The sequence below is a fragment of the Lissotriton helveticus genome, chromosome 9 (assembly GCF_964261635.1).
Source record: "Lissotriton helveticus chromosome 9, aLisHel1.1, whole genome shotgun sequence".
NCBI lineage: Eukaryota > Metazoa > Chordata > Amphibia > Caudata > Salamandridae > Lissotriton > Lissotriton helveticus.
The window spans coordinates 475,702,266-475,846,444 of record NC_136070.1 but is presented as its reverse complement, the minus strand read 5'-3'; positions in this window follow the sequence as shown (position 1 = coordinate 475,846,444).

Here is a 144,179-nt window from a genome sequence, read left to right as displayed (position 1 = left end):
GGATTTTCTCCCTGGATTTTATCCAACATTTCAATTTTGTCAAAGCCCACAAGACCGCCAGTTTAACATCCAGGAAATTCTTAACTGCCATATAATGGAAGATCTGATTTCCCTCAAGCGAGAATTGATTTCTAAGATCCGAAAAAGGCCGTATCCCATTTGGAGTTACCAGATCCCCCAGTTTCACCACACCTGCATTATACCATTTCTGAAAGTATGAGTTATCAAATAGTGAAGGGAGCATTGGGCTATTCTTAGTCGGGGTGCAGTAATTTAATCTACCAAGGCCAAGGAGCTTCCGCAAGTTCGAGAAAACTCGATACGCATTCATTAGGGACTTGAACCGAACGCGCTGGTAATAGCTATACTCAAGTTGTCTCCAGAGGCAGCCCTTGTTGTTTTCTCCCAGCAAGGCTTTATAGGGGGGCGATAAGCCTGCCTGGTCCTGGTCCCTTTCCTCAAAGAGTAAAAAAGAGCTATACTGCAACAGTGCAGCCCAACAGTATAATGTAAGATTTGGCAGCGCCCATCCTCCTCTCTCCTTAGGTAGCGAGAGCAGTTTATATGATCTTCTTGTGTTTGAATAGGCCCATATAAATTGGCAAAAGAGTTGTTCACATAAGTGGTGTATTTTACTATTGAATTCCAATGGGATCGTTCTAAAGAAGTATAGGAGCTTCAGGAAGTACGTCATTTTTACTACATTGCACCGTACAATAATGGTCAAATGTAGATTATTAATCTTTTAAGTGCTTTCTTAGTATCTACAGATAATGGGATAAAATTATCTTCCACTATTGCGTCAATGTTGGCCCCGATGGTCACACCCAGATATTTGGCTTTAGGGGTAACTCGACTATCTGTCCAGGTTATTCTATCACTCAAAATAATCTGTGTCTTATTTTTATGTAGAGCATACCCTGAGAGTTTTCCATACTCCTGGGCCTCCCACTCCAGAGCTTTTATGGCCTTTTTGGGGTCAGGAGTGATGACAGCCAAGTCGTCTGCATATGCCATGATTTTTATACTTATGCCATATCTAACGTCTGCTGGGATTTCAGGGTTCAATTCTATTCTTGTGATGAGTGGGTTTATAAAAAGGGCAAACAGCAGTGGGGAGCATGGGCATCCCTGCCTGGTTCCACGGGAAATTTCTATAGGCCCGGTTAACTTCCCCTTCACCATAATTTTGGCTCTTGGAGTTTTGTACAGTGCCTGGATTGCCTGCAACATAGTGGGCCCAAATCCAGCCCGACTTAGCACTTCCCAAAGAATGTACCAGGAGACCCGATCAAAAGCCTTTTCGGCATCCAACAATATTAAGGCGATCAGATCTCCTGTTACTTTTGCTGCATCAAGAAGTATAATCATTCTTCGTACATGCTCCGTCGTTCCTTTTTTTGGGATAAACCCATGTTGCCATTCTGAGACTAAGCTCTGTATACCTTGGGACATTCTACTGGCCAGAATTTTGGAGAAAATCTTGGAGTCCGTATTTATGAGATTAATTGGCCTGTAGGATGACATTTCGAGTGGGGATTTATCTTTTTGGGGAACAATTACAATCTTTGCCAGTGACCATGATGGAGGAGGATCAGTGCCGCAAAAAATTGAAGTGATGACTAAATTAAAAACTTATTTGATTTGTGGTTCAAATACCTTATAAAATTCTGCTGGTATGCCATCCAGACCCGTAGCTTTACCATCGGGCAGGGCCTGAATTGCGCCCGAAATTTCCTCCCAATTTGGGAAGTGCTCCAGCTGTTCTTGTTCTTGTGGAGAAAGTTTGGCCATGGTTATAGGGTCAAGATAGCTCGCTAAGTCTATTTTTTTATCCTCAACTGGTCTCACATCCTCCTCAGTATATAGATCCCTATTAAACCCTTCAAAAGTTTCATGTATCTTTCCCTGATTTTTAGTGGGTTTTTCCAAATTAGTATTAATTGCAGTAATTGTGTTCATTGTAGACTGTTGTCTGATTGAAAGTGCCAGCTGATGCCCTATCTGCTCCCCACACTCATAAATTCTTCCTCGTGTTGCGGCCCATTTGGAAGCTATCCTTTCTGAAAACATTGAGCCTATCTCTGCCTTAACTGCTGCTAGTTTGTGCTTGATCGCCTCTATATCTCCCCCTGTTTTAATTGCTTGAGTAAGAATTGTTTCTTTTATTGTCAGTTTGTTTTGCAGTTTCTGCACCTGTTTCTTTTCCATTTTGCTTCTACTGATGGAGTAGCCGAAAGTCTCACCCCGAACACCGGCTTTGAACGTGTCCCATACTATCATAAGCGGGGCAGAGTCTAGGTTTATTCTAAGGAATTCCACTATCCACTTCTGCATATACTTTATATATTCAGAATCATATAGCAGCGCCTTTTCAAATGTCCAATTTGTGCTTGTGTCTCTTTTTCCTATACCTTTGATGGTCAGTGATAGTGGGTTGTGGTCTGACAAGAACCTAGGTGAGATCTCAATAGGGGAGAGATTAATCAGTGAGGAAGAGATAAGAAAATAATCAATTCTTGTCAGTGATGTATGTGGTGCTGAGAAGAACGTAAAACCGTCTTGTTTAGGCCACAATTCGGCCAAGACGTCTACTAACCCATGAGTTTCAATCAAGTTTAGCATAGCATGAAACACTTTTGGCTTTCTTCCTGTATATTTTCAATTTTTATCTATTCGCCAATTGCTAGGAAGATTCAGATTCAGATCCCCGCATAGTATGATGGGCGTTTTCCAATGCGCTAGCTCCCCTGTAACCCAGTCTATTACTCCTGGGTCATCCTGATTGCTCCCGTATATGGAGCATAGTGTAAATGTGCTATTTGCTGTCAATGAGCACCCCACTATCACCCATCTACAGAGGCTGTCAGATTGGACCCTATCTATTTGTAAGGCCAGCCGGCGATTGGCTAACACCCCTACCCCTTTCACTTTTGCCCCCTGTGTTGTAGCTCCTATAACCTTGTACCCAAGGGAATTCAAAATTTGCTTCTGAGACCCTTCAACGTGTGTCTCTTGCAGACAAATCAAATCTGGGCCCAGTGCTCGCAGAGCTTGTGTTTCTTCTGCCTTTTTGCCACATCGTTGAGCCCACAGATGTTTACAGACAATATTTTAATTTTAGTTGTGTCAGTCATCCCTTACTAATGCATTTTCCTCACCAGGTTGCCAGTTTCTCCCTCTCCTTTTTTTTTTCTTTTTTACCCTCCTTTCACTTTTTTTCCCTTCTTTCCTTTGGCTAAATTCAAACTGCCCCTTTGTGCCCATGTCAGTGCCTCCCTTTGGTGCCCCCCCTCCCCCCTTCCCGCCCCCCACCCTTATTGAGCAGTCAAGATGACCTTGGATGATGGCAGTCAAGTGTGAATTCCAGCCATCGAGCCACCCTTATAATAACTGAGAAAAAGTACCAGAACCTCGGGATTCTCAATGGAAGCATTTAGTCCATAATAATTCATAATCATCGCCTTTGTTCCGTGATTTCTTTTAGGTATTCACCGGCCTTAACCTCAGATACCAAGACTTGAGTTTTCCCTTCATGCAGCACCTTCAGTCTAGCCGTGTTCATCAAAAAGACCTGTGCCCCTCTCTGCTGGAATGGTGGAATTAATTGGCGCAACCGCCATCTGCGTTCTACGGTTGCATGGCAGAAGTCAGGTTTTCAAAAGAATTTGACTCCATTCGCCTCCCTCTGTGCATTAGGTCTTGCTTTGTCATAAATCATTTGTCTCAGTAGGAAATTACCAAAGAAGACCAAAAAAAAACCTGGGTTTACCATTAGAATCAGCTTCCCCCCGTCTAGGCTTGATGTTGAAGGGGAATCGATGGGTCCTTTGAATTTCCATGTCCCATTTCCAGTTTGTCTCGGCGGGGAAAGCTGCTCTTAATAGTTTGACAATATACCCTCTGGGGTCCTCCCCTTCAACTCCCTCTGGGATCCCCAATAAACGGAGGTTGTTACGGCGTTGACTGTTTTCCTGCTCCTCCATCTAGGTCATTAAGTCCACTAGATATGCCTCATGTGAGCTCACTTGTTCTTTCACCTTTGCAGCCTCCGTTTCCAGTGTTTCGGTTCTGGCCTCTACCATGACTACACAATCCCCAATGTCTGTACAGACTTTGCTAAGCTTCCTCATACTATTTTTCCGTTTTTCAGCCGCTGTTTTTGCAGAGAGGCTGTCTGAGCGTACCTCTTCATGAAATTGTTTAATGGAATTAAAGCTTGAAGCTAGAGAGGGAGTTTCTGGTGCAGACCTGTTCCTTTCAGAGGCTGGCGAGCCAATTTTATGCTGAAGTGCACCGGGTGTATTACAGAGCATCCCCCCGGGCGGGAGTAAGCCAGGGGAGTCTGAATAGTCCCATTTCAGATGGCCCCTTTTTCGCCTGGATTGTCTCTTCCTCAGTACTGTTTCGGCGATTTTCTTTGGAGGAAGCTCGTCCTCTCTATGCTCCTCTCCTGAACCTGAGTCTTCTGAAGTAGTAGGGTCTTCTCTGGTGCTTGAGCCTGTCAGCGAGCCATCCGAAACTGAGTAGAATTTCTCAGTATTGGGGTCAGGTGACGGTAGTAGCGGGGGTCTATGATTGTTGCCCCCTTGTAGGCTTATGCCTTGTTCCTCTGATTCCCCCATCATAGTGGCTAAGACAGTGGACTGTGGAGCTCTGCTGCCTTCCATTGTGCCTTCCGCTACGTCTTGCCCGCCCTGGCCCTGGCCCGTCTGTTCAGATTGACCGCTCAATTCGTTTGACCCTATCTCTGGGTCTATGTCTTGCAGGATATGCTCAGCGGACTCTGCTGACTCCGACTCTACTGCGACCGCTGTTGTTACAATAGTTAGGGACCCTTGGGGGCTAGTATTGGGATGTGGACAAGGGCTTGAATTACCACCACTTGTGGCTGCTGTGCCCGTTTTTCCCACTGATTTTAGAACTGGGAAATGCTTACTGATAGAGGGGGAGCCACCAGTATTCCCTGAGGCTGCCTCCCGGATGGTGTTTGTTTTACCATTATTCTTTTTTACAGCCCCCAAGTCCCTTTTACCTTTCGCTGGCGGTTCTGGCCTTTCTCCTCCTTTATCGCGGTCTGTCTGAGCCGGGGGTGCCTTTGTCTTTATCTTCTGGCCCCTCGTAGTCATTTTCTTAATGCACAGGCGGCTCTCCAGGCGCTGCGAGGTCGGTGATGACAGCGAAGCCTGACGTTTTCCAGCTCCTGAAAGTGAGTCAGGTTTGTTTGACAGCGCACCTAGAGCTCATTCAATGAGCCCCAAGTGCACCACCAGACGAAGCACAGCAAAAATCGCCATCTGATGTTGGCTCCCCATGTGTTTCAGGAAGCAGGCTCCTCTGGCCCCCGCTCCCACTATTGCTCTCACCCCTAGAGACAGAGTGATTTTAACGAGCACTGCTTCATTCGTGTTTCCTGCACCAGCTCGTGCCTCCGCGGCCGGCTCTCCCTCTGTCAGGCTGACAAAGCGATGATCGCCGATCATCGAGATTCTCCCGTTATGCAGCAGTGGCGCGGTGACTGTATCGCGAGTTTCCTCACACAAGCCCCATCACTGCTCCTCCCCCTTCTTCCTCAATACTAAGGAGATATTTACATCTATGACAGCCTTGATACCCAGAACCCTCCCTCCCCACCCGCAACAACTGCACCAAATGACACCGGACCCCAGCAGACCCTCCTCAGCTGGACTACCATAACCCTCAAGATCATGAAAAGAATCCACTCCGGAGCCTCATTGGACCGCTGCCTGCACCACATCTTTAACAGAGCCGGCACCACCATTGCCCCCGAACTCTTAACTGCTCCATCACCTCCGCCACCTTCCCGGAAGATTGGAAAGATGTAGAGATTAACCCCTTGTTGAAGAAATCCTCTACAGACCAGACAGATCTGAAAAACGTCAGACCCATAACTCGTCTGCCCTTTCCAACCAAGGTCATTGAGAAGGTCATCACACTCAACTCTCCAAGTTCATCTAAGCGAATAACATCCTGGACCTCTCCCAATGCGGCTTCCGCAGCAACCACAGTATCGAGATCACCTTCCTCACCACCACAGATGCCGTCCACACCCTCCTCAACCGAGGCGAAACTGCAGCCCTTATCCTCCTGGACCTCTCAGCCTCCTTCGATACCATCTTTCACTGCACCAGATGTGCAAGACTCCACAAGCCGGCATCTGCAATAAAACCCTGGAAAGGATCCACTCCTTCTTCACCGGCCGAACACAGAGAGTCAGACTACCACTGTTCCTCTCCGAACCCACAGAGATCAGCTGCAGTATGCCTCAGGGCTCCTCCCTGAGCCCCACTCTCTTCCACATGGCCTCACTCACAGCCATCATCAGGAACCACAGACTCAATATCGTCTCCTATGCCGATGACAGCAAGCTGATCCTCTCCCTAACCAACAAACCCACAGTCACCAAGACAAACTACCATAATTTGATGAAGGCTATCTCCACTTGGAAAAAGGACAGCTGACTTAAGCTCAACTCAGAGAAGACCGAAGCCCACCTCATGGGCTCCATCCCCTCCACCTAGGATATCTCCTGGTGGCTCGCAGCACTTGGAACCCCCCACACGCACAGAAGATGCATGAAAACTATGCATCATCCTGGATTTCTCGCTCACCATGAACCACCAGATCAAAGCCGTCTCATCATCCTACTTACACACACTCTACGGCTGCTCTGAAAGATCTTCAAGTGGATCCCGTCTGAGTCAAGAAAGACGGTCACCCACGCACTCATCAGCAGTAGAATCAACTATGGCATTGCACTCTAAGCCGGCATCACCCAGAAACTCCTCAAGAAACTGCAGAACATTCAGAACGCCTGCGCCAGACTCATACTCAACATCCCCAACCGCAGCCACATAACAGGCCACCTGAGGGATCTCCACTGGCTCCCAGTCAACAAAAGAATCACCTTGAAGCACCTCACGCACACCTACAAAACAATACACAAGAAAGAACCTGCATACCTTAACCACTGCCTCGCATTCCACACACCCACCAGAGACCTCCGCTCCTCCCAACTGACCCTGGCTACCATCCCACGTATCAGCAAGACCATTGCCTGAGGAAAATTCTTCTCCTACCTCACAGCAAAGACCTGGAACACCCTGCCTTTCCACCTCAGACACTCACTGTCACTTCCTCAATTCAGGAAGGACCTTAAGACCTGTCTCTTCAACTGAACCATGGTGCATTCGTCAGACAAGCTGTTCCCCCCCAAGCCTTGAGCCCCTAACGAGTGAGTAGTGGAGCTTTACAAGTAGTTTGGTTGATTGAGTGATTGATCGATCCCTTTAATGGCAGTAAATGGAGTAAGTAGCAAAATGCAACCAACCTCTTAATATTCATGAGGCAGGTTAGATTGAGACCCCACTAATAATATTTGTATGAACTGACCTATTAGTATATTTATTGGTTTGCAAAATGTAACACTGGTTGCAAAAATACCAGTCCCAATGTGCGACCGCTATTTTGAGATCAGTGTTTTGTACATCAGGCCCCAAGTCTCAAAGCACAAAACAATGGAATCATCAAGGAGAAAAACTGTGCTGCATATTACTCAGTCATAACAATACAGAACTGTGACTTACCTCTACCCGAACCTGGGGACTGCTGGGCCAAGAGTGGAGCAACAACTAGTTTAATGTGGCAGGAAGGAAGAAGATGAACTGACTAAGGGAGGAAGATACCAACAGATATCAGAACCTAACTGACCGAAAATTTTGAAAATAACAAAAGTGCTGACACAGAGAGGTGCGAACCACGCATAGTTGAAGAAACCCAACAAAGTGCAGGTTTGCCAGGCAACCTTCAAAGCAGGGGAGCACCTTTTGCAATATTGTTATTTTGTGAAGATAAGATGAATTTAAAGTATGGATACAGAATCATGGGTCCGTGCGTCTTCCCCTGAGGACGTTTTTACAATGTACCCCTTTTTTCTGGCATTGTGAACAGGATCCTATTACTATGCCAGCACATTCGGCAATCAAATGCTGAGCCAAAAGAGTAATGCCCTTTTCAGGCCTCTCTTGCTGCATTTATTACTGAGGCAATCTGTTGGAGCCTCATTGCCTACAGCTAATTTGTTCTGCACCCAAATAGACAATGTGGTGCCTTGCAGGGGACTGACTCTAACAGTTATTGACAAATATGGCCTCCAGTTCCACACTTGCCACACATATCCTCCCTCTTCCCTGGCTCCTGATCACCATCACATTCCGAGCCACCCCCACTGCATAGTGTCAGATTTATTTATTTTATTTTATTTATTTATTTTGAAGGTTTTATATAGCACGAACAAGACCCTTGCGGGTACCAGGAGTGCTTTACAGGGCAGATGTAAGAAACAGAAACAAGCATAGAAAAATATAGGTGTGTCTAATACAAACTAGCATCTAGCATCAGATGGTCTCTTATGTCCTTGGGGCAGCACAGGCCTAGTCGGCTGTGCTACGGATTGGTCCATGTAGCTTGTTAAGGGACTTGCTTGTCCTTACCTCTCACTGTTGCACCACTCACCTTTTGCAGCGCAACGCCATTTCCCAGCCAATGGTGTACCCTTCAGGATTATTAACCACAACATGGCCACTTGTGACATTAACGTGACAATAAAATGATGAGCCCTGAATAATTCCCATGTGCTTGCTCAACAGAGCCGTGCCACAGAACTACAAGGAGTTTGAAAATCTAATAGCAGGATCCAGAGCAAGATAAGATAACTTACCTGCAACTCATGCCACAAACACTTGAAGCTAAGAGTACAAGAAGGCACCTGTAAATTGGAAACACCTAGTTAAACAGAGCAAAGACTGCAGAAACAACTCATTAATTCACTTAATTGCAACAATATTTTTTCTCATTGGCACGAACAGCTTTCTCCTGTGCCAGACCATCTGGGAAGAGCAGCGTTTCCTGTGACATGTAAAAATGGGACAGGGTATGAGTTTCGAAACTGGGCTGTTGTCCAATACAGCCTGCAGCATTGGCGGTGCCACGTTAGTAGTTTATGTTTTTATTCACAGGTGTAGAGCGCCTAGCACCGTTGTTAAGGCATTACAGCGCTTAATTTATCTAGGAACCGTTTTGGGCAGATCTGGAAAGGCCATCGATCAGACTAGAGGAACCAATGTTATCAGTTTATGATTGTTTATGTTTAGTAGAAAACTTGTACATTGTTAGCTTTTATAAGTATAAAACTTGCACATTGCTAGCTTTAGCATAGAATGAGCAGAGAAGCAGAAACTAGTCTGAAATGGCCTTTATTTTTCGTTTATCATGCATAACAACTTTGATTTCTTGTTGTGACAATTTGCAGATGGCAGTACTAAGTGGTACGGTGGGTGGATGGCATTTCGATTTGTAAAACACAGTCTTGTATCAATCAATAATTGCTGTGCGGCACACTTTTACCATCTACTTGCGGGTCTGTTGTTTCAAATTGAATTTCAACATCAAGGATGGCTTAAATCTGCAAAAAATGAAAGCACATATTTACACTTTTTAAGAATAATTTTGATATGCACTTCAGATATTTTTAGAATATAAAAAGATCTAAAAGCAGGCCTTTCTTTAACCACAGAAAGGAGAAACAACTTCCAGAATGTGGAACCAGGGCCTGCATTATACATAGGATGCAATGCCTGGTCTGCACTGCAACACACCTTTAACTGGGTGTGCTGAGCACAGACTTTGACAGGGTACCCTATTACAAAAAAATTGACAATTGCTGTTTTGTTCTTACACAAAAGGCAGAGATCCATCCTCCGTTTCAGAGGGGCAGACATCCCTGCAGGTGGGTCCAATGAGTGACTGGGGATCCCGGAGGAGTTACTGTGACCAATTTTCAAACTCGGGGGGCATGCTGTCTGCATACCACTTCTATCTGGCACACAGTCAGTATGCCTTATGATGGCCTATATGCCTCGGAGAATGCATCTGTAATACGGTCTGGGCGCAAAGGCAAATGATTCCCTCATTTACATGATGTCACCCCCATGCAAATGAGGGCACGCCCCCTGGGGATTGTGCCATTGCTCATCTAGCATTGGCACACAATTCCATATCGCAGAAGGAACAGCACAGACATATGTGTCCCCTCTGTAATATCTTAGTGCCCCAGGGGTGCAAAAAAATGCACTACTTATCAAATAGCTCCTGAACTACCATGAATTGTTGTGTTTAAAATCTGACTTCCAGCTCTGCAGGCCAAGATAAAGTGTTCTGTTTAAAATGTTAATTGAGATAACGCTAGTTTAATAAATCAACTCTAGCACACACAACAAGTGAGGGAACACGTTAAAACTGTAACTAGGTCTTACGAAGTTTCATCCCAATTCTATTAGTACTAAAGCATCTCCCAATAAGATAGTCCATGGGCACTACAAAGAAGCATATTGAGATATATTGTGGCCATCATATATATCATTCCACACATTAATTCAATGTAATTAACAGTAGAATCACTCTGGTATATTCTGTAAAATGCATTGATGTTTTCCAATATTATGAGAACAGGAAGGAAGAGACACAGTGTGAAATCTTTACTCCAGGTCTTGGGGCAGCCAGACGTTACCAGGTGGCCACCAGTGGTGAGTACTGCTAATTACTATTGTTGCCCAGAGGGCCTTGTTTGCTAGTTGTAACAAAATAGAATATCCATGTGTGGTTTTGAACTCCAACTTTGGCCTAATGCCGGGTCATCTGAATTCACCCTGGACACCAAACTTCATCCTTAAGGAACACATAGGCAAAACAAAACTGACTTTTACCAGAGCTCTCTTCTAAAAAAATGAAACTATTTCTTCCAGAAAGCAAATTCAGAACTGCTGTTCAAGTCTTGAAACTCTCTCACCTGTATGGTGGTAACACTAACCTCCCAGGCATCCCACACTCCACACTGGTACCCTTGATTGGTACCCTACACCACTCAGCACATCTCATCCAAGACCAGAAGAACTATGATAACTTCACCCCCAGCCTGATGGAACTACTTTGACTCTTCTTGCTGGCCAGCATCTTCAAAACCAGCTGCATTATTTACAAAGCCATCACATCCAGCACCCCCACTTATCTTGCAGACAAACTCACCATTTCCGGTGGTTTTTATCACACCTGCAGCTGGGATAAAAGCAGACTGAGAAGTGTAAAAAAGAACAAAAAGAACAAACAAGGCTGCAGGCCTTTCACCATCTATGCACCCAACATCTGAAATAAGATTCCTGTATCTATCAAGACTACCCCAATTTAGGAAAGAGTTTAAGAAGCACCTCGTTAAAAAAAACAACATCACAATGCATTAACAGTCCACAAATCAGCTACTGTTCCTATCACCCATTGGCTTGCTGCTGGACTTTGATCATGTACAGCTCTCCATAGCCAATTGGGTAGATACAAACTATAGAAATACAGCATATGTGCATTTACCTATGTATACCTTACTCTCCAACAATAGTTTGGATACAGGTAGTAGGTTTAGAACTCAATGTTCAATTTAATATTTTTTATCAAAAATAATGGACCTATAAATACATGTAGATAGTGGACAATGTTAGCTTATGTGAAAGGATGCTCGGATCAACTCAGGTCTTGCTGCATTTACCATACTGTCGATTGACACATACTTTGGCAATATGGTATAATTACCATATTGAATAAATTAATTCACTTTCAGGGCCATAAACCTTCTTACATACATCCTAATCTGTCCACATCCCATCTTAAAGGAGATACCTCAAAGAGCCTGGGCCAACATAGTAGTGCCTGCTCTGACAACCAACTAACCTGTTTACCAAAAGTGAACTGAAATCCCAACCAAGCTGGCAAGGGGATTACGGTAGGGCAAGGGTACACTGAAAGACATCACAAGTCACCAGAGTGACCAATAATCCTGGCTCTGAAGCTCTGATGATGTAATGAGTGTTTACTAGACACATTTCAGTAGACAAGTAATGACTTTAACATGTTCCAAAGCACTTCCGGGGACTAAAGGTTTCCTGTAGAAAGAGATTGGGTCCTCCTGGTCAGCATCCAAAGGTAGATAGTTAAAACATTTTATTGCATATAATTAAAAAACAATGCAATCATTTTACTACATATATAAAATATGAACACGGTATCAAATGCAGAAACACCAGTTTAAAACCACGTTAAGCAGTCTATAATTAAAACATCCCAGAGGTCCAGGCATAAGGATTTGACAATAATTGGATTCCAGCTACAGTTAGCGTGGCCACAGAGATTCCTTGTCACTACACTCCAGAGTCTCATTACACAATTAATAATGTGGTCGTCTTTAAAATGCTGTTAGCATGGGCTACTGAGCTTTGTTGCCACTTTCCTCCAGTTCCTCATTACATAGCTAATGATGCGATACCTTTTGTGAGAAAAGCAGAGTGCTACAGCCGAATCAATTGCCCTCCATGATTACTCAAAGAAGATAAGCTCCATATTTCCTACTGTTGGACCTGGCCCTTTCTACAGGGTCATGCCAACACCTTTTCCCTTCCTCCTCCTCTTTTTGCTGAATTCATTTTTGTTGGCTTTAGGACTCTGGGCCATTTACCACAGCTAACCAGTGCTAAAGTGCACGTGCTTTCTCCCTAAAATGTGGTAAACATTGGCTTAACCACAATTGGCTTATTTAATTTACTTGTAAGTCCCCAGTAACGAACAGAGTATGTGCCCAGGGCATGTAAATTAAATGCTACTTGTGGGCCTGCAGCACTGATTGTGCCACCCACTTGAGTAGCCCTTTAAACATAGCTTAGGCCTGCCACTACAGAGTCCATGTGTGCAATTTAAACTGCCAAGTCGACCTGGCAAATGAACCTACTTGCCAGGCCAAATCCTTCCCTTTGTTACATATCAGTGACCCCTGAGGTAGGGCCTAGGCAGCCCTACGGTCACGGTGCAGTGTATTTAAAAGATAAGGCATGTTCCTTTGAGTTTTACATGTCCTGGTAGGGAAAAACAGCTACATTCGTTTTTCACTACTGCAAGGCCTTTCTCTCCAATAGTTTAACATTGGTATTGTCTTAAAACACCCTTTGAATGTAATTCTCGATTGTGAATGGATAGAAATTTGGCGTTTGGTGTTTCTGAACTCACAATTTAAAATCACAACTTACGGTGAAGTCGGATTTTAAATTGTAAGTCTGAAAATGCCACTTTTTAGAAAGTTACAAAAACAACAGTTGATGGACAGAAAGCAGACCAATGTCATATATTCACCCCAGTACAGGGATCTGGGCCTAAATCCATAGTTTTTTTGCTCACCATGCGATTCCAGTTTGAACCCAGCCGTATGCATATCAGTCTTGACCCTGGGCCCAATGGGAACAGTCCAGCCGGAACTGCCAGGCCAGCAGTTTATTGTTCTGCATTCTGTCCAGCAATTGTTCTTTTTGCATTTGTCACCCCGAGTGGGACGGGTATGCCCAGACGTGGGTCCCATGCTCTCCATGCAACTGGAGTCAAGCTATCCTGGCTGATGTGGGCTGAAAGCCCGAAACTGGTCCTAGGATGCTTGTTACCAGTCCAGGGAAGACCTGGCTTGGCAGTTTCGGGCTGGACTGTTCCCATAGGGCGCAGGGTCAAGACTGATTTGCATATGGCTAAGTCCAAACTGGAATGGCATGGTGAGCAAAAAAACTATTTATTTAGGTCCAGATATCTGTACTGGGGTGAATGTATGACATTGTTCTGCAATCTGTCCATCAATTGTTCTTTTTGCACTTTTTAGAAAGTTGGCATTTTCTAACTTCTACCGTTCTGTTTCTCTGCCTGTCTCTGAATACACGTCTGGGTTGGGTGACAGCTGGGTTTTGTGCTTTCCCTCTAGAGAGTCACACACAAAGGGAGCTGAGGTGTGACATCTGCATCCTGATGGCCTATCACCAAGCTGATGGGCCTTCCCGAGGTAGATTGGGAGGGGGGAACTGACACTTGCACCTGAATAGGGCTGTGCCTGTCCCTACACAAAGAGCTGCATAGCCCCCTGTAGTGAGTCTGGAGCTAGGGTAGGATAGGCAGGACCTTATGATCTTCAAAGGTCTCTTTGATGTCATCCCCATTTCAAAGCTACAACTTGATATAATTACTAATCCCCTAACACCACCAAATCAGAACTTTGCTTTGCAGAGCTGATGTCCTGTAGGAGGGACTGCCACTTTGCTAACTGCTTTGCTGTGCTGGCCTGCCGCCTGAGAATTGGTGTGAAGTAGTACGGACAGCCACTTTGCTACTTGCTTTGTTGTGTTGGCCCGCTGCCTGCTGCTTCTTGCCTGGGAGTGAGAAGTACTGGACCTTCTCTCTACATCCCTAAACCCAAGTTTCTGCAAGGGCTTTTTGCCTGCCCCCTGTTCTTGAAGTCTTGGGGCCATCAAAGACTTCCTTCAACTTTGTTACAGCTGCTGGACTCTCCCATCTGTGTGTCCTCTGTTGCTTGAGGTGTCCCTCCGGACCGGGCCTCAAAAGTGGGTTTTGCAGCTATTTTGCTCCAAAATCAATGCATTGTCACCTCTGGACCGATTGGAACCGATGCAGTGCCGATACGAGCACCCAACTTTAAGATTCAGAGGCACATTGATCCACGGGCCCCGACTGGCAAGGCTTGACGACGACGCAGTGCATGCTTCATAAGGGATTCTGCGACAACACGGGAACCGACTGCGAGGTTCGACTTCGACGCACTGACCCATCGACCCGACTGCATGAACTGGAACGAATGCATCGAGTCTTCGATGCTGACGCTTGCTTCATCAAGGTACTTTTTCAGCGGGTCCTGTGTGGGTCCTGTGGCGGCCTGCTCTGCATCACAGTTGGCCTGAACTTTGGATTTACCTCGGTCTAGCACGGCCTTAAGTAACCTTTTAGCGCTATTGACTTCTAAGCACTGTTTTTTAATGTAATCTTTAAAAATTCATACCTTGACTTTTACTTATTGGCATTTGTCATTTTGGTCATGTTTTACTCATCTAAGTATTCTCTATTTTTCTAAACTGAAGCGGGATCTTTTTGTGGCGTTTTCACTGTATTGCTGTAATCATGTACTTTCCATTGTTGTAGTTATCTAAATTAGATAAGATCACTTGGAACTGAGGGTAGCTGAAATAGCTTTTCTTTGTTTGTGCTTGAGTTCATTTGCAAGCCTAATTCTGGTGCAAAAGTATTCTTCCTGTGGAAAGTCCTTAGTAGATCTGACAAATATAGACTGAAAAGCAGAGGTGCACAACTGTACCCCTGCTTTAATCTATTAGATATCGGAACTGTGGTTGACAGAGAGGCATTTTTTGACAATGTCCCTTGTACCCACGTTTCAGCGTGGAATTGTATAACTGAATTTACAAAAGCACCTTTCATACCCTAATTCTGAAGTTTGGCCGACGCTTAACAGATCTGATCCAATGCTGTGCTGTCCACAAAGCCAACAAAGGATTTATCTTTGGAGTTATGTAAGGCTTTGATGGGTAACTATGAATATATTTTGAAGTGTGGAACAGCTGGGTTGAGTAAAACTCAGAATTTTAATATCTTTGCACTGTGCTACTTATTTGGCTAACAAACCTCTGGCTATTGGGCAAAAATCTTTGACTACATTGGGCACACGTTCAACATACATCCTGCAAGGGAATTCATCTACATTCTCCTAGGAGCCTTAGACCCATTATTAAAGGGGGACCATGACCGCCAGCTCCTGGACCTTTTACTAACATTAGCATGTAAGGTGATCCTATGCAATTGGAAATCAACGGGTGAGGTCTCCTTCAATGCATGGAGGGAATGGCTGTCCTGCATTAGGGGCACTGACAATCCCGCTCTACACTCATCACCATGGCAGGTTACCAACAAAAAATTGTGGTCTTCCTTGGACCAGGCCTTCTTCATCTTTGACCCACCCTGAAGTACTAATTCATGAGGTCTATACTCAGTAAACTGTGGGGTGCATGCTGCATGAACTGTAATGGCTATACCCTGTACTCACGGGCTTGACAATCTTAGAAACACAAAGCAGGAACGATGAAGTATAAATGGTACTATATGGCTTGATTTAGACGGAGGGCTCTACGGAACTATATACAAATGTGAGAATGCAATGTTGGTACTTTATTTTCCTTTACTGTATATATGCATTGTTTTATGTAATAATCCATGTTTGATTGCGGTATCCTTGTAACAAGACTGTAATTCTACTGATGCCTTCTTGCCGCTATCATTTTTGTTATTGTTTAATAAAAAATGATTTGAACTTAAAACAAACCTCTGGCTAAATTGTTGTCTTCCAAATCGTGTAAGCGAATGAGCTTCTAGTCAATTGGATCCTGCTTGTTTCCTTTTTTGGTGATCGGGTGAATGATTGAACCGTCCCATGACAAAATGTAGGCTACCAGAAGTAAAGATAATGATTTATAAAGGTCATAACACTTTGTCCCACTCCACTGAATTTATTTTTAAGAAGTCTACTGGTAGCTAGTTTGGACTCAGGGCCGGTTAGAGTTTATTTGTCTATATTAATGTGAAATACCCTTAATTGCTGGAATGTCCTTCGTAGGTTCCCTGTCATCACATATCTCATAGCCAAAGGATATGCAAGCTCCCCATTGAGCTTCTCGTAGATAGAAGTCTGGTGTTTCTTTTTCTTCCTCTACATCCTCTTCCTCTCTGTTGCTTCTCAGATTTGAAATGCAGTGTGTGGCTCCAGACTCAGGCTTCCCCAATATATAGTGCCAATTTATAATGTTTGTTTTATTCTTCTGATATCCCGATTCCTGGAGGCCTAGCGTGTATACTAACTTAAAACTCAGTTTCTTTTCAAATGTGTCTAGCTTATATTTTCCAGGTTTGAGTGCAGATTGATTCAAAATATGGTGTGTGTCTAATACCGAAGTCAACATTTCGTGAATTAAAACTCATTATGGACAAGAATATCAAAGGTAAGTTTTTGGGAGCTGATTAGCATAGCGGGCGGACTTTGTCCGCCTGCCATAGCCCCGGGAAATGGGACCGCCCGGAATGCATGCGGCAGTCCCGCATTTGCAATTTGGATGCGCCCGGCACACTGGAGGGCGCATCCCGCATTTTTGACATTGCGGCGGGCGGTGCTGCCAGCAGCTCCCACCGCAAGGTTAAAACTGCAAGTTGTGCATTTGAATGCATAACGTGACAGGCACCGTGCTGTGCCTGCCATGTTGTACATGCAAATGCAGGGGGGTACCATAGGTACCCCACATGTGCACCCCCCACCCCCCAAAATACCTGATGGCCTGCTACGGCCCCCAATGGCAAGGACCGCATTCCTTTCAGTGGCGGCAATGCCGCCACGGAAAGGCAAATCCCTGCATGTGTCCTAATATGGATGGCAGTGTCTACCAGACACCGCCACCACATTAAAACCTTTTCAGCCCGGTCGACTCATTGACCTAGCGGAAAACCAGCGGACGGTCTTTCCATCCGCCGGGATCCCCGCCACCATAGTAATATGGCGGGGGAATTGGGTGGCGGACAGTGGGTTATGGCAGGTGGATCGCCAACTCCATGCGGGCAGTCCGCTCGCAATTGTAATCACCCCCATTGTGTTTTTTAACTTTTTACCATGACTTCGATGTTAAAAAGGCAATTTTCTATAAAATCTCTTACCTTAATGTTGTTTTACTTTAATATAAGTATGTTAGTATTATTTTTTATATTATTTGATGTTGAGACAGGAATGTTCCCTTCATGAAGTACAGTCGTGTTTCCCCCGCCTTAAATGACCAACTACGTGTATCGCGTATCCTAGTTTTGTGTTTTGTCACTAGCTGTTAGAAATGGTATTTCTGGTTGGCTAGGGCAAGCACCTAAGCCAAGCAGAAACCACCACACTAGTCAGGGCACACTGAGGATAACCCCTGTGCACCCCCTTGGTAGCTTGGCATGAGGCCTATCCCAGAGGCAATGTGCAAAGCGTTTGCACAACACTCTCATACAGCAGCGACACACTAGGCACACCACAAAAGAAACTCCACACAAGGTTACATAAAAATAGCCTTTGTATTACTCATAAAACACATTAGAACATAATCATATATATACACTGTGCCACCTGGCACTAGGTATCGCCTTACAGGGGATTATATACATGACAGAGCCAATTGGGCCACTGTCAGAAACATCACAACTCACAATTGTACAGTTAGAGAAACCAACCAGTAACTACTGGTAAAGGTGATCTTAGCACCACCATTAGGCATAAACTTCTTAGGCATACATCCTAAATCATCAGTTCACCACAGTAACACTAATAAGGTTCACACCTTACAACCCCCTCAGGCATTAGGCATTGCGTCATAAACATCATCACTGCACCATAGGGAATATTCATCAGAATGCACATATCATAAGTACATCATACCCATAACTACAGTTTAACACAGGTACCCTAAGTGGGGCTCAATATGAGGCATAACCCACAATAATGGTACTTAGCTGTGCACATTATTCATAGACACTTCATCAGCAGTGCAGTACAATACCTACTGGTAAGTTGTACACATGGTGGAGCAACTACTCCTTGCTTGCACGGGTTACCAGACCCCGCCACCCTCCTTTGGTAGACACACTCATCCTGGGCAATCGTTACCCTGTCCCTACCATGCCAGGACATCCTATCATCCTGGACACGGGGACACAGGACTTCCACTAGTCCCCTAGCTGCAGATGCAGGCGAAACAACGCCCACATAAATATCTACAAAGCGATCAAGGGGGATGGGGAGCAACTCACCATAGATTCCAAGCTGGCGTGCCCCCACGTTGCAGCTGCCCATGATCTGGCGATGCAGCTGTGTAAACAGTATGTAACGTTTACAACAAATTCTTTACAACGCACTACCATTACAACGCAGGTATTACCACGCATACCATTACAACGCATTGCGCTGGGGGGCGCTCTAGGATAGGTAATAAGTTTAATTTTCTATCCAACACCTTCCCTAGTGTCCACGGGGACTGGAATTGGAATAGAAAATTATACTTACCACTATCCAGCACCTCTAAGTGCTATGCGTTGTAATGGTATGCGTGGTAAAAACCGCGTTGTAAAGGTATGCGTGGTAAAAGTATGCGTTGTAACGTCATACATCCGTGTAAACAAAATAGGCACAAACAGGATGTCTTCCAAGCCCCACTTACCGTGGCTCCTCTCCTTTTGCAGGGCCAACCGGAAACCAGGAAGGATGCGGTCACAGGGAGCCCGTAAAGCTCCGGTCCTCTCTCACGGGGTCCGGTGTGCCTGCAAAGCTCCGTCTCTGTCTGCCCACACACTCGGGGCTTTCCTCTGCCTCTCCTGACTTCGGCCAACATGAGGGGCTCTCCTCTTCCGCACGGGGAGCCCCACCCACCATCAGGCACTGTTTCACCTGACTTCTTTTCTGAGGCGGCCCAGAGCCTGCAAGGCTCTGTCTCTCCTACCGGCCACACCCCAGGTCAGGCTCATCTCACCTGACTTCCTGCACAACCACAGCACTCGCTAGGAGCGGATTTGGATCCCTTCCTCAGGCTCTTGGAAACAGGATTCCTTTAGAAACGTGCTGATCATGCGCTCTCGATGTGTAGGACAGCGCTGAAGGGCACAAAAGCTCACAAAACAATCCTCACGGACTCCTTAGTCGAGCACCTCTCCCGGCTCAGCTCCCTTGTCCTGTCCCTCGACAGACACCGGCAGCAGGACAATAAAACAAGAGCGCTTCTGGCCCAGGACCAGGGCAATGAGCAAAACATGCAGCGCTCGGCCTGGCTCAAACTTGCAGACACCAGCAGGGAGCAGGCAGCGCTTCTTCTCCAAGAAGTGCACAGGCAGGCTAGAACACCGGGTCTCCTGGGCACATCAGCAGACCCTTCATCTACAAGGCAGGGCAGCAGGTAAGTCCCCCAGCGGCAGTTCCTCTTGGCAGTCCGGCATCCTGCTGGCTGCAAGTCCCAAGTAAGTACCCAACAGCACACCTTCATGGGGTCACAGCCCCAGTACTTCTACTCATGCCAGTCTTTATTCTCCCCTGAGTTGAAACCAGTTCTGGGGGAGGGGCCTAGCACATTTCTTTACAGTGCACTACAGCCACCTTTGTCAGCATAGGCTCTGGTCCCAAACACACCACAGGGGGGCGGAGCCAGCTTTGTGAAAGGCAGGCACAGTCCTTTTCAGGGTCAGGTGCTACTCTTCCCACTACTCCAAATGCAGATTGGCCTATTCAGCCTAGCGCTGACTCACCCAGCCCCTCTGGAGGCACTGCACCTCCCCAGCCCCTGTCACTCCAGAGCCAGACATGCAATACACAACAGGCAGGCACTTAGGGGTCTATTATGATGCCGGGCGGATCACCACCGCCCGCATGGCAGTGGCGATCCGCCCAACATCATCCCCAGCACGCCACCCTTTTCCCCCTCGCCATATTATGATGGCGGTGGGACTGCGGTGGACGGGGAGACCGTAAGCCACTTTCCCACCCGGTCGACAAATCGACCAGGCGGAAAAGGGTTCAATATGGTGGCGGTGTCTGCTAGACACCGCCATCCATATAACAATGGCTGCGGGAAGCAGCCTTTAAAGGCATGTGATTTTCTCAGTTGTTGGCCAGTGCAGGCCCCCAAGATGTTGGCGGGGTGGGGGGCACATCGGGATACCTACGGTACCCCCCTGCATTTGCATGGACGACATGGCATGCAAATGCACAAGGGCCTGTTTTGCATTGCGGCGGGTGCTGCTGGCAGCACCCCCCGCCGCAATGCAAAAATGTGGAATGCGTCCGTCAGTGGAGCGGGCGCATCCTAATTGTGCATTTGGGACCGCCGCAACCATTGCGAGCGGTCCCATTTCCCGGGGCAATGGTGGGCGGACAAATTCAGCCCGCCATCGTAATTGACCCCAAAGACACGTAGCACACAGACATGCCCACTTCTAAAAGTCTGAGAAACAGAGAAGGTTTTAGATCCTACATCTGCCCAGCCCGGATCTTGGCAACATGAAAAACAGAAACAGTTGGCTGGACAGGACTATTAACACAAAAATTATTAATTTGCAGGCACGTAATCAATTTGTACCACGTGGCCACTGGATTTATATAAGCTTATGCACTAATTATGCACTGTACATAATTGCAATTGAATTGTTGTACTGTATATTGTTCAGTATTTCTTTGGTGTGTCATGATTAGCTTTGTTTGATTCGTCGCTGGATATGCTGCACTGTTGTATATTTGTATATTTGTAGATACTGTGTACATGAACCAACTGTTCTGACGATTTCTTGTTTGTGCCCTTGTTTTTGAAACTTTTGGGAATTCTAGTTTAAAAAGATAAATAAATGTGTTTGGAATATAAATCCAGTGGCCACGTGGTACAAATTGATTACGTGCCTGCAAATTAATAATTTTTGTGTTAATAGTCCTGTCCACTTCTAAAAGTGGCATTGCTAAAATAGTGACAAGAAATCTGTGCACACCACCACGCAGCATTTATCACCACAATTCCAAACATACCAAACTTGTTCCTGATACCCGTCTCAGAGCCTGAATTATCACTGAAACACATCTCAGGGAATCCCCAATGTATTCCTATGAGAGGGCAGCCTCACAGCAGTTGGAAACCAAAATGGCTGTTTGTCAATACCAGGACATGCCACACAGTTAAGGCACATGTCCTACCTTTTACCTACAGGACACCCTGCCCGTAGGGCTAGCTAGGGCCTACCTTAGGGGTGACTGATATGTAGTAAAAGGGAAGTCACAGATGTGGCAACCACTTTATGTGCCACGTCACAGAGGCAGTAAACTGCGTGTTCAGGCCCTGCAATGGCAGACGCCTGAGACAGGTTTGAAAGGCTACTTTGATGGATGGCTCAACCAGCGCTGCAAGACCACCAGTAGCATCTTATTTACTGGCCCTGGGTATATGAGATACCACTTTACAAGGGACTGATAGGTAAATTAAACACGCCAAACAGATGTAGACCAATCTTACCACGTTTATCATAGAGAGCACATGCACTTTAACACTGGACAGCAGTGATAAAGTGCCCAGAGACCTAAAACCACCAACAACAGGTCAGAAAAAATATTAGGAGGAAGTCAAAAAGTTCAGGGATGACCCTGCAAAAAGGGGCAAGTCTAACACTAGCCTCACACTAACTTAGTGTGTGTGCAGGGGCTTAGTCCTGTTCCTTAACATGAGCTATGTTTTGAACCTGTCCTGGACCTGAAACTGTGCACCAGATGTGCCCTCATTGCACTGACAGTGAACTATTATCCCAAACCTGGGTTTAGTACATACAATGGTGGAGGCAAAGTATTGTGTTTTGTGAATCTACAGTTATGACCTGACCATTTTATCTGTGTCACTGGAATGGCGGCCTACTAGCACAATTGTGTAAAGTTCCTTGTATCCTACTACTAACCTCCAAATTATATGTTGTGTATATGTGTGACCTGTGTGGTACATGTATTGCATGTATGAGTGAATCAAAGTAATAAAGGTCTGGGGGTCTATCTTGGGATGCCCTTGGCCTGGCCTTTTGCACAGGAAGGAGGAGAGATTGTTTTTCAAGACAGTGTAAATCTATTGCAGATGTTCCTCAAGCTGAAGGCTAGAGATCTAGACAGGAAAGTGGGAAAGAGGGGAGGCAAGACTATTGTAGTCTTCCCTTTAAGAAGACACTAAACCTGTACAATTCTACTCAAAGTCTCATGGGGGGGTTACTGCTGCAACATTGGAAGGTGTGGCTGTTGGGACTCTACCGGAGGATTTAGCAGGGAGGTGACTGATGGGCTGTGCTATGTTGGCAGAATAAGAAAGTAAGAGAGCAAACCAGCCTCTTTAATCTACGCTTCCTTAAAATTTCGATTAGGATTTTTAATGAGAATGGTTGCTGATTAGTCTTCTTGTTGTACTGCCATTTAGTAGATGGTGAAAGAAAAGGGTGGAACTGCTGTCCCTGTTGTACATAGTGAAAGAGATGACTTAGATGAACCCAGACCGTTGTCTTTCCCCTGTTCACACTTTAGTGTTGCTAATAACAATGAGGTGCAGAAATTTCACACCTCTTTGTGCCTCTATTGTGGGCTTTACAGGTTGGAGATTACACTACTGTGAGCAGCATGGTAAACAGTATAAATATCGAGTTTTTTATTTCGACCTGCAAGAATATCGTAGGGACACAATATCGAAATCAAGAATATCGACGCCCAGAATATCCACCAGAAGGTAAGAAATATTGTTTTGTTAGTATCGAAGTTAGTAATATCGATAGCAAAAATATCTATGTTACTAATATCGATATTAATATTAGTGTTATCTATTTTATTATGTAATTTATATGTTTGTGTTTGTATTTTTTGTTAATTATTGTACTAGTTTTAGAATATTCGTATTACATTTTTAGATGTTAGTAATATTTTTTTCAAGTAAATTATGCGTTTTAGTACCGTATCGGGTTGTGGGTTTATAGGGGAATAGGTTGGGAAGTAATTTAATTATAGTAAATTAATAAAAAAATGTTAGGAATTAGTAATTATTTTTAACTAACTTTTGCGTTTTAGTTCTGTAGCGGGTTGTGGGTATATAGGGGAATAGGGTGGGAAGTAATTTAATTGTAATTAAGTAAATATTTATTGGTATTGATACTTAATTTTATGTTAAATAATTATGAATTGGTAATTAATTTTTATTAATTGGTCATTATTTTTCATTAATTGATTCATTGGTAATTATATTAAGTGTATTAATTTAGTATTGAAGTGTATTGTGAAGTTATAGGGCAATGGGGTGGGAAGTAATTTGATTGTAATTAAGGAATTATTTATTTTAGTGTTGAGTATTGTTAATTAATGTTTTGTTAATTAATTATTAATTGGAAATAACGTTTTAATAATTAATATTTTGTTGTGGAAATTAATTTATTGTTAAATAATTAATAGTTGGTAATTAAATTTGATTAATTATAATTTTTGGGATTCATCCATAATATATTGTTAATTCCTTATTACTTGCTAAATATTTTTTAAGAATTATTGTTTTTTAGCTCTGAAAATAAATCTTTTTTATTTGGTAATTAATTTTTACTAATTATTATTTAATTATTAAATAATTATTAATTGGTAATTACTCATAAATAATTATTTATTTCTATTGTTAAATAATTTATTGTTATATAATATTTACATTTTCATTTATTTAAAGTAAGTTATTTTAACCCCTACGCTATCCAACACTTACCCTGCTGTTGGACCCTCTGGAGTTGGAATAGGAAATGTAACCCCTACGCTATCCAACACTTTCCCTACTGTTGCACACTCTGGAATTGGAATGGCAATTTTGAACCCTACACTATCCAACACTTTCCCTACTGTTGCATCCTCTGGAGTTGGAATAGTAATTTTAACCCCTACACTATCCAATACTTTTCCTACTGTTGCACTCTGGAGTTGGAATAGTAATTTTTACCCCTACGCTATCCAACATTTTCCCTACTGTTGCACTCTTTGGAGTGGGAATAGGTCCTTTTTATCCCTACGCTATCCAATATTTACTGTTTTATTTAATGTAGCGTACAATTTAAAAATATATATATATTTTATTTCTTATATATTGTTTTGATATTCTTATTTATATCTTTGTTGAATGTGTATGTATGTATTTATAATTAATAAAATGTTTTTAACAATGTATAACTTATTATAATAATTAATTGTAAATATTATTAAGTAAGTATATATATTATATTTTATAAAAGTAAGTCGTCACTCAAAGAAAGGCTCCAGCCTCAAAATGACGAACAGACCCAGGAATCAGTGCCATCAAAAGTGTTTTATTTTCACCAGCCAGTCCGCCTATATTATATTATTTTTGTATATATTGATATTATTTTTACATTATATGTACTACTTATAATTTCAAACATATTTTTAACTATATTTATTTTAATTATATGTATTATTTATTTTATTTTTCATTATTTTTAAACATTTATAAAAAACAATAATTTTAATTATGATATTTTGGCCAATAAATGTTTTTCGATATTTTTGCACTTACCATAATGTAGATAGGACTTCGATATTCTTGACATCGATATTCTGCCTCCAATATTTTTTACATCAATATTTTGATGTCGATATTCTGTTAGTGATTCGAGCAGCATGACTCTACACAACGGCTGTGTCTGGGGAGCAGCCTCTCAAGGACACTTGAAAGGTGAATCAACCTAAATTGTTACTGAAAGTACAGACAGTGAGACCGTATCTGTTTTGATTCTTTAAAAGTGGGATCTTCTTACTGACTTGTTCAAATTCTATGTTCTGTATGGCCAAGGAAGGGAGTGCTACGAGGAGAAATCAGAGGACTGCTGTGTGACCAGAGCTGGTGTGTACCTGATATTCAGCTTGCCAGTGGTGAGGGGACATGACCTCAGTCAATCCATTGCTGAAAGAAGCTGTTCACCTCACACAAGAACACTTAGAAGTCAGCCTGCCAGCTGTGACATGGAAGGTTCCTGCCAACCATGAAGGAGGAGTGATTGGTCAAGAGGAGCCAGGTGCAGCATGAGCTTCCAGTGCTGGTGAGGTTTATCAGAAAGAGGGAACAGAGGAGAGTGTCCCAGGTGTCGGCAAGTATCGGACTCTCTGATTGGAGGCTTGAGGCAGGAACCATGGAGGCTCAGCTTGATCTGTGCCCCTGTGACCATAATGGAAATACAGCTTAACTTACACCATTGTGACCGGAATGAAAACATGGCTTCACCAGCAACACTGTGATCTAAAAGAAAATCATGATTTGAGCTGTGTAGCTCTGTGCAGAGAAAAGCATGGCCTGGCTTAAGCTACCTTTCCAGGAGACGTTGTGCCTGTGGTAGCCCTTGCCACCCCTGAAGTTGGCTGATGTGTGGTTACATTAGCATCGACCCATGTAGGGGAACATGAACATAGAACATTTGCCCACCTGTTCTGGCTGTAATCCGATTTCTGTCAGGGACTGCCACTTCTACTGGCGATGCGCCTCCTGTCAGCAGCAACCTTGCTGAACACATGATTACAGCACAGGCACTCAGAGCAAGGGGAGCTTAGCTAGAGCCATGGTTTACACTCCAACCCAGATGCATAAGATGGGCCACACAGGGAAAGGTTGGGCAGCTGTGACCACAGACCTGACCTCTTTGAGAAGCCTATGAATGGTTGCCATCACTACAAGTGAGAGTCAGACAGTGAATGGCTTATATTTGGCCTAGTTTGCAGAGGCATTGTAGGACAGACCCCGGGACATCAGAGGCAAATATGCTTGACCCCAGAGTTGAGGCGCAGTAGCCCCTGTTTGCGCTGCTCTCCCACCCTTCCTGTTTGAATTCTAAAATAGTTTTAATTATATTCAATAGTATCACTTGAAGGTATACGTTGATGGGTCTTACAGTTCCAATTTCAGGGTAGGTGCAATCTATTTTTTTACAGTGACATTGCCAACACAGAGTTCTTCTCAGGTCAAAAAGTGCAATACTGATTTCCAATTTGCAGGCTCCAGGGACGTGGGATCACTGCTGGCCAATAGGCCAGGCATCCAGCATCAATGGACGTTCAACTCTCTGACAGATGCAGCCCTTCATGATCTCTGACATATCTTTAAACTCTCATAATACAGATCTTGCAGACATACTTCTGCTTCAGTCCAGGTCATATGGGCAGTATGTCCTCATGGTATTTAAGCAGGTTGACTCCCAGAGTCTTTGATTGAAGACGGTGGCTTCTTTTTCCCACGCTGGGTGGTACATCTACTTCTCTACGAAGCGTGATACAATAAGACTCCCATATCCTTTACATTTAGGCTTTTGAGGAATTAGCAACACAAAGTCCTGGTTGATCCTACTCTTATGAGCCAGTGTTGCACTGCAGATATAGAGCTGCAAATGTAATCAATGTGAATAGAGCGTTTAAGCTCCACAGGCCAATATTGATCCAGACCTGGGCTGGGGAAGTATGTCAGGATTGATTTAAAAGATCTTCTGCCTTTCCAATCCTTTACCCAGCGCATGGAGAAGCTTTGCTTGCATTCTCCTCCGCTTCTTATGTGAAGGAAAGTGATTTACATGTCACAGTCTGTCAGCCCTACTTGAGATAAGCTGTGGGTATGTCAGAGTTAAGGTTTCCAAGCAATCAAATTGGCTGAAGACAGTGCAATGTTACATCACAGGCCTCTGGGTTGAATGTGTACTGCAGCCCAGAACCAAATGTGCGTACTCCAAGGAGGTCTTAGAGGTACATGCCCAAAGGCTGCTTAAAGGACAGAATAGTATTGCACGCATTCATTCTGAGATAGAGGTCCAAAATCTTGCGCATTGTGCAACATGTCCTCACGGGGGATACCTTTCACCCAGCCAATGGACTCCACGTATATCACACGTAAGTACAACCACACAACTGCAATATCAAAGTATGTGTTTTCTATGAAATTCATACTTCCATAACCAGAAGCTGCACTAGCTCTCATTTCACAATGACCATTTCAAAAGATTCTTTGCATGTCTTACTGGCTGTATACATAAATGTTAAAATATAAGATTTTGCTGCAAGAATTTTTGTGGCAAATACATAAACTGTACTTTTAAGAGGATTATTTAAATGTTGACAGATTGGTCATTTTGACGGCATTGTATAAACCAATACAAAGATTTTGAACACACTCAGCTCATTTAAAAAATATTTCAAACTAAGGGGGTCCGCCCGCCATCCTATCGTGACATGGGACCGCCCGCCATAAGGGCGGGAGTCCCGTGGGGGCCATTAGGATGCGCCCACCACAGTGGTGGGCGCATCCTGCTTTCCTGACATTGTGGCGGGCGGTTCACTCAGCACCGCCTGCCACAATGCCAGGAAGTAATGTTGTGCATTTCCATGCACAACATGGCAGGAACCACGCGGTGCCTGCCATGTTGGGCATGGAACAGCAGGGGGGTACCATAGGTACCCCCCATGTGCACCCCCACCCCACAGGATCCTTGGGGGCCTGCTACGGGCCCCCAATGTAAAAAACGCATGCCTTTCCGCCACAACGGAAAGGCAGGTCCCCGCCTGCATACAAAAATGTCTACCAGACCCTGGCCATGGTAATGTGACGGGGAAATTAGAAGCGGGCGGAGGTTTTTGTCGCCCGTTATCCTAATGGGCTCCTAAATTTGAGTTAGAATTCATGATAATTGACTGACACTTATTGATATTTTGGTATCATTTCTCCTGAGTTAAACAGCACTTTGTGCTGCTGTGGTGGTTGTGCTCATGTGGATACATTTCATTATTTACATAGATATAATTGTTCTAATTCTCAGGTAAGTTTTTTATGTTCTCTTTCTCAAATGTTAAGTTCTTCTATGCAGTTCCTAAAGTGTTACACAAAGAAAAGCAGGGGACTCAAGATTTGTCCTATGAGACAGCCTCCAGTGCGCTTGAACACCGAGGTTGCTGAATGGCAAGTCTGCTTTTTTTTCATTCCTGTTCATCTCTTTTGCTTTTACCCCCTATACTTCATGTCTTTTTGTCTCACTTTTTCAGGTTCCTTATAATCCCCTTATCATTATCTTTCTATATTCACCTTCTTCCTCCATCTTCCTTTTACTTGACTTTTCTCTTTTTTGCCCTGAGTGAAATTATGATGATACAAAATAAGTCCCAGTTCCCAACAAATGCTGGCTAAGTCAATCGGTCTTGCATTGGGTGCTATTCGTTTGGCTTTGTCAATGCTTATTTTGTTCTGCCATGGTTTTAATCTGAGGATGTTTTTGGGAGGTGCTGGGCCCTCGCCGATATTAGACAAAAACATTGGGGAAAAGTGAAAATATTTGTGAAAAAAGATCACATTGCTATAATAGTTCCTGGCATTGATAGGAACTACTTTATGTGCTGGTGTGCTCTTGGTGAAAGGGAAGAATGCCATCATAGACAGCATCCCTGGTATAACAGGAAAGTCTATGACTCACCACCCCTGTGGCTCTATGATTTTTAAACATTCAGTCAATCAATCATGGTTTTGTAGAGCGCACGACTCACCCATGAGGGTCTCAAAGCACTGAAGGAGGGGGGTGAGCAGCTCCGTTGGGGTCATTCGAAGAGCCAGGTCTTGAGGTCCTTTCTGAATTGGTGCAGTGTCGGGCTTCGTCAGAGGTGAAGGGGGAGTTTGTACCAAGTCTTAGCTGCGAGGTAGGAGAAGGATCTTCCCCCTGCTCTGGTCCTGTAGAAACAAAGGACGGTGGCTAAGGCGAGGGTGTTTGAGCAGAGGTTTCTCTTGAGGGAGTGGAGGGAGATTCGTTCATTGAGGTATTGGGTCCTATGTTGTGGACGGCTTTATAGGCATGTGTGAGCAGTTTAAAGGTTATACTTCCTTCAAAGGGGAGCCAGTGGAGGTTGTGGAGGTATTAGGTGATGTGGTCATTTCGTGGGATGTCAAGGATAAGTCTGGCTGCGGCGTTATGGATGGTCTGGACTTTGCGGAGGAGTTTTTTGTTGATTCCGACCTAGAGAGCGTTTCCGTAGTCCAGTCTGCTGGTGATGAGTGAGTGCATGGGTGACTGTGTTCCTGGAGTCGGGGGGATCCACTTGAACATCTTGCGAAGTATGCGGAGGGTGTTGAAGCATGCAGAGGATACAGCGTTGATCTGGAAATTCATGGTGAGTGAAGAGTTGAGTATGATGCAGCGGTTGTGTGTGTGGTCCTTTGTGATGGGTGGATTTCTGAGGGTTGGGGGCCATCAGGTGTTGTCACATGCGCAGGGGGTGGAGCCAAGAATGAGGACTTCTGTTTTCTCCGTGTTGAGCTTCAGGCAGCTGTTGCTCATCCAGGTCACAATGTCTTTCTTCTCTTCTTGGAAATTGCATCTGGTAATGTCGAGTTCCTTGGAGAGGGAGAGGATGAGTTGGCTGTCATTGGCATAGGAAACGATTATGAGTCTGTGATTTCTGAAGATGGTTGCGAGGGTGCCATGTAGACGTTGAAGAGTGTGAGGATCCTTGGGGTACTCCGCATCTGATCTCTGTCGGTTCGGAGAGGAAGGGCGGGAGTCTTATTCTCTGTGGTCTGCCGGAGAGGAAAGATTGTTTGTGTGCGGTGGTATCCAGAGGTGGGTGAAAGTGTTGGAGCAGTGTCAGTAGGAGATTGAGCCTTGGGTGTTGCTTGGCATTGAGAGCTGGCAGCTGGTATTGCATACGGGGTTGAGTGCATGGAGAGAGCTGGGGTTGTACCAGCAGGGGTCAGGGGGACCTGTGTCCATGGCGCTGGTCGCGGTTGTGTGCAGACAGGCATGTCATTGGTGTGCCTTTGGTGGACCAGTTGCGTAGCTGTACAGCGGCTGCAATTAGGTTAGGGTCGGGGAGGGTGAACAGTTGGGAGGTGGGAGCGGGAGTGACACGCTGGGGGGGAGGGACCATGGGGGAAGCAGTAGCTGGGAACGCGAGGAAAAAGGAGGCAAAGGAAAGAGACAATGAAATGAAAAAGCAGAGGAAAGAAAGCAAAAAGAACAAGGCAACAGACTAAAAAATCAAACAGAAAAAAGGCTGCAGAGAAAAGGCAAACAGAAAGAAAGATGACACACACAGAGCCGTCTAGTAGAAGAGCAAGCACTTCCACTAGACCACCTGGGATGAGGTGCAGGAAGGAGCATGCGGGTGGAGGAGGGCCTCGAACACCTACCTGGCAAGGAGCTTTCATGGCGTTAAGAGCAGTCCCACAATGGTGAGCTGCGAGGGTGAAGAATGGTGACATTTTTGCATATAAAATTAACAGAAAAGCATAATCACTTGGAGTGAGCAACTGTATTATTTCATCAGTAAATTAGAGCACAGTAAAATTAAATGCAATATTGCCTTAACACCTAAGCTACACCACATGAATAATTATTCTGTTCCCTCGATTCTAATGTCATCCAGTGATACTAGAACAAACTGGATACATAAACAACAGTGTGTTATATGAATGAATAGGGCACAGTGATCTAGCAGAAGTACCTTGAAGAAACAGTTTCTGTTTTGTGACTAAGCCAAGGAAATGTTATGGATGGCAGCATGAACAATGGCAATGGTAATAAACAAACAATAATAATTTACCTTACTTCGTGCTGCAGAAACGATAGGCAGTTAGATGTGCAAGGGCCAAAGACATGAGTGATAAGGGTGACTTCCATTTTGGACAAGATGATGTTTAGGACTAAATTGAGGCCGAGTTTGCAAGGGTCAGAAAAATGTACTTCTACTCATCATAAAGAATTCATTTCAATGGCAGCAGTACTATATCAACGCATACATGTGTAATCAAATCCAAAAATATATTCAGCACGTTAATGATGTACAAAAATATAAATGCATAAACAAATTCACACCTGCATCTGCCAGCAACTGCCCGATTTAGGGATTGCTTGTATGTAACTTGTGTAGTTTCTCTGGAGTGGATCACTGACATAATATCAAGACAAGAAATATCAATTTACAGAATTGTCGAAAATGTATCATCATTTCCAAAAATATTGAGTCCTTATATATAATTTAAAAAGTCACTAATATCGTACATATAAAAATCAACGTAAAAAATATCTATTCTGACATTTATCGAAAATAAAAATATCAGAAACAAAAATATCATAATTTATAATTAACCATAGGCTATGGGCCTTAAGAGTTTGGTGGTCTGACCACCCGAAAACTGCATCTGTGCCTGCCAGTAGCCCATAGTTCGTGCGGTTGTGAGACCCCCGTAGTATGAGTTGACCATGGTGCCAGCAGTGTGGCTGAGGAGATATTTCGCCGGTGGGGAGTATTTATCCAAGTTTATTGATGCCTCGTGTTCATTTTGACAGCATATGTGTCGGATGCACAATTATGCATGATACATGAGGAAAAATCCCATCTACCAATTGCCTGAGTCCAGTTCATATGTGGGCAGTCCAGACAATGGTTATTTGGTACAAAAAAGACTTACCTGTAGATCACCGCAAACTGAACGCATTCCTCGGAGTGAAGATCCTGCTGTGAACGGAGGACCTGAAGAAAGGGATCCGCGTCTAACTCTGCCTCGAAGAACAAGGTCGAGATGAGTACGGACCCTAAATCCTTCTTTACTGACAACTTGAAGCTTGTGGTCAGACTGCAATGGTCTGCTCGTGGAAAAGGTAATTCGTAATATGGACAGCCGTGAAACTCCCCTGTACTGCCCTATGACAGTTGCCTTTCCCCGACCGCAAGCCCATTAGTTGGTGTTCTCTGCGATTCAGCAGCGGTCTTCGCAAAGCAAATCTGCACAAATGCTCATACCGGGGTCGGACCGCCAAGCTCTCCCCGGTTGGACCGCTACCGCTGGTATGGCTATCCAAGGACTGCTAAAGTCGTAAGAAGGCCCTTTGTCAAAAATATTGAAATCAACAACATCTACTACATAAATATCATTAAAACAAGTAATAAATAGCAGTAGAAAATTAAGAAAAACATAATGTTTAAACACAGACAGCAGAAACTATATCCTACAATAATAACTATAATATATAAATAAATAATATTTTACTTAACCAAAATATTACAATTATATTATATCATCAAAAAACTCCTCTAAATTATATGACACATATTTACATCCCATTTACATACAACATATATTTAGACTCGTCAACAATATTATTTATTTTCTTAAAATGAAGAAATAGAATATTAAATAAATTAAGTTATCTAAAAAATTTGCATAAAAACATTCATTGCATTTTCCAAATGAGGACATACTTTTTAACTTTTATCCTTTTCATCAGATTATCCAATCTACAACTAAACTCCATCGACAACTACACATTAAAGACCACAAAAAAAAAGTAAGAATCTGGTATCTGGGTTTGGGGGCTTAGTTGACTAATGCATCCACGCTAGGGACTTGTGTTTTGGACTTCATGGTCACAGGTTCAAATCCTGGTGGGCCAACTCAGCCTTTCATCCTTCTGAGGTTGATAAAAATGAGTACTGTTTAGTAACAATAAACATATGTTATTTAGTGCCAAGATACCCTTTGCGATGAACACCCATGTTAGGAGTATGTTGTTGTATCTAAAAAAACTGCTTTAAACATACTACAACAGCAATGGTTAAAAGTCTGAATAACCTAAATGTTGTTAAACATGAAAAACATGCAATAAATAAATCTACTTTTTCTCTTCCAACAAAAACAAACACCTATTTCACAAAGAAACTTGCCGGAGGAAAAGTTTCCAACAACACAAGACTTCTCCGAACAACATTTAAGTAAATTAGGAGGAAAAAGAAAATGTATATTTAAAAGTATATTATATTATGTTATTACAGTCAATAATAACACTATGGGGCTGATTCTGATTCGGGTCAGAAGGGCTGCGAACCATGTTCGGAGCCCTTCCGACCGAATCGGTACGTGTCGGACGGATTCCTTTCCGACCAAGCCATTCCGATGGGCTCAGTCGGAAAGGAATCTGACTCGGATTTCCAGATGGCCTAGGACAGGCTCAGAGAGCCCGTCTGCCATCCGGAAAGCCTCCAGTACTCCCCCGGTCACCTCTTTACGACCAAGGGAGTACGATGGCAGTTTTTGACTGCCTTTTCGTGCTGGTGTGTCTGGCACGAAAAGGCAGTCAGAAACTGTCTCTGAGGGCCCCCAGCAGGGCCCCCATGGGTGTGAGGCTGCCGAATGGCGGCCTGGGGGCACCTATGGTGCCCCTCCGTTGATTCCTGCACCCGGTGGCAGGCACCTCGGGGCGCCGGCCACAGGGTGCAGGGATGAACTGCACCCCTGCATTTCACTTTGCAAGCATGCTTTCCGGTCGGAATGCATGCTTGCATTGTGAACCACACGAATGCGACCGAACAGGGTTCGGACGCATCATACTACTTCTTTCAAACTAAAGGAGTTGCTATGGGGTGTCCTTTTGCCCCAGAGCTAGCTGTCTTGTTCATGTCTCTGTATGAAGATACTTACGTCCATAACAACAATCCATTTTCAGAATACATTGGAACGTGGCTACGTTTCCTTGATGACGTTTTCTTGGTTTGGACGGGTGGTGAAGAAAAACTCATGCTGTTTCATAACTGGTTGAATACCAGAACAATTGACATCCAGTTCAGTATTTCTCACTCTGACAAAAAATGATCTTTTCTAGATGTTGAGGTGTACCCGGCTGAAGGCAAATTAGCAACTTCACTTTTCACTAAACCGACAGACCGCAGTAAGGCCTTACTATTCACGAGCAATCACCCGAGGAGCCTGAAAGAAAATTTGCCTTATGGCCATTTTTTAAGGATTTGTCGGAATTGCTCCTACAATGAGGATTACAATCTGCATGCTGGAAATTTGGTAACCAAACTATGCGAACGTGGGTATCCAAGGAAATTAGTCCGTAATTCCATGAAAAGAGCTAGATGGACTCCAAGGGAACATCTGCTTGAACGGAGAAGTAGACCACAACTAAAACGTCAAGTTTGTGTTACAACCTTCTGTCCCCATGCCAATAAACTTAAAAAAATCATTGGAGAAAATTGGCACTTGATAAAAAACTTAGATGAGAGCCTTCGGGCACCCCCATTGTTCGCTTTCAAAAAAGAGAGCAGTATTGCTAATCATGTGGTAAGAGCGGCGGTTCCTAGAGAAACCCAGCCAACTTTGAGACAATGCATGGGTCTCACTCCTGTCATAGGCCACCATAAATGTGGGACATGCCTTTGCTGCGATCTGACCATAGAAGGTTCTCTTTTTCAACACAATGGTATTTCATGGAAACATGATTTATCCAGTAACTGCAAGTCCAAATACGTCATATATGGAATTCCATGTCCATGTGGACTCCTGTATATTGGTTAAACCAACAAGTAAATTCGTCTACGAATTTCACAGCACAAATCGCGAATCAAGAACAAAGTGGAAACGGCGCCACTAGTCAACCATTGGACGAGATTGAAACATCAAATTAGCGATCTCAAATGGACCGTCATTTCCAAAGTCGAAAGGGACTTACGCGGGGGCGACTTGGACCTTATATTAACCAAAAGGGAGGCACTCTGGATCGTAAAGTTTAACACGGCTGTGACAGGCCTTAATGAACTTTCTGAGATTTATAAACTGTAGATCTCCATAAAATGTCGCCTCCATTGTTCAGCCCCACGCAGCCAGACCGTTCTTTTTAGTTGGTGCGGTACACTCAGTGATTTGCATTCCTGATTTTTATCTTGCTCTCCTATTTTGAACTTTTGGCACTTTCCGGTATTTATTTTCTCCTGCCAAAAAACTACAAGTCCCAGCTCCCCTCCCCGGGATTCTAGGACCACATCTTTAATCAATAACCCCGCCTCCAAACGGCATCATCCACCGCCTCACTCGCCTTGGACTACATCATCCTTCATCGGTAGAGCCCGCGCATGCGCTAAATGATGAGTGCTCCCGATGCGGTTTTGAATCGAAGACGCGGCTACCTTTTGGCAGTGCAGGTACGTGTTCTCTTAAAAGACGTAGCCTTGATTCTTTCTTCTAAACAAAGTTGCACATTAGTAACCCGGTTAATACCCCGTTACATTTTTCCTCCGCAGCCCGGATCCTTGGACTAATTTACCCGTCCACGCCCAACCGACCCGTATCAACTAACCAACCGTGCTGTGGTACTAGGACTTGCACGGTAAGAATCCTGTGGGTTCCCTGACTTTTAATATCGCCTTCATTCCGGCGGTTCACTACAAGTCGTTTTTCATTTTGTTTTTTCATTAGAGCCTTTTCACCCCTGCACAGCAAGCTGAAACCATGGCACCAGTGAACTGAGGGCACGTTAATTTGTTGCTCAGGTAACCGGACTTGTAGCTAGTCCCTTCAACTTCTAGTTCACACCAATTACATAGGACACATTGCTTACAAACAATTTCTTTTTTCTTCTTCTTTTTTCCTCACTTGTTTAGGAGGTCACTCTTTGGAACTTTGTTCACTGAGAAAAAAAGACTGGTAAGCTGGAGTTTCACTTAGGTGTAGTAGCGCTCTCTAGTATTCTTGGTTTTTTAGATTTTAGATATATTGTCTTTTCTCTTTTACAGAGAAGCCTGGCCCTGATGAGAATCCTGGTATTCAAAAGGATTCGAAACGCGTAGGCCTTTTGATCTGCTCATTACATTTTGGTGCTTATTTGTTTTGCACCTCGACTTTTGTTTATAAACTTATTGTTGTAAAATCATATGAAAATTATTGCGACTTTATTGAATTATCAATGGTGCATTGTTTGAGACCACTATTGAATTCTTTAGACTTTCGAGCAGACCTTATACTTCACCACCTGGTTTACTTTAGTTCCTGGTTGTGTGAAGTATCCAGTTTGAATGTTTGAATGATAGTGGTTTGAATGGGATATGTCTGAGGATTAATGAGTGTTAGTTTGGATGAGTTTTTATTGTACCATTTGGTGTCCTGATGTCCTTTGTTGTTTTTTGTTTTGCTTTTGAACTTGAACACTAAATCAAAATTGTGCATTTTCAAATAAACTTTTTTGAATAAACAGCTATTTAATAGCAGTCCTGAATATTGAACTGTCGTCTGTATTTGGGTTCGATATATTTGCTTTGAATTACGTATCAGTATTGGCTTTTCTTTTTGTTATTTAGTTTATAACAGCTTCTTGGCACAGAAAGAGAAAGCAAACAATGCAGTGTAAGGATGGCAAAATGCCTTCCAATCCACACTATGCAGAACTAAGGCTACACTATACAAATTACTAGATGCCTTACAAAAAGAGCAAAGCTACCAAGAACTTAAAATTGACCAATCAGTTTCATAAATCTGTCCTAAACTAATCAAACAAACAAGAAACATTTATGAGATTCAACAATTCAAATTAGGACGGTTTACAAATAACAAAGGCCTAGACTATTTAGAAGTAATAGGCAAATCTATCCTATAAAACACATATTAAATCTCCCAGGCACCTTAGAAACTACTACATAGTACACCAACAAATTTAGATATATATTTTCAAATACTAATAAAATATTATTATTATATCAGTGAATGTATAAACCTATATTTTGCATTACTCACTGAGATAATACAAATATTAAATCTGGCATTTAGAAAGTATTTTAAATTAATGAAAGCCTAAAACTAACTAACGAAGTAACTGCACATAATGAAATGAATACATCACATACTTCCAACAAAACAACATAATAAGTGTATCAACATAACATTATGTTAAATATATCACATTTCCCACCCAGAGTAAATTAATAAAATACACTTATGATTTTGCAGATCTTTCTCCAAATCCACATAGTGTAAAAAAGGAATCCACCAAAAAGTAGTTAAAACAATAGTAAAAAAAAGCCCCCCAACCAGTCCAGGAAACCTGAAAAACAAGGAAATCTATATATACAAAATCATTTATAAAAAACGAGTCAAGATTTCCTTAAAAAAACGGGAAGTCCAACTTCCTTAGAAATGTCCAGGAAACGGAAACCTGCAACAAATAGATAAAAAACCCTCCTGCACAGAACACTACATTCCCAAATGTAAACATACATAATATTAAACTACACAAAAATAGTTTGCAATACATATACTGCACATAACTTGCATAATTAGGGGAGAGGATGTAGCCTTATGGCTAAAGCGGTCGACGTTAAAGCTCGGGAACCAGGTTCGAACCTCGGCAACTCGCTCAACATCATGTGATTCTGGGCAAATCACTTAATTCTCCCCGTGCCTAAAAAAATGAATGTGTCCTTGTGTAACAAAACTGGTGCTATGTAAAGTGCTCTGATATCCGATATCTTCAGGTCTAATTTGCGCTACATAAATCTCTAAAAAAAAATAACTTTCCTTGCTAAAACACATAATAAAACAATGCAACACCAAATAGCATTAATAAAACACACAATAAACTTAACAATGATACCACACACATCACATACAAAACCTTCCTACATCCCCCAACCTTACAAACACCTTAAACATTGGGAAATATTAACCTACCTTTACCAATAATCAGCAGCACTCAACCACAACTTCTTCTTTCCAGAAACAACCTAAAGGTAACACCAATCACTACTAAATTTAGTTAGCAGTAAAAAAAATGTCCGCCTAATAAAAGTAAAAGGATTGAATGGGAAAAATAGCAAAAATGTTTACTAACATGTTTAAAAATGTTTACAAATATTACACATATACAATGATGTTCCAAAAATGTATTTAAAAATTGTAAAGTATATATGAAATCATATTCTAACATATATATAAATATTTAATGTATATTAATAATATTTAAGTTAAGGCAGGTCGCTCCCCACGCTGCTGCACGGCTCTGCCTGCATTGTTTCTGCCTAATCTTGTATTTTTCTCCCCTGTGCCTGTACTTGCTTTCTTGCCGAGACTTGTTTCTTTTCCCTGTGCCGAACTTGCTTTCTTGCCCAGAATTGTTTTTATTTCCCTGTGCCTGTACTTGCTTTCTTGCCCAGACTTGTTTTTATTCCTCTGTGCCTATACTTGCTTTCTTGCCCAGACTTGTTTTTTTCCTCTGTGCCTGTACTTGTTTTGTTGCCTAAACTTGTTTTTCCTTCCTGTGCCCAGTTCTCCCGCTGCTGCGCCCCTGCGGTCCCGCCCACCAGCAATCCCATTCGTCGCCCCGCTCCCGCCTCCCGGCTGCTCCTCCCTCCCACATCCCCTCATATGGAGGCCACGCAGCGGACGTGCCGCTGGCATGCCGAAGTACAGCCTAAGGCAAGTCCGTCTGCGCCCATCCATGCCTGGACCGAGCCCAGCACCAGGTGCCCTGGACCCCGCAAGTGCCACGACGCCCGACACTGCTAAGATGCCAGAACCCTCCACGCACTCAACACCGGACGATCACACACCTGCTTCCTGGCCGCCCCGTAGCGCAACTACGGAGCTTTCACCTGCCAGAACTGCAGTTTCACAAGAATCTGCCCCACCATGCTGCCAACCAGGAAAGAACCCACCCACCTCAGATGCATGCTTCTCAACACCCGCTCCGCCCGCTAACACATTGTTGAACTCTGGACCTACTCGACTCAACCTCCCCAAACGTCGCCTTTCTGACGGAGACCTGGCTGAACCCCACCTTGGCACCCGACATAGCCATCCTGGAAGGCTACAAGATCACCAGCAGGAACCGCACCTACGGAGTAGGAGGAGGAATTGCTATCGTCTACAGGAACACCCTCAGAGTCTCGACCAACACCGACGACACACTCGGCACCGCCGAACACCTTCACTTCCAGATCCACACCGACCCCAACACCACCCTCAGAGGAACCTTCATCTACAGACCCCCGGGACCCCGACCACAGTTCAGCGACTCCATTGCCGACTTTGTTAGCTCACATGCCCTCGCCTCCATGGACTACATCCTCTTCTGGGACCTGAACTTCCTCCTCCAGAACAACAACAACACCAACTCCACCACCCTGATCGACAACCTAGCCAACCGTGGATTCAGACAACTCGTCACAATACAAACCCACTCCGCCGGGCACACCCTTGACCCCATCTTCTCCGCAAGCCCTCACGTCTCCTTCAACCACACCACCGAACTCCACTGGACCGACCATCGATGCATCCACTTCACCTTCAAGAAACCCACCACGCACCACCGCACACAACAGATTCCTCGCCGCTGCTGGAGCAAAGGCACTAAAGACCAGCTAACCACCACCCTTGCCCAGAGCCCACCCACCGACCCCACCAACCCTTACACCGCCGCTCGCAACCTCAGACAGTGGATCAACGACTGCCCCCACACCCTCGCCCCGATCAAGAAACCCTCCAACAGTCACACCTACAAGAAAGCCAGCTGGTTCACTGAAGACCTCCGGGCCTCCAAGCAAACCTGCCGAAAGCTGGATAAGATCTGGCTCAGTGAATGAACACCAGACAGCCACACAGCCGACAAGAATGCCACCGGCAGACACCATCACCTCATCAGATCCACCAAAAGGGCCTCCTTCAAAAACCGCCTAGACAACAACGCGCACAACAGCAAAGAGCTCTTCAACATCGTGAAGGAACTCTCCAACCCCAGCTCCAACACCAACGACGTCCCACCCTCGCAAGGCCTGTGCGACTCGCTGGCCACCTTCTTCCACCGCAAAATCGCAGTCATCCACAACAGCTTCAACGCCACGACTGCCCCGACAACCACTGAGACCTCCGTCCCCATGACCACCATCCGCAGCAACCGCCTGCTCTCCTTGACCAACATCAACGATGACTACACCATCAAGATCATGAACACCATCCACTCCGGATCTCCGTCAGACCCATGCCCACACCACATCTTCAACAAAGCCGGCAAATCCATCGCCCCCTATCTCCGGAAAGTCATCATCACCTCCTTCAAGACAGAAACCTTCCCGGAGAGCTGGAAGCACACCGAGATCAACGCCTTACTCAAGAAATCCAAGGTGGACCCCAAGGACCTCAAGAACTTCCGGCCAATCTCCCTGCTCCCGTTCGCGCAAAGGTCATCGAGAAGACCATCAACGAACAACTGACCAGCTACCTCGAGGAGAACAACATCCTGGACCCTTCCCAGTCCGGGTTCCGCAGCAATAACAGCACAGAGGCTGCCCACATCACTGCCACCAATGACATCAAGTCCCTGCTGGACAACGGAGAAACGGCGGCCCTCATCCTCCTGGACCTTTCAGCTGCCTTCGACACGGTCTGCCACCACATACTAAGAACACGCCTCCACAACACTGGGATCCAAGAGAAGGCCCTGGACTGGACCACCACCTTCCTCTCCGGCAGAACACGGAGCGTCCGCCTTTCCCCCTTCCGCTCCAAAGCCACGGAGACCATCTGTGGCGTACCCCAGGGCTCATCCCTCAGCCCAACTCTGTTTAACATCTACATGGCACCCCTCGCCCACGTCTCCTGTAGGCACGACCTCAACATCATCTTTTACGCAGATGACACCCAGCTGATCCTCTCCCTCACCAAGGACCCCCACACCGCCAAAACCAACCTTCATGAAGGAATGAAGGCCATCGCTGAATGGATGAGGAACAGCCGACTGAAGCTGAACTCGGACAAGATGGAGGTCCTCATCCTTCGATCCACCCCTTCGACTTGGGATGACTCCTGGTGGCCGACCACACTGGGAACCGCTCCAACACCCACCGAGCATGCACGCAACCTAGGGGTCATCCTCGACTCCACCCTCTCCATGATTAATCAGGTCATCGCCATCTCCTCCTCTTGCTTCAACACCCTCCGCATGCTCTGCAGGATCTACAAGTGGATCCCCACTGAAACGAGAAGAACGGTCACCCAGGCCCTCGTCAGCAACAGGTTGGACTACGGAAACACCCTCTACGCAGGAGCCTTGGCCAAACTCCTGAGACGGCTCCAACACATACAGAACACCTCTGCACGCCTGATCCTCGACATCCCTCACCGCAGCCACACCACACCCCACCTAAGAGACCTGCACTGGCTCCAGGTCAACAAGAGGATAACCTTCAAGCTCCTCACCCACGCAAACAAGGCACCCCACAACACCGGACTAACGTACCTCAACAGACGACTCAACTTCTACACCCCCACGCGCCAGCTCCGCTCTGCCGAACTTGCCCTCGCCACAGTCCCCCGCTTCCGAAGAGTGACCTCAGGCGGCAGATTGTTCTCCCACCTCGCCGCCAAAACCTGGAACAACCTCCCCATCCACCTACGGCAGACCCAAGACCTGCTGACCTTCAGAAAACTCCTCAAAGACTTGGCTTTTCGAGCAGTAGCAGCATTCCCCACCCCAGCGCCTTGAGACCCTCATGGGTGAGTAGTGCGCTTTACAAATGATATGATTGATTGATTGATTGATTGATTGATTGATTGATTGATTGATTGATTGATTGATTGATTGAAATAAGACAGTGAAAATGTATCTTAAATATGTTTGTACGATTATAAAAAAAGTACAATGTTTATAAGAATAAAAAATGTAGATTAATGAAAATGTATTCAAAAAGATTGGACCTGGTTACGTTGCCTATCGTACCACTTTCCAGGGTCCCGACGGAGGCGGTCAGCCGACGAAGCACTCTTCGGAAGCGATTGGTCTGTCCTTCGGACTACAATGCATGCATTGTTTTCTCCAACCAATCGATGGAAGACTGCCGACTCCAACAGCTGTTCTCTGACCACCGAGTTGGCGGTCGGAGACAAACTGCATCCATAGAGCTGTACAGGAATTTCTGACCGCCGACCGGATTACTTGGGTTTCTGATGAACTGACTTTGGTGGTACAACCGGTTGCCAAGTCATCTGAAACAAGGGGAAAGGGGTGAATACTCAGCCAATTCCCCTTTACCTGGCAGACTCCAGCATTAATCCCTTACTTCAGGTCCCCTCTACACCCCAGCAGCTGCACCCCCAAGTAGATGGTCCTGTAGGCGGCGGAATCCAAGTAAGCCCTGATGTGGCATGTTTCCCCATTGACTGGACTGTGCACATGACATATCGCCACACTCCAGCAATGGGGTACATGGTGCACAAAGCATGTCCCCATGTGTCATGCATGTGTGTACAACTGTGTATGCTCCTGTGCATTTGTACCCACTTGCAGTGACATGTCTGGAGAGTGGGGCAAAATATGGTATACGTTTAACACAAAATTAACAATGTTTTTCTAATGAATACTTATCAAAAGTGGGTTTTTTTCAAAATAAAAATATTTAAAAATGATGTATGTATTTTGCTTTAATACTTATTATTGTAAAAATAAAGATGACTTTACAAACTATTAGACTTGGCATCCTTGGCATGGTTTCCCCAGACTTTTCGCCTAAACCTCATACATTTTTGACTGAGTACTGGATTTCATTTTGGCTGGCTTATATGCCACCACTGATCAGTGTCAAATGGCAAGAGCTCCCTGAGTAAATTGGGATTATGATAGGTTATCCATGATTGGCATATTAGGTTTGCTGATAAGTCCATAGTAAAGTGCACTGTGTGCGCCCAGGGCCTGTAAATCAAACACTACTAGTGGGCCTGTTAAAATGATTGTGCCACCCACAGCAGCAGCCTTTCAAATATGTCTCAGTCCAATCACTAGCCAAGCCCTAACCTTCCCTTTTCTTACATGTAAGGCACCCTTCAGGTAGGTCCAAGGTACCCCATGGGCAGTGTGCAGTGTCTGTGAAAGGTAGGACATGTACTGCTGTGTGCTTTACATGTCCTGATAGTGAAATGCTGTGTGTTTCCTTTTTCACAGTTGAAAGGCTGGCTGTCCCATAGGCTATCATTGGAGCTGCACTGTAATATTTTACATGTGTAACTTTCTGTTGGGAACAGTTAGAGATTTGGAGTTTAGGCTCTCTGAGCTCAGCATTTAATTACAAGTCTTTTTAGTAAAGGTGGTTTTATAAATTGTATGCTTAAAAATGCCAACAAAGACTACAAAGAAAAGACAAAATGAGGAATAAATACTTGACTTAAACCCCAGAACTTTAAATTACTTCTGGACTCAGGGGACCCTGCCAAGATGAAGAGCTGAAGAGCTGTCAGGAGGAATATTGCCTCTTTGCTCTGTGTTGCTTTGCTGGGTTGGCCTGCAGTTGTTCCTTCTGTCTGTGGGTAGTGAAAAGGACTGGACTTTTGCCTTGTTGTGATATCCTGCTTTAGAAGATTCTCCAAGGGCATGGGGAAGAGCTTGCTTCCTGCTCTAGAGTCTCAGGGACACAAAGACTTCATCTGTATCTTGCTAAGCAGGACCTGGACACCTCGGCTAGGCACCTGATTGCCAAAGGGGGCCGCTTCCAGTTCCTGGGCCCTTGGAATTGTGTGGCTGGTGCTGCAACCCAACAAAAACAACCCCAACACTATCAGCGATGGGGGGTGTGGCCAAGATGGGGCCAAGTGCGGATGCTCAGCTTAGCAACAGGATGCCTCATCAATCCTGCTATACACTGACCTATGCCTGTTGGTTGACGGCGAAAATGTGACTAGGCACTGCCGGACACAGTGGTGCTTGTCTGCAGCCACCCAACTGACCTGTTATCATTTGTCTGTGGTAATGAAGAGCCGCAACAGTGCGGCCAGATTGAAACCATCACAACCCCACGAGCCTGGCCGGAACCTGCACACTGGGCTGGCTGTCCCTGGCTACCTGTGTGTTTCGACAAGCAGAGACTGAGCGGCGGTCGGCACCACCCGGCACATCACAGACATCTGGAAGCATGGCCTGGAGGCCGGCTGCTGACTGGGCACCACACAAGGTTGACGCACATGGGTGCAGAAGACCCTGTGCACATTGGATCCAGTTGAGACCCCGAAGAGGACTCCCTTGCCTGTTGGTGATGTAGTGAGTGGCCCCTGCTCACCTGCATTGACTGATAGCTACAATCACACAAGCAGACCTACCGGACTGTGGATGCCATGGGCCGCCAGCTAAAACCCCCATAGGAGCCCCTATATAGCGAGGGGCACGACTGGCCCTGATTCCCTGGAACCGATGATCATGCCTTTGTAGGCTTGTGTGGCTGTGCACTATCAAACCCTGGGGCGACTGCACTTGGCAGCAGCATGCATGGACAAGGCTTTCTTGCCCCCTTGACCCAAGGGCTAGGGACCCTTGGAAGGCATCAGCGGTGCTGGTTCACCCCTGGCATAACCCAACAGAGGAGGGTGGCCCGGGATTGCTGGGCCCCGAGCGCGAGTGGGACACGCAGATGGAGAGTGCATGGAGCTAAATCCTGAGGCTGCTGAAGAGGATACTGCATTTGATACAGTAGATACATGTGTTACTACACTACTCCTTAGGATATGATCTGCACTGCTGTCAGGTGATAATGGCTCAGCAGACACTCACCTGTTTCATGCTGCCTGAAAATACGCTGTAGTTCTTCGTTCCAGGCCTCAAGACACACTGATCATCGCTCAGACCAAACACCCCCCACCAAACACCCCCCCACAATGCTCATCAATAGGCGCTCCACCTGAGCTTTCTCCCCTCAGAGTAATAGCGCCTGGATGTTCCCGCTCGGCAACTTGGATATCCTAGCACTGTGGCCGGCGTGTGGCCTGATACACGTTCCCAAAATGGCGTGCGCATAGCCAGTTGGGTGCTGCACCCTTCATGGACACAGACGATATACGCAATCCACTGGACAGGCACCCACCATGGGAGTCACAGGCCCAACACAATCTACCCGAATTCTGGTCCCGCAGTGTGCTGCGATGGGTAAGCCCAGGGTGGAGAAATCACATGCCCCTTCAGGCGATATGTTGAGCCAGTCCCCTGACTGACTGTGACAGTGGGGGATGCACAGTTAATGGCCCAGAAGTCCACGGAACATACGGAACTAGCACATTGGTTTGACAAATTAATGGCAGCAGTACTGGATTTCAAATCCACCTTGGGTCCTAAAATTGACATGCTGTGTGTAGATATAGGCTACTTGCGGGAAGACCATAAAAAACTAAAAGGCCGGGTGGACGAGACTGAATTGTCAGTGGCTTCTATGCACCCTACGGTGGCTTTGACAGCGGACCAAGTCAAATTGCTGCAAAAAGAAGTGGAATACTTAGAGGGATGGCTCGAAGATCAGGAGGGTAGATCCCACAGAAACAATGTATGCATAGTGGGACTCCCAGAATGCGCTGAGGGCCGCAGTGTGGAACTTTTTTTATGGAATGGTTCTCCAAGGACATACTTAATGGTAACTATTTTTTCTCCATTGAACGCTCCCATAGCGTGCTGGACAGATCCCCCCTGGCAATCCGTAGCACCCTGAGGTTCCACGCCTGTTTAACTACTGGGTCAGAGACCACATCTTGGAAGTAACCAGAGCTCAGGGCCCATGGCAAGTAGAAAATGCTACAGTCCATATATATATCCGGATTTCACGTTGTCAGTACAATGCCCCAGATCCTCTCATATGGACGTCAAACGTTGCCTGCGCAGTCACGAAATCCAATACGTACTGCAATAGCCTGTCACGCTAGGCATACGCCATAAGGATAGAACTACTCTATGCCATTCCCCTGACTTGGTTCTGGGCAGAACAGATTGGGTTAGCCAGCATCCCGAGGTCGCCACCAGCGGCTCCCCGACGGCAACAAAATGCCACAACTACACATAGAAACCGACCTAGACCTGATTTGTGGCACCCCCATAAGTCACAGGTGGCAGAGGAGAGGGGACAGGACATTTGTCAGGCAGAACAACACAGCAAACAGAGCTCACCCACTGGTTCACGATCAGACATCGACACTACCCCAGATCATGTTTATCAACTTACAGAGTCTCATCATACAGTACCACTGGGTGATGGCCCTGCGGTGACTCTGCAAACAGTAGATGAACTTGTCTGACTCCCTCATACCTGCCTTTAGGGATGTCATGTAGTTATCAATGTGCCTCTCACTACTGCGGCTCGACCCCAAGCAGGTTACTCTGAAGTGACGAACACTCAGTGGTACCATTCATACAAAAAGTGTTCACGACTAAGGCGCCCATCTGGTGACTACTTGAACATTACTGCTACGCCCCCACGTAGACAATAAGTGGCCGATATAGCATTGTTATGGCTTCCTTTTTCTCTCTGCTATTCTATTGTTCTTTCCTATGAAACTTCTTTTTCGGCGTGTTTTATTTTGTCAAATGCTTGGTTATTTGATATGTTGGCATTTTACATTTCAGTGCAGATGGCCTTTTGCCAGTTGGCAGACTGTCCTGGGGTGGGTGTTGGATCCGGTAATTGTTTTATACTGTTTGCCCACTCCGCCAAGACATACAGCATGCTAAATATGTGCAACACTACCATGATAACACACAAACTGTGCACCTTGTGGGGGGGGACACTGATGCCAAATGATTGCATTCTCTTGGCGGTGGTACACCTCTGCTAATACAGGCCCCTCCATTTTAATTAAAGTAGCAGATGTCTGATAGCAACTATTTACTGCCCACTTGGAATGTTCAGGGATTAGCTGGCTGTGTTAAGAGGCATAAGGTGTATCAAGAATTACGCAGACACAAGATCTCAGTGGCTGTGCTTTCAGAGACACATCTCACCCAGCAAACACTAGCATCCTGATGTAAACGTTGGAGGGGCACGGCGGTGGGAACCACATATTCGGGGTACGCTGGGGCTTCCTGAAATGGGTGGCACCTGGTACCCCATTACAATTAATATGCACAAGGGGAGACCCACAGGGGCGATTTGTGACCCTAGAGGGCTTTTTAGATGGTGCTCCAATTGCATTTATCTCATTATATGCACCAAACTCTGGACAAGCTGACTTTCTGCAGACTCTGACCCCGTCCTTATTAAGTGATCCATCGACTCCCACGTACTAGGGGCCGACTATAATTGTGTCCTAGACTTGCATTTGGATAGGTCACGTCCACAGCTCCCAGCTGCACAATCTATAGGCCTAACATTACAAATGGAGAACTGGGCCAAGCAAATGCAGCTTCAGAACCTTTGGCGCAGCAAACACCCCACAGCACACGTCTATTCCCATTATTCATTGTTGCAGGACTTGCATACTAGAATTGATGCTGTGTTCTGCTCAAAATCTGCCCTATCCAGAGAAGCGCAAGCAGAATACCTGGTCCATACACTGTCGGATCATCGTCCCTTACAAATACACCTGGCTTGGGGTGCATGCAGGGCAATATGCCAACGTGGTGGCTGCCCTTGGAGACACTTCAGGATACATCACTACGCACTACTATGATGCACTCCATCCCTACATACTTTCAAACCAATGCTTTTTCAGCCACATACGAGGGTATAGAATGGGACGCATTCAAGGTCGTATTGCGCGGTTTGATGATCAAAGCAGTATATGGCTATTGCATGACGCTCTTGAATTTACTTTGGGACCAAGACTCTGAAATACAACATTGCGAATGCCTCACCCCCACTGACCCACAGGTTGCTCCTACAATGACTAGGCTCGCCTGGCCTACAAACAGATGCAAGACAAGCTGTGTGCCCTTGACTACAAGCACCATCTAGCATGACAACACGCTAATGGAGATAAGGCAGGCAGGACACTGGCATGGTTGTTTAAAACCGAATTCACACAACCTCCAATCACAGCCATACGCACACTAGAGGGACCTCTGGTAAATACACAGGAACAGATTAATGCGTTGTTCTACAAATACTATGCCTCCCTCCATAAAGCCCCAGTCACTAAAACACCATGCAATATTTTGCAATTGCTTGCACATATTACCCTGCCACGTATCACCCAGCCTCAATATGAGTCCCTCGAGGCCCCTATAACAGTGTGGGAGATCGCTGACACACTAAAATTGTTAGCAAGAAATAAAATGGCAGGAGCGGATGGCTTGTCGGTGGAGTTCTCTGCAACATATGCGGATCTACTTGCACCATGCCTATGTAGTGTATATCGAGAGGCGTTTGACCGTGGGGCACTCCCAGCAACCCTTAAGGAAGCACACTGGTGGTGCTGCCTAAACCGGGGAGAGACCCACTATTAATGGGTTCATACCAACCATTGTCGTTATTGATTGCCGATTATAAGATTCTGGGCAAGATAGTAGCAGACAGACTATCGGAAACTATGCAGCTACTAGTTCACAGCAATCAGCATGAGGAGATTTATTTGCTTAAAGTTACGTCAGCTTTTTAATTTCACGGAGTGGGCACTATCAGAGATGGTAACACCTATGGATAGTCTCATTACATATAGAGAAGGCATTTGATACTCTGAGCTGGGAGTACTTATTGGCAGTTTTAAGGAACTTTGGCTTAGGTCCTAACTTTCTTCGTTGGATAAAGGTACTATATGCGAGTACGCTGGCCAGGGTTAAGGCAGGGCGCAGCATTTCCCCCTCTTTTACTATTGAACAAGGCACAAGACAGGGGTGTCCGCTGTCACTGGTTATTTTCGCTCTCGCCATGGAGCCTCTGGCGTGTGTAAATCATAGCCACGTTCTGGACTGGGGCATTAGAGCATACGCACAATGGCATATTGTCTCTCTTTATGCGGACGATGCATTGGTATACTTACAGGGTAGGGGGAGGTCTTGCAGGGTCTAGTGCAGGTTATAGATGAACATACCCTTGTATCCGGCCTGAGAGTAAACTGGTCCAAGTCAGTGGTGTTCCCAATTAAACCCCTCTCAGTGACACCGAGAGATACTCTTCCCACCACACCCCTCACGTTGGTCTTCTACTCTTTCAAATACCTAGGGGTCCAAATTTATCATTCCCAGGCAGATGTGTTGGGTGGCAATGTAGGCAAAGTTATCACCAGTGCTCGTGCCGCGCTCCCTTTCTGGACGGGATTCCCATTATCCCCTTTGGGACTTGTGGCCAATGCAAATATGTTACTCCTCCCCAGACTCCTCTATCATTTTACTGCCATACCATATAAGCTCCCACGTAGAGTCTTTAAAGAGCTTGAATCCCTCCTGGTATCACTGATCTGGGCGGTGCCAGGGCTAGGGTAGCCCTCCAGAAGGAGGATTGGTAGCGCCTAACTACGAATGCTACTATGCTACGGCGCAACTCCAGTGGCCAATGAGGTGGCTTGCAGGTGGCAATCTGATGGAACTAGACCCCTGGGTGATACACCTTCGTAGACCTGCTCTACTAGAATGGCTATCCGGCTCTGCAACAATGTTACAGCTGACGCGGGGTAATCTCCTAATGATGGCAGCAAGGCAAAACTGGCTGAGGTATGTTCTGTCTACACAACAGCCCGCGCAATATGCTCTGGACCTACCCCTCAAGCTGTTGCCCGACACTTGCACCTGCCTCAGTGGAGCTGAGCTGGAGATATGGTATACTGCTGGCTTAAAAACATGGGTGGACCTGTTCCTGGATATAAACTTATGCGAGTTTGAACACCTGGTACGAGATTGTGGAGTGCGACCTGGCACCTTCCTGCTCTACGCAACATTAATACAACGGTTTCACCCAACATGGGGGAACACACGTACTGAGCCTACTACATCCCAGGTATTACAAACACTACTGACCTACGGTCGAAGCAGAAAAGCAGTCACTGCATTGTACACCTCTCTCAAACCCGACCCTACACCCCTGTTGACGCCTCTATGGGAATATTGGGACTCCGCTTTAGCAGTTCATGTGGCTGATAAACAATGGGCACAGTGCGTAAGTCATCCTTAGAGTATATCAAGTAACACTAGGCTGAAATACACTCAATTTAACTACCTCCATTTCACTTACCTATCCACACATAGGCTAGCCCGTATGTATCCTACCTCTTTGGACATATACCCTATATGTAGGTCACTGAATGCCACATTTCCCCAAATAGTATGGCATGCCCCAAATTAGGAGAATACTGGAGAGGTATAGCTGAGACTCTGTCAGTGGCATTGGCGGCTGTGGTGACACCCCAGGCTCTGCATTTTGTGCTCAGTTTTACCAGATGCAATACCAGTCGGAAGGGTCTTAACAAATGTTTGTACCTGGCATTAGGACTGCCCAAGGGACACCTGGCCATGTCTTGGAAGTCACCCACGAGCTCTAGCAAATATGTAAGGCTATTAGATCACTGTAAGGCATTGGTATCCGAGCAGGTGAACCAGACATTTAATGCAATGAGGCATTCATCTCGTACTAACTCTACACAATGGCAAGACTACTTAACCGCCATAGAGGCCAAATTACACTCTACCCAGCAGGATACAGTTGCATTAGCAACACACTAGATGGCGCTCCCATAATGACATCCGGAACATATGGCAAGGCAGAAGTCAAGCACACTTCGCTAATACTGGCATGACCGTGTCTGGCATTAGTGATAAAATGTACAATATTATGTGACACCAACACGCCATTCATGTTCATGCAGTGCCATCATATGTGCACCTGCTCGCAGATTTACATATTTGTGGATAGTTTAGTAAAGTATGTACAGTAATTCTGGAATAAATGTACGGAATATGTGGGACAGACTATTTATGATATAGTTAATAAGTTGGAGGCAAAATCTTAGAGATAAAGTATGCTAATATTGTATAAATAATATCGCTATTATGGTTACTTGGCATCCCATTCATATTCTATCTGCTTCTTCTCATGCTTTCTACATGTGATTCTTCATCCATTACGTTGCCAATGTGTAATGACATTATACTTTTTCTTTTCTTGAAAAAAATCAATTAAAATAATCCAACAAAAAAAACGCCGTCAGCGATGCCGCCCATGACACCGCAACCTGCATTAAGGCCTTGGGCACCGCTTGTAAAGTGCACTACGCACTGCCCAGCCTGCACCGCAGCTCTGATGCCCGCTGACAGCTGAAAGTTATTGATTTCTCCAACACAAGTGCTCGCACTGATGCCTGTCACCGCCAGTGCCTGTAACTCATCATCTCGGAGACAATAACCAACGTGGATGCCCTCCCGAATACATCGACTCCATATTGCTGAATGAAACCGATGCCTCACCACTGATGCTGCCTCACCTCCCCTGCCAGCCCAGACTCAACACCTCGCCTCCTCACGGACTCAATACCTCACTTCCACTGTAGTAATAAGGAGCCAGCCTTACCTTGGCCATTGACGCCTCACCTCCATGATTATGTGCACCATCAGTTGACTTCGTTTTCCAAGGTACTGTTACTTGGGGGTCCGTGTGACCCTAATGGCTGGCCCGCACACCTCTTGGTTGGCGCCGTAGTTTGGATTTGTGTCTGTCATGATGTCTTGATCTCCCCAGAGGGAGGGATACATTTCTATGGAGCTTTATTTTAACAGTAAGCACTCTAAAACTGATATTTTGATATATGTATGTTAGATATTTGTTGTTTTGTTCTTGTTTGGTTCAGATAAAGATACTGTATTGTTCTATACTTTGTGGTGTCCATTTGAAGTGTTTTCACTGTGTTACTGTGTGTCGGGTGCAAATACTTTACACATTGCCTTTGGGATAAGCCTGTCTGGCTGTGTCAAGCTACCGAGGGGGTGAGCAGAGGCTATCTAAAGTGTGAAACTACCTTATTCCTAGTAGCAAGGGACCCTACTTGGACAAGGTGCATACCTCTGCCAACCAGAGACTTTCATTTTTAATATAAACATTATGCTATGATTACAAAGTATTTAATGCTACAAACAAAACACATACTAGTCCCAATTAACTACAAACAAAGTAAACATCTATCTATAAGACTAAGGGGCCAATTACAAGGTCAGGTGGACCATCACCGACAGGCCCTCGGTGGTCGCCCACCAGACCTCTAGGGCAGTGATCCAACTGCTGGATTATGATACCAGCTGTCGGGGTGCAGCGGGAAGAGGGTAAGCCTGTCAGGGCGGCAGTCGGAGCCTAATTCCTAGAATAGAGGCGGTGCCTACGGAAGCACCCCCATAGGGATAAGGATGTCTGTTTCCAACAGTGTTTTCATGGCGGTCCGACCACCATGAAAAGGATATAGGAAAGGGACTTTGGGGGCCCCTAGAAGGGCTCCTGTTCCCTGTAGGCATCTGCTATTTGGACATGGTGGCACATGTGGTGACCCCCAGACATCCATGCACCATGTGCCAGGCACCACATGGTGCCTGGCACGCGATGCATGGATGTGTTCAAAATGTATTTTACTATTAAGGCTTGTGAAGCGGCCCTTTTCCTGGGCAGCTGCACAAGTCTCAATAGTAAAAAGCCTTTTACAATCACTTGCACGGTGGTCGTATCATAATTGGGCTGTCGGGACCGCTGACTCCTTGTCAGGCGGTCTTGTGCCCGAAACGATGGCTGTCGGATGCTGGTCCTACAGCCATAGTAATTAGGCCTTAAATAGTTAAAATACACTATTCCCACTGCAATCGAACTTACCTAAAGGAAGGTTTTGGACACTAAAAGGGTGAAATGTGATGTTCCCACTCCAATATAAAGTAACTCAAGGAAGGTGTTGGACCCTTAAGGGCCAACATTTACTATTCCCACTCCAATCTAACTTAACTAAGGGAATGCACTGGACACTAAAGGAGCAACATTGACCATACCCATGGCCATAAAATGTATCTCATGGAAGGTTTTGGACACTAAAAGGGTTACATTTGTCATTCACATTCCAATACAAAGTATGTCAGAAAAGGTGTTGGACACTAAAGGGGCAATTCTTACTATTCCCACTACAATCTAACTTAAGTCATGGAAGAGGCTGAACACTAAAGAGGCAACATTGACCATTCCTACTGCAATAGAACTTATCTCGGAAGGCTTTGGACACTAAAAGATTTACATTTACTATTACCTCTCCAATATAAAGTAGCTTAGGAAAGTATTGGACACTAATCATGCAACATTTACTACTTCCACTACAATCAAACTTAACTCAGGGAAGAAGGTGAACACTAAAGAAGCAACATTGAAAATTCCCACTTCAATAAAACTTAAGTCAGGGAAGGGTTTGGACAATAAAAGGATTAAACTTACTATTACCCCTCTAATATAAAGCAACTCAGAGAAGGTATTGGACACTACATGGGCAACATTTCCTATTTCCACTCCAATTTAACTTAACTCAATCAATCAATCAATCAATCAATCAATCAATCAATCAGAGTACTTGTAAAGCGCGCTACTTACCCGTGTGGGTCCCAAGGCGCTGAGGGGAGAGGGGGTGCTGCTACTGCTCGAAGAGCCAGGTCTTGAGGAGTCTTCTGAAGGCGAGTAGGTCTTGGGTCTGTCGTATGTGGGTAGGGAGGGTGTTCCAGGTCTTGGCGGCGAGGTAGGAGAAGGATTTGCCGCCAGAGGTTGTTCGTTGGATGCTGTGGACAGGGGCGAGCGTGAGGCTGGTGGAGCGGAGCTGGCGGGTGGGGGTGTGGAATCTGAGTCTGCTGTTCAGGTAGGCTGGTCCAGCGTTGTGGAGTGCTTTGTGTGCGTGGGTGAGGAGCTTGAAGGTGATCCTCTTGTCGATGGGGAGCCAGTGTAGGTCTCTCAGGTGGGGGGTGATGTGGCTGCGGCGGGGGACGTTGACGATCAGTCGGACGGAGGCATTTTGGATGCGTTGTAGTCTTCGCAGGTGTTTGGCTGGGATTCCTGCTTAGAGTGCGTTGCCATAGTCCAGTCTGCTGCTGACGAGGGCCTGTGTCACCGTTCTCTTGTTTCGGTAGGGATCCACTTGTAGATCCTGCAGAGCATGCGGAGGGTGTTGTAGCAGGAGGAGGAGACGGCGTTGACCTGCTTAGACATGGAGAGGGAGGAGTCGAGGATGAATCCTAGATTGCGTGCATGGTCGGCGGGTGTTGGTGCTGTTCCCAGTGTGTTCGGACACCAGGAGTCGTCCCAGTCTGAGAGGGTGGGTCCGAGGATGAGGACCTCCGTCTTGTCCGAGTTCAGCTTCAGATGGCTGCTCCTCATCCAGTCCGCGACGGCCTTCATTCCCTCGTGGAGGTTGGTTTTGGCAGTGTGTGGATCCTTGGTGAGGGAGAGGATGAGCTGGGTGTCGTCAGCGTAGGAGATGATGTTGAGGTCGTGATGGCGGGCCACTTGTGTGAGGGGGCCCATGTAGACATTGAACAGCGTTGAGCAAAGGGATGAGCCTTGGGGTCGCCGCAGATGATGTCTTTGGCTTCGGATCGGAAGGGTGTGAGGCGGACGCTTTGGGTTCTGCCGGAGAGGAAGGACGTGATCCAGTCAAGAGCCTTCTCTTGGATTCCAGCTTCTAAGAGGCGTGTCTTTAGAGTGCGATGGCAGACCGTGTCGAAGGCGGCTGACAGTTCCAGGAGGATGAGGGCTGATGTTTCGCCATTGTCTAGTTGGCACCTGATGTCATCTGTGGCGGTGATGAGGGCTGTCTCGGTGCTGTGGTTTCGTCTGAATCCGGACTGGGATGGGTCCAATATGTTGTTGTCTTCCAGGTGGCGGTCCAATTGCATGTTGACGATTTTCTCGATGACCTTTGCCGGGAGTGGGAGCAGGGAGATGGGCCTGAAGTTCTTGAGGTCCTTGGGGTCCGCTTTGGGCTTCTTGAGGAGGGCGTTGATTTCGGCGTGCTTCCAGTTTTCCGGGAATGTCGCTGTTTCGAAGGAGATGTTGATGACCTTCCGTGGTTGGGGTGCGATGGCTGCGTCTGCTTTCTTGAATACGTGGTGTGGGCACGGGTCAGATGGAGATCCTGAGTGGATGGAGTTCATGACCTTGCGTGTCTCGTCGTCGTTGATGTTGGACCAGGAGGTCAGGCGGTTGGCGCTGGTGGTGTTCATAGGGGAGGTGGAGTCTTACATAGTCGGGGGGTCGTGGTGTTGAAGCTGTCGTGGATGTCAGCGATCTTGCCGTGGAAGAAGATGGCTAGTGAGTCGCACAGTTCTTGTGAGGGCGGGATGTCGTTGGCGCTGGGGTTGGAGAGTTCCTTTGCAATGCTGAAGAGCTCTTTGCTGTCGTGTACATTGTTATCCAAGCGGTCTTTGAAGGAGGATCTCCTGGCTAATCTGATGAGGTGGTGGCATCCTTATGGGCTGCGTGGTTGTCCAGTGTACGTTAGTGGAGTCATGACTTCTCCAGTTTCCGACATGCACGTTTAGAGGTCTGGAGCTCGTTGGTGAACTAGGTGGCGCAGCTTTTGGAGGGTTTCTTGAGCGGGCGAGGATGTTGGCGCAGTCGTCGATCCACTGTCTGAGGTTTCAGGCTGCGGCTTCTGGGTTGGTGAAGTCGGTGGGTGGGTTCTTGGCAAGGGAGGTGATCAGCTGGTCTTCGGTGACTTTGCTCCAGCAGCGGCGAGGCAGCTGTTGGGTGCGGTGCTGCGTGCTTGGTTTCTTGAAGGTGAAATGGATGCAGCGGTGGTCTGTCCAGTGGAGTTCAGTGGTGTGGTCGAAGGTGATGTGGGAGCCTGTGTAGAAGACGGGATCCAGCGTGTGGCCGGCGGCGTGAGTGAGTGTGGTGATGAGTTGTCTGAGGCCGAGGTTGGCTAGGTTTTCGATCAGGGTGGCGGAGTTGGCGTCGTTGTTGTTCTCGAGGTGGAAGTTCAGGTCCTTGAGGAGGATGTAGTCTGTGGAGGCGAGTGCGTGGCTGCTGGTGAGGTTGGCGATGGAGTCGCTGAACTGAGCCCAGGGTCCGGGGGGGTCTGTAGATGAGTGTTCCTCTGAGGGTGGTGTTGTGGTCGGTGTGGATCCGGAAGTGCAGGTATTCGGCTGTGTTGAGGGTGTCGTCTGCGTGGGTTGCGACCTTGAGGGTGGACTTGTGGACGATGGCTATTCCTCCTCCAATTCCATTGGCCGATCCCTGTGGGTGATCTTGTAGCCGTCCAGGATGGCTATGGCGATGTCGGGGGCCAAGGAGTCGTTCCACCAAGTCTCGGTCAGGAAGGCCACGTCTGGGGCGGAGGTGTCGAGCAGATCCCAGAGCTCGATGGCGTGTGTGCGTGCGGAGCGGGTGTTGAGGAGTATGCAGCGGAGGTGGTTGGGTCCAGTCCTTGGAGGCTTGGTGTTTTGTCGCATTGGCGATGCAGTGTGTGCAACGAAATTCGCTTTATTTATATTTATGTTTACTTACCTTTTAAAGTCCGTAATCCATACATTACTACCCCCCTCCCCACGTCACCGCCCGGCCGGTACTCCCACTACCGGCCGCAGCTGTTCCAACTCCAGTCTGCGCAAGGGAAGGTGTTGGACTTTAACTCCAACACCACTCCACTAATGCGCCCCCTTGTTGTAAGGACTTGCGTGCTAAACGAATGCGTGGTAACAACACGTTTGTTCTATTGCTGGTGCTGAAAAGGCACAGCGTAATTCCGGCTTTGTACTAACTGGTGTTTCCCATTCAAGACAACGTTATTTATGTGTCACGATACTCGTGACACGATATTTGTTACACAACATTTTTAATTCAATATTTGTCAGATTACCCTCTGGAGTATTTCCTGAAAAGGTATAAATGTGCAAACGATTATGCTCATGTCATAACAACATCTTCTGCACCTTTCTGTATCCTGCAAAAGTTTTTTTTTTATGTGGTGGTTTTCTGCACTGTTAAATTTATTAGTGCATGCAATAATATCGTTTTCGATTTATACCAATCCACATTAGTCTAAATAAAGCTGTGAGTGTACACATTGTCAGCGCCAAAAACGTCTTGCCTTCTATGATGTCAAGAGAAATTTCGGAATATTGTCATATTGCAATCCAGTATATTCTATACATTGTAAAGAAAAGGCATTCTAGATTGTAACCTTCTTACAGACTGACTGCATGTAATGGTCTGCCGTTCGTGATGTCCAAATGTCTTCCAATCGCCATGCCCGCTCTCACAGGTCGCTGCATTTTCAAATGAGTCATACTCACGAAAGGCCACAGAAAAGCATATGTGTGCACTGTAGTGACTTCGGGGCGCCGTAAAGATTGGATGGGCGCCCTTCTCAGAGCTGCGCGCGCTGCAAACACCTTTCAGTCAGAACCGCGGAGACAGCTAGACTTACTCATCCTCGGATGCTTTCATTGAAGTGAGAGCGGATCGATGAGACCAAATGATGCAACGTGATCTCCCTTCGGGTAACATGAGAAATGAGTCACACAGGAAGCTGTGACATATTCACTGCTCCCCGGGGGCCGCATTCATGCACGAGGTTCCGTCACTGAGGTATTAATTGTTCATAAGAGGAAAAAAAATACCACAATAACAAGACAAAATCTGCTAGAAACTATTTACTGTGCGTCATATTAAAACGTCATTTAAGAAGTGAGGCAATGTATATAATTTTCTAACGGAAGTTTGAAAGTGTGTGTGTCTCCAAAGATATTGTGACAGCGAGGGAATCAGAGAAAACACAGCTGGAGTGTAATTTATCAAACAACGTCTGCCTAACAAAGGCACCAACTCTTTGTTTGCCTAATCTACAGTAAAAATGCATCCGAAGCAGATGGATGCAAACAATATTTATTTCGAGAACAATAGTGACTTAGACGGCAATGCAAAAACAAGCTTCTAAAGATAGGCATTCGCAAATGTTGTTTACATACGTTGAATGTATAAATGTTAATCAGCACATTAAAGCGAGACATATTAGCGTTGCCAATGCTTGAGGAAATAACTACCAAAAAAGTATTATTTTCTGTATAAACTTCATTTACTTGAGAAAGACCTGAAGGTGACAAATAGTGTTACGTTGAGTTTACTTTTCAGGTGTAAAATACTTTCTCATGCATTTCAGGGTAAAGTACTGTGTGAGGTAGGATACACCACGCAGCAATAGGGTGAGCCGTGAAAAATAGTATTCATCTGTGCAGAGTCAAAGCCAAATCTGTCGATATTTCTAAGAATTTGAAACAATAGGACGCAAAGAGCTGTGCTTTCAAGGCAGACCTCAAAACACCCTTTAAAATGTAAACGGAATAGCAATTTGGCTATTCACATTAGTCTATTTACTTCAAACATGTTCAAAGGAGCAAGTTTAAAGAAATGCATTCGTATTTACATTACCTTCATGTTATTCTAGGTAAAATCATACCTGCGGTCGCATGCACACAAATACCACAGCTGAGCAGATGGCCTTGACTTTGTGGTCTAAATACAATAGAAGGTAAAATATTTCATTTCTTCAGCATTCATTTGTGTGAACTTAACAAAATATTTCTAATGTACCTGAAGCAGGAGAAGGTTAATGCTAACTTCACAGCTTGAATTATTATGATTGACTCTTACTTTCCACTGTTTTATACTCAATTAACTCTTTGGGAGGTAGTTCTGTCTTTTACGCCATGACCTAGGACCAACCTGTGATATTTGTACTTGTTCACTAAGATAATATATCTTGCGGGCCTTAAGATTATCTAGTAGGCAGAGATGTTAGCCTGTGTTAAAAAATACCATTGCAAATTTCCTAAAAAATATATCTTCACGGTTGTTGAGGCACCAGGATAAAGTCTTAAGAAATCCCCCATTTACCAATTAAGATCAGTTAGGCACCCGAACTTGTCCTTGAGTTTGCTGTTGATGACAACACAAATCACATCACTAACTAAGATCCTGACTACGAGTTTGGCAATCTTACCAGCGTACTGCCGCAGTGGCGTTCCCAAGAAGATCGCTGCGGTGGCGATCTCCCGCCCGCCATATTACAATGTTTCCTATGGGCCGGGTGGTCTTTCTGATGGTGGTGAGTGTTTTTTCAAATTTTTGATGCATGTGTGTATATTTTGACAGCACAAGTGTCGATTGTACACGTATGGATGACACATGTGAAAAAATACCTACTACCCATTGTGGTGGTCTGGACCATATTTGCCCAGTCCAGTCAGTGGGTAAATAGTACAAAACTGACTTACCTGGATTTCGGCACCAACAAGGTCTGTTTTTTCGGGGTCAAGATGCTGCTGTGAAGGCAGAACCTGGAAAGAGGGATCCATGGCGGAGACTGAAGGGAAGAAAAAAAATGGGTGAGTATGCACCCCAATTCCTTTGATTGCGCTGGCTCGAAGCAAGCGGTCTTCCAGCCATGGTTGGCTCGTCAGAACGTCAAGTCGTAATTGTCCTGGCAGTGAAAGTTCTCTGTACCGCCCTATGGCAGCTGCTTTCCCCTGACTGATGCCGCGGCGGTCTGCGAATGGCTGTCGGTGTCATCGGTGGTCCGGCAGTCTTTCGATTTGAAAACCGACAACATCGTAATATGGCGGCGGACCTCCAGCGGTGCGGTTGTGACTCCTATGCTGAAGCTACAGCGGAAGTGTGACCTCCAAACTCGTAATCAGGCCCTAAATCTTTGATGCCATCACATCAGACAATACTAATGCCTTTTATCAATGATACTATATAAAATACTATCTATAACTAAACTTAACCTTTCTCTATAGCATCACTCTTGTACTTGGGGATAGTGGAAGCACAAGTTTATTCCTCTTTATGAGTTCTTCAACATTTTCATCCTTCACTTGTCACATTTGAATATGTTCCCTCTCTTGGTGTCTCTGCTGTAGATTTCCAGTCAGCTGTCAAATGCCTGTTTCCCTTGTGTCATCCTTGCCAGGGGTTAATATTGGTTGAGTGTGAGAAATTGTGTTGGAAGCTTCTTGGTAAGATCCATAAAAAATTACAACAATGTTATAGAAAAGGTGTGAAGGTGTGAAGTTTAAGTGCACAGGAAGCTTCGCATTCAGCAGCACAGCCCTAGCCATTCAGTGAGCAGGAGTGTCACGCACAAACATGCAGACACACACTGACTGGGAGAGACACACACACACAAACACACACAGACAGATACACACACAAAGAATGCACAGAGGCACATACAAAGTCGCACACACACAGTAGGGGACACACAGACACACACAAACAAAGACAGCGAGAGAGAGACAGAGACACACTCACACCAATGACCCAGATACACACACTTACGATTTCACAGAATTTCTCCAATCAATACATGTATGACATCACTTTTCTGGCACACACATGTTTCCTTGACAGCAAATCGACATAGGCAAACTGCAGTACACCATGTGGTTTTCAGCACTCCTTGGAGGAATGGGTGAATTTACAGGCCAAATTCTAAAACAATTTGACTACACCTCTCCCTATAGTGGACCAAAGTAAAAATCGCTTTCCTGCAAACTCCCTACCATCCAAACTCCTCAAAAGTTAAAAATAATACCGGCATACAATTTGATCGCTCAAGTAGTCATGACAACTAAGTATGTTCTGCTTTTAGAATAGTAAATAGTTGTCTCCAAGTTAGGAAAAATGCTTCTGTATTTTTTTTTAAAGCCTATATTTCGATAATAGCAAGTAGGGTTGTCTACAAATTATTGTTCATACTTACAATGATCCCTCCAACTGCCTGCTATTTCTCAGTCATTGATCTGAAGAATGCCTTCTTCAGTATCCCTATTCATCCTGATAGCAGACAGATTTTCGGATTCTCGTTACCTGGACGAAGCTTTAGATTCTGTCGTGCACCCCAAGGCTATACCGAAAGTCAGAGCATCTATAGTCAGGCCCTTAAGGCCCTACTGGATGACCTGGTCTTACCTGATGGTAACGTGCTTTTACAGTACGTAGATGACTTGTTAATAGCTTCCGACACTGAGGATGGTTGTAAAGAAGCCACTGTAAAATTGTTACAACATTTGGCTGCAAAGGGCAATAAGGTGTCCTTGTCTAAATTTCAATATTGTCGACAGGAGGTAACCTACCTAGGTCATCTACTGTCGAAGGAGGGTAGGCGTTTGACTCCTAAACGTATTACTACTATTTTTAACATGTCTGTCCCTTGCACCCAACGTGAAGTTTGTGCTTTTCTTGGCATCACCTCCTATTGTCGTCAATGGATCCCTAACTTTTCTCTTCTTGCTAAACCTTTGTTGCATTTAACCACTAAAGATGTGCATGAACCTCTCCCTTGGACGGATGAATGTCAGTCCTCTTTTGCCTCTTTGAAATCTGCTCTTTGTTCTGCACCCGTCTTGGGTACTCCTGACTACCGTAAACCTTTTGTACTATATGTGCATGAGGTCGATGGTTGCTCGCTTTCAGTGTTGACCCAGGAATTTGGCGGTAAGCAAACACCCTGCGCTTACTTGTCGACCACATTGGACAATGTGGCCAGAGCACTTCCTAGCTGTCTGAGGGCCACAGCAGTTGTAGCAGTGGCAATCCGGCAGTCGGAAGGACTCGTTTTAAATTCAAATTTAACAGTGATGGTGCCGCATGCTGTGGATGTATTGTTAAATAGAACTAGAACACAGCATCTTACGAGTGCACGCCTCACAGGATACGATTTGACATTGTTTTCCCCACATATTACGATTACGCGATGTGCTAGACTAAACCCTTTATGAGTTGTGGGGAGTGGCCCCTTCCCACAAACAAGTGCGCTCAATAATCAATGAAACATGCTAGTTTCTTCACTAGTTTTAATTCATTTTTTCAAAAAAAGTTCTTTAGCGTGTAGACAAATCAAAGGTTCATGTGTTTTTCAGTTTCCATAATTCATATGAAACATTTCCAAATTTATCACGATTCAATATCCAATAGTCAACACGTAATATCCACCCAATGCATTTCAAGACAAGGGAGGACGCCTTGTGACACGAGTAGCGCCAACGAAAAAGTTTAAAACATTTGAGAAACTTTGATTAACCGAGTGCACGAGGATAACAATATTTTTGTTACTAGACTAAACCCTGCCACATTGCTACCACTCCCTTCAGATGAAACTTTAGGTGATGTACATGATTGCATATTTCGAACTGAGGAAGAAACGAAGGGTAGAATTGACCTCACAGACATTCCTCTATCTGACCCTCAGGGGGAGTTGTATGTAGATGGGTCTTGTTTCAAACTAGCAGATGGAACAACAACAGCTGCATATGCCATTACCACGTTAAAAACGATAGTGGAAACATCTCGAGTGCCCCATCGATCAGCCCCAGCAGCGGAACTAATTGCACTATTACGAGCCTGTGAGTTGAGTGAGGAATTAGAGGTCAACATTTATACAGACAGCCAGTACGCCTTTGGCGTGGCCCATAGTTTTGGGCGTCTGTGGAGGGAACGGGGTTTCCTTACCTCCCATGGTCAGAAGATACAGAATGGTCCACTGGTTTTGCGATTATTGGATGCTCTGACATTGCCTAAAAAGCTAGCCATAATAAAATGTAGAGCTCACAAGGCAGTGGTAGATGAAGTGGGAGAAGGGAACGCCTTTGCAGATCAGATTTCCAAGCAAACAGCTCAGTCCCCGATGTCCAATATGTTTGTAACTTCTTCTGCTAGATGGGTGGAGGAGTCTGACCTGTTTGACAATACTATAGAAAGTGTGAAGGAATTACAGAAGGAAGCTACCCCGGATGAATTGGAGCGGTGGGAACAGGAAGTAGGGAGATTGGATGAGAATGATTGCTGGGTTGACTTAACGGAAAAGCAAAGATGGCTGTTACCCAACGCCCTAGTGCAAGCAGTTGTGACTATGGCTCACAGTCCGGCCCATGTAGGAGCTAAAGGAATTTGTGCTTTACTGGATCCAGTATGGAATAATCCTAACATACAAAGGACGGCTGTCTGTTTGGTCCAATATTGTATGGTTTGTTTGCAACATAACCCAGGGCAAGCTGAGAATGTTTTAAGCGGACGTTTTGCACCCCCAACTTTGCCGTTTGAAGTACTCCAGATGGACTATATCCACATGGAACGCGTCAACAATTTGAAATATGTCCTGGTGGTGGTATGTGCCTTCAGCAAGTGGGTGGAGGCCTATCCGACTAAAGAGAACACTGCCTTAGCCACAGCCAAAGCCCTCATCAAGGAGTTTATACCACGATTTAGTTTGCCCCGTTTGATTTGGTCGGACAATGGGGGGCATTTCCATGGGGCACTTGTCAATCGCATTTGTAATGGCTTACAGATACGACAGAAGTTCCAAGCAGCCCGACATCCCCAGTCAGCAGGGTTGGTGGAAAAATATAATGGGATATTGAAACTCAAGATGGCAAAGATTCAAGAAAGTACTAGTTTGAAGTGGCCTGACACCTTACCATTAGCTCTCATGTCCTTGAGAGTTACCCCTCATTCTCGTTCTGGTCTCTCTCCATATGAGATAATCTTCGGGCGCCCAGCTAACATATGGGGGGTACCTAGGCCAAAATCCTTCTCTGATATTGAATATCCTATGTTGATAGATTACCTGTACACCTTGACTAAAGACCTCCGTTCTATTCATCAGCAGGTAGCGTCGCACAGCAGCCGCCGCCAGAGGGCCCCGGACACCGGTTGGAACCCGGCCAGTGGGTACTGGTCAAGAAGTACGAGAGGGATACCAGCCTTGCTCCAAGGTGGTCCTAGCCACATCAGATCTTGCTCGTCACGCAGACGGCCGTAAAGGTGGATGGGCGGAAGCACTGGATACACGTATCCCACCTGAAGAAAGTGCCGCTTCCACTCCCCTACGATCAGCTGCGATCTGGTGACATCTTGACCCAGGAGACCAAGAGAGCCACTTCATTTGTTCCTTTTTCCGACGCCTGTGAAACAGAGAAAAGGCAAGAAGAAGGGGCAACGGTATCGTGCACACGAGTCTCCATCGGATCCAATGGTGCCCTTAATCCTGTTGTCGGTATTCCTGCAGGCGAAGGCTCTGATGACGGAGAAGAGCCTGCCTTGTTGTTCTCAAATCAGGAAACTCCGGGTCATGTACGATACAACCTACGGCCAAGAAAGCATCACGGTGCCTCAGACAATACTGTCAGGAGGTAGAAAAAGACTTGAGTAGAAAGGGTTTGCTAGATTCCAAGTCTGAGGTGCTGAGCGGGACACTGGACTGAACACGTTGAGAGCTGGAACTGTGGTTGTTGTGCTCTGTTCAGAAAGAAAGACTTATCCTTACATGACGGCCAGGTTGTACAACGAATTCCTTTGGATGTAATTCTTTTATTGAGATGAACGATAGGAGTCTGCCTGTGAGACTCTGACGGACACAGGGAGAAGAACCCTCTGGCAGGACGGACTACTGCGCCCCAGTTTAGTTTTGGACTTTTAGTTAGGAATGTACCCTTTTGGTCGTTTGATACTCGAAGAAGAACGTCCCATTGTACCACGATATATGACTTTCTATGAGCCAATATTTTCTAGTTGGACCATGCGTGTGAAAGTAGCATTTGTTTTAGTAATAACTGTCATATTATCTATTTTGATGGGTATTTTCGTATATCTAAAGTATAAGTACCCCATGCAAGCTATGATGTCCACAACGGTGGCTCCGCCTAAGCACTTCCTGTTTACCTTAGCACCATACAAAGAAAGACATCGCCAGACTTATGCTAAGAATGTTTTCGTAGAGATGCTCCATCAGACCCACAGTACCACAAATATAACCGATTGCTGGGTCTGTGGCCTTCTGCCATCAGTCATGCATAAGCATGACCTGTTTCTTCCCCTGCCATTATCCTATCTAGGTAGCTGTGAAGCTTGGTTCCAATTGTTCTCTGCTATGTACAACCATTATGTCGAAAATCCTAAGCATTACACGGAGAAGGATTATAATATGATTCTTGCATATATTAAAACACACCAGGGGTTTGATCCAGATGGTAATGAGGGGAAAGGATCACTAGACCCAAATGCTTGTATGAATTCATACACTACTAATGAAAACAATACCTGGTTACAGGACGAACTCTATGATTTTGCCAGTTTTAATGCTTCCCAGTATTTCCAGCACTTTGTAGCCAGAAATGTTACTAGTGAACGTGATCTGCCTATCCCTATTCTGAATACTTCCTCAGATTTCTGTGTTCAGGGTATTGGACATGTACAGGTTGGGAATAGTATTTGTAATTATACCTACCGAATGAAGATCTTCAGCAGCCTTCCTTTGTTGACACCGCCTAACGTGTATTTTGTCTGTGGGGAAAATGCTTATACTTGGTTACCGGGAGGGTGGGCAGGGAAGTGTTATCTGTCTTTCCTGTACCCCCCTGTATATATAGCCCCGTCTGACTACCATAAGACACACCAGCTCCATAGTATTCGACAGGCTCCCAATAGACAGCGAAGATAGCTCGACATGACTGAGGTCGATCAGACTGACACCTCATTGCAACAATTCACTGATTTCACGAAGGGATTGGTCCCCTTCTGGGGGCCGATATTTAATAGTAGAGAAATACGACGGTTGTCTAGAATAGTGGAAACCGTCATTAATATCACCACTGATATCATGACTAATATCACAGTTGAGCTTCAGTCGACAAGACTTGTTTCTCTTCAGAACCGGATGGTTCTTGACGTCATCCTGGCCGATAGGGGAGGAGCATGTCGAGTGATCGGCAGCTCCTGCTGTGTTTATATTCCTGACTCCGCCCCCACAGTCCATCTGGCTATCCAAAGCTACATCGCATCGCAGCAGAAATGCACACCGAAAATGGGTCCTGGTCACTTTCTAGTTGGTTCTGGGGATTGCTGTCAACTTGGGGTTGGAAATTATCAATAATAGTTGCTGGTGCAGCCGGCATTATCTTCACTTGCTGCCTTTGAATGCAGTGTGGGCCGGTTTGTTGTACTTATTGTGCCACTAGAATGACCTGTATGCTCACTCCCTCTTCTGTTCCCACTAAGACTCAGATGTTCCAGCAGGAGATTCGTGAGTTGGTGGCCATTGATGAAGAAGTTTTCCAGGATTGATACCTCCTATCATTAGCTACAGCATGCTAAAAGGAGGGTTTGAGGAACCAGAGTCTGATTTAGGCCTAGTAAAATATATAGTTAGTGTTAGTAATTAGCATGATGTAGCTAGGATACAGATACAAAGCTTCAACACTAATCTTCTGATCATACATCTCTACATAGGGATCACTTAAAGTGCCACAGTACACATGCATTATAGCTTGACTCGACAAACGCCATTTTGTGAGCCAGGCCGCTTCTCGCCTCCCATGAAGCTCACACCGTCCATACACGAGATTCGTTCTCATGAGAAATAGTACAACTGTAGCAACCTGCTGCTTCTGCTCGTTAGACCTGTCAAGTTTGTAGGTGGGGGCGAACTGGATAAAGCGCATTCCCGAGAAGCGCTGTGCGAGGTCTCTCGGAGCCGGCAGAAGGGAGTCACCCTCTCGACCTTGCTATAATGAGCTGAGCTATACTAAGGAGGGTTTTTTGTGTTCCATATATGGTCTTTCCTTTTTCACCAACCTGTACCAGCCTGTATTTTTCCATCTTAGGTAACGACTGCAGAATGTAACAGTATATATGTAGTTTGCTGATAACGGGCCAGCAGTCTTCTTGACGGACCTCGTGGGTTAGGTCGCAAGGAGCTCCTCTGGCAGAGTTTGTTTGTTATAATAAACGCTTGGGCCTCCTACACTGCCGACTGTCTGATTATTGGTAATTGGTACATGGGCTATTGATGAGTATAGCTCTATTTGGGTTGTGGGATATAATATTCGGTACATCAGCACTGTGCTGCTTGAAAGGGAGAGGGCAGTAATGCTCCATATTTCCCAATATATGGTGCATTCCTGCTCTTTTCCTGTGCTGGCGAGAAATCTGCTCCCTAGAGCCAATGCAGACAACTTTGTGCCAAGGTGCAAGGGTGCTTGCGTTGCAGGCAGGATAGTTTTTGTGCAGGGATTGATGCCTTCCTCCACAAAACAATCCTCTGATGCATTTTCCTCTTCCTAATTGTGCTGCAGCTCACTTAGGGTCTAATTATGAGTCTGGCAGTCCAAGGACCGCCAGACTCACGGGCTGCGGCGATGGTGGTATGACCGACCTATAACGAGTTGGGCGGTCGGACCACCATTGCAACACCGCAGCCGTCAGTGAACCACCATTCCCTGGCAGTGGAACTGCGTTCAGGGTCTTAGTAACATGCTGGTGGTGATGCTGTGGGACTACCATGCATATTTTGAGTTTCAGGGCTGCCAGCGGTGTCATGGAGGTCTTTCCTTTATGAAAAGGTTGGCAGTCCTGAAACAAAGGGAGCCCGACTTTTGCCCATGTGCAGTGGGATGCATGCAGGGGGCACAACATGTGCACCCTTGTGTGCATGCTCCCCTGTTCCTGCACGGCATGGAATTTACAGTTGTTCCCATTGTGGTGCCTGTTTTTAGAGGCACCATCGTAGAACAGCCAAAAATAGCCAGCCGAACATGAGGAAACTCACAGTCTGGAGGGAAGTGCAACCACAGGTTTGGCAGAGCATGAGCGGACAGGCAGTGTGGTGATCCGCTCCCACACTGCCATACTTTTAATTAGGCCATTAGAGGAAACAACGAGGAGAAATAAAGATATTTCTCCTCGTTGCTCCTCCCGTGGGAAGGCATAGCATTTTGACACATTACCAGGATTACCAGTCTTGGTAAATCTGGGAATGCACCAAAATCCATGGTTGAATGCATGGAAACACCCATGCTCTACTCACAGAATGCCTTCCCAGGGCAGAGTAATGCATTGCGCTGTATTGCGTAACTTCATATTTACCAAGCATCGCAGTGCCATACAAGTTGGCCTTGCGTTGTTTGCTAAATCTGACTTTAGTAGTACATTGCCGTTGCAACACCATGTTTGACGCATGGGCAATACTATAATAAATCTGACCCACAATGAATAAATAAAGTCATGTTCGACACTGACATGACAGAGAAAAATATCTCTTCTAGGCCATTTTCTGCTCAAGCTAGTCTCCTGTGAGCAAAAAATAAGACACAGAATTGCATAATTTATGAGATTTGTGAGCATAATAACATTTTTGCACGTCTAATATAAAATGAAAATGGTTAAAAAAATCATATCTATAAATATAAATGTAACCATTGTTCAGTTCACTGCCACAGTATATTAAATTATTTCAGTCGGTATAATGTGTCACAAGTCGTCAAGCTATCCTACTTTTGCATTGATTTCCCTTACATTGCATTAAGTGGCTCATCTTATTTCTCAATATAAACCCATTGACTATCTTGAGTATTTGATCATGCCTTTCCCAATCTGTCTCACAATTGTAAGTCACTTGTCACCACAGTTGAAAGACATCAAGATAATTTCTTTGTTAATTGAGTTAGTTTAATAGATTTTCCAGTTGTCAGACTGAGGCTTATCCCTTTGGATTCTTCTTATGAGGTCTTCCTATGAGCCAAACCTGACTCATTGTGTGCTAATGCGACCGTGACAATAATAGAAAGTGCAATGAATGTTTTTTTCCTTTTGTGATCGAGGCAATCAATATGTGCCACCCATCTCTCTTGTATTTGTGATAAAGCTTTTCAATATGTTTTGAGGACATATGACGGAACGATGACGATGAAGAAGGGACTTTTTCAAAACTAGGAAATGATTGAAGAATTGACTGGAATAAATACACTTGTAGTACGTCTCACGATATCAATGATGCTGTGAAATTACCTAGTAGCCCATGTCCATTGAACTGAGAAATGAATGTGAGCATTACTCTATTTGAATCCGGATTAACTCACCTGGGAGATATTTCTGTTACATCGGCATTGTTAAGGGTGTATACAGTGCAACAGGTCATCCCACTTAATTGTATGTCCCTCTGGTATTGTTGATGCTTATTAGTAAAGACGCGATTGCATTTGCACATATTTTAAAAGTAAAGACTTCATGTTACAAAACTAAATATAATCATTGTTTGTGCCAATGCTTGTTGTTAAACATGTTGATGCTTCATCAAGAATCTTTCCAGAAGCTGTCACGTTTGGTATTGTATGCATTGGCTAAGAGAGTCTTTCCCACGTGAGGATTATGCAAATATTGGAACCGTCATAGGGAAAGACTATTTAAGGGGCATGCTTGTACGTGACGGCGCTTCGTCTCAGATTGCTGTTTCTCAGAAGCGCTCCAGATCGGCTGCTCCGGAATCCCTTCGTGCCCCACCCGACTTTGGAAAACCTTGATATCCTTTCTGGTCTGAGGTTTCTTGCTTCCCTCCTTTCCCTTTCCTTTTCCTTCCCATTTCCCTCCTCCCGTATGCTGTTACTGATTTTCACCCACTTACCTGAAAACTGCTGATGACTCGGACGCGTTCGGAGCCTTCCAGGGAGTCATCGGACCGGAGACACGCCTTCCTCTGCTTCCTGTCCGCATCGGAGAATCCTCGTCTTCCGGATCTTGTCTTCGAAAGGAAAAAAGGACAGTAAGACTTAAATTAAAGAGCTACTAACCATTTTTCGTCAAACTCCTGACAAATGAACAAGCCTTGATACCAACAATTATTTAAAGACATTACCCAGCTGAATAGAGACTGAGGAACACTCGTTTTAGAAACTCAATTGAATAAGATGTTTCAAAATCATTGTGAAAGCTTGTGAGACTAAACAAGCTTTGGTAATTACAATATGTTAAAGAAAGGATTTAACAGAATGTACAAATCGTGATGTAACCTGGTTTTAGTATAAACCTAGTTATTACCTAGTTTTGATTTAAACAACTACTTGCAAGAGTAGTTGGCAGGCTTTGTTCTTTTCTTGTCTTATTTGCAGAAAACTCCAGAACCCCATTTACAGATGTAAAACTGAGACATCAGGTATGTGCATGAGTTTGCAGTGAGTTTGCTTTACAATTAACATACTAATACTCATGTTTTCAAAAAAGCATTACTGAGAGGTTTCATTATATTGCTATTTAGAAAACGATCAAAAGTAAATAGATCGCAATTACCTTTTGGCTCAGAAAAGTGTGAACAGGGGCCGATATTTACAACGGTCAGTATATAGAAAGAATTAAACATTGTTGACTGTTAGATAATGATTAGGAGCTTAGGTTAATTAGTGTTTGTATTACACTTCAGGATTATATGACATAGAACATATATAACCGCATCATCGGCCTGGAACACTTTCAAGAGGAACGACAACAGGAACCAGTGTTTGTTGTTGTTTGTTTGTTTCTCTCTCCACTTCCCCTTTCCCTTGTGGAAAAGTTGACTCAGTCAGTGTTTCACTTCCTGACTACGTTAGCTGATCCTTGAGGGAGTTGGGAGTTTGCGGCATCAAGAGGAAACAACTGGAGTGACTCAAGATGCTACGCAACAGAAGACGAAGCCTAAATCCAAACTGTTTCCTCTTGACTCCGTAAATTCGCCCTCATGGATATCCCAGAGTTAACTCAGTTAGTTCAAAAGTTAAATGAAGAGATGGAAGAGTTGCGGTTGGAGAATCAGTCTCTTCGTCAGGAATTAGATAAAACCAGAGCAGGGTTTTCTACTTGGACACGTCTGAAGAAAGAAGGAATGTTTTAGCTCCAACTAAATTTGGAAGTAATTTTTTTCAAACACGATCTCTTGAAAATCAGTCTAGAAACCAACCAGTGCAGGTTACAGTAGTTACCTCCACTCCTGTGCCATTAGCTAATCAAGAAAGGATTACCGGAGACAGCAGCAGATATGCTACTTTCATAAGTCAATGTCAATTGCACTTTTTGTGTAAACCTCAAATATTTGCCTCAGATACAGCTAAGGTTGCATTCATAATTTCATATTTAGGTGGGGTGGCTGCAAATCGGGCTATGCCTTTGGTTGATAAGAATGACCCTTTGATTCATAACCTACAGAATTTCAAAACAGCCATGTCCAATTTATTCGCTAAACATGTGTTTCTTCAGGCATCTGATAACGAACTTTTGGGTCTTCGTCAAGGCTCTAAGGATCTCGTTTCTTACATTACTACTTTCAACAGACTATTAGCAGAAACTCATTGGCCCCAGGAGAAAAAAATATCCTTGTTCTATAGGGGTCTTAAAGATGATTTGAAAGATTCTTTAGCACATATCGTTAATCTACCCGATGACTTTAGTGAGTTTCAAGATCTAGTAATCAAATTAGATCATAGTTTGGGGAAACGCCGAAGTGAAAAACCGAAGGGAGACATTAGAAATCTTCATTTCAGAAATGATAAAAAAGAGACCGAAGTTAAAAATTCCTCAGTGGAGCCAATGCAGATTGGAGGTTTAAAAGGACCACTAACCCCAGAAGAAAAAGACCGTAGGCGTATAGGCAATTTATGCTTATATTGTGGGAAACCTGGGCACTTCGCTAAGGACTGTTCAGTTAGACCGGTCAAGAAAAAGATCTTGATCTTAGACACAATGTCTCAATCACAGTCGGAAAACTAAAATCCTCAAAGAAAGTTGAGATCGTTTCTTCGAGAGAAATTTGTTCAAAGATCTCTCAGTATGCTACTAATGTTTCAACATGTATCCCAAAACATTTTACTATAAGAATGGTTTTTATTTTATCTTCACAACAAAGACATAGTATTCCTGTACTTTTAGATTCCGGGGCCACAGGAAACTTTTTTGACTTGGAATTTGCTCGTAAGTTAAATCTTGTATTTGTTCCTAAGAAAGAGCCTGAACCAGTAAGAGCTGTTGACGGTTCAGCATTATCTTCAGGTCTAATAAGATTTACTACAGAACCACTAACCATAGTGGCTGATAATGGTCATACTGAGAGCACAGTTTTTGATTTGATTGATACACCCACCTTTGGAGTCATTCTGGGAATTCCGTGGCTGGAATTACACAACCCAAAAATAGATTGGATCAAAAGAACTGTTACTTTAGAGTCTTCTTACTGTAAGTTATATTGTTATCAAGAAACCAAAGATCCTGTGATGCCGCTTTTTTGTGTCACATTGGATTCAGAGATTTGTAAACTTCCAGTTGAATATCAGAATTTCTCTGATGTCTTCGATCCAGTTAAGGCTACTAAACTACGACCACACAGGGTCTATGACTGCAGGATTGACTTGGTTCCTGGTGCTGTTCTACCATGCAGCAGAATTTACGCCTTGACAAAACCAGAAAATGATTATTTAAGAAAATATCTGGATGAATTATTAGAGCTAGGGGTTATACGCCATTCCACATCTCCAGTCTTGTCGCCACTCTTCTTCGTTGCGAAGAAGACGGGAGACTTAAGAGTGTGCATCGATTACCGTGCAGTCAATAAGGTTACAATAAAAAATAGATACCCATTGCCTTTAATTCCAGTATTACTTAATCAAGTAAAAGGTTCTAGTATTTACACTAAATTGGACCACCGAGGCGCATACCATCTGATTCGTGTAAAGGAAGGCGATGAGTGGAAGACCTCCTTTTGCACGAAATTTGGTCTTTTTGAATACACGGTTATGCCATTTGGTCTTTGCAACGCACCAGTAGCATTCCAATATTTCATAAATGAAGTATTACACGATTTACTGGATGTTTGTTGCATAGTATATATTGATGACATCTTGATTTATTCAAAAAACACTGAAGATCATATTTTGCAAGTCCAATCTGTTTTGCAGAGGTTAAGGGATCATTCCTTGTTTGCCAAACTAGAAAAATGTGTGTTTCATGCTTCCAAGGTAGAGTTCTTGGGATATTGTTTATCACCAGAAGGAATTCACATGGATCCTAAGAAAGTAGATGCGATATTAACTTGGCCTACTCCTACTTCAATTAAAGACACACAGAGGATTCTAGGGTGTGCGATCTTCTATAGATGTTTTATTTCAAGATTTTCAGAAATCGTAACACCAATCACCCAGTTGCTGAAGAAATGGAAAACCTTTCTCTGGACCAAAGAAGCTGACAAAGCATTTTCTTCTTTGAAAAAGGCTTTTGCCTCTGCCCCAATTTTGATTCATCCAGATCCTGACAGACCATTCTTTGTAGAAGCAGACGCTTCTCAAACCGAGATTGGAGGGGCGTTACTTCAAAAAGATTCTGAAACTGGTCATTTACATCCAGTTGCCTTCCATTCTAGAAAATTATTGTTAGCAGAACAGAATTACACAATTGCAGAACGGGAACTTTTGGCAATTAAAGATGTCTTCCAAGAATGGAGGCATCATCTCCTGGGAGCCAAACATACTATCACTGTTTATTCGGACCATAAAAATTTGCAATTCTATTCCACAGTAAAAGCTTTCACTCCTAGACAAATGAGATGGTTACAATTCTTTAGTGAATTTGATTTTATAATCACTTATCGCCCAGGAAACAAACAGTTGTTATCTGATACGCTCTCACGATTAGTCTGTGAAAAGAATTCTAATCTTACCAAAGAACCTCCAAGTATCCTTCCTAAGGAAAGGATTGTGGCTGAAATTTGTTCAGAGAATTTTCTTGATTCACTCAAGGAGGAATTAAAAACACGAAATATTCAGGAACGGTTAGCTAAGAAAGGCAATTCAGGTAAGGAAGGTTTCTTCTTTCATAATGAGATATTGTACATCCCAACTAGAGACTTGCAAAATCAAGTAATTAAATGGAACCATGATTTGGCAGTTGCGGCACATCCAGGAATTAATAAGACTCTGGAATTGTGTCAGCGTGATTTCTGGTGGGATCACATGATTCCGGTCGTCCAACAATATATCAAAGCATGTCCTGTTTGCGCTCGACAATAGTCCTTACACCAAGCCCCAATGGGACTTCTCCATCCAATGAGTATACCCCCACAACCTTGGCATACCATTAGTTTGGATTTTATAAAAGATCTTCCTAAATCCAATGGGTTTACAACTATTCTGGTAGTGGTAGATTTGCAAACAAAAATGGGACATTTTATTCCTTTGCAAAAAATACCATCTGCAGTAGACTTTAGTACCATATTTCTATCCACCATAGTAAAATTACATGGTCTTCCAACCAAAATCATTTCAGACCGAGGTCCCCAATTTGTATCCACATTTTGGTCACAGCTAAGCAAACAACTAGGAATAGAACTAGCCTTGTCCTCTTCCTTCCATCCACAAACAGATGGACAAACTGAAAATGTAAATCAGCACATGGAAAAAGGTCTACGCTGTTTGTTAGCTACCTCACCCACACATTGGGATGAGGTTTTACCTTGGGCCGAATTCTCCCATAATAATACCACACATTCTGCCGTAGGTTGTTGACCCTTTTATTTTTTAACTGGACAACATCCTCGGTCATTGCCTATTCTCTTACCAGTAAAACAGCAGACCATGCCAGCTGTGACAGAAAGATTGACTACACTGTTAGATATCCAAGAAAAAGCTAAAAAGAATTGGGTCAAGAGTAAAATCACTATGAAGAAAAATGCAGACACCCACAGAACTTCCTCACCATTGTACAAAAAAGAACAGTGGGTTTGGTTATCCACTAGAAATATTCAATTAGAGGGTCCCAGAAAGCTAAATCCAAGATTCATAGGACCATTCCAAATTAAGAAAATACTGAATCCCATAGCAGTTAAATTAATTCTACCAGATGAATATGCTATTCATCCTGTATTTCATGTGGCTCTATTGAAGCCTTATGATCCTTCAACCAGGCCAGACAATCCCCCACCTGCAGTAGTAGTTGGGGATCATCTAGAGTACGAGGTTAAATCCATCTTGGATGCTAAAAGGGTTCGAGGTCGTCTATATTATCTTATAGACTGGAAAGGATATGATCCTTCTGAACGATCTTGGGAACCTGAGAAGAACATACATGCTCCCAGACTCGTTAGGTCTTTTCATGCTTTGCATCCAGACAAACCTAGACCTCTAAGGCGACCTTTGGGGGGGAGAACTGTTAAGGGTGTAAAAAGTGCAACAGGTCATCCCACTTAATTGTATGTCCCTCTGGTATTGTTGATGCTTATCAGTAAAGACGCGATTGCATTTGCACATATTTTAAAAGTAAAGACTTCATGTTACAAAACTAAATATAATCATTGTTTGTGCCAATGCTTGTTGTTAAACATGTTGATGCTTCATCAAGAATCTTTCCAAAAGCTGTCACGTTTGGTATTGTATGCATAGGCTAAGAGAGTCTTTCCCACGTGAGAATTATGCAAACATTGGAACCGTCATGGGGAAAGACTATTTAAGGGGCATGCTCGTACCGGACGGCGCTTCATCTCAGATTGCTGTTTCTCAGAAGCGCTCCAGATCGGCTGCTCCAGAATCCCTTCGTGCCCCACCCGACTTTGGAAAACCTCGATATCCTTTCTGGTCTGAGGTTTATTGCTTCCCTCCTTTCCCTTTCCTTTTCCTTCCCATCTCCCTCCTCCCGTATGCTGTTACCAATTTTTGCCCACTTACCTGAAAACTGCTGATGACTCGGACGCGTTCGGAGCCTTCCAAGGAGTCATCGGACCGGAGACACGCCTTCCTCTGCTTCCTGCCCGCATCGGAGAATCCTCGTCTTCCGGATCTTGTCTTCGAAAGGAAAAAAGGACAGTAAGACTTAAATTAAAGAGCTAATAACCATTTTTCGTCAAACTCCTGACAAATAAACAAGCCTTGATACCAACAATTATATAAAGACATTACCCAGCTGAATAGAGACTGAGGAACACTCGTTTTAGAAACTCAATTGAATAAGATGTTTCAAAATCAATGTGAAAGCTTGTGAGACTAAACAAGCTTTGGTAATTACAATATGTTAAAGAAAGGATTTAACAGAATGTACAAATCGTGATGTAACCTGATTTTAGTATACACCTAGTTATTAAATAGTTTTGATTTAAACAACTATTTGCAAGAGTAGTTGGCAGGCTTTGTTCTTTTCTTGTCTTATTTGCAGAAAACTCCAGAACCCCATTTATAGATGTAAAACTGAGACATCAGGTATGTGCATGAGTTTGCATTGAGTTTGCTTTACAATTAACATACTAATACTCATGTTTTCAAAAAAGCATTACTGAGAGGTTTCATTATCTTGCTATTTAGGAAACGATCAAAAGTAAATAGATCGCAATTACCTTTTGGCTCTGAAAATTGTGAACAGGGGCCGATATTTACAACGGTCAGTATATAGAAAGAATTAAACATTGTTGACTGTTAGATAATGATTAGGAGCTTAGGTTAATTAGTGTTTGTATTACACTTCAGGATTATATGACATAGAACATATATAACCGCATCATCGGCCTGGAACACTTTCAAGAGGAACGACAACAGGAACCAGTGTTTGTTGTTGTTTGTTTGTTTCTCTCTCCACTTCCCCTTTCCCTTGTGGAAAAGTTGACTCAGTCAGTGTTTCACTTCCTGACTACGTTAGCTGATCCTTGAGGGAGTTGGGAGTTTGCGGCATCAAGAGGAAACAACTGGAGTGACTCAAGATGCTACGCAACAGAAGACGAAGCCTAAATCCAAACTGTTTCCTCTTGACTCCGTAAATTCGCCCTCATGGATATCCCAGAGTTAACTCAGTTAGTTCAAAAGTTAAATGAAGAGATGGAAGAGTTGCGGTTGGAGAATCAGTCTCTTCGTCAGGAATTAGATAAAACCAGAGCAGGGTTTTCTACTTGGACACGTCTGAAGAAAGAAGGAATGTTTTAGCTCCAACTAAATTTGGAAGTAATTTTTTTCAAACACGATCTCTTGAAAATCAGTCTAGAAACCAACCAGTGCAGGTTACAGTAGTTACCCCCACTCCTGTGCCATTAGCTAATCCAGAAAGGTTTACCGGAGACAGCAGCAGATATGCTACTTTCATAAGTCAATGTCAATTGCACTTTTTGTGTAAACCTCAAATATTTGCCTCAGATACAGCTAAGGTTGCATTCATAATTTCATATTTAGGTGGGGTGGCTGCAAATTGGGCTATGCCTTTGGTGGATAACAATGACCCTTTGCTTCATAACCTACAGAATTTCAAAACAGCCATGTCCAATTTATTCGCTAAACACGTGTTTCTTAAGGCATCTGATAACAAACTTTTGGGTCTTCGTCAAGGCTCTAAGGATCTCGTTTCTTACATTACTACTTTCAACAGACTGTTAGCAGAAACTCATTGGCCCCAGGAGAAAAGAATATCCTTGTTCTATAGGGGTCTTAAAGATGATTTGAAAGATTCTTTAGCACATATCGTTAATCTACCCGATGACTTTAGTGAGTTTCAAGATCTAGTAATCAAATTAGATCATAGATTGGGTGAACGTAGAAGTGAAAAACCGAAGGGAGACATTAGAAGTCTTCATTTCAGAAATGTTAAAAAAGAGACCGAAGTTAAAAATTCCTCAGTGGAGCCAATGCAGATTGGAGGTTTAAAAAGACCACTAACCCCAGAAGAAAAAAAACGTAGGCGTAAAGGCATTTATGCTTATATTGTGGGAAACCTGGGCACTTCGCTAAGGACTGTTCAGTTAGACCGGTCAAGAAAAAGATCTTGATCTTAGACACAATGTCTCAATCACAGTCGGAAAACTAAAATCCTCAAAGAAAGTTGAGATCATTTCTTCGAGAGAAATTTGTTCAAAGATTTCTCAGTATGCTACTAATGTATCAACTTGTATCCCAAAACATTTTACTATAAGAATGGTTTTTATTTTATCTTCACAACAAAGACATAGTATTCCTGTACTTTTAGATTCTGGGGCCACAGGAAACTTTTTTGACTTGGAATTTGCTCATAAGTTAAATCTTGTATTTGTTCCTAAGAAAGAGCCTGAACCAGTAAGAGCTGTTGACGTTTCAGCATGATCTTCAGGTCTAATAAGATTTAATACAGAACCACTAACCATAGTAGCTGATAATGGTCATACTGAGAGCACAGTTTTTGATTTGATTGATACACCCACCTTTGGAGTCATTCTGGGAATTCCGTGGCTGGAATTACACAACCCAAAAATAGATTGCATCAAAAGAACTGTTACTTTAGAGTCTTCTTACTGTAAGTTACATTGTTATCAACAATCCAAAGATCCTGTGATGCCGCTTTTTTGTGCCACATTGGATTCAGAGATTTGTAAACTTCCAGTTGAATATCAGAATTTCTCTGATGTCTTCGATCCAGTTAAGGCTACTAAACTACCACCACACAGGGTCTATGACTGCAGGATTGACTTGGTTCCTGGTGCTGTTCTACCATGCAGCAGATTTTACGCCTTGACAGAACCAGAAAATGATTATTTAAGAAAATATCTGGATGAATTATTAGAGCTAGGGTTTATACGCCATTCCACATCTCCAGTCTCGTCGCCACTCTTCTTCGTTGCGAAGAAGACGGGAGACTTAAGAGCGTGCATCGATTACCACGCAGTCAATAAGGCTACAATAAAAAATAGAGACCCATTGCCTTTATTTCCAGTATTACTTAATCAAGTGAAAACTTCTAGTATTTACACTAAATTGGACCTCAGAGGCGCATACCATCGGATTAGTGTAAAGGAAGGCGATAAGTGGAAGACCGCCTTTCGCACGAAATTTGGTCTTTTTGAATACACGGTTATGCCATTTGGTTTTTGCAACGCACCAGCAGCATTCCAATATTTCATAAATGAAGTATTACACGATTTACTGGATGTTTGTTGCATAGTATATATTGATGACATCTTGATTTATTCAAAAAACCCTGAAGATCATATTTTGCATGTCCAATCTGTTTTGCAGAGGTTAAGGGATCATTCCTTGTTTGCCAAACTAGAAAAATGTGTCTTTCATGCTTCCAAGGTAGAGTTCTTGGGATATTGTTTATCACCAGAAGGAATTCACATGGATCCTAAGAAGGTAGATGCGATATTAACTTGGCCTACTCCTACTTCAATTAAAGACACACAGAGGATTCTAGGGTTTGCGAATTTCTATAGACGTTTTATTTCAAGATTTTCAGAAATCGTAACACCAATCACCCAGTTGCTGAAAAAAGGGAAAACCTTTCTCTGGACCGAAGAAGCTGACAAAGCATTTTCTTCTTTGAAAAAGGCTTTTACCTCTGCCCCAATTTTGATTCATCCAGATCCTGACAGACCATTCTTTGTAGAAGCAGACGCTTCTCAAACCGAGATTGGAGGGGCGTTACTTCAAAAAGATTCTGAAACTGGTCATTTACATCCAGTTGCCTTCCATTCTAGAAAATTATTGTTAGCAGAACAGAATTACACAATCGCAGAACGCGAACTTTTGGCAATTAAAGATGTCTTCCAAGAATGGAGGCATCATCTCCTGGGAGCCAAACATACTATCACTGTTTATTCGGACCATAAAAATTTGCAATTCTATTCCACAGTAAAAGCTTTCACTCCTAGACAAATGAGATGGTTACAATTCTTTAGTGAATTTGATTTTATAATCACTTATCGCCCAGGAAACAAACAGTTGTTATCTGATAGGCTCTCACGATTAGTCTGTGAAAAGAATTCTAATCTTACCAAAGAACCTCCAAGTATCCTTCCTAAGGGAAGGATTGTGGCTGAAATTTGTTCAGAGAATTTTCTTCATTCACTCAAGGAGGAATTAAAAACACGAAATATTCAGGAACGGTTAGCTAAGAAAGGCAATTCAGTTAAGGAAGGTTTCTTCTTTCATAATGAGAAATTGTACATCCCAACTAGAGACTTGCAAAATCAAGTAATTAAATGGAACCATGATTTGGCAGTTGCGGCACATCCAGGAATTAATAAGACTCTGGAATTGTGTCAGCGTGATTTCTGGTGGGATCAGATGATTCCGGTCGTCCAACAATATATCAAAGCATGTCCTGTTTGCGCTCGACAAAAGTCCTTACACCAAGCCCCAATGGGACTTCTCCATCCAATGAGTATACCCCCACAACCTTGGCATACCATTAGTTTGGATTTTATAACAGATCTTCCTAAATCCAATTGGTTTACAACTATTCTGGTAGTGGTAGATTTGCTAACAAAAATGGGACATTTTATTCCTTTGCAAAAAATACCATCTGCAGTAGACTTTAGTACCATATTTCTATCCACGATAGTAAAATTACATGGTCTTCCAACCAAAATCATTTCAGACCGAGGTCCCCAATTTGTATCCACATTTTGGTCACAGCTAAGCAAACAACTAGGAATAGAACTAGCCTTGTCCTCTTCCTTCCATCCACAAACAGATGGACAAACTGAAAATGTAAATCAGCACATGGAACAAGGTCTACGCTGTTTGTTAGCTACCTCACCCACACATTGGGATGAGGTTTTACCTTGGGCCGAATTCTCCTATAATAATACCACACATTCTGTCGTAGGTTGTTGACCCTTTTATTTTTTAACTGGACAACATCCTCGGTCATTGCCTATTCTCTTACCAGTAAAACAGCAGACCATGCCAGCTGTGACAGAAAGATTGACTACACTGTTAGATATCCAAGAAAAAGCTAAAAAGAATTGGGTCAAGAGTAAAATCACTATGAAGAAAATTGCAGACACCCACAGAACTTCCTCACCATTGTACAAAAAAGAACAGTGGGTTTGGTTATCCACTAGAAATATTCAATTAGAGGGTCACAGAAAGCTAAATCCAAGATTCATAGGACCATTCCAAATTAAGAAAATACTGAATCCCGTAGCAGTTAAATTAGTTCTACCAGATGAATATGCTATTCATCCTGTATTTCATGTGTCTCTATTGAAGCCTTATGATCCTTCAACCAGGCCAGACAATCCCCCACCTGCAGTAGTAGTTGGGGATCATCTAGAGTACGAGGTTAAATCCATCTTGGATGCTAAAAGGGTTCGAGGTCGTCTATATTATCTTATAGACTGGAAAGGATATGATCCTTCTGAACGATCTTGGGAACCTGAGAAGAACATACATGCTCCCAGACTCGTTAGGTCTTTTCATGCTTTGCATCCAGACAAACCTAGACCTCTAAGGCGACCTTTGGGGGGGAGAACTGTTAAGGGTGTAAAAAGTGCAACAGGTCATCCCACTTAATTGTATGTCCCTCTGGTATTGTTGATGCTTATCAGTAAAGACGCGATTGCATTTGCACATATTTTAAAAGTAAAGACTTCATGTTACAAAACTAAATATAATCATTGTTTGTGCCAATGCTTGTTGTTAAACATGTTGATGCTTCATCAAGAATCTTTCCAAAAGCTGTCACGTTTGGTATTGTATGCATAGGCTAAGAGAGTCTTTCCCACGTGAGAATTATGCAAACATTGGAACCGTCATGGGGAAAGACTATTTAAGGGGCATGCTCGTACCGGACGGCGCTTCATCTCAGATTGCTGTTTCTCAGAAGCGCTCCAGATCGGCTGCTCCAGAATCCCTTCGTGCCCCACCCGACTTTGGAAAACCTCGATATCCTTTCTGGTCTGAGGTTTATTGCTTCCCTCCTTTCCCTTTCCTTTTCCTTCCCATCTCCCTCCTCCCGTATGCTGTTACCAATTTTTGCCCACTTACCTGAAAACTGCTGATGACTCGGACGCGTTCGGAGCCTTCCAAGGAGTCATCGGACCGGAGACACGCCTTCCTCTGCTTCCTGCCCGCATCGGAGAATCCTCGTCTTCCGGATCTTGTCTTCGAAAGGAAAAAAGGACAGTAAGACTTAAATTAAAGAGCTAATAACCATTTTTCGTCAAACTCCTGACAAATAAACAAGCCTTGATACCAACAATTATATAAAGACATTACCCAGCTGAATAGAGACTGAGGAACACTCGTTTTAGAAACTCAATTGAATAAGATGTTTCAAAATCAATGTGAAAGCTTGTGAGACTAAACAAGCTTTGGTAATTACAATATGTTAAAGAAAGGATTTAACAGAATGTACAAATCGTGATGTAACCTGATTTTAGTATACACCTAGTTATTAAATAGTTTTGATTTAAACAACTATTTGCAAGAGTAGTTGGCAGGCTTTGTTCTTTTCTTGTCTTATTTGCAGAAAACTCCAGAACCCCATTTATAGATGTAAAACTGAGACATCAGGTATGTGCATGAGTTTGCATTGAGTTTGCTTTACAATTAACATACTAATACTCATGTTTTCAAAAAAGCATTACTGAGAGGTTTCATTATCTTGCTATTTAGGAAACGATCAAAAGTAAATAGATCGCAATTACCTTTTGGCTCTGAAAATTGTGAACAGGGGCCGATATTTACAACGGTCAGTATATAGAAAGAATTAAACATTGTTGACTGTTAGATAATGATTAGGAGCTTAGGTTAATTAGTGTTTGTATTACACTTCAGGATTATATGACATAGAACATATATAACCGCATCATCGGCCTGGAACACTTTCAAGAGGAACGACAACAGGAACCAGTGTTTGTTGTTGTTTGTTTGTTTCTCTCTCCACTTCCCCTTTCCCTTGTGGAAAAGTTGACTCAGTCAGTGTTTCACTTCCTGACTACGTTAGCTGATCCTTGAGGGAGTTGGGAGTTTGCGGCATCAAGAGGAAACAACTGGAGTGACTCAAGATGCTACGCAACAGAAGACGAAGCCTAAATCCAAACTGTTTCCTCTTGACTCCGTAAATTCGCCCTCATGGATATCCCAGAGTTAACTCAGTTAGTTCAAAAGTTAAATGAAGAGATGGAAGAGTTGCGGTTGGAGAATCAGTCTCTTCGTCAGGAATTAGATAAAACCAGAGCAGGGTTTTCTACTTGGACACGTCTGAAGAAAGAAGGAATGTTTTAGCTCCAACTAAATTTGGAAGTAATTTTTTTCAAACACGATCTCTTGAAAATCAGTCTAGAAACCAACCAGTGCAGGTTACAGTAGTTACCCCCACTCCTGTGCCATTAGCTAATCCAGAAAGGTTTACCGGAGACAGCAGCAGATATGCTACTTTCATAAGTCAATGTCAATTGCACTTTTTGTGTAAACCTCAAATATTTGCCTCAGATACAGCTAAGGTTGCATTCATAATTTCATATTTAGGTGGGGTGGCTGCAAATTGGGCTATGCCTTTGGTGGATAACAATGACCCTTTGCTTCATAACCTACAGAATTTCAAAACAGCCATGTCCAATTTATTCGCTAAACACGTGTTTCTTAAGGCATCTGATAACAAACTTTTGGGTCTTCGTCAAGGCTCTAAGGATCTCGTTTCTTACATTACTACTTTCAACAGACTGTTAGCAGAAACTCATTGGCCCCAGGAGAAAAGAATATCCTTGTTCTATAGGGGTCTTAAAGATGATTTGAAAGATTCTTTAGCACATATCGTTAATCTACCCGATGACTTTAGTGAGTTTCAAGATCTAGTAATCAAATTAGATCATAGATTGGGTGAACGTAGAAGTGAAAAACCGAAGGGAGACATTAGAAGTCTTCATTTCAGAAATGTTAAAAAAGAGACCGAAGTTAAAAATTCCTCAGTGGAGCCAATGCAGATTGGAGGTTTAAAAAGACCACTAACCCCAGAAGAAAAAAAACGTAGGCGTAAAGGCATTTATGCTTATATTGTGGGAAACCTGGGCACTTCGCTAAGGACTGTTCAGTTAGACCGGTCAAGAAAAAGATCTTGATCTTAGACACAATGTCTCAATCACAGTCGGAAAACTAAAATCCTCAAAGAAAGTTGAGATCATTTCTTCGAGAGAAATTTGTTCAAAGATTTCTCAGTATGCTACTAATGTATCAACTTGTATCCCAAAACATTTTACTATAAGAATGGTTTTTATTTTATCTTCACAACAAAGACATAGTATTCCTGTACTTTTAGATTCTGGGGCCACAGGAAACTTTTTTGACTTGGAATTTGCTCATAAGTTAAATCTTGTATTTGTTCCTAAGAAAGAGCCTGAACCAGTAAGAGCTGTTGACGTTTCAGCATGATCTTCAGGTCTAATAAGATTTAATACAGAACCACTAACCATAGTAGCTGATAATGGTCATACTGAGAGCACAGTTTTTGATTTGATTGATACACCCACCTTTGGAGTCATTCTGGGAATTCCGTGGCTGGAATTACACAACCCAAAAATAGATTGCATCAAAAGAACTGTTACTTTAGAGTCTTCTTACTGTAAGTTACATTGTTATCAACAATCCAAAGATCCTGTGATGCCGCTTTTTTGTGCCACATTGGATTCAGAGATTTGTAAACTTCCAGTTGAATATCAGAATTTCTCTGATGTCTTCGATCCAGTTAAGGCTACTAAACTACCACCACACAGGGTCTATGACTGCAGGATTGACTTGGTTCCTGGTGCTGTTCTACCATGCAGCAGATTTTACGCCTTGACAGAACCAGAAAATGATTATTTAAGAAAATATCTGGATGAATTATTAGAGCTAGGGTTTATACGCCATTCCACATCTCCAGTCTCGTCGCCACTCTTCTTCGTTGCGAAGAAGACGGGAGACTTAAGAGCGTGCATCGATTACCACGCAGTCAATAAGGCTACAATAAAAAATAGAGACCCATTGCCTTTATTTCCAGTATTACTTAATCAAGTGAAAACTTCTAGTATTTACACTAAATTGGACCTCAGAGGCGCATACCATCGGATTAGTGTAAAGGAAGGCGATAAGTGGAAGACCGCCTTTCGCACGAAATTTGGTCTTTTTGAATACACGGTTATGCCATTTGGTTTTTGCAACGCACCAGCAGCATTCCAATATTTCATAAATGAAGTATTACACGATTTACTGGATGTTTGTTGCATAGTATATATTGATGACATCTTGATTTATTCAAAAAACCCTGAAGATCATATTTTGCATGTCCAATCTGTTTTGCAGAGGTTAAGGGATCATTCCTTGTTTGCCAAACTAGAAAAATGTGTCTTTCATGCTTCCAAGGTAGAGTTCTTGGGATATTGTTTATCACCAGAAGGAATTCACATGGATCCTAAGAAGGTAGATGCGATATTAACTTGGCCTACTCCTACTTCAATTAAAGACACACAGAGGATTCTAGGGTTTGCGAATTTCTATAGACGTTTTATTTCAAGATTTTCAGAAATCGTAACACCAATCACCCAGTTGCTGAAAAAAGGGAAAACCTTTCTCTGGACCGAAGAAGCTGACAAAGCATTTTCTTCTTTGAAAAAGGCTTTTACCTCTGCCCCAATTTTGATTCATCCAGATCCTGACAGACCATTCTTTGTAGAAGCAGACGCTTCTCAAACCGAGATTGGAGGGGCGTTACTTCAAAAAGATTCTGAAACTGGTCATTTACATCCAGTTGCCTTCCATTCTAGAAAATTATTGTTAGCAGAACAGAATTACACAATCGCAGAACGCGAACTTTTGGCAATTAAAGATGTCTTCCAAGAATGGAGGCATCATCTCCTGGGAGCCAAACATACTATCACTGTTTATTCGGACCATAAAAATTTGCAATTCTATTCCACAGTAAAAGCTTTCACTCCTAGACAAATGAGATGGTTACAATTCTTTAGTGAATTTGATTTTATAATCACTTATCGCCCAGGAAACAAACAGTTGTTATCTGATAGGCTCTCACGATTAGTCTGTGAAAAGAATTCTAATCTTACCAAAGAACCTCCAAGTATCCTTCCTAAGGGAAGGATTGTGGCTGAAATTTGTTCAGAGAATTTTCTTCATTCACTCAAGGAGGAATTAAAAACACGAAATATTCAGGAACGGTTAGCTAAGAAAGGCAATTCAGTTAAGGAAGGTTTCTTCTTTCATAATGAGAAATTGTACATCCCAACTAGAGACTTGCAAAATCAAGTAATTAAATGGAACCATGATTTGGCAGTTGCGGCACATCCAGGAATTAATAAGACTCTGGAATTGTGTCAGCGTGATTTCTGGTGGGATCAGATGATTCCGGTCGTCCAACAATATATCAAAGCATGTCCTGTTTGCGCTCGACAAAAGTCCTTACACCAAGCCCCAATGGGACTTCTCCATCCAATGAGTATACCCCCACAACCTTGGCATACCATTAGTTTGGATTTTATAACAGATCTTCCTAAATCCAATTGGTTTACAACTATTCTGGTAGTGGTAGATTTGCTAACAAAAATGGGACATTTTATTCCTTTGCAAAAAATACCATCTGCAGTAGACTTTAGTACCATATTTCTATCCACGATAGTAAAATTACATGGTCTTCCAACCAAAATCATTTCAGACCGAGGTCCCCAATTTGTATCCACATTTTGGTCACAGCTAAGCAAACAACTAGGAATAGAACTAGCCTTGTCCTCTTCCTTCCATCCACAAACAGATGGACAAACTGAAAATGTAAATCAGCACATGGAACAAGGTCTACGCTGTTTGTTAGCTACCTCACCCACACATTGGGATGAGGTTTTACCTTGGGCCGAATTCTCCTATAATAATACCACACATTCTGTCGTAGGTTGTTGACCCTTTTATTTTTTAACTGGACAACATCCTCGGTCATTGCCTATTCTCTTACCAGTAAAACAGCAGACCATGCCAGCTGTGACAGAAAGATTGACTACACTGTTAGATATCCAAGAAAAAGCTAAAAAGAATTGGGTCAAGAGTAAAATCACTATGAAGAAAATTGCAGACACCCACAGAACTTCCTCACCATTGTACAAAAAAGAACAGTGGGTTTGGTTATCCACTAGAAATATTCAATTAGAGGGTCACAGAAAGCTAAATCCAAGATTCATAGGACCATTCCAAATTAAGAAAATACTGAATCCCGTAGCAGTTAAATTAGTTCTACCAGATGAATATGCTATTCATCCTGTATTTCATGTGTCTCTATTGAAGCCTTATGATCCTTCAACCAGGCCAGACAATCCCCCACCTGCAGTAGTAGTTGGGGATCATCTAGAGTACGAGGTTAAATCCATCTTGGATGCTAAAAGGGTTCGAGGTCGTCTATATTATCTTATAGACTGGAAAGGATATGATCCCTCTGAACGATCTTGGGAACCTGAGAAGAACATACACGCTCCCAGACTCGTTAGGTCTTTTCATGCTTTGCATCCAGACAAACCTAGACCTGTAAGGCGACCTTTGGGGGGGAGAACTGTTAAGGGTGTAAACAGTGCAACAGGTCATCCCACTTAATTGTATGTCCCTCTGGTATTGTTGATGCTTATCAGTAAAGACGCAATTGCATTTGCACATATTTTAAAAGTAAAGACTTCATGTTACAAAACTAAATATAATCATTGTTTGTGCCAATGCTTGTTGTTAAACATGTTGATGCTTCATCAAGAATCTTTCCAGAAGCTGTCACGTTTGGTATTGTATGCATAGGCTAAGAGAGTCTTTCCCACGTGAGGATTATGCAAATATTGGAACCGTCATGGGGAAAGACTATTTAAGGGGCATGCTTGTACGTGACGGCGCTTCGTCTCAGATTGCTGTTTCTCAGAAGCGCTCCAGATCGGCTGCTCCAGAATCCCTTCGTGCCCCACCCGACTTTGGAAAACCTCGATATACTTTCTGGTCTGAGGTTTCTTGCTTCCCTCCTTTCCCTTTCCTTTTCCTTCCCGTCTCCCTCCTCCCGTATGCTGTTACCGATTTTTGCCCACTTACCTGAAAACTGCTGATGACTCGGATGCGTTCGGAGCCTTCCAAGGAATCATCGGACCGGAGACACGCCTTCCTCTGCTTCCTGCCCGCATCGGAGAATCCTCGTCTTCCGGATCTTGTCTTCGAAAGGAAAAAAGGACAGTAAGACTTAAATTAAAGAGCTAATAACCATTTTTCGTCAAACTCCTCACAAATAAACAAGCCTTGATACCAACAATTATTTAAAGACATTACCCAGCTGAATAGAGACTGAGGAACACTCGTTTTAGAAACTCAATTGTATAAGATGTTTCAAAATCATTGTGAAAGCTTGTGTGACTAAACAAGCTTTGGTAATTACAATATGTTAAAGAAAGGATTTAACAGAATGTACAAATCGTGATGTAACCTGGTTTTAGTATACACCTAGTTATTAAATAGTTTTGATTTAAACAACTATTTGCAAGAGTAGTTGGCAGGCTTTGTTCTTTTCTTGTCTTATTTGCAGAAAACTCCAGAACCCCATTTACAGATGTAAAACTGAGACATCAGGTATGTGCATGAGTTTGCAGTGAGTTTGCTTTACAATTAACATACTAATACTCATGTTTTCAAAAAAGCATTACTGAGAGGTTTCATTATCTTGCTATTTAGGAAACAATCAAAAGTAAATAGATCGCAATTACCTTTTGGCTCAGAAAAGTGTGAACACGAGCCGATATTTACAACGGTCAGTATATAGAAAGAATTAAACATTGTTGACTGTTAGATAATGATTAGGAGCTTAGGTTAATTAGTGTTTGTATTACACTTCAGGATTATATGACATAGAACATATATAACCGCATCATCGGCCTGGAACACTTTCAAGAGGAACGACAACAGGAACCAGTGTTTGTTGCTGTTTGTTTGTTTCTCTCTCCACTTCCCCTTTCCCTTGTGGAAAAGTTGACTCAGTCAGTGTTTCACTTCCTGACTACGTTAGCTGATCCTTGAGGGAGTTGGGAGTTTCCGGCATCAAGAGGAAACAACTGGAGTGACTCAAGATGCTACGCAACAGGCATAATCTCTCGTGATTTTACTTTCTACTTTTTATATGAAATTCCGGAAAAAAATATGCTATTACCCCACATCAATATATGCTGTTATCAGCCAAAATTTACTTTGAGTGCACATGAACAACTCAAACCAACAAAACGTGAGCGACTGCTGTTTGCTGCACTTCTGTGGGACTACGTTTTAGCAAAAAAGGATGGTTTTCATGCTAAAAAATAGTCCCAAATGCCAGTTTTACCTTTTTCATAATTAAGCATGATTTACCTAAAAGCAAAATGAGCAAGTTTTGCACACCCCAAAAATTAACCAAGGGCAAAATCATTTAAGTAAGAGTTTTAGCGTTGATCACTATTTTATAGGTGAGAATTTGAAAGGTTTACTCTGAAAATTGATCTTATTTGTTGTGATTTGTTGTAGAATAAGAAGTGAACCACTGATCATTCTAGACATCTTGAACAATTTTTTAGTCTGAGTTTCTCTATTATGGGTTTTAAATCCACATCTCTGTATTTCCATCTTCACTGAGGCTTGAAAGAAAGGAAAAAGATTAGATTGTGTTCACATTACATCAATCTTGTTTTTAAACATTGAACGATCAACAACCTGTGTTGCCAATGAGGGCTGTTTTTCTACCCAGGGGCAGCCCCTCCGTTATAGCGGAGGACCGTCACCACACTTAAAATCTCCCTAAAGCCCTGAAAAATAAAATGGTAATTTATTACCATTTTATTTTTCATTCCTCATCCTGAACAAAGCAACAGGATGAGGGCGGGCCACTGCTAAGTGACAGCAGCAGGGAAGAGGGTGGGCTGACTGTGTGGCCAGCCATCTTGTGATGGGCAGCCACACATGCACATTTTAAACAGCTGTAACACAGCTGTTATAAGATAGCTGGATTAGAGCAAGTGCAGGACTCCAGAGCACTGTGGATCCCCAAGAAATTGGTCAATGGAGTTGCTGCATCCAGTTCCTGTGGAGAGAAGAGGACCGGAGCCCGTCACTTTAAGGTAAGTTTTATTAAAAAAAATATACCGCACATGTGGCCACCCCCTCTCCATAGATGGCAGCACCACTGTGCCTGCCAAGTTATACCATGAACCCAGGACACAAGACCAACCAAGTGGTGCTTGGAGAAATAGGAAAGTTAGAACTCACACTTGACTGCACAAAAAGGTAGCAATAAGGGGGGAGAAACAAAAAAAGGAACCCAACATTAAGATTCCCCAATATCATCCCTCACATATCCCGGTAACCAACATGTAGAACATTCTTAACCCCTTTGCTGTAAGGCCTCCCCCTGTGCCACACCTTTGTTTTGGCTATTTTGGGTAGTTTGCGCTTAGGCCCCCATAACCTGTTGTCCACATAAGGTATCCATGCCAAATTTGTGTCATTTTCTCCCAACATCTTGAGGATTCTAAAGGTACCCAGGGTTAGGGGATTCCCCTGGAGGGCACAGAGAAATTAGGCAAAATACAGCTACATTTAGTTTTATCCAGAAAAAATGTGCTGGAGAAGACAGCGTCTAGTTTTGTACCCTGCAAATGGTATCAACAAAGGGTTTGTGGTGCTAAAATCACCATCTTCCCAGCTTTGAGGAACAGGAAAACGTTTGTAAGAAAACCAAAATTCTCTACACAGTTTTGTCATTTTACTGAGACATAGCCTATTTTTCCTATTTTTTGTGCTTTCAATCGCCTTCCAGTTAGTAGTAGAAATGGCTGTGAAACCAATAATGGATCCTGGAAAGCCATACATTTCTGAAAATTAGACAAAATTCTGAATTCAGTAAGGGGTCATTTGTGTAGAATCCTATGTGTTTTTTATAGAAGTTGAAAATAACAAATATTGAAATTGATTTTAAGAAATAGCCATTTGTGGCAATGTTTTCACCTATAACTTCTTCAAAGTATGACCGATTTTTTTTAAGCAATGTATTGTTACATCCACTGGACCCTTCTGGTAGTGGGGATATATACAACTTGTAGGTTCACCAAGAACCTGAGGAACCCAGAGCCAATAACTGAGCTGCATCTTGCAATGATTTTTCATTGTGTGCCAGGTATGTAGCAGTTCATTTGGTAAAATATAAAGAGTGAAATATAGGTACCTAGGAAACCTATAAGTTTCTGCAATGGGAACAAAATATAGAGTTTAGAAGCAGTGGTTATCTCCAAAATTGTGGGTATCCATACAAGCATGCAAATTCGAGGACACTTTTCAAAATGACTTCTTTTTTTACAAATTGTCTGTCATTTGGAAGGCAGAAATACAAAGAAAGTCAATTGGTAAAAACACTGGTTCTACTATTCTGTGTGCCCTTAAGTCTCCCAATAAAAATACTTCCTCACTTGTGTGGGCAGGCCTAGTGCCTGCAACAGGAAACGGCCCAACACGCAACGTGGACACATCACATTTTTCCAGTGAAAAAGACCCTTTTTTTGCAATTTGCCTAGCTGTGGATTTTGGACCCTACCTCAGCGGCACCTATGGAAACCTAGCAAACCTATCCAATTCTGAAAATTAGACATCCAGGGGAATCCAGTATGGGGTGACTTGTGTGACTCTCATCAGGTCCTTGTACCTAGAATCCTTGGCAAACCTCAAACTTTGTAAAAAAAAAGTACATTTTCCTCACATTTCTGTGATGGAAATTTCTGGAATCTGCAAGTACCCACAAACCTCCACCCACTCAGCATTCTCCAAATTCTCCATATAAAAATGGTACCTCACTTGTGTGTACAGACTTAGTGCCCCTGACAGGAAACGGACAAAAATGCAACGTGGACACATCACATTGTTCCAGTGAAAATTGACCCATTTTTTTGCAATGTGCCTAGCTGTGGATTTTTGAACCCTAGGCTGGCACCTAGATAAACCTAGCAAACCTATACATTTTTGAAAACTAGACACCATTGGGAATCCAGGAGGCAGAATCCCTTGCAAACCTCAAACTTGGTAAAAAAGAACACACATTTTCCTCACAATTCTGTGATGGAAAGTTTGTGAATCTGTGGGGAGACACAAACTTCCACCCACCCACCATTTCCCAATGTCTCCCTATAAAAATGGTACCTCACTTGTGTGGCTAGGCCTAGTGCTTGCGAAAGGAAACAGCCCAAAATAAAGCGTGGACACATCACATTTTTCCAATGCAAATTGTCCCTTTTTTGGCAATGTGCCTAGCAGTGGATTTGGAACCCTCGTTCAGCCGGCGCCTAGGGAAACCTAGCAAACCTATATATTTTTTTTAACTAGGCATCCAGGGGAACCCAGGATGGGGTGACTTGTGTGGCTTTCATCAGGTTCTGTTAACCAGAGTCCTTTGCAAACCTCAAACTTTGTCAAAAAATCTTCCTCATATTTCTGTGATGGAAAGTTCTGGAATCTGTAGGGAACCACACACTTCCACCTTCCCAGCAGTCCCCAAAGACTCCTGATAAAAATGGTACCTCACTTGTGTGGGGAGGCCTAGTGCCCGCAAAAGGAAATGGCCCAAAACGTAACGTGGACACATCACATTTTTCCAGTGAATACTGACCCTTTTTTTGCAATGTGCCAAGCAGTGGATTTTGAACCCTAGCTCAGCCGGCACCTAGAGAAATCTAGCATCCCTATACATTTTTGAAAACTAGACACCAAGGGACGTCCAGTATGAGGTGACTTGTGTGGCTCTCACCAGGTTCTGTTAGCCAGAATTCCTTGAAAACCTCAAACTTTGTAAAAAAAAAACACATTTTCGTCACATTTCTGTGATGGAAAGTTCTGGATTCTGTGGGGAGCCACAAACTTTCACACACCCAGCATTTCCCAAAGTCTCCCGATAAAAATGGTACCTCACTTGTGTGGGTAGGCCCAGTGCTCCAGAAAGAAAACGGCCCAAAACACAACATGGACACATCACATTATTCCAGTAAAAACTGACCCTTTTTTTGCAGTTTGCCTAGCTGTGGATTTTGAGCCCTAGTTCAGCCGACACCTAGGAATACCAAGCAAACCTGTACATTTTTGAAAGACAGACTCCCAGGGAAATCCAACATTTTGCTACAAAGAATCCCTTGCAAACCTCAAACTTTGTCAAAAAACACATTTTCAAAATAATTCTGTGATGGAAAGGTCTGGAATCTGTGGGAAGCCACACACTTCCAGCCACCCAGCTTTCCTCCAAGTCTCCTGATAAAAATGGTATCTCACTTGTGTGGTAAGGCCTAGTGCCTGTGACAGGAAAAGGCCCAAAATATATTGTGGCGATAACAAAAATGATCATTCACAACACAACCTGGTTTTGCAAGGGGGTCACCTGCGTTTTTTGCCCTGGGCTTGGCGGCAATAAAGGGGAACCTACCAAACCCAGACATTTATGAAAACTAGACACGCAGGGGAGTCCAAGGATGTGTGGCTCATGTGTATCCCCCAACATTTTCATACCCAGAATCCCCTGTAAACCTTACATTTTGCAAAAAAAACATATTTTCTTACATTTCTGGGGGGGGGGGGGGTTGCTGTGCATGCACAAAATTCCTACCACGCAACGTTCCCTTTCTTCACCCGAGTCAAATGATACCTCACTTGTATGGGTGGGAAAGGCACTGGGAAAGGTCAAAAAGAGTATGAAGCACTATAATTTAGTTAATATATGTTTTTAGGTTGACTTTGCATTGTACACCCACACAAGTGAGGTATCATTCTACTCGGGAAACCAAGGGGAATGCTGGGTGGTAGGAAATTTGTGCCAGAACAGCAATTCCCTCCCTGAAATGTGAGAAAATTGTGATTTTGTTTATCAAAATTTGAGGTTTACAGGGTATTCGCGAGCCACACATCCTTGGACTCCAGTGGGTGTCTAGTTTTCAGTAATTTCTGGGTTTGGTAGGTTTCCCTTTATGGCCGCCAAGTCCGGTGCCAAAAAAACCAGGACGTTTTTGCGATTGATAATTTTTGATGCCTCCACAATACATTTGGGCCATTTCCAGTCATAAGCACTAGGCCTATCCACAAAAACGAGGCACCATTTTTATTAGGAGACTTGGAGGAATGCTGGGCGGTAGGAAATTTGTGCTGGCCTGGTGATTCCACAACTCTTCCCACACAAATGTGAGAAAAAGTTGATCTTTTTTGCCAAATTTGAGGTTTGCTGGGGATCCTGGGTAGGAAACCATTGGGGAATCCATGCAAGCCACACATCCTTCGACTCCCCCGGGTGTCTACTATTCACAGGGGTTGAACGATGCCATCCCTTGGCACCGATTTGCTAACTGATTCTCATGGAAATAACTGTGTGTAACCTTGTATCCTTATGAACCAAAAAAGACTATGCTTAACTTTATATACCTTTGGTGCCTGTCTCATATCTACGCTAATTGAGCCCACAAGTATACTCCCCTTAGCCAAAATGCCTGAGATGGACAAATAAAGTTGCATGATTAACTAGACGCTGTTGAAAAAATGAAAGAAAAGAAGAAAAAAATCGCCACGTTTTTACGGCCGCCCATGGCCCTTTAAAGATCAGGGCTCACAACCTAAGCCACACCCCGGGGACAGAGCCAGCACAAGGCAGTAATCCTCCATACACGCGGGTAATGGCGCCGGCACCCCTGAGCTCCTGTAATCCCGGTAAGATGAACGTCTTTCATTAGCCTAATGGAATCTCCTTTACAAACAGCTCTGTGCTTGATACTGCAAGCGAGACCCTGGTGAAGTAGGAGTACTCTTGGTTTCAGGTAGGCGGAAAACGATCGTTGTTTATCTCTATTTATTGTTGCACAGCTTAATGCGTTTGTCAGCACCTCCCTCCCTCCTGCTCTAACAAACGCTGGAAAATACTTGTAAAAAACGCTCGGATTTATGTAATCTCAACAAAATACGACTTTTGAGCAATTGAGGAATCAAAAGCACTGCAATTTTCTTTCTTTTTAACTGCACTATAATACCTGGTTAGAATTGATAATGCAGCATACTACAAATAGCTCAGCGCATCCTAGCGTTTATGTAAACAATATGAGTACTACAGGCTTCTGATCCCTGTAATTTTGTGGACAGCTTTGTGTAATGTGAGATCTACAGGCCATTAAATTCTGTACATTTGTAAATGAAACTCAAACTAGCGCCGCAGACCAGTATCTTTTAACCTCTAACAATATTAGCATTACCACTCTCCATTTGTATTGCCTTATAAAAAGTGAAGATGTTTTGGTAAAAGGAAAATGTCGTTTAACCAGACAAGATCATAATAATGATACGTTTTAAGAAGATAAGAAAGGTGTGTGTGTGTGTGCAATCTGTGTACATTATCTCGTCTCATTGCAGATTATGAAGGAGAATATCCGAACCATATAACTAAAATAAGAGTACCTATATGTGAAATACCACTACACAAATTGTGTAAGTACAATTTATTTGATGTTTGTTAGTCCTGACGAAAGCTCCATAGACCCCTCCAGGCCCAAGGAGCTGAAACATGTCGACGTACCTTATTAATTATACTATTAGACCCAATAACTCGGTTTAAAAATCGTATCACCAATTTTTTAACGTGGTAAAAACTAACCCTCATTAAAGAACTTCTGGGTCGTTGGCCATTTTTAACAATTCTTTCCTTTTTTGCACAGTTTCCTTTACACTCCCCTTTTTTCACTTGAATTCTCTGGACACTGCACCCTAGACCAGAGGCGCCTCGGGTGAGGCCGGCAAATTCACTACTTCGGAGTAGCCTATGATAACTGCCACAACTCTAATGTGGGGCGGATGAATCAGATATACCGCACCTTTTTCCAACCATTACTTAGAGTTTTTTTAGGCTACTCTGACCTTTATTCCTTATGCCAATGGTCATAAGGTGTAACTAGTGTCCGTTTCCTTTTTGATAACTAGTAACTAACCTTGGGGAATGAAACGGAGATCCCGATCCCTTATCCCTCCTTCTGATTAATTATTGGCCTGGTGATTCCACAACTCTTCCCACACAAATGTGAGAAAAAGTTGATCTTTTTTGCCAAATTTGAGGTTTGCTGGGGATCCTGGGTAGGAAACCATTGGGGAATCCATGCAAGCCACACATCCTTCGACTCCCCCGGGTGTCTACTATTCAGAAATGTCTACGTTTGGTAGGTTTCCCCTCATGGCCACCGAGCCCGGGGCCAAATACACAGTTGACCCCATTGCAAAACCATGTTAGTTTGTGATTTCTCAGTATATAAAAATATCGAGAATGTGTAGATTTTCCCTAGAGACAATGTACACCCTGTCAAGAAAAGCCAGAAAATGCAAATATTTCTTCACAACCAACTATTCATTAAGTACACACACCTACTGGTTGGATTTGGCACAAGGGTGATGGATGGTTCAGTATATAAACTTGTATTAGCAAGAGATTTCACAAAAAGGAAATGCACTATTAATAGTTAAAAGGTTAAAAACCCAAACCAATGACTCACAGCTCTTGAGCTGTAAAGCCACAGCAAGGTATCAACCTCTTTACAGGCCTTTCACACACCTTTCATATGTGAGGCATACAAGACCATTCACACTGCCAGCAGCGTGCCGAGCACATTACAACACTCGCATCAACAGACAAAGTAGAGACAATGTACACCCTGGCAGAGAAAGCCAAAAAATGCAATTACTACTTCACAACGAACTACACACATAGTGGTTGGATTTGGCATGAGGGTGAGTGATAGTTCAGTATCTAAAATTGTAACAAGAGATTTTACGAACAGGAAATGCACTGTTAATAGTTAAAAGGTTAAAAACCTGAACCAATGACTCACAGTCCGTTAGATATAAAGCCACGAAAAGACACCAACCTCTTAATAGGCCATTCAAACACCTTTCATTCATGACACATATAAGACCATTAACACTGCCAGCTGCAAGCCCAGCACATTCCAACTCTCACATCAACAACAAGTGCGATTCAAGGGCCCATCACTTTCATGCACCCACATGTCTGACACAGCAACCACATTAGCTGATGGAGTGTGTGGACTGGTGTTTGTCTAGCAGTGTGTGTAGTGACCAGCAGCAAGTCACTACTCACATACCACTAGCCAAGAGCCAGTCCAGGCACACCGCCAGCCAAGCACCAGTCCATGCACACTACCAGCCAAGCGCCAGTCCACGCACACCACCAGCTAAGTGCCAGTCCACGCACATCGCCCGCCATGCACTAGTCCACAAACACAGCCATCCAAGCACCAGTCCACGCACACTACCGGCCAAGTGCCAGTCCACGCACACCGTCAACCAAGCACCAGTCCACTCACACTGCCTGCCAAGCACCAGTCCACACACACCACCAGCCAAGCGCCAGTCCACACACACCCCAGCCAAGCGTCAGTCCACACACCACCATCACATACTTTATGGAAAAATAAAAAACAAACCAATTGGCAATAGATACAAAACTATAACTACAAGCATCTAACTACGTACATCACACTTAAGCCAACCATGAAATCTGAACACCGCCAGCCAAGCGCCAGTCCATGCACAACACCAGCCAAGCACCAGTCCACACAAGAAGCAAATACCGATTACGACTCATGGTTGCAGGAAATATAGATGCTGCCATCAAGGGATTAGTAGACTAATATGAAGACAGCAAGGGCTTTCTAATCAGGCCCATCAAAAAAGTTAAACCCAAGAACTTCCTCAACTCATCCAGATTTGTGGGAGTCCACCAGGTAGCTTTAGAGTGGGGCCTAAGTCTGGCACTGTTGTCCCTCAAATGTTGTTCAGCACAAATTAGTCTGCTCAACAATCTCAGCTAAAAATACATCGTCCATAAGCAACTGAAAGAAATGTATAGGAATTTTTTTTCACAATTCACTCTACACCCTGCAACAACCCTAAAGACCAGCAGCACCAGCTGCACCATGTTTGAGTCAACCCAGAGTCCAGCACTTCCAATGGAAAGCCTTGCAGCCCCAGGCTGCAATCCAGATGCCTCTTGCTGCTCTATCAGCACATCAGTGCCCTCCTTTAAAACAGGCACTGAGAGTAGCTTCATCCACACTGAGAGCAGATGATTTCTCTCTGACCGAAAATTCATTGCCAGAATCCTGGCCTTCCTCCTCTGCCTCAGATGCAGAGTCAGTCTCATAATCATGGTCCGAAGACCCGAAAAGCATCCCAACAACCTGCTGAGCATTCATCCTGCAGCTAACCATAATCCTTAGCTAACTGAGTTAAAAAAGTGATAAACAAAGTGTCTATTTATAAAACAAAAAGAAAAACTGCGGGCATGTAGCAGTTGCAAGATAAAGTCAATCAATACAAAGCACACAAAGACCTATATACTGTAAAACAATACAACTCACTTGCTAGAGGCAGCTAGACTCACCAGCACCTACTCTGCAAAGATACAGCAAGCATCAATATCCCACAAAAAAGAAAATTACAAATAAGCAACACAACACACATTGTGCACAAATACAAGGAAAATGTCACACACATTCAAACAGAAGCTAAATAGGCTGCTATTATTACAACATTTCCAAAAAACACATTCATGCAGGTCATTGATACGCATTTATAGTAAACAAAATAATAAAATTAATCCTTGGCATCTAGTGGGTTTCAGGAAAAATGGCTGATCTAGCTCCAGGGGGGGGGGCGAAACCCAGAGAAAAAAACATTCACCCCCATGGGAGTGACCCTTGCCCAAGGGGTCGCTCCAAAAATGCACACAAATAAAATCCCTGGTGCCTGGTAGGTTTTGCCCCCGGGGAGGATGATCAGCCTAAAAATGGCCAAATCAACCCCCAGGAGGGACCAAAGCACAGAGAAAATATTATGACCCCCATGAGAGTGGCCCTTGCCCAAGGTGTTGCTCCAAAAATCGTAAAAAATAAAAGCCTGGTACCTAGTGGGTTTCGCCCCCGCCGGGGGGTTTGATCAGCTTAAAAACAGCCAAATCAGCCCCCAGGGGGGGCCTAAACATGGACAAAAAAAATCACTCCATTGGATTGACCCTTTCCCAAGGGGTCACTTCCAAAACGTGCAAATATAAACTCCCTTGGGCCTAGTGTGTTTCGGCCACCCCATAAGGGGGCTGATCGACCTAAAAACAGCCAAATCAGCCCCCCGGGGGGGCGAAACATGGATAAGATAAATCACCCCCTTGGGAGTGACCATTGCCCAAGTGGCAGCTCCCAAATACGTAAAAATAAATTCTGTGGTTCCTAGTGGGAGGCTGATCAGCCTAAAATCAGCCAAATCAGCTCCAGGAGGGGGCCAAAACACAGATACAAATGCCCCAAGGGGAACGACCCTTCCCTAAGGGGCCGCTCCCCCAACAAAAAACAACTTCCCCCCTCTGTCTGTTTTCCCCAAAATAACTCCCCACGAGGGAAGGACTTACCTGATGGATGGTCTCTCTCTGGACACATTTAATTAATAAAACGAATTTGGTAGTGCGCCTTGCATCGCAAAATGTGATGCAGTGTGCGCTACGAAATTCGTTTTATTAATTACATTGTTTACTTACCTGCAATTATCCATATGCCGGTTTTTAGCACCCTCCACCCCAACCCTCCCCCTCCCCGCCTCCCTGCCCCACCATAACTCCCTCCACGGGCCGCGACTGTTGGGCGCTCTGACTTCCTAGTTCTTCCCCAAGTCGTGACATTAATAAGCATTCCGCATTCCGCTGTGTAGTTAACAGCAATTTTGCCCATGAGGTTACGAGACATTTATTGTTTACCAAGCGCCCTTGCTTGTCTCCCGTGGTAGTGTGGAGCCTACAGGAACTTTGGATTTTCTTTTGTGCACTAACACAGAGAGTGTGAACTGGGGCATGAATAGAGAGCCAAGAACCCAAGGTCTCTTATCTGTTGTTGTGTAAGTGGTCTTCTCTTGGGGAGTAAATGATGTTTAACTCATGGTTTCTTCTCATTCTTCGATATAGAGCTGTCCTATGAGGGGCGTCTTCTGCAGCTGTACTGAACACTAAGACCAGACGTAGAAGCAGAAGCTCCCATCTAGACAACAGAGTTTGTTATTTTCTCCACTTCCTTTTTCCCCGGAGTCCTGTCTCGCAAAGTAGTGTCGGTACACTCTGTGGGGGTTAGTGCCAAGGGGAGGAGGGGGCTTCCCTCCACTCCATCGTCCCTGCTGGCAGACTTCTGAGATTAGTGGCCTTTTAATGGTTTTGGCGCTACTGACATTGCAACAATTTATTAATTATGAAATATTAGATTTTTTTTAAATGATATGCAAATGAATATAATACAATTAATAAATGTATGTTGTTACATTTTTATTCTTTATTCATAATATCTCATATTTATTTTTAAGGGATTGATACATTATATTGATTTAAAAAATTCATTTTATTGTAAACATTAAAAAGTTTTTAGAAAAAGTTCAAATGCATTGCATTTAAATGTAATAATGTAAACATTTTGTAAAGTTGTTTTTATTGCACATTTCTAATTTGTTTTGTCAATATCACATTTTTATTGGATCATTTATAATATTTTGGATTTTGTCAAATGTTGAAAATTATTATGTTATTGTTAATAAATTGTTGGATATTTTACTTTTTAAATTTATTAACAAAATATTCGAAATTATGTATAATTTATTTATGAAAATAAATTATGATGTATTAAAATGTATTTTTATATTTCTATTTTATAGGTTTCTTTATTTTAATTTGAATACAAACAATAATTCTGAACCTTTTATTGTGTCTATTATTGTAATAACTTCTGTTGCTATAAAATATGTTTTAAATTCATTAATTTAAATGTAATATTATTTATATTTATTATATAATTAGAAATATTGTTTTATATATTTTTTTATATATTCAATGTTTATAAATTTGGAATATGATTTTTTTTGGGCAATGTGTTTCAAAGTGTAGGAACATTTTTTTATAAGTTGGAATGAATATATCATTTAGATCGGAGAATCCTCGTCTTCCGGATCTTGTCTTCGAAAGGAAAAAAGGACAGTAAGACTTAAATTAAAGAGCTAATAACCATTTTTCGTCAAACTCCTCACAAACTCCTCACAAATAAACAAGCCTTGATACCAACAATTATTTAAAGACATTACCCAGCTGAATAGAGACTGAGGAACACTCGTTTTAGAAACTCAATTGTATAAGATGTTTCAAAATCATTGTGAAAGCTTGTGTGACTAAACAAGCTTTGGTAATTACAATATGTTAAAGAAAGGATTTAACAGAATGTACAAATCGTGATGTAACCTGGTTTTAGTATACACCTAGTTATTAAATAGTTTTGATTTAAACAACTATTTGCAAGAGTAGTTGGCAGGCTTTGTTCTTTTCTTGTCTTATTTGCAGAAAACTCCAGAACCCCATTTACAGATGTAAAACTGAGACATCAGGTATGTGCATGAGTTTGCAGTGAGTTTGCTTTACAATTAACATACTAATACTCATGTTTTCAAAAAAGCATTACTGAGAGGTTTCATTATCTTGCTATTTAGGAAACAATCAAAAGTAAATAGATCGCAATTACCTTTTGGCTCAGAAAAGTGTGAACACGAGCCGATATTTACAACGGTCAGTATATAGAAAGAATTAAACATTGTTGACTGTTAGATAATGATTAGGAGCTTAGGTTAATTAGTGTTTGTATTACACTTCAGGATTATATGACATAGAACATATATAACCGCATCATCGGCCTGGAACACTTTCAAGAGGAACGACAACAGGAACCAGTGTTTGTTGCTGTTTGTTTGTTTCTCTCTCCACTTCCCCTTTCCCTTGTGGAAAAGTTGACTCAGTCAGTGTTTCACTTCCTGACTACGTTAGCTGATCCTTGAGGGAGTTGGGAGTTTCCGGCATCAAGAGGAAACAACTGGAGTGACTCAAGATGCTACGCAACAGGCATAATCTCTCGTGATTTTACTTTCTACTTTTTATATGAAATTCCGGAAAAAAATATGCTATTACCCCACATCAATATATGCTGTTATCAGCCAAAATTTACTTTGAGTGCACATGAACAACTCAAACCAACAAAACGTGAGCGACTGCTGTTTGCTGCACTTCTGTGGGACTACGTTTTAGCAAAAAAGGATGGTTTTCATGCTAAAAAATAGTCCCAAATGCCAGTTTTACCTTTTTCATAATTAAGCATGATTTACCTAAAAGCAAAATGAGCAAGTTTTGCACACCCCAAAAATTAACCAAGGGCAAAATCATTTAAGTAAGAGTTTTAGCGTTGATCACTATTTTATAGGTGAGAATTTGAAAGGTTTACTCTGAAAATTGATCTTATTTGTTGTGATTTGTTGTAGAATAAGAAGTGAACCACTGATCATTCTAGACATCTTGAACAATTTTTTAGTCTGAGTTTCTCTATTATGGGTTTTAAATCCACATCTCTGTATTTCCATCTTCACTGAGGCTTGAAAGAAAGGAAAAAGATTAGATTGTGTTCACATTACATCAATCTTGTTTTTAAACATTGAACGATCAACAACCTGTGTTGCCAATGAGGGCTGTTTTTCTACCCAGGGGCAGCCCCTCCGTTATAGCGGAGGACCGTCACCACACTTAAAATCTCCCTAAAGCCCTGAAAAATAAAATGGTAATTTATTACCATTTTATTTTTCATTCCTCATCCTGAACAAAGCAACAGGATGAGGGCGGGCCACTGCTAAGTGACAGCAGCAGGGAAGAGGGTGGGCTGACTGTGTGGCCAGCCATCTTGTGATGGGCAGCCACACATGCACATTTTAAACAGCTGTAACACAGCTGTTATAAGATAGCTGGATTAGAGCAAGTGCAGGACTCCAGAGCACTGTGGATCCCCAAGAAATTGGTCAATGGAGTTGCTGCATCCAGTTCCTGTGGAGAGAAGAGGACCGGAGCCCGTCACTTTAAGGTAAGTTTTATTAAAAAAAATATACCGCACATGTGGCCACCCCCTCTCCATAGATGGCAGCACCACTGTGCCTGCCAAGTTATACCATGAACCCAGGACACAAGACCAACCAAGTGGTGCTTGGAGAAATAGGAAAGTTAGAACTCACACTTGACTGCACAAAAAGGTAGCAATAAGGGGGGAGAAACAAAAAAAGGAACCCAACATTAAGATTCCCCAATATCATCCCTCACATATCCCGGTAACCAACATGTAGAACATTCTTAACCCCTTTGCTGTAAGGCCTCCCCCTGTGCCACACCTTTGTTTTGGCTATTTTGGGTAGTTTGCGCTTAGGCCCCCATAACCTGTTGTCCACATAAGGTATCCATGCCAAATTTGTGTCATTTTCTCCCAACATCTTGAGGATTCTAAAGGTACCCAGGGTTAGGGGATTCCCCTGGAGGGCACAGAGAAATTAGGCAAAATACAGCTACATTTAGTTTTATCCAGAAAAAAATGTGCTGGAGAAGACAGCGTCTAGTTTTGTACCCTGCAAATGGTATCAACAAAGGGTTTGTGGTGCTAAAATCACCATCTTCCCAGCTTTGAGGAACAGGAAAACGTTTGTAAGAAAACCAAAATTCTCTACACAGTTTTGTCATTTTACTGAGACATAGCCTATTTTTCCTATTTTTTGTGCTTTCAATCGCCTTCCAGTTAGTAGTAGAAATGGCTGTGAAACCAATAATGGATCCTGGAAAGCCATACATTTCTGAAAATTAGACAAAATTCTGAATTCAGTAAGGGGTCATTTGTGTAGAATCCTATGTGTTTTTTATAGAAGTTGAAAATAACAAATATTGAAATTGATTTTAAGAAATAGCCATTTGTGGCAATGTTTTCACCTATAACTTCTTCAAAGTATGACCGATTTTTTTTAAGCAATGTATTGTTACATCCACTGGACCCTTCTGGTAGTGGGGATATATACAACTTGTAGGTTCACCAAGAACCTGAGGAACCCAGAGCCAATAACTGAGCTGCATCTTGCAATGATTTTTCATTGTGTGCCAGGTATGTAGCAGTTCATTTGGTAAAATATAAAGAGTGAAATATAGGTACCTAGGAAACCTATAAGTTTCTGCAATGGGAACAAAATATAGAGTTTAGAAGCAGTGGTTATCTCCAAAATTGTGGGTATCCATACAAGCATGCAAATTCGAGGACACTTTTCAAAATGACTTCTTTTTTTACAAATTGTCTGTCATTTGGAAGGCAGAAATACAAAGAAAGTCAATTGGTAAAAACACTGGTTCTACTATTCTGTGTGCCCTTAAGTCTCCCAATAAAAATACTTCCTCACTTGTGTGGGCAGGCCTAGTGCCTGCAACAGGAAACGGCCCAACACGCAACGTGGACACATCACATTTTTCCAGTGAAAAAGACCCTTTTTTTGCAATTTGCCTAGCTGTGGATTTTGGACCCTACCTCAGCGGCACCTATGGAAACCTAGCAAACCTATCCAATTCTGAAAATTAGACATCCAGGGGAATCCAGTATGGGGTGACTTGTGTGACTCTCATCAGGTCCTTGTACCTAGAATCCTTGGCAAACCTCAAACTTTGTAAAAAAAAAGTACATTTTCCTCACATTTCTGTGATGGAAATTTCTGGAATCTGCAAGTACCCACAAACCTCCACCCACTCAGCATTCTCCAAATTCTCCATATAAAAATGGTACCTCACTTGTGTGTACAGACTTAGTGCCCCTGACAGGAAACGGACAAAAATGCAACGTGGACACATCACATTGTTCCAGTGAAAATTGACCCATTTTTTTGCAATGTGCCTAGCTGTGGATTTTTGAACCCTAGGCTGGCACCTAGATAAACCTAGCAAACCTATACATTTTTGAAAACTAGACACCATTGGGAATCCAGGAGGCAGAATCCCTTGCAAACCTCAAACTTGGTAAAAAAGAACACACATTTTCCTCACAATTCTGTGATGGAAAGTTTGTGAATCTGTGGGGAGACACAAACTTCCACCCACCCACCATTTCCCAATGTCTCCCTATAAAAATGGTACCTCACTTGTGTGGCTAGGCCTAGTGCTTGCGAAAGGAAACAGCCCAAAATAAAGCGTGGACACATCACATTTTTCCAATGCAAATTGTCCCTTTTTTGGCAATGTGCCTAGCAGTGGATTTGGAACCCTCGTTCAGCCGGCGCCTAGGGAAACCTAGCAAACCTATATATTTTTTTTAACTAGGCATCCAGGGGAACCCAGGATGGGGTGACTTGTGTGGCTTTCATCAGGTTCTGTTAACCAGAGTCCTTTGCAAACCTCAAACTTTGTCAAAAAATCTTCCTCATATTTCTGTGATGGAAAGTTCTGGAATCTGTAGGGAACCACACACTTCCACCTTCCCAGCAGTCCCCAAAGACTCCTGATAAAAATGGTACCTCACTTGTGTGGGGAGGCCTAGTGCCCGCAAAAGGGAATGGCCCAAAACGTAACGTGGACACATCACATTTTTCCAGTGAATACTGACCCTTTTTTTGCAATGTGCCAAGCAGTGGATTTTGAACCCTAGCTCAGCCGGCACCTAGAGAAATCTAGCATCCCTATACATTTTTGAAAACTAGACACCAAGGGACGTCCAGTATGAGGTGACTTGTGTGGCTCTCACCAGGTTCTGTTAGCCAGAATTCCTTGAAAACCTCAAACTTTGTAAAAAAAAACACATTTTCGTCACATTTCTGTGATGGAAAGTTCTGGATTCTGTGGGGAGCCACAAACTTTCACACACCCAGCATTTCCCAAAGTCTCCCGATAAAAATGGTACCTCACTTGTGTGGGTAGGCCCAGTGCTCCAGAAAGAAAACGGCCCAAAACACAACATGGACACATCACATTATTCCAGTAAAAACTGACCCTTTTTTTGCAGTTTGCCTAGCTGTGGATTTTGAGCCCTAGTTCAGCCGACACCTAGGAATACCAAGCAAACCTGTACATTTTTGAAAGACAGACTCCCAGGGAAATCCAACATTTTGCTACAAAGAATCCCTTGCAAACCTCAAACTTTGTCAAAAAACACATTTTCAAAATAATTCTGTGATGGAAAGGTCTGGAATCTGTGGGAAGCCACACACTTCCAGCCACCCAGCTTTCCTCCAAGTCTCCTGATAAAAATGGTATCTCACTTGTGTGGTAAGGCCTAGTGCCTGTGACAGGAAAAGGCCCAAAATATATTGTGGCGATAACAAAAATGATCATTCACAACACAACCTGGTTTTGCAAGGGGGTCACCTGCGTTTTTTGCCCTGGGCTTGGCGGCAATAAAGGGGAACCTACCAAACCCAGACATTTATGAAAACTAGACACGCAGGGGAGTCCAAGGATGTGTGGCTCATGTGTATCCCCCAACATTTTCATACCCAGAATCCCCTGTAAACCTTACATTTTGCAAAAAAAACATATTTTCTTACATTTCTGGGGGGGGGGGGGTTGCTGTGCATGCACAAAATTCCTACCACGCAACGTTCCCTTTCTTCACCCGAGTCAAATGATACCTCACTTGTATGGGTGGGAAAGGCACTGGGAAAGGTCAAAAAGAGTATGAAGCACTATAATTTAGTTAATATATGTTTTTAGGTTGACTTTGCATTGTACACCCACACAAGTGAGGTATCATTCTACTCGGGAAACCAAGGGGAATGCTGGGTGGTAGGAAATTTGTGCCAGAACAGCAATTCCCTCCCTGAAATGTGAGAAAATTGTGATTTTGTTTATCAAAATTTGAGGTTTACAGGGTATTCGCGAGCCACACATCCTTGGACTCCAGTGGGTGTCTAGTTTTCAGTAATTTCTGGGTTTGGTAGGTTTCCCTTTATGGCCGCCAAGTCCGGTGCCAAAAAAACCAGGACGTTTTTGCGATTGATAATTTTTGATGCCTCCACAATACATTTGGGCCATTTCCAGTCATAAGCACTAGGCCTATCCACAAAAACGAGGCACCATTTTTATTAGGAGACTTGGAGGAATGCTGGGCGGTAGGAAATTTGTGCTGGCCTGGTGATTCCACAACTCTTCCCACACAAATGTGAGAAAAAGTTGATCTTTTTTGCCAAATTTGAGGTTTGCTGGGGATCCTGGGTAGGAAACCATTGGGGAATCCATGCAAGCCACACATCCTTCGACTCCCCCGGGTGTCTACTATTCACAGGGGTTGAACGATGCCATCCCTTGGCACCGATTTGCTAACTGATTCTCATGGAAATAACTGTGTGTAACCTTGTATCCTTATGAACCAAAAAAGACTATGCTTAACTTTATATACCTTTGGTGCCTGTCTCATATCTACGCTAATTGAGCCCACAAGTATACTCCCCTTAGCCAAAATGCCTGAGATGGACAAATAAAGTTGCATGATTAACTAGACGCTGTTGAAAAAATGAAAGAAAAGAAGAAAAAAATCGCCACGTTTTTACGGCCGCCCATGGCCCTTTAAAGATCAGGGCTCACAACCTAAGCCACACCCCGGGGACAGAGCCAGCACAAGGCAGTAATCCTCCATACACGCGGGTAATGGCGCCGGCACCCCTGAGCTCCTGTAATCCCGGTAAGATGAACGTCTTTCATTAGCCTAATGGAATCTCCTTTACAAACAGCTCTGTGCTTGATACTGCAAGCGAGACCCTGGTGAAGTAGGAGTACTCTTGGTTTCAGGTAGGCGGAAAACGATCGTTGTTTATCTCTATTTATTGTTGCACAGCTTAATGCGTTTGTCAGCACCTCCCTCCCTCCTGCTCTAACAAACGCTGGAAAATACTTGTAAAAAACGCTCGGATTTATGTAATCTCAACAAAATACGACTTTTGAGCAATTGAGGAATCAAAAGCACTGCAATTTTCTTTCTTTTTAACTGCACTATAATACCTGGTTAGAATTGATAATGCAGCATACTACAAATAGCTCAGCGCATCCTAGCGTTTATGTAAACAATATGAGTACTACAGGCTTCTGATCCCTGTAATTTTGTGGACAGCTTTGTGTAATGTGAGATCTACAGGCCATTAAATTCTGTACATTTGTAAATGAAACTCAAACTAGCGCCGCAGACCAGTATCTTTTAACCTCTAACAATATTAGCATTACCACTCTCCATTTGTATTGCCTTATAAAAAGTGAAGATGTTTTGGTAAAAGGAAAATGTCGTTTAACCAGACAAGATCATAATAATGATACGTTTTAAGAAGATAAGAAAGGTGTGTGTGTGTGTGCAATCTGTGTACATTATCTCGTCTCATTGCAGATTATGAAGGAGAATATCCGAACCATATAACTAAAATAAGAGTACCTATATGTGAAATACCACTACACAAATTGTGTAAGTACAATTTATTTGATGTTTGTTAGTCCTGACGAAAGCTCCATAGACCCCTCCAGGCCCAAGGAGCTGAAACATGTCGACGTACCTTATTAATTATACTATTAGACCCAATAACTCGGTTTAAAAATCGTATCACCAATTTTTTAACGTGGTAAAAACTAACCCTCATTAAAGAACTTCTGGGTCGTTGGCCATTTTTAACAATTCTTTCCTTTTTTGCACAGTTTCCTTTACACTCCCCTTTTTTCACTTGAATTCTCTGGACACTGCACCCTAGACCAGAGGCGCCTCGGGTGAGGCCGGCAAATTCACTACTTCGGAGTAGCCTATGATAACTGCCACAACTCTAATGTGGGGCGGATGAATCAGATATACCGCACCTTTTTCCAACCATTACTTAGAGTTTTTTTAGGCTACTCTGACCTTTATTCCTTATGCCAATGGTCATAAGGTGTAACTAGTGTCCGTTTCCTTTTTGATAACTAGTAACTAACCTTGGGGAATGAAACGGAGATCCCGATCCCTTATCCCTCCTTCTGATTAATTATTGGCCTGGTGATTCCACAACTCTTCCCACACAAATGTGAGAAAAAGTTGATCTTTTTTGCCAAATTTGAGGTTTGCTGGGGATCCTGGGTAGGAAACCATTGGGGAATCCATGCAAGCCACACATCCTTCGACTCCCCCGGGTGTCTACTATTCAGAAATGTCTACGTTTGGTAGGTTTCCCCTCATGGCCACCGAGCCCGGGGCCAAATACACAGTTGACCCCATTGCAAAACCATGTTAGTTTGTGATTTCTCAGTATATAAAAATATCGAGAATGTGTAGATTTTCCCTAGAGACAATGTACACCCTGTCAAGAAAAGCCAGAAAATGCAAATATTTCTTCACAACCAACTATTCATTAAGTACACACACCTACTGGTTGGATTTGGCACAAGGGTGATGGATGGTTCAGTATATAAACTTGTATTAGCAAGAGATTTCACAAAAAGGAAATGCACTATTAATAGTTAAAAGGTTAAAAACCCAAACCAATGACTCACAGCTCTTGAGCTGTAAAGCCACAGCAAGGTATCAACCTCTTTACAGGCCTTTCACACACCTTTCATATGTGAGGCATACAAGACCATTCACACTGCCAGCAGCGTGCCGAGCACATTACAACACTCGCATCAACAGACAAAGTAGAGACAATGTACACCCTGGCAGAGAAAGCCAAAAAATGCAATTACTACTTCACAACGAACTACACACATAGTGGTTGGATTTGGCATGAGGGTGAGTGATAGTTCAGTATCTAAAATTGTAACAAGAGATTTTACGAACAGGAAATGCACTGTTAATAGTTAAAAGGTTAAAAACCTGAACCAATGACTCACAGTCCGTTAGATATAAAGCCACGAAAAGACACCAACCTCTTAATAGGCCATTCAAACACCTTTCATTCATGACACATATAAGACCATTAACACTGCCAGCTGCAAGCCCAGCACATTCCAACTCTCACATCAACAACAAGTGCGATTCAAGGGCCCATCACTTTCATGCACCCACATGTCTGACACAGCAACCACATTAGCTGATGGAGTGTGTGGACTGGTGTTTGTCTAGCAGTGTGTGTAATGACCAGCAGCAAGTCACTACTCACATACCACTAGCCAAGAGCCAGTCCAGGCACACCGCCAGCCAAGCACCAGTCCATGCACACTACCAGCCAAGCGCCAGTCCACGCACACCACCAGCTAAGTGCCAGTCCACGCACATCGCCCGCCATGCACTAGTCCACAAACACAGCCATCCAAGCACCAGTCCACGCACACTACCGGCCAAGTGCCAGTCCACGCACACCGTCAACCAAGCACCAGTCCACTCACACTGCCTGCCAAGCACCAGTCCACACACACCACCAGCCAAGCGCCAGTCCACACACACCCCAGCCAAGCGTCAGTCCACACACCACCATCACATACTTTATGGAAAAATAAAAAACAAACCAATTGGCAATAGATACAAAACTATAACTACAAGCATCTAACTACGTACATCACACTTAAGCCAACCATGAAATCTGAACACCGCCAGCCAAGCGCCAGTCCATGCACAACACCAGCCAAGCACCAGTCCACACAAGAAGCAAATACCGATTACGACTCATGGTTGCAGGAAATATAGATGCTGCCATCAAGGGATTAGTAGACTAATATGAAGACAGCAAGGGCTTTCTAATCAGGCCCATCAAAAAAGTTAAACCCAAGAACTTCCTCAACTCATCCAGATTTGTGGGAGTCCACCAGGTAGCTTTAGAGTGGGGCCTAAGTCTGGCACTGTTGTCCCTCAAATGTTGTTCAGCACAAATTAGTCTGCTCAACAATCTCAGCTAAAAATACATCGTCCATAAGCAACTGAAAGAAATGTATAGGAATTTTTTTTCACAATTCACTCTACACCCTGCAACAACCCTAAAGACCAGCAGCACCAGCTGCACCATGTTTGAGTCAACCCAGAGTCCAGCACTTCCAATGGAAAGCCTTGCAGCCCCAGGCTGCAATCCAGATGCCTCTTGCTGCTCTATCAGCACATCAGTGCCCTCCTTTAAAACAGGCACTGAGAGTAGCTTCATCCACACTGAGAGCAGATGATTTCTCTCTGACCGAAAATTCATTGCCAGAATCCTGGCCTTCCTCCTCTGCCTCAGATGCAGAGTCAGTCTCATAATCATGGTCCGAAGACCCGAAAAGCATCCCAACAACCTGCTGAGCATTCATCCTGCAGCTAACCATAATCCTTAGCTAACTGAGTTAAAAAAGTGATAAACAAAGTGTCTATTTATAAAACAAAAAGAAAAACTGCGGGCATGTAGCAGTTGCAAGATAAAGTCAATCAATACAAAGCACACAAAGACCTATATACTGTAAAACAATACAACTCACTTGCTAGAGGCAGCTAGACTCACCAGCACCTACTCTGCAAAGATACAGCAAGCATCAATATCCCACAAAAAAGAAAATTACAAATAAGCAACACAACACACATTGTGCACAAATACAAGGAAAATGTCACACACATTCAAACAGAAGCTAAATAGGCTGCTATTATTACAACATTTCCAAAAAACACATTCATGCAGGTCATTGATACGCATTTATAGTAAACAAAATAATAAAATTAATCCTTGGCATCTAGTGGGTTTCAGGAAAAATGGCTGATCTAGCTCCAGGGGGGGGGGCGAAACCCAGAGAAAAAAACATTCACCCCCATGGGAGTGACCCTTGCCCAAGGGGTCGCTCCAAAAATGCACACAAATAAAATCCCTGGTGCCTGGTAGGTTTTGCCCCCGGGGAGGATGATCAGCCTAAAAATGGCCAAATCAACCCCCAGGAGGGACCAAAGCACAGAGAAAATATTATGACCCCCATGAGAGTGGCCCTTGCCCAAGGTGTTGCTCCAAAAATCGTAAAAAATAAAAGCCTGGTACCTAGTGGGTTTCGCCCCCGCCGGGGGGTTTGATCAGCTTAAAAACAGCCAAATCAGCCCCCAGGGGGGGCCTAAACATGGACAAAAAAAATCACTCCATTGGATTGACCCTTTCCCAAGGGGTCACTTCCAAAACGTGCAAATATAAACTCCCTTGGGCCTAGTGTGTTTCGGCCACCCCATAAGGGGGCTGATCGACCTAAAAACAGCCAAATCAGCCCCCCGGGGGGGGCGAAACATGGATAAGATAAATCACCCCCTTGGGAGTGACCATTGCCCAAGTGGCAGCTCCCAAATACGTAAAAATAAATTCTGTGGTTCCTAGTGGGAGGCTGATCAGCCTAAAATCAGCCAAATCAGCTCCAGGAGGGGGCCAAAACACAGATACAAATGCCCCAAGGGGAACGACCCTTCCCTAAGGGGCCGCTCCCCCAACAAAAAACAACTTCCCCCCTCTGTCTGTTTTCCCCAAAATAACTCCCCACGAGGGAAGGACTTACCTGATGGATGGTCTCTCTCTGGACACATTTAATTAATAAAACGAATTTGGTAGTGCGCCTTGCATCGCAAAATGTGATGCAGTGTGCGCTACGAAATTCGTTTTATTAATTACATTGTTTACTTACCTGCAATTATCCATATGCCGGTTTTTAGCACCCTCCACCCCAACCCTCCCCCTCCCCGCCTCCCTGCCCCACCATAACTCCCTCCACGGGCCGCGACTGTTGGGCGCTCTGACTTCCTAGTTCTTCCCCAAGTCGTGACATTAATAAGCATTCCGCATTCCGCTGTGTAGTTAACAGCAATTTTGCCCATGAGGTTACGAGACATTTATTGTTTACCAAGCGCCCTTGCTTGTCTCCCGTGGTAGTGTGGAGCCTACAGGAACTTTGGATTTTCTTTTGTGCACTAACACAGAGAGTGTGAACTGGGGCATGAATAGAGAGCCAAGAACCCAAGGTCTCTTATCTGTTGTTGTGTAAGTGGTCTTCTCTTGGGGAGTAAATGATGTTTAACTCATGGTTTCTTCTCATTCTTCGATATAGAGCTGTCCTATGAGGGGCGTCTTCTGCAGCTGTACTGAACACTAAGACCAGACGTAGAAGCAGAAGCTCCCATCTAGACAACAGAGTTTGTTATTTTCTCCACTTCCTTTTTCCCCGGAGTCCTGTCTCGCAAAGTAGTGTCGGTACACTCTGTGGGGGTTAGTGCCAAGGGGAGGAGGGGGCTTCCCTCCACTCCATCGTCCCTGCTGGCAGACTTCTGAGATTAGTGGCCTTTTAATGGTTTTGGCGCTACTGACATTGCAACAATTTATTAATTATGAAATATTAGATTTTTTTTAAATGATATGCAAATGAATATAATACAATTAATAAATGTATGTTGTTACATTTTTATTCTTTATTCATAATATCTCATATTTATTTTTAAGGGATTGATACATTATATTGATTTAAAAAATTCATTTTATTGTAAACATTAAAAAGTTTTTAGAAAAAGTTCAAATGCATTGCATTTAAATGTAATAATGTAAACATTTTGTAAAGTTGTTTTTATTGCACATTTCTAATTTGTTTTGTCAATATCACATTTTTATTGGATCATTTATAATATTTTGGATTTTGTCAAATGTTGAAAATTATTATGTTATTGTTAATAAATTGTTGGATATTTTACTTTTTAAATTTATTAACAAAATATTCGAAATTATGTATAATTTATTTATGAAAATAAATTATGATGTATTAAAATGTATTTTTATATTTCTATTTTATAGGTTTCTTTATTTTAATTTGAATACAAACAATAATTCTGAACCTTTTATTGTGTCTATTATTGTAATAACTTCTGTTGCTATAAAATATGTTTTAAATTCATTAATTTAAATGTAATATTATTTATATTTATTATATAATTAGAAATATTGTTTTATATATTTTTTTATATATTCAATGTTTATAAATTTGGAATATGATTTTTTTTGGGCAATGTGTTTCAAAGTGTAGGAACATTTTTTTATAAGTTGGAATGAATATATCATTTTAGATGCTAATTTTTAATTTCAAATACATATGAGCCTCATTACGATGTCGGGCGGACGTACACCGCAGCAGTCTGGAACCGCCTGACCATAGGTCAGTGGTTCTGACCTCACAGTGTGGATGTGCAGTAGCAGCTTCTGCGTCAGGCGGAAACAGCCCACAGTATAAGCTGCCATTGGAAAATGGATGTTTGTAAAGATCCATGCACCGTGTGGTGCCACTCTTTCATGTCGATAAGGACACATGGAAAGGCTGTCGGAAAATGTCATTATAATTCTGACAATGGTTCTGTCGGGTATGAACCTAGTTGCCTTAAAACATGTATGAATCTGAAATATCTCACAACAGGTGCTTCATCTTATTTTGCATCAAATGAGATTATTTACATGAATTTAATCAGTACATACAAATCCAAACAAGCAAAAAGAAGAAGGGAGAGGGTCACAAAGGTTTTTAATCACCAAGTCTGCTTATTCATAAATCGTTTTTTGTCAGGACCCAATATAAATACATAAAGAGTAAATCAATCTTCACATGTTACTTTACAATAAACGGCGCAAGAAAAGAAGTGAGTGAATTGTGACAATTCGTGCATAAGTGATACAAAAGTTGGTGATTTATATACAAGTGAGTGAAAATTGGGGGAGATAAGGCAATTCAATAGGCCAGCAATGCCAAAGTTCAGTAATCATATAATCCAGTGTGCCAAATTATTTAGCTTCTGTATCTTGGATTCAGTCAGCTGGTCCTATAATCTAGTATCGTCGACGTTTCGACCCTATCGAAGCCTAATTTGTGGGTCTGTATGGGTGGCATCCTCGAGGTGAAGGGGCTGGAATATACCGGCTTATGAATAAGCAGACTTAGTGATTAAAAACCTTTGTGACCCTCTCCCTTCTTCTTTTTGCTTGTTTGAATTCGTATGTACTGATTAAATTCATGTAAATATTCTCATTTGATGCAAAATAAGATGAAGCACCTGTTGTGAGATATTTCAGATTCATACATGTTTTAAGGCAACTAGGTTCATACCCGACAGAACCATTGTCTATATTAAAAAATACACTGCCCAGGTTCTGAGGGATACTGGGTTACCCCATAAGAGATTTATATATTATAATTCTGACGGCAGAACCAAGGCTGTCTCCGCCAACATTATGGCATTATGGTGGCTTCCGACACTCCGATGGGCTCCTTGAGCCTGTTGGAAGCACAGCGAAATTACCCCACAGGTTTCACTCCAACCATCGTCATCCTAATATGGTGGTCAAAGTGAACCCAACGATGTTGGATGGAAAGAATCCTACAGCTGGCTGGAGGTTTTCCGCCGACATCGTAATCAGGCCCAATGTTTTTTAGTTTGGGATATTGTGTCTTATAAGTAGCTTTTATCTAATTTTATACCTAAAACATTAAGGGGCCCATTATGATGTCGGGGGGATTGCCACCACCAGGCTGCGGGGCCCCCATGTCATGCCAGAGGTGGGGGATCACAGGGGGGTACCTATGGTACCCCCCCACATGTGCATATGCATAGCGGCAGGCACCACGCGGTGCCTGCCGTTTTGCAAATGCAAATGCGTTCAGAAATGTTTAGCATTGTGGCGGGCGTTGCAGAGTGCACCACCCACCACAATGCTAAGCATGTAGGATGTGCCCGCCACTGTGGCGGGCACATCCTAATTCCCCCTATGGGACACCCGCCCTTATGGCGGGCGCTCCCGTTCTCCGTTAGGGTGGCGGGCGGCCAAAGTCCACCCGCCATCCTAATGTGCCCCTATGTGTGAGTAGGATGTATTGATTGTGTATATCAACTTTTTAGTGTCCAGCACCTTACCTAAAAGGGTTTAGATTGGAGTGGAAATGGTAAGTGTCATTTTTTTAGTGTTCAACACTTTCCCCAAAATAGTTTAGACTGGAGTGGGAAGAGTAAATGTCGTCCTTTTAGTTACCAATACCTTCCCCAAATGGTTTAGATTGGATTGGGAATAGTAAATGTTGCCTATTTAATGTCCAATACCTTCCCCAAAATGGCTTAGATTGAAGTGGAAATAGTCTATTTCAAACCTTAGGGCCTGATTATGAGTTTGGTGGTGCGGAAGCAGGACTGCCACCCCCGCTCCCACACTACCAAACCTGTGTGCACACCGCCCACCAGATTATGACTTTCTTAGTCTCTGGCGGGTGGTTCTTTGGCGTTCCCACGGCGGCCACTGAGAAATAGGCAGCTTAATGGGAAAGTCAAAGGTAGTATCTGCCCGGCATGGACTGGGCAGTCCAAGCTGCACAGGTACTGCGGTGCATTCAGAGAGGGGCCACAACATGTGCTTCCCCTGTAGGGCTCCCACGACGGTTTCGATGGAGGAGGAACCGCCATTAAAACCATGACATTGAGGGAACTCGTAATATGCTTGGCGGGACCGCGGCCGTCCCGCCAAGTATATCGCGGTCTCAAGCCAGAGCCAGGGATCTCTGATCTCAGGCAGTTGCGGTGATGTAACGTGGTCAAATCGCCCAAAATGTAATGTGGGGGTCAGAGCACCTGTGCAGCAGTTGCTGGACTGCCACCGCTGTGCCAACATGAGGCCGGCGGTCCGGGGACAGCCAGACTCATATTCAGTCCCTTAGTGTCCAACACCTTCCCCTAAATGTTTTTGATTGGAGTGGGAATAGTAAGTGCTGCCACTTTTGAGTCAAACACCTTCCCCGAAATGGTTTAGATTGCTGTTTTGTGAGGGGAGTAGTTATTCGTTTTTTGTTTAATGTAGATCACAGTAGTCAGCCAGAAAAACTTTATTCAATTTTACAAGAAAATCATAAAAGCACAAAGTACATACTTTCATTTGATAAGTACATAAAACAAAGCACAATAAAATGCATGGCTTCATTGACAACATAATTCCAACAGTCAGATGAATAAAAGTAAAGGTAATAACCCAGAATCAGTCTATCCCAGCATTCATTTCCATAATTTTTACTAGATCAAACGTAAGCCCGAAAAATTCATAAAGTGCATGTGCCGATTAAAATAAAAAAATATATACTTTAAAAGAGTAAGGTAATATCTACAGGCACTTCCAATAATGCACTGATTTATCCGTGTTGCTTATCCTCTTATAACATTTTAAACAGCATAGCAAATATCAAAAGAATCAAGAGAACGCAAATATCTAAAACTCTCCATATAGGACAAAAAAGGACAAAGTGCAAGGTGGATTGCTATGCCACGTTATTGCAGGGACAAGGCGAGAGATTTTCTGACCATCCACCTTGGTTCAGAAAAGCTACCAAAAAATGTGCAATGCCCAGATGGACCCTAGTCAGGTAAAATCTGTACAATGGATTCAGAATGGAGGCTAGATAAAACTGCAACTGATAATTGGGGGAACAAACGTTACAGAAACTCGAGGCTCTTTGCCGAATCAATAATTGTTGATGGTATGAGCCTAGTTGTAGGTGCTTACCTAATTATAGTTTTTGCTTGAGATGGCATATTAACAGGATTTTCAAAAAGCTCAATTAAGCCCATATCACCAAAAGACCATTTTAAGTATCGGAACATGGGTATTTTCTCAGCATTAGACACAGACAGACAGTCCATAATAACAGATCATGAGAAGTCTAACTCCGGTGAGAGCCAAAGTTTGTCCCATAATGACAGGGGGTCAAGACCAATACGATCCTCAATATACTCCAATCCCAGTTCGGAATTACAGAATGGAGTCAAGGTACTCTTAGAAACCATCAGAAGTCTTCTAAGGAAACAGTTTTCAACGATTTGAAGCTTGGTACAGTTACTATGACACCATATTCCAGCCCCATATGTGGAAAGTGAGAGGCATTTTGCTTTAAAAAGTGTAACCATCTCTTTAACAGGCTTCTGTCCCAGTTTGGCTTCAAATCAGAACCGTACCTCCACTGCTCTATTCGTCTGCTGTGCCCTTAAAATTAATAAGGATTCCCAAGAAAACTGTGAATGAAAAAGGATCCCCAAATAGGAGAAACATTGAACTTTATCAATCACTTTACCCTACACAGTAAAATATTTCGACTTAGTCGTCTTGTGGCAACAGACCATAACATAAGATTATTTAGAATTCACTTTTAAATCCAAAGATGACATGCAATCTACAAAGGCATCAAGAGATTTCTGCAGGCTCATAGCTGTCCTTGCAAGAAAGACAGCTTCATGTGCATAAATGAGTGTTGGAACACATTTTTTTACCTATCTTTGGATAATCCAATTTCTTTCTAAACATATGTGCCTCTGTACCATTTGTGTCAACAAGAAAAAGAAACTGAGCCACGATACAGCACAGACGGACCCCCTCAGTTGAAAAAATGTGAGTGTATTTTCTCCTCTTCAGGGCTGTGCCATATTTTGACAGTGGTTTTAGAATGTAACCTTCGCAGAAGAATGACTATGGGTTCCTCCATCCCCATGTCACCCATCATTCTCCACAATCTGTCACAATTGACAGTGTCAAATGCACTGGATAAGTCCATGAAGGCCAGATGTAAAGAGCTCTTCATGGACTTGGTGTATTTATTGACAATCAGTGACAGACTGGGGCATTGCTCTGCCATTCCCATTCCCCGCCTATAAGCACATGGAATTGTAGAAAGCACATAAATAGTGGAAGCCCACTCTTCTAATCATGCCAAAAGCACCTTGCCCAGGACTTTTACTGTAGAATCAATTAATGATGTGGCCTGTTGCATGCTGGATCTTTCCTGTCACCTTTTTTTAAAATGGAGACCACAATGGCCTCTTACCAGGATGTGGGCAAAGGGCCTACAATCGAGGGTCTAAAAATGTTAGTTAACAATGGTGCCCGAAAACTAATGTCAAGTGGAACTCCATCTAGTCCCGGGGCTTTAAGGTGAATACCCTTAGTGATAGCTAACTCCACATCCTTCTTTGAAATTGAATTACTAAGCTGCATAGCCTGGTCCATATTATGATTCATCTTACTGTCCCTTTACTCAGGGTTGGTCACTTTATTTAAGGGATTACAAATATGTGTAAAGTGTGCTGTCCATGCAGGCCCTGAAATCAGGAAATTCATTTTTGGGGAGGGACACTTCTGAGAACAGTGGCCGATTAATAACATCAGAGAACGTTTTCATGTACTTTAAGGTCCCAGAGACCAGTAGGTATGTATTGCGACTTATATAGCGCACGTATCACCCGAAGGTATCAAGGCGCTTGCTTAGGGAACCCGTCCTGGTTTTCCCCTGTGAGATACCCCGGCAGGGTATCCACAAGGTGAAAGCCAGGCATCCCGCCACGAGAGGCCGTAGTGGAGATTAAGCAAGCTATTGCCCAGAGTCGCAGAGTGTGACCCCGTGAGTCGAGTAGGCACCGGAGCGAGAATTGTCGAGTCCGTGGAATTTTTGAGCCCGAGACCCGCCGAGGCGGGGAATCGAACCCTGGTCCACGGCCGATCTCAGCTTCCGGGTCTGCCGCCTCTAACCACTGAGCCACGAGGTCAGACCAGGCCTCTTTCCTGATTTCGTCTTTGCTCAATCATGGCTTTACAATTCTTATGGGTTACCTTAATTAGGTCCTTATTGCGTGGATTAGTATGCAGGGCTCTTTTTCACTCTTTATGGGCTTTTGTGCATACATTGTTAAACCAACACACAGGGGGTACAGTGATAGAGAAGCGTCTGACTGAAGGCAACTCAAAATCCCTGACTTGGACATTGGAAACAACCTCTGGTGTCAAGCAGCTATTAATAAGGTTAAGGTTCTCTCTCAAAATTTTGGATTTAAGATCTTGTGGTTTTACTGAGTTCCATTTAAGCCAAAAGCATTTGCCCGAGGTGTGCTACTAGGGGATTGTGGTCATTTGCACAGTTTGGAATAATTGTGAAATCAAGAACTGGGCTGCTATAATTATGGGATATTAACATGAAGTCAATTGTGCTTGATTTCTCAAAAATGGCCCCCACCCACATGGCCAGGCCCTGGACCAGGCCCCAACAACACCCAAAAAATCGAAATACACACAAAAAATCACTCCAATCCAATGGCATCCATGACCTAAATGATGTTTAAATTCAAGAGACCCCACAGAAAGACATGGCCCATGCACCACTGACTACCCCTGGGCCTACTGGCTAGTGTGGCTTTAACACGCATCCCAAAATTACAAAAAACATCCACATAGCTATAATAACAGTCAGCTATTCAATTCCATGCCGTCAATGATATTTAAGTTCAACAAAACTCACAGAAACAGTTGTATCATGCACCCATGACTAACTCTGGGCCTACTAGATACTGTCGCTACCCACAATATATTTTAATTATTTTTTTAAAAGTTGTAAAAAAGTTTATAAATTGTAGTTGCAGCAACTGCAATGCCCCAAACAAACAACACCAACTTACTTGTAAAATCTCAACTCCAAAAGTGATCCAAACAAAAAGTCCTCAAAAAAAAATATCCAGCAGCAGCCACAAAGAGTAATCCTTCCAGCTCCAGATCCAAATGAAAAGTGACCAGGACATGGACAAAGCACTGGGAGGAGCCTGCTGGACAGGAACAGGAAGTTCGACACTCTGGGGCACTTCTTTCCTCTCAAACCCCCAAAAATGCACTCCTTGCACAAAAAAGTGCAGCCAAATGTCAATCTGAGGAGTTATTCTGATCACGCAATGAAGTACTCGCGGTTGAAAAGTCTTGCGCGATCACGCAGCAAGATCGAAAATGGCGCAGCGCACGCAAACCGGGAGGAAAACAACTCGGCGAACTCAGAATCACGGTAAGTCAACGCCACGCGCGCAAGATTGTATTTTTGAAGCGCGACCAAGCAAAAAAAATCCACCAACTCGCGAGTTGCGAATTCTTTGACAATTTCACGCGATTCGCGGACCGTGAAATTGTAAAAAATAAGCAAATTCCACAAGCGTAACGGATTTTCAGCCCATACTTATGGCAGATTATGGAGGCAATGGAGATTGACCTGAATAATATTAATATTAGGTTGGGGGCACTTTGTTTGTGAGCTGGGACTCCAGGTCCCAGGAGTCCACGGAGTCCATGGAGCCACGCCAGCTGACTTCCATCAGCCCCTCCCACTACCGGCTGCTAGATAACTCCTCACTTCGCACCAGGAGCTTGTTAGGGGCACTTTGTTTATGAGCAGGGACTCCAGGTCCCAGGAGTCCACGGGGCCACACCAGCTGACTTCCATCAGACCCTGCCAACACCGGCTGCTACATAACTACTTGCGCCACCTGCTACGTGGAACGCGCGCCGGGTGAAGCCCGGGCCAAGGGCGGGCCCGTCATCGCCCGGAGGAGGCCGGTTTGGGCCCACTCTCTTTCGCCTGCTGCAGAACAAAGTACTTAATTTTTACTGTTCATATCCCCTGGCAATGGCTAAAAGGAGAGGTTTAAAAGAACTAGGAGGTGCGGGTGTAAGGGCAACCCTTGATTCTTTCTTGACCAGGGCTACAAACATTCTTGCTCATGAAATTGAAATTACCGAGAGACGGCTCTCAATGGAACCTGGGGCTCTCCCTGGTAGACTTTCTCTTCCTTTAGTTTTGGTTTCTTCTCCAAACCTTACTAATGAGTCTCTGGGCATCCCTCGAGTTTTCACCGAAAATGAACCTATTTCTCCCAATCAATGTCCCTCTACTGAGTTAGAACAGATCTGTAGTTCTTTACCATCTGATGTGGAAGCATCTCCAGAGAAACCTCTACCTTCACCTAAACCAAGGCGCACCAGAGGCAAGAATGTTGCTGTGGCCCCAAAGTCAAAACAAGTGAAATCTGTGTGTCCCGCTAAAACAAAAGGCCCAATAAAAAAAACGGCTTCTATGGCCCCTAAGCTATGTCAGCCAACTTTAACATTTGCTTCTTCCGCACTCCCAGTTCCTCCAGTTATTGACCAAGCTTCAGTCTGGGATGATTTGCTGCTAAAAATGGATTCCATTATGCTGCCAATCATAGACAAATTACAATCCATTGAATCTAGACTGAATGAGCTTGAGTCACAGCTTCTTTTTGCTCCTGTCCAGGGTTTTAAATCGGCACAGTTTGCAAATCCTGTTCTGCTACAGCCAGCCCAACCAGCTTTGAGTGTTGAAATTACTCAATCTTTGCAGTCTGTGTCCGCTCCATCAACCTATACGATTTCTAAACCAGTACCATCTTCCCCTACAGCCATGTCAGCGCCTTTGCTACATACCCCTAGTCCTCATTTAAGGGAGGTTATGAACAATGCAACAGCACCATGCTTATCGGGCCATGTAGGGCATAAACAGCTGGAAATAATTAGACCTTTAATGTCTATTACATTCAATTCCCCAGCCCGACCAAGTTTTCATCTTCCGCCTGCTGCTGCTCCTCTGGCTTTGGTCCTGGCTAATGTTCCTCGACTTCGACCAGATCAGATGGAATCCACGACCGATCTTATGGATAAATGCCTGCACTGGATTCCCTCCAATATAAGTGCTACGGAAAGGACCTGTCCATTTCTGGCAAATGAACTAATCATGGCAAGGAGGGTGGAATGGGTGGGCAGCCAGGAAAAACTTTTCAAAGGGGATTGCGTTATTGTTAATTTTTCAAATACCAAGATTCTACCAATGCTGTTAGCAAATGTTTACCCCCTCAACGTAGGAGCTATGAGATAGTTCCCTTAACCCTAGACTATTTTTATAATTCACATTCTCTGAGGAAGAATAGATTGAATAGGGATAAGCCCGTTAATGTGCCATCTAGTGAAGAGACCAGGATGCATCCCTTGGGCAATGGCTCGGTGCTAACTCAATATAGATTTAAAGCTCTATCGACCCTGGAGGAATGTGATTGAATGACTAGCACATCTTCTTATCCAACTTTGAAGACAGATGATTTAATCTCTATGGAGACCACTGCCCCCACTTCACACAGAACAATAGAACGCATTGTAAATATTCTCCCCATATCAGCTACTTTCCCTTTACCAATGGCAGAAGCAGGCACACTTTTGGTAAATAAACGGGGGTTAACCTAGTCCTCCAGAAACTGGCCTCCCAATAATCCTAGCGATTGCATTATCAGGGGCCCGAATTTAAAGGTACTATCCTGCAATGTGGCATTAAAAATAAGTTACAGAACCAAGATTGGGTAAAGTTTGTACCCCAATTTGATCTTTGCCTGTTTATCTTTGGCGTCTTTCTTTTTATCTGCCCTAAAAAAGAGATGTTCAATTTGCTGAATTTTTTATCTCTAAAAGAGGAATCAATTTACTGTAGTGTGTTAATATTTACGTATGTATACTTTTAGAATGTGGAAATTCCATGTAATCTTTTGTGTTTTTAACTTTGTTGTAATGTCGTGGAATGTTTTTTACATGTAGTATACTTTTTTTGCCTTCATTGTGTTGTCGAAATAAAGTTATTCTGACTGACTGGCATTTAAATATTGCATATTCTTTAAATATAAAATGACTTTTAAATGTAAATTCAACTACCCTTCCCTTGGGTGCCTTCATTATTATAAGCCCAAAGTGCCCACCATATAAAAAGTGCCAGAGTGCATTCCTTCATTGGGCCTACAAGTCCCTGACCCAAGACTCCAACAGGCACATAAAGTGCTGGGGTGCACATAACTGTAAACAATTTCCTGACTGAACTGACTAGACAAATAGGCCCAACAAGATGCCTAAAATATTTGTGTGAACTTTTAATATAGTTGGTGCCCACTCAGTGGAGTAAAGGCTTGAGGCGCCCTAAGGGTGCATAAGATGCTGGGTACATAAGTTCTAAACATTATCTTGACAAGACTACCTAATTCTTTGCTGCAAGCATACACATAAAGTGCCACCATGCATATCAATTTGAACAGGAACTGACACCCAATATGGCAGGATATGGTTGTAGTGGGTCCTGTTTCTTCCTAGCAGCCCGCCATTTCCATAAACCCTATTGGGAGCTCCTCTTGAAGAACACCCTTATCTCCAGTTTAAGCAGAGGAATTCTCCTTGACAAGGTCCTTAAAAATGTCAAGAAATTGCACCAGTCGGATGTTTAACATTATATTCCATGGATCCAGTTATTCTATTACTGCCGATCAGCATGTCCTGATCCATAGTGCCTTGAACTCCTTCCTTAACATGATCCTTTGCTGTTGGTCCAAGCAGGGGCAGATACCGAAGACATGCAGCAGCGACTTTGTCTGATGTCATAGGTAACTTTTCATATCCCCAAGGTGGTCTTTGTCGTGCCATTTTGGTATAAAACCCAGAGTAGGGATCTTCTCCTAATTTGTTTGACCTTCAGGAAGTAGGTGGCTTCCAGTAGACTGTGATCCTTTTGATCATCATAGGAGTTCAACACGAGACACCCATGTGTTTGTTTGGCTACTTCTCCTTTGTCCTCTGTCCAGCTTTGTTGCTTAATACTTTTATTTGCCATCCTTCTAAATACTTGTATCTAAAGACCATAGCTTTCCCAACCTGAACTTTTCTAAACAGTCTTCAAGATATCTTTTATAATCTCGTTTTCCTCTTTGGAGATTGATTTCCGTCTAGACAAAGCTAGCTAGTGAATCCTGAACAGCAGATCTCAACTGATGGTAGCATTTTACAAATGCTCCAGTCCTAGCAAGGTTCTGCCTTACCAGAAAAATCTCCAGCCTGACTAGGGTGGGAGAGATTGATCTTGGCAGCCAAAATGCTTGCTTATCGGAATTAGTTAGGATTTTAACCAGTCGACTTGCATCTGCGCCCATCATTATTTTGCCTCCGTATGAGAGAGTAGGCATCATTTTTGCCTTCATTACTGCAGCCAGTGGTTGGAGACAGACTACCTGGAGGGTATTAGCTAATGTCAAAATTCAAAATTTAGGGCTTGGGCTTTTTCTTGGATCCCTTCCCTTTGTGAGGCAAATTAGGCCCTTGAGTCTATCTTGACACCTAGGTAGACATATGTTGATGTCTCATCTATCATGGCTCCAATGAGTTATCATTTGTGTTTCATTTTAATGAAATTACTTTAGTTTTCTTAAGGTAGATTTCCAACTCGTTAACAACTGCATATGAAGCCAAACAACTGATTTTTCTCTGCAGGCCTACCCTGGTGTTACTAAGCAGAAGCAGGTCATCCACATACAAGTGTTTGGCAGCAGAGTGCCTCCAAGGCTTGGACCATGTGACACCAGCTCATCTAGCACCAGAGAGAGATCTGAAATATATAAGTTAAATAAGAGTGGTACAAGGACGCACCCCCTGCTTAAGACCAATCGATTTCCTCACTTCTCTTGATAAATAGGTGCCATCCCCGACCTTGATCTTGACCCAAGTTCTGTGAAAAGCAACTTTGTAGCTATTAATAGATTATACAGGATTTCCCACTGCTGAAGCTTTGATCATAGTTTTACATGTGGGACGCTACCAAACACTGCCTTGAAATCTACAAATCACTTATACAATGGCATGCCAGTAGCTTTTACTCCACCTGAGGATTAGTCCTACTGCCATGAGAGTGGTTATCGTTCCTGGCTTTTTCGTGAACCCGGTCTGGTTCAGAGGGAGCCTGCCTGTATCTGAGGCCAATGCCTCTAGTTCTCAAAGGAGTAATGTTGAAAAATACTTAAGGTCTAAATCCAGTAGTGCTCTTAAATGGTAATTGCGTGGTGATGAGGCAGCTCCTTCTATAAAGAGTGGGTGAATAATTCAGTCGTTCCTGCTTCTCAGAATAATCCATTCTGCCAAAATGGTATTGAACATGCCCGCCAGAAAATAGGCCAACCACAAGGTTGGGCTAGGGGCACAGTTGGATTGGGATTTCTCAATAATTGTAGTTATTGCTGCAGCAATGTAATCCAGTGGCTCAATACCTCTGGGATTCCTGAGTCTATTCTTGGTCGTCTACATTGTGCATACTTAGTGTGAGTTGTGAGTTTAAGTGCTTAACCCAATTATTCTCACTTATATTTGCATTGTAAGCTGCTCCTGGACCTTTATATATGTTATGGATCATCTTCCAGAATTTCTTTGAGTCTTTTAGTTTTAAAGCATGCAGGGGTTTTGCCCATAAAGTCTCTTGTTTATTTCTTTTAAAGGCCCACACTTCACTTTTAAATGACCTTCTCTCTTCTTTTCGCAGGGATTGTAGCAGCTCTGAATACTTTGGAGAGTGACATAAATGGCAGGTGGATGGATTTTGGCATGACAGGGCTTTTTTGAGGTCCTATGCACATCTCCCTATTCGCACAAGCTAAGGGGCCCATTACGATGTCGGGCGGATTGCCCCCGCCAGGCTGGCGGTAGCCACCGCCAGCCTGGCGGGGGCAATCCGCTCGATATCGTTGCGCTAAAGACCCCGCCATATTAAGATGGCGGGGGGGGGACCTTTTCCGCCCAAGTCGCCTTGCGGCCGGGGCGGAAAAGGAATAACATCGTGGTGGTGTCTATCAGACACCGCCAGCCATATTAGGATGCCCTTTCTGACATGCTTTTCCGTGGCGACAATGCCGCCACAGAAAGGCATGCGGACACCCCCTGGGAGTCCGGGGGGTGCACATGGTGGGAACCTATGATACCCCCCGCATTTCAAAGTGCAATATGGCAGGCACCGCACGGTGCCTGTCATGTTGTGCTTTGAAATGCACAGCGTGCATTTTTACCATTGCGGCGGGTGGCGCTTTCTGCACCGCCCGCCGCTAGGGTAAAAATACAGGATGCGCCTGCCTGTTTGGCAGGCGCATCCTAATGCTCAAGGCGGGACCGCCGCTCCTATGGCGGGCGGTCCCATTTTGCACGAGGATGGCGGGCGGGTGAAGTCCGCCCGCCATCCTAATGACCCCCTAAGGATTTAGATGTCAGGAAATCGTTGAAAGTTTCCCAAGCTGTTATCGGATTGGGTTTCCCATGAGCAAAGTACTTGAGTATTTCTACAGCATCTCCTGCAAGGTCTTTCACTGGACTTGCACTTCACTTCAGGCGTTTCAGGTTTTCAGAGATGGCTTCTTCCTGTAGAACCCTTGCTGGCTCATATTTATGGACGCTAATCCCAATGGATGTTACCTGTATATGATGGTCACTCTCCTGTAGATGGATAATTTTAAAATCCATCATCTGATTGCATAATGGATGGTTTACCATTGTGTAATCTAGGTTGGAAACACATTTATTGGATGACCTTGTCCATGTTGGCATTGTGTCACCTCGCAGGCGGCCATTCAGAACAATGAGGCCGGGTAGCTCAATGCTTCTTACTAATTTTACCCCAATCTCTACGGCCACCTTTCTTTGGGCCCATCTTCTTCAGATGTTAGAGACAAGATATCTGCAGGTGTTGACAGTGTCACAATTTTTCAAGCTAGTCGGAAACATGCAACAGTAGCCATGTTTGCCATGGAGAAATCTCATACTGCAGTAAACATTTTGGAGGAGTTTAACAGTAAGGTCTTTAAATAGCTGCATCCAAGAAAGCGCATTATTGGTTATGTTTCCACGGATAATGGCAGTAATATAGTTAGGGCCATGAATGATGGTGGCTATTTCAGAGTGCCGTGTTTGGCGCACAGTATTAACATTGTTGTTCAAGATTTCTTGAAAAAAGAAAACAAAGTCAGCAAGTTACTGACCACCTGCCGAAGAATCTGCACACATTTCAGCCATTCTTTTAAGGCCCGGAAGCAGCTGAGGATCATTCAACATGTCCGTAGAGTTCCAGTCAGAGGACTCATCCAGGAGGTGGCAACATGTTGGAACTCAACCTTCTACATGCTTGAGCGTCTGTTTGAGCAGTGCTTGGTAATCAATGAGTATGTCTTTGCACGGGGTTCTTCTATGAAAGACATGAGGCTAGAGGTGGAGGAATGGGACCTAGTTAAAAGCCTGACAGACATGCTTCGTCCTTTTGAGGTCTTCACGCATGAAGTCAGCAGGGAGGACTGTACTTTGGGCAAAGTTATCCCATTGTTGCGCATGCTAAAGCACCTGAAGGCGGTGTCTTCAAAGTTCAAAGATGATACTGACATTAAGGCGCATATCAGTTGGCGGAGAGATTATTAACCCGCCTAGTTGACAATTAAAGGCTTAAAAAAATACATACAGAACAACATTACATTTGTGCCACTATTCTGAATCCACGGTACAAAAAGGCACTGGCCAGAAATACATTCATTCCTTTTACTGAAGCAGATGTTTCAAAGTACAAACATTGGCTAGCTTGGTCAGCCACTCGGTTCGAAAAAAAGCGGCAGGAAATTGAAGGAACCACCTCAAGTACTACTGAATCAGCAGGCCATCCGGCGTCAAGGTCCACTTCTGTGGCCGAAGGCAGTCACTTTCCCTCAGAGCCGTTACCGACACCAGCAACCGTATCATCATCATCCTCACCTGCAACAGGCCCAGCCATAATATTATCCGAAGCGGATTGGATAACTCATCAAGGGTTTGCTCGTTCCAGTGTTGATGCAAAGGCCAAAGATGGTACGCAAAGTGGAGCACCCCTGGATGACCTTGAGTGGATGGTGCAGGCCTATCTGGATGACCCAACAGAGGTCTTCATTGATCAGAACCCATTGCTATATTGGTATGGGAAAAGGGGTCAATGGCCACTGATCTCCAAGCTGGCTCTAAATTATTTGTCTTGCTCACTCGCAAGTGGGTCTTCTGAACGTGTTTTCAGTGCTGCTGGTGCCATTGTAACTTCAAAAAGGACCCGCCTCTCACCCAAAAATGTGGAGAGGTTAACAATGATCAAGATGAATCAGCACTTCATACCACCAGATTACAAAATACGTGAATCCACGCAGGAGGAAGAGGACACCGACTTAGGTGACGGAAGTTCTTCTCTGTTAGCTGACCTACTCCTGTCTCAATTCACAGAGTTTGAGGTCAAGCTCTACTTCCCTGACACCTAGGCCTGAAACTGACTTCCTTTTTTCATCCTTATTCACTTTTATTCCTGTTTCTTTCTTTGTTTTTCAACTTTTACCACAACAAAACTCTAATCACAACAAATCCATCGCAACACTGTCTTCATCTTATTTCCTTATTAAAGGTGCCACTGTCTGCATTCCTGAAGTTCACAAGTTCACAACTCAGTCATGCTCCTCTATCCTCCTCCTCCAGACTCCCCCTATCCATTTCCCTCAAGGCAGATGGGTGGATTACGCACAATCAAGAAACTGTTGCTTCGTAGACGAGTCCCCTCAAAAGAAGTGGGACTGGAATTACTGACTATATGCTGATTGCTGACAGTTACTTCTGAAATTGACACGAGAGGCTGCCCTGTGGGCCTTCACTTTAAGAACAAGATGCGGACAAAAAGTGGAACAGGTAATGAATAATGAGATGGCATGCAGTGGATAGCACTGGCTGTCTGGCTCTGATGAAAGCAATTGCTGTTTGTTTGTTGTGCATGAAATGAATCATGTGTCTTCTGTTATTATTTAATCTTTTACACACTAAATGTAACTCAAGTCTACTCTGTTTTTACTTTGTTTAATTCAAATTGTACTTCTACTGCAGGGGCCACTACGTTGCATTTTTTAATATGCAAAATGTCCTTGGACTCACTGTGTGTGTAGACTGCGATTGCATGAACAACATTGAGTTTGCCAATATACCATGAAGATGATAAGTCTTGATGATGTTATGTTATGTTAATACTGCTCTTTTTGAGCGCACGGCTACCCAGGACGGGTGTCCTGGCGCTTTAGCAAAGAGGCCTGAAACATAACCAAGAAAACCCAGAAGCGGATACACTATCGACGCACAGGTTATGCAGAGAAAAGGACGGTCTTCAGCTCCTTCCTAAAGGCCAGAAGATTGTTAGCCTTGCGAAGTGAGAGAGGGAGCTAATTCCAGAAACGGGCTGCCATAAACTGGAAAGACCGGCCTCCCATCCGCACTCGTTTGATCACTGGCACCTCCACTTTAGCCAGGTCGGCAGATCTCAATTTCCTCCGGGGAACGTAGAAAGCAATACGCTTCCTGAGGTAAGCCGGGCCCGTAAAGTGGAGGGCTTTAAACGCCAGCGTGAGGATTTTAAACCTGATTCTGCAAGGCATTGATAGCCAATGCAGCCTGCCACGCAGCAGAGAGGCGCTGACTCTCCGTGGAAGGCCAAAAATTGCCCTGGCCGCTGAATTTTGGACAGTTTGTAATCTGGACACCAGATATTTAGGCAGTCCGGCAAAAAGTGCGTTAGCATAATCTAAACGCGATCCCACAAGCGCTTGAACAACATTCTTGCGGTATTGTAGGGAGAGCAGTGGGAGAAATTTTCTCACCATTTTAAGAATGCCGAAGCATTTCCCCGCTAAACCCGTAATGTGTGGACGAAAAGAAAGACTGTCGTCAAACACAACTCCCAGATTTTTTACTTGGGAGGAAGGTTTCTCGGGAGGAAACATGTCAGGGGGCCACCACGACTTCCATCCAGGGTCAGGGGCACATCCGAAAAAGAGCAGCTCGGACTTATCCGAGTTGCATTTCAGGCTCTGGTGCTGAAACCATGCAAAGACTGCACTCAAACAGTCTCTGATTCTGCCGCCGTCAAAAACCTCTCCCTTCCTGCAGGTAAACAGGAGCTGGGTGTCGTCAGCGTATGAAATGACCCGGGCTCCAAATGCCTCCGCGACCTTCGCCAAAGGGGCCATATAAATGTTAAAAATGGTGGGGCTCAGGATAGATCCTTGAGGCACCCCCACCTCTAGCGAAGGCATTTCCGCGGAGAACGGTGGAGCCCAGATCACCTGTCGGCTAAGAATGATTGGAACCAATCCAACACCGTCCCCCGCAGTCCTACCTCCTTGAGTCTTAAAAGGAGGCCTGCGTGTGGGACGGTGTCGAATGGCGCCGACAGGTCCAGCAAGACCAACATAGCCTTTCCCCCAAGATCAAGCGTCTCCCTGATGGCGTCGGTCACCTCCACAAGAGCTGTCTCCGTGCTATAATTGGCACGGAAGCCAGATTGGGAGTCATGCAGCAGTTTGTTATTCTCAATAAAGGTGGTAAGAGTATGCTGAACATGTTTCTCCGCCACCTTCGCCAGAGCAGGGAGGAGGGAGATTGGTCTATAGTTGGCCAGCTGCAAGGGGTCAAGCAGAGGTTTTTTGATCAGCGGGAGAATGAGAGCATGCTTCCACTCTCTAGGGACCACTCCGGAGCTCAAAGACATGTTGAGCAGGGGGTTCAGCAGGTTGTTTACAGCTGACGCCACATTGCTCAGGCATTTAGCCGGACAAGCATCCAAGGGGGATCCAGATTTCAAACGGGAAAGCAGCTCAAGTGAGGTTTCGCAGGAGAGCGGGGGAAACGCCGATAGCGTGGGCCCAGACTCAGTTTCAACAGAAGGGAGGAGCTTTAGATCGCTCTCCAAGGCCACAGCAGCTTTCAGAGGCCCCACCCTACCAAAAGAGTCCTGAATCTTTAGGATCTTAGCCACAAAGAAGTCAGCGAGCTGCCTGATCCACTCCTCCGTATGGGAATGTACACGGGCGCCTGCAACAGGATCCACAAATTCTTTCACAATTCGGAATAGTTCCCGGCTCGTATTGTCAGCCTGGTCTATTCTATGCTCGAAGTAGATCTTTTTGGCTTCGGCAATCTGTTTGTGATATAATTTTATAACACCCCTGTACTTCAGTTTCTCCTCAGGGTCGTACTTGATCAAATTTACATAATATCTTTTTTCTTTACAGTCACTCACTGGGATGCATGGATCATCATCGTTGGTTTACGGAAGAACTATGGCCATTTCGTGAGTGGCAAACAGGTAAACAAGTCAACAACAACTACAGCAGAACTGCATGTCTGTCTAGTCGTGGTATGGAGTGGTCGAGCCAGTGTAGTGTTGTTATGCCAGAGTCCAGGCAGCAGTTCATGTAAAATTGCGGCTATGTGGCTTGCTGCATACAATTAGATATGCTTTGCCTGTCTGTGTCAAAGAGGTATGCTACATCAGGTTGCTTCACTCAGTGGTGCCTGCCTTGACCGTCTGCATGGCCCTGGCCTGCTGTGTGCTAATTACTATCCTTGAAAAGGAGACTCAGAGTACGCACTTTAGGAATGATGCTTGTATGTAATACTGTTGCCTCTGATACTGAAAGTGTTATTTTTGCACTATACACCGTACCTTATATTTTTTTCTCTGTGGTGTTTTAATATCACTTCCTGTTTTTCCATCAACAATTACAGGCCAGCTTTTACCTGTGTGATGGGAAAAACGATTAACTGAGGCTTACCATTAGCGATCCTCAATTCCGCATCCGCCAGGCAGGCAGTGGACAGTGTGTCTGGTCACCAAGATTGATCGACGGTGCGTCAGCTGGAATGGAGGAGTACCGCGAATAAGAGGAATGGCATGCAACTTCCTAAATTGAACAGGACAACTACAACATACAGTTACAGTATCCTCTTCACTTCTCCTTATCTTCTAAATAATGTTATTGTTGTGAACTTCTACGAGTGTGACTCTGTGCGTTTGTTTGCTCTTTGCTTCAAACTCATCCCTCCAGCTATTTGATAAGTTTCTTTGCTATTTTTAAAACTAATTTAATGTACTAATAAGTGTTTATTCTCTCTGAGGGCAGATAGGCAAGTGAAATTGCGTAATTACTGCAGCCCTGTACTGTCAAATTGTTTCTTCATAGTTAGTAAGTTGTAGTAAGTACTACTTTTCAGTAACCTAACCATCCATTTAGCAAACAACTTCATGCATGCAGTGGTGCACTTCCTTTATGTCCCTTAAAAGATTTATGGATATCCTCGTATCCAAAGATTTGTTTTTCTTCATTTGTTGTTTGTCCATGCTGTGTTTTTTTCCCTCTCTCCACAAAACTTTCCCAAAACCCCCCATTCCCATCCAATTTTCAAACCCTAACCCTCTTCCCCTGGGCTGTGTGGTTTTCATTGAGGTGTGACTAAATGACAACAATAATTCCACACACTTGCTGGGGAGGATAAGGTCAAAGCAACAGAAAATCAATTTCAAGGCTGGTGAAGGAATCCAAGGATATATTCTTATTCTTACTCTGCTTGACACACACCCATGAGTATTTGCAAAGCAAATCAAATCAGAATTTCATGTGCGCCATCAAGTGGATTGATCATCAACAGCATCCTCCTCCTACACGTGACAAATCGAATGCTTACGCTGCTGTGTCCTTCACCTTCAGTACTATTTCTTGTAGTAGCCATACTCCACGCAACTAGTACTTATATTTTGAATACTTTAGCATTGCTTAGGCTACAATTTATGGCACTGTTCTTGTGTACTGTACTATCTATCGTACTGTTCTAATGCTACGCTCAGGCCACTCAATGTTTCATTTCCTTTTTTTTCATATGCTGCTACTGCCAATATGTACCACTACTACTACAACCACAACGATGACATTTCATCCGTCCAGGTCACCGTAATCGCTGTATATATGCTGTGCTTGCAAACTACTGTTACTAGTCATGGTAGTATTCTGAAAAATTACAACTTCTACTTTCCTCGGCTTTGCAACTCTGGCACGGACGTGCGGTGTTACATGCTCTTCAAAGTAACACTCTTCATCCAGTGACCGTCTACTCTGTCTACATAAACCTACGTGAACTATGAGGAATATACCATCCAGGCATCCATCCATTCAAAGTACATGTCAATCATTCTTCTTAATGTCTGACTCTCAACTGGACAAACTTCACTTTTTCTCACCGAAAAACAACCTTTTTCTTTTATTTTGTAAACTGCCAGCCATGCATCCGTGCTTGACTTGCATTTGCATTTGAACCAAAGGATATATTGCGCACACATACAGTTTCTGTTTCACCCACCCAGGCAGTCCTCTTTTCTTTCGCCTTCCACCCATCCTTGCTTCAGCCTTCAATCGGCCATGCATCAGATTCCCAGCCACCTCGGGCAGCATTCAAAATCAAGTATCATTCTTTGCCAGTCATTAATTTTCACTTGCTCGTCCTTCCTTACACCCTTCTTTACCTTTTCATTCATCCCATCCATCAAGTTCATCTCTGATCTGACTTGGCTTCTCGATAAAACTTTCACAGCTGAGTTAAAGTCAAATTTAGAGGAGGCCATTGGTTACTTGTCAACTCCCGCTGCTAATGCTATTGCTAATGAGAAGTCAAGGGTGACTGTCTTCTACCTGGTTGACAAAAACTTAGTTCTAAATTTGTAAGTCTTCTTAACAGTAAAGTGTACTTGTACTGTACAACATATACACCCCTGCAGAGAGCCCACTCTGCAATCTCAATAAGTAAGGAATATAATTAAACATGGGCTGAAAATTCGTTCCGCTCGCGGAATTTGCGGATTTTACGCGATTTCGCGATCCGCGAATCTCGCGAAATCGCGGTAAAACCCGCGAATCAGCGGGGACGAATTTTCAGCCAAGCACTTGCAAAAGTTGAAGCTAATTTTTTGTAACCTTTTACAAAAGGGTTACAAAGAAATTAACTTCAACTTGGGCACCTGCTGCTGTAAGCCTGTAAGTGCTTCCTGGCGCCTCGTTGCCTACTTGCAACTATTCTCTGACCCTGCTCTAACCCTTGAAGCAGAGTCAGAGAATAGTTACAAGTAGGCAATGAGGCGTCTGTCACGAAAATTAAACCTCAACAGGAAGCACTGACAGATATAAAAACAAGCATTTGCAATGCAATAGGTCTCGCATTAGGAAAGTTTGTGCTATTGGTCTTGTAAATGACAATTTTTTTTATTTATGTGTTGGTTTTGAAAATAGCTAAATTAATAGGTTTGTCATTTACAATGCCAATAGTTATAACTTTCGCAAATGTGACACCTATAGCATTTGTAATGGAACATGTTTTGTATTTACGTGACTTAGCTGTATTGATATTACAAATTACAATGGCTTTTAATTTTTTTAAACAATTAATACTTCAATAAAAGTGATTTTAATTTATAATGGCAATAGCTTAAACTTTTGTGAAGATTATGTTCAGTGTATTTTATTGTGACGAAAATCCAAGAACAGAAGTGAAATATTAACATCTTTTTGTGAAATTTGTAATAAAGTTTGAAACATTGAGAGAACATATTTGAACCAGTTGTTGTTGAATGGTTGTGCAGATTGATGCTGGGGTGGCGCTGAGTGGTGCTGTGGTGGTGCTGAGTGGTGCTGTGGTGATGCTGAGTGGTGCTGTGGTGGTGCTGAGTGATGCTGTGGTGGTGCTGAGTGATGCTGTGGCGGTGCTGAGTGGTGCTGTGGTGGTGCTGAGTGATAATGTGGTGGTGCTGAGTGATGCTGTGGTGGTGCTGAGTGATACTGTGGTGGCGCTGAGTGGTGCTGTGGTGGTGCTGAGTGATAATGTGGTGGTGCTGAGTGATGCTGTGGTGGTGCTGAGTGATACTGTGGTGGCGCTGAGTGGTGCTGTGGTGGTGCTGATCGGTGCTGTGGTGGTACTGAGTGATGCTGTGGTGATGCTGAGTGATGCTGTGGTGGTGCTGACTGGTGCTGTGGTAGTGCTGAGTGATAATGTGGTGGCGCTTAGTGATGCTGTGGTGGCGCTGAGGGATGCTGTGGTGGCGCTGAGTGGTGCTGTGGTGGTGCTGAGTGATAATGTGGTGGTGCTGAGTAATAATGTGGTGGTGCTGAGTGATGCTGGGGTAGCGCTGAGTGATGATGTGGTGATGCAGAGGGCAGAAGGGCACAAAAAACAGTCTAACAGAGGACAGAAGGGCAGAAAGACAAGGGAAAAACAAGTCTAACAGAGGGCAGAAGGGGACAAAAAACGAGTCTAACGGGGCAGAAAGGCACAAAAACAAGTCTAACAGAGGGCAGAAGGGCACAAAAAACGAGTCTAACAGAGGGCAGAAAGGCACAAAAACAAGGGAATAACAGAGGGCAGAAGGACACAAAAAAACGAGTCTAACAGAGGGCAGAAGGGCAGAAAAACAAGGGGAAAATTTGTCTAACAGAGGGCAGAGGGGCACAAAAAACGAGTCTAACAGGGGGCAGAAGGGCAGAAAAACAAGGGAAAAACGAGTCTAACAGAGGGCAGAAGGGCAGAAAAACAAGGGAAAAACAAGTCTAACAGAGGGTAGTAGGGCACAAAAAATGAGTATAACATGGGGCAGAATGAATCCCGCCCTGCATGTTTGTCCACGAAGATGCCACCTTTTTGTGCAATACCTCTACTCAACTGGAGTACTTTCTACTGTCTAATCAGTAAGTGCTCCCTCGTTGGCTAAATGTATAGAGGCAGATTTACAATAACTGGCGCATCCCCAGGGATGCGCCAGTTATTGTGCGCTGCAGCTCCGCCACCCATGGTGCGCCGGATTTACAATGCGGCGCACCATGTGGCAAAAACGGCACAGATGCGTCACGCATCTGTGCCGTAAAAGCAACGCATTGCTGGAGCTGCGTCACGCTTGCGACGCAGCTCCAGCAATGCGGTGGGGGGCCCTATCTCCCCAATGCTGCATCAAACCTTGCGCCTGCTTCAAGCAGGCGCAGGGTTTTGACGCAGCATTGGCCTAAAAGTGACTGAGTGAATTCTTGTAGATTTCACTCAGCCACTTTTAGGAGGCGTTCCTGCGCAGGAACGCACTCCCCTGAGCCGTAACGCCTCCTGATGGCGCAGGGCTTTACAACGTGACGCATCTCTCAGATGTGTCATGTTGTTAATACCCAGCACCATGGCGCATCTTTTGTGCTGCCGCTGCGTCACAAAAGGTCTCGGTAGAGGGTGGCAGTGATGAACCAGAGGGTGGCAGTGATGAACCAGAGGGTGACAGTGATGAACCAGATGGTGGCAGGGGTGAACCAGAGGGTGAAAGTGCTGAACCAGAGGGTGGCAGTGCTGAACCAGAGGGTGGCAGTGGTGAACCAGAGGGTGGCATGGGTGAACCAGAGGGTGGCAGTGGTGAACCAGAGGGTGGCAGTAGTGAACCAGAGGGTGGCAGTGCTGAACCAGAGGGTGACAGTGGTTAACCAGAGGGTGGCAGTGGTGAACCAGAGGTGCTGTGATGAACCAGAGGGTGGCAGAGGTGAACCAGAGGGTGGCAGTGGTGAACCAGTGGGTAACAGTGCTGTACCAGAGGGTGGCAGGGGTGAACCAGAGGGTGCTGTGATGAACCAGAGTGTGGCAGTGGTGAACCAGAGTGTGGCAGGTGTGAACCAGAGGGTGGCAGTGGTGAACCAGAGGGTGGCAGTGCTGAACCAGAGGGTGACAGTGGTTAACCAGAGGGTGGCAGTGGTGAACCAGAGGTGCTGTGATGAACCAGAGGGTGGCAGTTGTGAACCAGAGGGTGGCAGTGGTGAACCAGAGGGTGACAGTGCTGTACCAGAGGGTGGCAGGGGTGAACCAGAGGTGCTGTGATGAACCAGAGGGTGGCAATCGTGAACCAGAGGGTGACAGTGGTGAACCAGAGGGTGACAGTGCATTACCAGAGAGTGGCAGGGGTGAACCAGAGGGTGCTGTGATGAACCAGAGGGTGGCAGTGGTGAACCAGAGGGGGGCAGGGGTGAACCAGAGGGTGGCCGTGGTGAACCAGAGGGTGGCAGTGCTGGACCAGAGGGTGACAATGGTTAACCAGAGGGTGGCAGTGGTGAACCAGAGGTGCTGTGATGAACCAGAGGGTGGCAGTTGTGAACCAGAGGGTGGCAGTGCTGAACCAGAGGGTGACAGGGGTGAACCAGAGAGTGGCAGTGCTGGACCAGAGGGTGGCAGTGGGGAACCAGAGGGTGGCAGGGGTGAACCAGAGGGTGGCAGTGGTGAACCAGAGGGTGGCAGTGGTGAACCAGAGGGTGGCAGGGATGAACCAGAGGGTGGTAGGGGTGAACCAGAGGGTGGCAGGGGTGAACCAAAGGGTGGCAGTGGTGAACCAGAGGGTGGCAGTGATGAACCAGAGGGTGGCAGTGGTGAACCAGAGGGTGCTGTGCCCATACACGACCGCATGGGCAACTTCGCCATGCAAGCGGCCCGCGAACACGCAAAAAGCCCCGCAAACACGCAAAAAACCCCGCGAACACACAAAAAACCCCGCGAACACGCAAAAAAACAAAAATCCGCAAATTCGCATGAATTCGCGGATTTTGCGGATTGTGAATTCGATCTCGCGCAAATTCGCGGAACGCGAATTCGCAAATTTCGCCCATACTTAAATATAATAGCTTACCACTGCCCGCCACTACCGTGGCATCCCCCACAGCAGTTCCTGCTGGCTGTGGCTCCGCATCTGCGCCTGGAGTGACCACCTCCGCGCTGGCCCCGGCACTGGTGGTTGGCTGTGCCGATGGTGTTATGCCTAGAAAATATATTTAATATTTTTTGATGCCATATACACCACTCCCTATTTTGTCTAGTAATGAAAAAAAGTTACTAGTACTACATAAACAAATGTAATAATGTGTGACTCTCTAGTCTAAACTAAAAATTTCCCTTTCTTCAGGGAAGGGTGTTTTTTATTTATGCTTACCCATAACATGTGATGCTACACTTTTTGACACAACTGATGAATGCTTGCTTTTTAACACGCACCATTTTTCTCATAACAGACAGAAGCTTCCCTTCTATGAACAAGAGCAAGATCATCATATGTTAGTCAGAGTCGTCAATGATTCATCCCCACCAAGAATTTCAGTTCCAACCAGGTGAGGGCTCTCCCACAATTAATGTGTGAAATCAGCCACTTTTCAGTCGTTAACCGTTTGTTATCAATCAATCAATCATAGGCATTTATACCGCGCACTACTCACCCGGAGGGTCTCAAGGCGCTATAGTGTTATATGGTGTTATAAGGTGTTATATGACATTGATTTTAATAAATGTTTTTATATTATGCACAATTAAATTTTTTACAGAGTACACACAGAGCTAGTTGTTTTACTTTTAATAAAGCTTTAAAACTTACATAGACTCTGTGTTTTTTGGTCATGAGTGAGTGAGTGAAAAGGTTTCCAATTTGCAAGCATGAGTCCGTGACTCTGAGAGGTCGGGACTCTGACTCCATAGTCTTATGTTCTGGGTTGTATAATCATTGGGGATCATCGCTGCATTCGGGAGCTAAATAATGACTAGCTAGTCAGTAAGGAGATTGGGGAATCAACTTCTGTTATGACTGAGGTATGTGTAAAGTCTAACTGCGCCTATTATAATTTATAACCAATGCCCTATTTCTTGTCCATAGTTCTGTAAGTGCAGAATAGTCCCTGCAACAGTAGTAGTGTGTCCTCCTATCCAATCAAAAAGTAAACTAGTATCTTATTCTTGGTGGCCATTGACATTTTATTGTTGGGAATTCTCAAAGCATAAACATTTAGAAGACTTCAATAGACATTATGGACAACCCAGAGGACTGCACTCAGTGCCTAGAGCTATTGCTGAATAGGAGTTTTGTTTAACAGTGCACCTTTTGCCAACTGTGCAAGCTTAGCTAGCTACACAGACAGACTAATAATAATCTAGTAGTAGCACAGAGAGTCATAGTAGAGGCAGGATAAGAATTTAGAAACAGTCTACAAGAAGATCAAAGACGATTTAGGAAAAAATAGAATTATGAGGAACGTTTGGAATAAATAGGTGCTGTAAAAGATAGGGAAGTATAATTAATAATATTAACAGGAAAACTTACTGGGGCCAGCAGAGGAGCCATCGGCGGACCTATCCTGCCCTTCCTGTTGTTCCTGCTCTGGCGGCGCTGCTACCTCCTCCTCTGTCCTCTTGCCCCTGGGGGGAGCTGATGTACAACATGAAAGAAAGACACAAACATGGATGATTGTTGTCAACCAAATCAAACATTTAAAAAAACAATAACAAATTATTTCGAGGAAATAGACAACAATTGCACTAAATTTATTGACCTATCTGATGTGGTCTACTAGGATATTAGTATTGCTGGACTCGCGGACCGTCTACTTGGAAAGTTATGTAACTCACTAAACCAACTACAAAAAGGTTCTACTAGGACTGGCAGGCAGCACTCCGCAGCACGCGAAGTGACAGACACAGTCCGTCATGATTGCAGACCACTAAAAAGTTTCCTACTGAATAACCAGTCATAATATACTCAAACTATCAATTCACCACCACTATCCCTTCTTAGTGGCAGGCGTACAAAGGAAGGACTAGACTTGAGTCTCTAGTGTCGAGCATTACGCAGTTCTGTAAAGTACACTCATAAATAATCACTCAGGCCAAATGAGCACAAAATTGAAAACAAGTAAGCATAGTAGCACCGCCAGTGAGCAGGCGAGCACCTGCAATCTCAGAAGCTTTTGAAACAAAATGTACCTGCAATGTTATGTTATCTCTAGTGTCTAGCATTACACACTTCTGTAAATTACACTCATACATAATTAATCACCCAGGCAAAATGAGCACAAAATTGAAAACAAGTAAGCATAGTAGCACCGCCAGTGAGCAGGCAAGCACCTGCAATCACAGAAGCTTTTGAAACATAATTTACCTGCAAGGTAATCGGCAGCATCCTTGCTCTTCGTAAAAAACAAATTGCAATATCATAACACAGAGCAGGAGAAAACAAAGTAGTGATTAAATACTAGCTACTACTACTCACCAAGCCCAGGGATCTTGACGCCAAGCAGGCCGAGCAGGTCTTGTTCCCGGTCCAGTATGTCGGACCACCGGTGCGTCGCCTGGTTGTAGGTGCGCCGGACTCCAGACTCCCGATACATGGCCCGGCACACCTTCCCCCATAGCTGGCAACACTCCCGGAGCCCGTACCCGGTAACGGGCCTGCGCCTGCCGCAAAGGTCTTGGGGAGGTGGCGCTGGACAAAGAAAACCAGTGCGGCCACCTCCACCGTGCAGAAGATCTCCCAGCAGTTCCTGCCTCCCCCCTTAAGCGCCCGTAATGGAGCCGGGTACGGGGTGCGGGACCCTTCCCCTTTAGGTTCTTCCCGGCTCCCTTTGCCATGGTCCTGGACAGGAAAGGAAAATAAAATAGGAAAGAATAGGGAAAAAGTAAATAAAAGAAAAGAGTTAAAAAAAGTAGTTTTAAAGTAACGAAAAGTAGAAAAAACACAAAATATAGAGATAGATAATGAGTAAAAAATGTTTTTAAAAAGTTCAACGAAACAAAGGATTGCAAAGATTAAGGGAGGATTGAAAAAGCATGCCCAGAACCATAGCAATGAATGAAAAACAAGATGGCCGCGCCCATTGCGACCTCGTGGGTGTGTTTGCATGGTATTTCCCCCGCGAGCACGCAAAAACGGACGCGAACACGCAATTGCGGCCCGCACGAAGGAAATGCACAACGCGAGCATGCAACTGGCACCCGGAAACGGAAATACGCAACGCGAACACTGAAAACAAGATGGCTGCGCCCATGTACAACCGCATGGGTAACTTCACAGTCGCCACGCTGAAAAAAAAACCGGGAACACGCAAAGCACCCCGCAAACACACAAAAATAAAAAAGTCCGCAAATTCGCACAAATTTACGGATTTCGCCCATACTTAATCTGCCACAGCCTAGGCTGTGCACACAGTCAAAGGCTGCGGACAGATCCATGAAGGCAAGATAGAGGTGGCCTTTTTTGGCTGCTGTGTATTTTGCTATAATTAGACTCAGGTTCAGGCACTGATCCACAGTGCCTTTCCCTTTTCTAAAGCCAAACTGACATGGATTATAATATTCTTCTCCAGGGCCCATTCCTCCAATCTATTTAAAAGAAGCTGACCCATTAGTTTTGCGGTCGAGTCTATCAAAGAGATATGTCTGTAGTTTTTCGGAATTGACCTATCCCCTTTTTTGTAGATGGGAACAATTACAGTTTTCTTCCACGAAGGAGGGAAACCTATTTGGGCAATTGTGTATAAAACATTTGTTAAAAGCGGGGCCCAAAAATCTTGATTCTCCAAAAACAAATCGATAGGGACTCCATCCGGTCTTGGTGCCTTTGCACGTTTTAACTGATTTAGAGCATGTAAAATTAACAAAACCCCCAGCCATTTGCAAAAAAACTGAGCAGTTGCCGTCTCGCCAGCTCCTCCTGCTCAACATGAGTATCTGTGGTGATTGACTGTTCATCTCTTAAGAATGGTGTGTTAATCTGGGGGCAAAATGCCTGCAAGCTTTTTAATATAGCAGCCTTCTGCAAATTTTCTCACCACTCTTCCTTTAGGGCTTTCAGCCTAGTAGTCCTTGCTTTTTTGTCAGCTTGGCGCAAAGACTTAACCAGAGGTGGGTTACGAGGGTTAGGCTTTAAGGCTAAATGAAGATTTTTTAGTGTTTTGTCACAGTCATCATCAAACCAACTACATTTTTTACGATGGACATTACGTATAACACGGGTTAAATTGGTTTTAACATCAGATAAAATCAGCTCAAAGGCCAAGACCGTGCTATCATGTGAGGCTGAATGTAAGCAAAGCATTATCTCCCCAAGTCAGTTGGAAACTAGATTGGCCAAGAACCTCCCAGTATCCACTCTTTCCCACTTCAAAACAATACCCTTCTCTCTTGCAATAACAGGGTTTACCGGGAGTTTAAAAACACATACATTTTTCTTTACAGAGGGGATAAGAAAAGTTATTGCAGCATGATCACTAAAAGGACAAAAATCGATCTCAAAGTGAGAAAAAAAACCTCTTATTGAATCAGAGACCAAAACATAATCAAGGGTAGATGAAACGTGATTTAAAAAAGTAAATCCTAACTGAACAATTAAAATATCAGAAACTTTTAAAAATATAAGATTGTTTATGGTTAGTAGTCTATTTAAGGCATTACCATACTGCGTGTGACCAAAATAAGGAACACTCTCCCCCTCAACATCCTGTATTCCACATACTGGCACATTAATCTTGCTTGTCACAAGGGTGGGCATTAAAATCCCCAAGCCAAATTATATTGCAGGGTTTAGTGCATTTGTCCTGCAAGTCATTAATATCTTTTTCTAAAGGGGCCAACACCGCTGCTTGATTGCTTCTAAAATTATTATTATAAAAATTAATAACAAGCCAACAATAATCCATACAGTACTCTATCAAAATAATATGGTAGTAGAAGCCAACAATAATCCATACAGTACTCTATCAAAATAATATGGTAGTAAGGTGACGTATTCAAAAATTACTTCACTTTAAGAGGGAAAGCATTGGAAAGTAGGGTCAAAAAACCACCCTTAGGCCGACTAGCAGGTGACAGTATGGCAGAGTTTGAAAAGAACAATACCCATTCAAATGTATTGGATCAATCTCCCACGTCTCTTGGAGGCACACTATATCTTTAGATGTCAATAAAGACAGCCATTCTAGACCTTTTTTGATTATAGCCAGCAATGTTCCAGGACATAGCTGCTATAGACCTTAAGAGATTCTCACGAGGTGTCAGTCTCTGGGGCAAGTTCAGACTGTCTAGCTGGATGCCTATTGGCACTTGGGGATTTACAGAAGGAACAGTGAGCAGAGGAGACCCTTTTTATTGTAATTCTATAGCACCATCCCCATTAGGTAATATAATCGGGTCATCCAGTCAGTCGCAGTTAGACAATCCTTCTAGTGCAGCAAACCTATTCTTAAGAGGAAAAGGTGAAGCTAAGGGAGAAAGAGGTTGGTTAAAAGGGTGGCGAGAGGGTTTCAAAGAAGTACACGCTGTTTTCACCAAACCAGCCCAGCTGCACTATCGGCCTGACCTGTACTCCGCAGAGCGAGCGAGGAAGACTCTGCCACCGTCACGGACTCCTGTGCTGTTGAGACCCCCCACCGCCTCTCTACCGCCGTCCTGCTGTTTCCTGCCAATTGACAGCGGGGACGCCGAGTGGAGCGAGGCGAGGGGCTGCCTACAACTCCCGGCAGCCCTCGAGGTCTCCAGCCAAACCCCCTTGACGACGCGCTAGGAGGCGCATAAAGGGCGTTACTCCCACAAGGAAACTGACACACGCTGTTTTCACCAAACCAGCCCAGCTGCACTATCGGCCTGACCTGTACTCCGCAGAGCGAGCGAGGAAGACTCTGCCACCGTCACGGACTCCTGTGCTGTTGAGACCCCCCACCGCCTCTCTACCGCCGTCCTGCTGTTTCCTGCCAATTGACAGCGGGGACGCCGAGTGGAGCGAGGCGAGGGGCTGCCTACAACTCCCGGCAGCCCTCGAGGTCTCCAGCCACACCCCCTTCACGACGCGCTAGGAGGCGCATAAAGGGCGTCAGCGCCCCCCTTCGCGGGACGCGAGCGGGACGCTGGGCGAAGCCTGGGCCAAGGGTGGGCCCGTCCAAGCCCGTCACAGACCGGAGGAGACCGGGCCGGGCGCACCCCCCTAACAACTAAGTAAAGGTAAACCACCGAGGACAGGCCCCTTAACAAAAAGTATAAGCACTCGTCCTTCCGAACCAAAACCAACCAAGGTCATTACCTTTGCTCCACACCTGGTCAATAAACATACAATGACCATGAGAGGCTCTAGAAGCAAAACTATGAAAAAAAACGAATCAACTACTGTCGGTCCAATTGAACAATTCCTACATAAAGTAAACGAAACCATAGATCAAACAGTTCTGATGATTGACCGTCGCGTATCATACGAGCTAGACCAAGCTCGGCGCTCATCAATGGGCATTTTGGCACAGGCCCAAACACCAAATGCGATATCCTCAAATAAATCCATCATAGACACAAATGTGGAAATACACGCCTTACCTAACACCGTTGACTTATCGGTAACCACACAATTGTCACAACTGTCAAACTCACAATCCTCACAGGACCTTGAACTGACCCCCGATATCTTCGCAAGTCTCCAACCGACAATCAACGATCCAACGCAACAAGAACTAAGAGGCATAAGAGAAGGAGCAATCCCA